General features: G+C 39.2%; 1 protein-coding gene across 1 annotated transcript; it reads right to left on the bottom strand.

Moving 5' to 3' along the window:
- Window positions 1-28,505: 28,505 nt before the first annotated feature.
- LOC117289634 (probable G-protein coupled receptor CG31760) lies at window positions 28,506-118,477 on the bottom strand. Its single transcript, XM_033770844.1, has 11 exons — window positions 118,297-118,477; window positions 100,932-101,067; window positions 74,020-74,186; window positions 71,451-71,628; window positions 69,255-69,323; window positions 62,660-62,769; window positions 61,609-61,823; window positions 43,390-43,528; window positions 39,257-39,362; window positions 32,152-32,319; window positions 28,506-31,466 (listed from the first exon to the last, which is right to left on the bottom strand). The coding sequence occupies exons 1-11, from the start codon at window positions 118,422-118,424 to the stop codon at window positions 31,236-31,238; spliced, it is 1,647 nt and encodes a 548-aa protein (XP_033626735.1). The 5' UTR covers window positions 118,425-118,477; the 3' UTR covers window positions 28,506-31,235.
- Window positions 118,478-144,179: the final 25,702 nt, after the last annotated feature.

Raw genomic sequence — 144,179 nt, 5'->3', positions numbered from 1 at the left:
CAGCCATTGGATCATCTAAGTGGATGGCGACTTTCTTTGTTTAATTACAAGTAGAAGGGAAACTGAGTGCGTAAATGTTGTCCAACCCACAAATATTGTTTGTATTTGTTATGTTATGTTTCCCGTAGAAAAGGGTGTGCAGCAATATAACAAAATTCAGTGTACAATTTACCAAACGTGCACGGTATGCTAATTGCGACTTCACCAATGGTTCAGTGTTTCAATTGGTACATAACATACTTTAAGGATGCGTTTACGACACCAGTTACAACGTGGCACACTCTCTTTAAAGTTAAATTGTGGGCCGGTAGGAAATCATTAGATTCTGCCAAAAGTGTTATCCAAGTAGGACCTTCGGATGTCGATCAAACAGCAGAAAGGCTATTTTATTGATATAAATCCTGACGAGATTCGAAAGATAAACGCTCTGTGTTTAGATAACTCGTCAGCGCGACACTCTGGCTGATTGAACTGACGTCTGCATACTGTGGAATAAAGGGGCGCAACTTACAATTCAGCAGACTGGCTTGTATTGTTAGGCCAAGTAGTAAAAAAAAAAAAAAAAAAAAGTTAATCGTCTTGGTTTTTTCCTAAGAGAGAATGATCAGGGCCTTTTTATTTTTTGTTTCGTTCAAATATGGCCGCCAAGTATTTTAACTCAAACTGGCCACCAATTTATTTTCAGTTTAAAGTCACCATATTAAGTTCTTAGCAGAGAAGTAAGTTTTATGAGAAATATATATAAATTTTTCTGCTGGCAAAAAAAGAAAGGATGCTGCCTTAAAAAAAAAGATGAGGGAGGGGACGGTTAACGTATTTTATTTTTTTATTTTGTCGTGGATATCTCAAGGTTGCTCATAATATCTAAACTATAACCCGAAGCTTCAGACAAAAACGGCATTATGGCGCCCGGTTCGATGAGTGTCATGCACAACGGTTAGCACCGCCTACATAAACAATTCACAAGCTCAGGTTATGCCTGGTAAATTTAGAGCTTGGATACTGCAAAATTATACTGATAGTTTTGAGGATCAGTTTTACTCGGCGTCTTGATAGAGAAAGGGAATCCACCTATATTTTAAGTCCCATAAATACAGTGACTCTTTTAAAGACAACCGACACTATTGGTAATTGGCGAAGACCAGTCTTCTCACTTGGTGTTTTTCTCAACATAATGCATAGTTAACAAACCTGTGAAAATTTGTACTCAATTGTTTGTTTGTCGAAGTTGCGTAATAACAATGAAAGAAAAAACACCCTTGTCACACGAAGTTGTGTGCTTTTAGATGGATGATTTCGAGACCTCAATTTAATTCTAAATCTGAGGTCTCGAAATCAAATTCTTGGAAAAGTAATTCTTTCTCGAAAACTTCGTCACCTCAAAGGGAGCCATCACCTCTCCCATTACTCGTAATCAAGAAAGGTTTTATGATAACAATTATTTTGAGTAATTACCACTGCCTTTAAGTGTCCACTGCCTTTAAAGGGAGGTCGCCCCAGTAAATAAGTTTATACCTCCGTGGACCATCGCAAATTCTCCGTACGCGCATGTTGGGCGTGGTATGGGGTGCATGCGTCTAGCCCACAGACATAAATAACCTATAGACGGACAGCACCTATAGAAATCAACGTCCAGATAACGTAATTGTGACGGCACCAGACTATACCCCAAACCGTGGTCAAAATCTGTGAAAACGCAAGCGAAAACACGTGTAAAGCAATGGGCGAGTGAAGAGATGACGACAGAAAATGTGTGTTTTTAGGGTAAACAAATCACAAAAGTCTAAGAAACAGTGTAAGATCATTAGCTAGATACCCTTTTCTGCCATTAGTTGTTTGCTGTTTCTCCTCCTCTTTCTAAACTTTCTCCAAAACGATGAAAGTGGAAGAATTGTCTACAAAAATATATGTTCGTCACACACTTTCCGACCAAAAGACGCGTCGGTTCGTGTTTTGCGCCGGGCGCTGATGACGCGTACCGCATAGACTTACGTGCTACTGATACCCGATTGTTTGGTGTGCATTCGACGCGAGCGTAAGCAACACGGAGGGACTTAGTATGAACTTGCGTTTCAAAGCGAGTTTAGACTGGATTTCCCGGAAAAAGGGTTGTAAGCGTGACATTTTAACAGTTCAACCTCAACACCCAACATTTGCAAACAGTCATTTGTGTTACATAATATTAAGGCTACAATCCCGCATCGGGTCATCATCTCATGCAAATTTATAAAGTGTAATTAAGATGGTGCGGGCACTGCCTCAAGGTTATACCAAAACGTGTACTAAAAACAGCGGGTCGCGCGTTAACTTCCGTCCGTCAACAGTGTGAGCGCTTGCGCAATGGGTATTTGCGAGAAGGTTTATTTTGCAACTTACTCCCCTCACGATGCATGAATGGTGACTTTTAAAGCCATTGGACACTTTCAGTAAACAGTATTTTCCAAAGGCCCACACTTCGTGTATCACAACTAATATTTAAAATAACAAACCTGTACAAATTTAGGCTCGTTTTATAATCGTTTATTTGAATGAAAAACAAGCGAAACGGGTGCAATGGAGATCACTGGTACTCAACTTTTAGATACCCTGATAACGTAGGGTATTGGCAATTAATGTAGCCTAGGTCTATGCTGCTAAATATGTATTTTTGTGGGGGGAAAAAACAAAATAAATTACGATATAAAAGTTGCATTGTTGGACACACTTCTACCAACGTGAACACCTTTCGAAAGAAGCTATAATAAGCCTAATAACAAAATGATTCGATGCCAGGTAAAGGTTATCATCCCTAAGTCTTGTCACATGTCACATGTCCTGCTCATGTTTGCTAAGCACCAAATTAAATAGCAATATTTTGTGCTGAAGCAGCTAAGTCTCTGAAATCGGACCACTTAAAGACAGTGGACAATTGTTGGTAATTTTCAAAGACTAGTCTTCACAGTTGGTGTATCTCAACATTATGCATAGAATAACAAACCTGTGAAAATTTGAGCTCAATCGGTGGTCGAAGTCGCGAGATAATAATGAAAGAAGAAAACACCATTGTCACACGAAGTTGTGTGCGTTTAGATGGTTTATTTCGAGACCTCGAGTTCTAAATCTGAGGTCTCAAAATCAAATTCGTGGAAAATTACTTCTTTCTCGAAAACTATTGCACTTCAGAGGGAGCCGTTACCGTCAACCTCTCCCCATTACTCGTAATCAAGAAAGGTTTTATGGTGATGATTATTTTTAGTAATTACTAATAGTGTCCACTGCCTTTAATGTCATGTTTAACCATGGAGGAATAAATTATTGTATTAATTTATTCCTCCATGGTTTAACTGAGATGATCTGTTACCCTGAATTCAGTACTAACAACTGTCGCCTTCTAAACAGCATGTAGAATCCAATCGATCAACGTAATAAAAGTCGATGTTTGTGCCAGTGAGGGATATAGTACATTTATTATAGAACACCATTAGAAGTGCAATTATCAGTTAACAATAAACAACCAATCAAGGGGTGTCGGAATATAGGTCGAGTTGTCTGAACATAGGGGTGTCTGAACATAGCGGTGTCGGAACATAGGGATGTCGGAACAAAGGGGTGTCGGAACAAAGGGATGTCGGAACAAAGGGGTGTCGGAACATAGGGATGTCGGAACATAGGGATGTCGGAATATAGAGCAGTCACCGCTTTTCCAATCGTGTCGATGGGTCGATTTGGTGTACTTTGGAGTAACGCTAAGGAGTCATGATTCACACTGAAAGACATATCCTACATAGTAATGGACACGTCGGTGTCGTGACTGCGTGTTTATACAGTACACCGATGGATCTTTAACAAAAATAAGCTGTAATGTTGTAAGCTCAATTTGAAATGAGTATGCATGTGTGGGATTATAGCCTTCAGTATATAGTTTCAAATAGTATGACCTTGGTGAAAATGACGAGCATGAAATAAACACCGGGAGTTAAAGGCATTTATTCACTGATGTAAAGGTCACTCGTTGTGAAGTTCATGTACAAGTTTTCCGCAGATGAAATGTAGAAACAGGCCTACTGTCACATAGCGTTTTGAAGACTCGTCAAAACTGCTTTTTATAGTACATTGCCGTGAAAGAATCAAAACTGATACAACCTTGGATTTGGAAACTTGGTTTTTTTTTAAAAACGACTTAAATTATTGTATTGCCATTTAATTGAATACTAGAGGCTACAAATAGCACTCTCCGCCATTGATGTTTCACATCTTTATAAGTTACCCCATCGATGTGTGTGCCCGAACCAGTGGTGCGCCCTCAGTGATGTGCCACTACCCCAAATCAATAATATGGCACATCTTTGTCCTAAAACCAACTATATATTATATTATATTATATTTATTGGTTTATTTCAAAAAAACATTACAAAGAAATGAACAGTATGACAACCGATGTGGTTGTTTTGCACTAGAACATGTACAGTATAAAAATTTCCTTAAAAAGAGCTAAAGGTTAAACAGTTAAAACACACAATAGAAGTAAGACTCGAACAAAATGGCTAATGCAAAACTGTGTATAGCACCTTGTACTCAGTACATTCCCGAGTTCTGTGAACACACTCACCGGCATACTGTATTCGGGTGGGATTCGAACCTGCAATCTTGTAATTCTAGAGCAGTGCCTGTGAATATGAAACAGGCAACAGTAATAAGGTGTAGTTTTTAATGTGCTTATCATCGCCGTATAAAGCCATTATACACTTTCGGAATAGAAAGCAAAATAAAAGTTCACAGATTTACAAATAACTTACAGGGTTTACAGAAGGTAATGGTGAAAGACTTCTCTTGAATTGTTGTTCCATGAAATGCTTTACTTTTTGAGAAAACATTAAAACAACGTCAATTCTCGATATCGAGAATTACGGATTCATTTTAAACACATGTCATGACGCGGCGAAACGTGTGGAAACAAGGGTGGTTTTCCCCGTTATTTTCTCCCGACTCCGATGACCGATTGAGCCTAAATTTTCACAGGTTTGTTATTTTATATATAAGTTGTGATTGTGAGTTTTTGAACAATACTGTTATCGACAGTGTCCAATGGCTTTAAAGGAACATGTTGCCTTGGATCGGACGAGTTGGCAGTGAAAAAAAAAAAAAAAAAAAAAAAAACATTTGTAACCGTTTGTTAAAAAATGCATATGGTTGGAAAGATGATTTAAAAGTATAATACAATGATCCACACAAGTTTGTCTCGAAATTGCGTTGTTTTCCTCTTGCTCTTCGAACTATACACGGTCGGCCAACTTTGTGGGAGTCAACAATTTGACTCCAATCATAGCTCCGTGCTCCCTTAAATAGCCGACCGTGTTTGTCGACGAGGTCAAATGAAAACCACGCAATTTCGAGGTAATTTGTGGGGATCATTGTATTCTACTTTTAAAAACATCTTTTCAACCATATGCATTTTTATAACAAACGGTTACAAACACTTTTTAAAGACCAACTCGACTGATCCAAGGCAACGTGTTACTTTAACTAGTACTCCTGGTCGTCCTCGGTCCATTGATCAAGCTCCCATGGCTGATGAGCATGCAGTAATAGACTTGAGAAGAGACTACAATCTCACATCATTCTGGCTCCAACGTTATCTTCACCCATTTCCCCCTGGGGTTCGTAAAAACACGCAAATTGAGCAAACGGATAACGTGTTCGTCTATGAAATCGACACTTTCCTAAATGTCAAAGAAAATCTTTCCGGCTTCAGTAATGGTTCAAGGACATAATTAGAGTCTTTTTCCGTTTTCCGAATAGATTTTGATCGGAAAGTTAATCTAATAATGATCCTATTACAGTATTTTACTAGTCTTGCTTTGATCGAGTCACTCATTTTGATAAAGTTGCTGCCTCAAGTTGTTATTAGAGGCACATGGGTCGATTTCACAAAGAGGCAGGACTAGTCCTAACTTAGGACTAGTCCTAGCAGATACAAATTGCATTAAATGTTCTAAGTTAGGACGAGTAACTGGTCCTAACTCGAGATAAGACTAGTCCTAACTCTTTGTGAAATCCACCCCTGGACACTTTTAGTAACTGTCAAAAACCAGTATTCTCAGTAGGTGTATTCCAACATTATGAATGTACAATAACAAACCTGTGAACATTTTGGCTCAACATTGGTAATCGAACTTGCAAGAAAATAATGAAAGAAAAAAAAAAGTTGTTTCACAACTTGGAGTGCTTCCAGTTGCCTGAGGATGGCTTCAGGCCGGAAGTCCTTTGCTATTTGAGTGAGAAATAACTGTCGCAAATACTACACGTTACTTCAGAGGGAGCCGTATCTCATAATATGTCTTGTCTTGTCTTGTATTATTGTTTATCCGAAAAGTTGTTTTGAGTAATTACTGGTAGTGTCCATCCAGAGCCTTAGCGCGCGTTTAGCCATCTTGTGCCAATGTGCCATTGAATGTGCCAATCCATTAGTTGTATAAAGACACTGGACACAATTGGTATTTGTCAAAGACTAGTCTTCTCACTTGGTGTATCTCACCATATACATAAAATAACAAACCTGTGAAAATTTGAGCTCAATCGGGCGTCGAAGTTGCGAGAAAACAGTGAAGAAAAAAATCACCCGTTGTCGCACGAAGTTAAGTGCTTTCAGATGCTTGATTTCGAGACCTCAAATTCTAAACCTGATGTCTCGAAATCAAATTCGTTGAAAAATTACTTATTTCTCGAAAACTACGTTACTTCCGAGGGAGCAGTTTTTCAATTTATACTATCAACAGCTCTCCATTCTCGTTACCAATAAGGCTTTATGCTAATAATTATTTTGAGTAATTACCAATAGTGTCCACTGTCTTTAAATCTGATGGCTTCATGTTTCAAATTTCGCTCTGAAAAGTCAGGAATGAACCAAAACATCCCCGTACAAAAATGTTAAGACCCAGTTTTCTGAATAATGTGTAATTTGATGATTTGGATGTTGACAAAGTTGTCTCTAGAAGTTTATCAAAAACAATGGCAATTTACACCATTTTAAGTGAGGTTAGAGATTGGTTTGTCCCTGCTCTGTACAAAAATAGGTACATCACAAAATTGAATTTGACATTTTCCTTCCTCTGTATACGTAAGTGCGTATTTTCATTATTTCAGACGATATAATTATTTTCTGGAGGTTAATGTTGTGTATGAACTTTATAATCGGCGAGCTTTTGGATTGCAATGAACCTCGCCACCTTGTTAATAACCAAGTCATGATAAATTTGCCATTGGCAGACAATAACACTTTGCGACATAACAAAAATTGTTCTTGGAAAAGTAAGTTCAATGCTATTACACGACATGACGTCACCATCTCCATTACAATCTACGAATTAAAAACCACTTAACCTGACTCCGTCAAAATCCGTTGAGATGAAATCAATTTTCATCCCCTCCTCTCCGGTACGGGTTAACTTTCTTCGTGATCCATATTTTTGTTTTTATGCTGTGAATTTGCACCCAAAATATTATTCATTAAGGCTGCTTTAAATCAATTTACATATATATATATATATATATATTCTTCAATTAAAAGATCGTAGGGTGATTAGCTGGTACGTCTGACGCCATTTTTGAGTCTCCATTTTCATCGATCCGAAAGTAACAAAAAATCTATAACACTAAAGGAGTTACCATGTTCGACTTAAAGCAGACTTAAGTGGTCATCGTTTAAACGGAGTGGTCTGCCAAAGAGCAGGCTTGAATAAATCTTCCGCGCCGTTAAAAGACAGGAATCACGGCGCAGCGAGCGGAAGGTTCCTCCCTCTTCGGTTGTTAATTATTGGAAGTTTACCCAAGTGAAAAATGTGCGCTGTGCGTAATGCAATTTAGTTTGGTTGATATTTAAAGCATTTCTTTACGGACCCAATGTAGTTTTCCGTGATTACGACAGTCTCTGATACACTCGGTTGGGGGCCTTAGGGGCCTACACTACAGCCAGTCTGTTTATAAAATTATAATCATCGAAAGAACTTTGTCGTTTACGAAAGACTGTTGAACATGGGGAATGTTAGCAGTGCAGAGTCTGTTCATGCCTCGATCGCATCGAATACAAGAAACACACTCGAACAAAGACCTTTTATCAATACTTCTTGCTAAATTCTTTCGAAATTTTTGGAAAATCAAAATACTAGCAGCAATTTGCTATAACTTTCACTGTTAATTTAACACAAATAATGGTTTTAATTGATAACGTTACAAAAAATAAGCACATGGGACGAGGATTCATAAATAGTATTAACTCATTTGAATATGTGAGACCTTTACATAACGTTAATGATAACATAAACTTCAGAAGGTCAAAGTTGTTTACTGGAAACAGAAGTCTCTGGTTTTCTTCGTTGATTTGTAATTATTCTACTTTCATAAGTTCCTTTAAAGGCAGTGGACACCATTGGTAATTACTCAAAATAATTATCAGCATAAAACCTCACTTGGTAACGAGTAATGGGGATAAGTTGATAGTATAAAACATTGTGAGAAACGGCTCTTTCTGAAGTGACGTAGTTTTCGAGAAAGAAGTAATTTTCCACGAATTTGATTACGAGACCTAAAGTTTAGAATTTGAGGTCTCGAAATCAAGCATCTGAAAAGCACACAACTTCGTGTGACAAGGGTGTATTTTATTTCATTCATATCTCGCAACTTCAACAACGAATTGAGCTCAAATTTACACAGGTTTGTTATTTTATGCATATGTTTAGACACACCAAGTGAGAAGACTGGACTTTGACAATTACCAATAGTGTCCACTGTCTCTAAAAAGGGTTAAAGTTAATTGGCAATTGATCGGAATTCCTCCAAGATGTAGTAGCACCATAAGTAACGGTCAGTCAATAAGGCAGTCTTGATCTTAAGAAACATCTCCTGATTGATAAAGGGTCTACCCCCTCCAAGCTCCCCCAATAGAAACACCCCACACTACTCCAAGCTCAAGCGACAGGGTTGACTAACCTCACGGACGTCGAATACAACTCATTCACAGGAAACAGACTTCCCCCTCCAACCGGACAATAGTAAAAAGTAAAAATTATGAAAAGGGGTTTTACCGGTGTGACAAAGCGAAATGCACTCCTACGGAAAGCAAGGCCGTCGCCATCAGGGGGTTCCCTCTTGGGTTAATATTCACTGCATCGAGAATGTAGTTAGTTAAACCACATCAGCGTTTGGCGTGCAGGTTGGTTATTTAAGAGAAATGATACGAGTCATGACAAACAGTTATTTTCAACATCGTTCCATATTGCCGGCTGTAAGTGAAGCTGTGGGGCTTGTGCGTTAATTATAATTTGTCTTAATACACCATATCGTGGCAATGGGCCTAATATCATAGAGCTGCACAATCACAGTAGCTTGAAACAAATTTGCTGACTGGAGTCAGGGCCCAATTTCATCACTCTATAGTAACCTACGATTTATACGCTTACGGATCCATTTGGTACAAGACTATTTGAGCCATTTTTTATAAAGTACACAATTACAAGGTAAGCTCACAATCATGCTAATAAGCACAAAACAATCTCGTTTAGAAGAAACATATAACCAGCCAACATTCTGTTCTCTTTATATGTTGTTGTGACTCGTACCCAACTCATTTTTGCTTAGCAACGAAATTTGCTGAGCGTTTTTCTGCTAACGACTTTATAAAATTAGGCCCAGGTTATAATTGGTTTCTCTTTTATTGAGTTTTGCGACGAAAACGAAATTGTGCACTAAAGAGGCCCAACGCTGGTGACTTTATTAGTATATTTGATGTTGTTAAAGTGATGTCTTCGTGCTTTATACTTTTAAACCCAAATAAATCGACCACTCTTGACCGCCGAGAAAAGTTGCCGTAATTGAGCTTTTGCGAGGAATGGGAAATAATGGTGTGAAAATCGGGAACACGTTAATAAACACGCTAAGAAACTTAACCATTACTGGTTGAAGTAAGAATGCTAGAGAGTTTATACTATGGCTGGGTCAGAAAAATAAAAAAATTATAAAAAAAAAACACGATCCAGAATAAGCCCCGCCCCATTTTCAATCGCCAATCACAGCTGCGAAATATGTGATCATAGGCAAATGCGTTTGCGTCACGCCACCATTAACCCAGTTCAAAAAGACGAAATTTCCCCCAAAAATTTGCCCGCCAGACAGAAGTGATTGCGCTTACGGTGGTGCAATTTACTTTATTACATAGTATGAGTGTATCATGAACATGTCACCAACAAGAAGTACCTAAAATAATCAGTGTACAGTCCTTTCCCGAAACCATGTCCACCAAATGATGAGTTCAGTAGATCAATCAAGAAACACCCGTAATGTGAAAGTTTGTGTATGATATATTAAAAGGCACTCGACACTATTGGTAACAAGCAACGGAGAGCCGTTGATAGTACAAAACATTGTGAGAAACGCTCCCTCTGAAGTAACGTATAGTTTTTGAGAAAGTGGTAATTTCTCGCTCAAGCATTACTTTGTAATGCCAGCGCCTTGTAGATTCCTGCGAGCTACCGTACAAATGTCCGACATAACCCGACGGACCACTCTGGCTGATGCATAATATTTTACTATGGTGGCCGACACATTTTCTCCGACCCATTATGTCCGATGTATCATAATGCCTGATTATTTTCGACAACTCACCAAGTAGGCCTACCACTAATTAGGTCCGACATACCGCATGATGTTTGACCCGTTATTTCAAACAGACCATTACATCAGGTTACATTAATGGTGATCGACCCATTAAACTCCAGGTCTGATGATGGATCACAATGGCTGATTTTATCAAACAACTCACCGAGCACTTCTTATTTGTCCAATAGACCATTATGTTCGACTCGTAATGTCAAACAGACCATTACGTTCCGACAGATTATTATTGGCAACCCATTTTGTCCGACAAACTATTTTACCGATACATGTTGTCGACAAACAATTTCGTCCTAATATAGGCCTACATTTTCGACTCTTTTGTCCAACTGGGAAATAAATGTCACACATTTGTATCGTCCTTGTATTCTTGGTCCAAAAATCGTAGTTTAAGTTGGTTTATTCCTTTTAAAACTTTCCTTTTGCAAATTGTTGTCTTATTCCAATCGTCGACTATTTTTCACAATGACCCACTTTCCCTTCACCCCAATAGGTTTTCAGTTCCATTTTACTGTCATCGAATCTTCATTTTACAGACCCGTTTAAGTTTCTTCGGTTTTAGTTTATTCGCCCCCCCCCCCCCCCAGTTGTCGCCAAAATACGGAAACCAGAAGAAATATAATTCGAGATTAGTGTTGGCGAAGTAAAGATAGAGTAACTCGCTTTGTTCATTTATTACGAGCGAGAAACAAGTGTCCCGTGAGATCCAGGGGTCATCAGTCCAACAGGAGCCGTGTTTTAATCATACGAGCACGCATGGTCTGGCGTTGTCTACAACCGCTGTGGCAAATAGCCAGGGAACGAGGCTGACGCAGTGCCTATCGTACCCGCCACGGCAGTCATAATGAAACGCACCGATTGTCTCTCGCATCTCACGGGACGGTTTGTGCAAATGAGAACCAATTATGTCTCTGATTACTTAAGTTAGTCATTCTAACAGTTCACTTGTCAAGGAGTATTCCCACGTCGGGTTTCTTGAGCCACTGCTGCGAAGAGTTAGGCCTCCCGATTGGAAAGCCCGGCGTTGTAATTATTCGTTGCCATTTGGGAAATAGTTGCAAATGGAAGAAAAGCTCCCGGGATGGTACTAAAGTAAAATGGTCCACCATGAGCAAAAATAGCTACTATTTGAGGAAATAAATACAAATGAACGTACCGTAGTAGTGCGGAGCGTGAGTTTGATCTGACAGATCGAGTTGCTGCATTTTTACGGGGGTCATCGCAGTTTGCAGTTTTGAATTTTTTGAACGGTTCACAAGTTTAACCTCCACCCTTTCTCCAGAAAACAAAAAACTAATTACAAGAACATGTCAAGTATGGTGTGATATATCATCAGAGATTAGTCTGCAACGGAACTTAATACGACTAAAATCACATTGTACGTGACCAAACTATGTGTTCCTGATCATATTTAAAATGAAGTGATTAAAGGAACACGTTGCCTTGGATCGGACGAGTTGGTCTATTAAAAGCGTTTGAAACCGTTTGTTATGAAATGCATATAGTTAGAAAGATGTTTTAAAAGTAGAATATAATGATCCACACAAGTATCACTCGAAATTGCACGGTTTTCCTTTTACGTCGCGAACTATCACGGTCGGCCATATGCGAGTCAAAATTTACTCCCATAAATGGCCGACTGTGTAAAAAGAAAACCACGCAATTTCGAGGCATATTTGTGTAGATCATTGTATTCTACGTTTACAATATCTTTCTAACCATATACATTTCACAACAAACGGTTACAGAACGCTTTTCAAAGACCAACTCTACCGATCCAAGGCAACGTGTTCCTTTAAGTTTAATGATTGCAGATTGTAGTTAACGTATAGAATTGCGGTGTATCGTGGAAGCTTGCATTTGAATAGCAATTTAGGAAACCTTTTTCTATGTTGACGACTAAAGCCCGGTTCATACTTCCTGCGAATGCGCATGCGAAGCGAATTGTACGTGAGTTTGACATTACAACCCTCCTTTCGCACCGATATTCGCAAATGAATTACGCAGAGGGGAGCTGCTACGAATTATTCGTTGCGAATTTGTGACGTTAACGTTCGTGTCGCATACTGGTATCGTGATTGATATAGATAGAAAGTTGTTAGTCGTTTGTGAGCTAAACGATGAGAAAATGCCGTGTATACAACAGGGGTCGCTGTCGGTAATGTTTGTCAGAAAAACACTCATGATGAATGCGAGCGCCCTCAAGTGAAACATATCTCTAGTTTGCGGAACGAAATCCAACACGCGGCTGACGCGAACGGATACGGTTATCATATCCGTATCTGTATCTGTATCCACACGCTTGCGAAACCTCGCAATAAATTACAATACAATACAATACAATACAATAATTTTTATTAGATCCCAAAAAGGGTAATTCAATTGCTCGCATACAGTAAAAACATTGAAACATTAAAAACATTAAAAAACAGACAATGGCTATATTATACAATTACAAGAAAAACCACTAAAAAGCGACAAGAAAAACACTGGAGACTGGGCGATAAATTTATAATTGTCGTTTGTAAAATTGAGATAAGAAAAATACTGGAGACTGGGCGATAATGAATAATTTCACTATGCCGAAAATCCCAAGCGGTTGCAATTACATTACACAATCAAAACATTTCTGTCAGTAGCGTTTCTTACATTTAGATTGTGTGGATAAAAGCGATTTAGTTTTCTTCGAGGTGTAAGAATTTCTCGGAAAATGCATTATGCATATCCTAAGCAAGTGTACCTTGTAAAATGTAAGGCTGTATAAATACAGCCAGTGTGTTGTGAGGTATTGGTTTATTTGGTCTGAGGTAACACCATGTGTGTGTCTAGCTACAGGTAGAGTTTGTTCCGTGGAGAACTGTCTTGCTATATATTCTACTACCGCTGAGTAGATTTGGATTTTAGGAGACTTCTCATCTCTGAAAAGAACTGTCCTGCCTTCTTATCTACTATGGACACACCCACGTGTTACTGAAAACATTGTGTTACCGCAAACCACAAATATTTATTAAGACTGTTTTGGCAATAAATTTCAATCATGACCAAACGTACAATGTACAGATCCATGAGACGAGTCTGTACACCCCGTAATGGCGTGTATTATAACTGTAATTATACACAGTGTCATCTCGCCTCTGTAAACTCCTTTGTCTTCAAGAAACAAGTGTTCCACTTCTCGACGAAACTGAAGTTCAATTTCCAGATTTGTGATTGATTTCAAATGTCCACAGCTATAATGGGAATTGAGACCATTGATCATTACGGTTAGTCATTTTAAAGGGAACGTTGCCTTGGATCGGTCGAGTTGTTCTATGTAGAGCGTTATTATGATCCACACGAAAATGCCTCGAAATTGTACGGTTTTCCTTTTACGTCGTGAACTCACACGGCATGCCATTTTGCGGAGTCAAGGTTTTGACTCCATAGAATGACCGACCGTGTTAGTTCTCAGAGTGAAACGAAAACAACGCATTTTCGAGGAATGTTTGTGTGGATCAATCTAAAAACATCTTTCTAACCTTATGCAAAAAAAAAAAAAAAAAAAAAAAAAAAGATTTTCATGGACCAATTCGACCGATCCAAGTCATTGCTGAAATAACCAAATAATCTTTGCAGTTAAAAGTCTCGGAAAGAGCTTTGTTTTAATCCTACAAGAAAATGAGTTAAGCGGCTGAAGAATTCCTCAGCGTGGCTTAGTTGACAGAGACACATTGTAAAGGCTCTAACTGCAGGAATAAAGTGGCACTAACCATTTAAGGTATCAAACTCCATAATCGAGCAGCAGGGAATAACCGTTCTCTGCAAACATTTATTAAACAAAACAAAACAGGAAAATATACTTTGATATCTCCAATAGTAATTACAACTGACTGCCGGGCTTTTTGGAGCATGCGTTGGACTGCAATGTCGAGAAATAATAAGAACCGCCTTTTTTCCAGAGGATCCAAAGCGCCAAGTATTTCCTGCTAGGTGAGTTGGGCGACGTTTGAATTATGAGACCTAATCCTTAGCACAATGCTGTGGCGCAATAAGCTGCCAATCCAGCCAGGATTACCCAGGCGAACCCCTTCTCTTTTCGATATGCACTGCGTTATTTTAAGTTCGTTACGCAACACACGGGCCCAACGGTTTACTGTCCCATCCGAAGGACGAAGCAATGCTTGAGTGCATTGTGCCACGACTGGGACTCGAACCCACACTCTGCTGATTAAGAAACACCAGAGTTTAAATTCGGTGCTCTTATCTATACGACACTTCCATTAGTTTTTATTTTTAACAGGGACGCAGTTTAGGCCATTTTGTGGTATGGTTGACACATCACTGCTGCACAAGTTGGTTTGAGTAAATTTGAATACACCCAATCCACACTGTCCAAAATCCCAGAGTCGGAACCGGGTCCGAACCGGAGATTTACTTTAACGAGTTTCACACTGTAAACGTTTCAATCCGCCTCCGATTCGGGCGGATGCTTTAGCCGGATTGAAATCGAACCGTGCAGGGACCAGGGATGAAAATCTCTTTCCGGATCGAAATTGCTTTTTTCGTGAAACGGTTCACGCATTAAGCGGTTCACGTAAAGACCAGTCTGAATGCTGCTTATCTATGTTTGAAATGGAGGTAGTGTGAAAGGTTACGGTTACATGCACCCGTTTCAGATGGCCTATACATCAATGACGTTTTTATTTTCATCTGTCTATGACCAAACCTTTGATTTCGGCGCTAGCGCTATACAAATTATTTATTTATAATTGATTGATTGATTGATTGATTGATTGATTGATTGATTGATTGATTGATTGATTGATTGATTGATTGATTGATTGATTGATTGATTGATTGATTGGTTTTTAAGTAGCAGTACAAATTCATGTTCAATTTATATCCTCTTGTTTTCAATAAATTCGCCATCCAACCAAACTGTGAACCATTCTTCGAACTCGATGTTATGTTTTAGTAGGAAGGGGGAGGGGGAGGTGTCTATAAAAGTTTTGGACAGGTATTTAACTTTATTCGATAAATGACAGTCGTAAATATTATTTAGTCAACTAAGAAACAAACAACAACACCCAGAAGTATCCAATTACAAATCAACTTCACCCCTCCTGCTTCATTGTGTTCAACTTGAAATGTCATGGAGTGTGTCAGCTGTTATCTGCGTTATAGTTTCGTATCTGAAGGCCTTATACCTGCAATAAAATACGGGGGTGGGCGAAGCAAATCCTGGCGATTTCCACGCGTTATTTTTCCTTGATCTCCCTGAATGGTATTTGGCAATAAAGGATTTAAGTGAAGATTTATGTTATTTTATAGGGTTTCTTATGTCAGTGTGAAGTGACGATTTTATTTTGAGCGAGGGGCATATTCGGCTCAGGAGCTGACCCACAAAGGGATAAGGCAAGGAAAACCCGATCATCTTTCGATTCATACAGTTTGACTAGTCGAAAACAGCGGTGGGCTTCGTAAAATCACCCCCCCCTAAAACTTGTCTTACGCAAAACTCTCCGATCACAATGCTCTTATTTCCCAAAAGTAATTACTTTTTTAGCACGCATACCCTGAAGACGCTACTCCGGGGCCTCAAAAAAGGTGGGCGAAGACAAATTGCAGATGAGCAAAATCACACCAATGAGCCCCAAGATTACTACGATTTCCGTAGGATATCCCCTGGGCTTTAAATGGATATTTGACTGTAATATTTAGTCGATCAAAGTAATCAAAATGTCTAAAATTAGTTTTGAAGTCTTTTGGTGTTTTGGTTTAAATGACATAAATGGGCCATGGGATGTTACAAACCAAATCACTGACTCAAATATATAACAATTTGTGCAGGTCTTGCGCGTATTGGACCTTCCGGGACCAAGTTGATCTCAATCATTTTGGGTTGTTTACGTGTGGGCGATTCGGTTTCTTTAAATACTTAAAATTTTAGCGCAGTTTATGTCTTTTCGAAATTAGATTTGATTGTTGCAAAAGTAAAAAAAAAAAAAAAATCAAAGAAATAATATAAAAGCGAAATAAATTTAACAAACCAACAAAGGAAAGTTTACAGCATAACTTGACCTTTGGTTCAAGTTTCTTTGTAAATAATTAAAAACTGTGCCTACTTGATGTTTATGTTAGAATTCAACTTCATGGAAGCACAAATTCGGCCGTGATTGATAAACAAGGGGCTTTCTAAAAAGTTAGCATCATTGTTTTATTTCCTCGAAAGTCTAAGTTATCAATGTTTGTGTTTTAACGTTTTTTGTACAAATTTAAATTGTATTCAAAACAACAATTGTTTTATTTTCGAGAGTTTTGTTTATGGTTTTTATAAGATGATTAGATTTCATGTAGAAAGAAATGGACTTAGTACAAGTTGTTTTCTCGTTTCCGATAAGTTTCAAAAATGGAAAACTAAATCATAAATGTAGTCGTGTGCAAACAAATCAAATATCTATACCATTAGGCCTCGAAAAACATTTGATGGTGTTCGATATTAGTATGTAGTGAGATTTGTTAAGAGGGCATGCACATAAACCAATAAGACTGGAACCCACCCATAACGCTAAAAGGGCAAATTTTTGTTTATCAGTTAGAAAGATTCTCTCCTTGAGGAGTGGGAACCAATTATGGGTGCGTTCGATTAGCTTCCCGCGTCGACCCCAATCTTCTCCCGGTACGTTCAAATAGCTTTGACGTTATTCCAGGGGGTCCCTCGGGTCAGTACCAAAAGCCATGCTTGTGGAACGGGTCACTGTGGGCTGGCCCGAGGTTTATGACGTCACCACGAGACGGTGAGTGATTGTGCGATTAGCTCTTGTCAGCGGTTCACCTGGATGAGCACACCGGGGTCGACCCGGGGAATCTAATCGAATGCACCCAATGATGGCAAGCCTTACAGAACATTTGAGGCGTAAAGGGCAGTTCTCTTTAAGAAAGAGGGAACCACAGAGTATAAAGGAATCGCATACAGGAAATGGAGGGAGAGGGGTGTTAGACGGAGAGGGGAGACATCATGACCTGTAGCTGATTTCACGAAACGCTAAATAGGATTAATCTTATCTTGAGTTGGTCTTTGACAAGTCGGTCGAGTTGGTCTTTGAAAAGCGTTTGTAACCGTTTGTTATAAAATGCATGGTTGGAAAGATATTGTAAAAGTAGAACACAATGATTCACACAAACACGCCTCGTAATTTCACGGTTTTCCTTTTACCTCGTCGATTAACACGGTCGGCCATTTATGGGAGTCAAATTTGTTAAACAAGGATTCCTTTCACACGATGATGTAGCCATGCTACAATTTAGTAAGGGACCCTTGCTAAATTGCTCTCGTGTGAAAGGGGCTTAAAACATCTTTCCAACCATGTTCATTTTATATGTAAGTTATATATAAAAATATATGCAACCAATGGTTTCAATCTTACACTATTTAGTAAACAAAACATTATTGGTTACAAGTAAAATGTTTTAGGGCTTAGATCATAACATGACACCTCACAAAAATGTCTCACAACACAACATAATATTTTTGTTATCATAATTTATTTTAATGCAGACATAATGTCTTTTCAGCTGAATATTAATTATAGTACATTCGTTCACTGTTAAGAAAGCATTGTGTTTGATATGCAGTCCCTAGTTCGGACGTAACTCGGGTAAACTTTCGGGCATACTAACCACGTGTAAGTCTCTTTCGGAAGGAGTGTTGGTTCATAGACCGTAAATAATACAGATCTTTTAAGAGCCAAACTCCTAAGAAAAAACTGCTCATGGTTGTACCCGGTTTACTAGTAATAGTAACAGTTACTTATCCATAATTCACACAATTCTACTCCCCAGACGTCACTTAATTCCTAGTAAGTATAATTGATAACTGTCATGGTCAGTTGTACTTTTTTTAATCGCTCCCTCTATACTGATGTTAATCGTTTACGGGATTTTGTTACAAATTCTAGGTTTACCATTGTATAATCTGTATAATAGTTAGTAATGGGACTTCCTCAGCTGTGGTTGGACCATTTTATTTTGTCCAATCTCTTCAGTCAATATAACCTATACCTACCCTTATCATATTGATGTTCTAAGCTGTTCCATTTGTTAAATCCTTGTTAGTATTATCAATGTATGTCTTAACCGTGGTGGACCTAGCAAAAAATGCAAAAACATTTACATCAATGTTGTCAAATATAGATACCGGGGGAAATAATCCAAATTTAAACCATATAAAATAACACTTATTACTGCAAACACATCAACATTGGTTTTATTTCTTAAAGGGTGTGGCTGCAGTGTTTTGTTTTGTTTTTTCGGGGTTTTTTTCTCATTTAAACGATTTTAATCGTTAAAAACATGACTTTTTAAACCTGAAATATTTTTTGTATATTTTTTATTAAATGCGTAACTATTTTAAAAATGGTTTTCAAGCAATTAGGGGAGCCCACCCTGCCCCTAAAAGGGAGCCTTCATTTGCATAAACGTGACGTCATGTCGGTAACCCGAGCCGTTGGGCCCCCTGGCTGTGTGTATATAGAGACGTGTGCACTGTGTGGCCTGGTACCTAGGCGCGTATAGTTAGGGAACAGACTCTTTTTGCCGACGATATGTTTGAATTCCCGACATGACGTCGATGGTAGGGGGCGGTAACAATCCACAAAGGAGGGGGCATGACTTATTCGCTAATTACGCAAGTCAGATCGGGAATAAACAAAACACATTTTATTGATGTTCAATACATATATCAGAAACAAATGACAGCAAAATTAACAGTTTTATTTGAATTCACTGCAAACAATACGGCCTGTGATGTTAATTTTGAATCTATGTATCGTATATTTATCTTACAACATCGAAAGGGGGAAATCTTTGATGCTCCAGTTTTTGCAGCGATCTAATTTGTACCTTTTTGTAATCCTTGATTAGTACTAATACTACTAATAATAACTGGTACTGCTATGGTGTTTTTGTGGAACCTTTGATAGGGTCTAGGTACTTGATAGGGTATAAAGCTTCCCTGAAAATGTTACTTGCTGAGGTGCTGTTGTTTTGAGAAATGAGTAAAAATGTCGTGAACATAATTTTCGTCTCAGTGATCATGAGACGAACATTATTTACGCATGTCAAAACGTATTTCATGACAATGTTTTACCTATTTCTCAAAAATTACAGCAGCTCAGCAACTAATATGTTAAGGTACGCTTTCTACTATCATTATCTTCAAACGGTGATAGTTTAATGTAATTCTGTATACATTGTCTGTTGCGTTTACACAAAGTGCCCAAGTCCTCTAACCAGATATAACCGGTTATATAACTGACATACAGATCCTTGTCATTTGATTGGTGGAACTTACTTCACGTGACATTCACTATTACTCCCATCCACACCAGCGATCAAAAAGACCTATTCGCCCATGGGGAATAGCATTTCTCATTCAACAGTTAGGATCATCCTTGTTCCCAATGTTTTTGAGTAGTACAGCGCCGCCGCGCCGCTGCTAAAACAAAGGAGCACCTGTGCAAAAGGTTGATGTGATTCGATTTGTGCGTTGTTGCCACTACGCGGCGCTATATGATTTTTGGTTGTCAATAATTTGTGTGATTTTTCATAATGTCACACTTTTAAAATACACCAAATGACAAGGATCTATATGTCAGTTATATAAAAGAAATATTGAGTGGCTTTAATTCGTGGAATGGAAGATATATTATCGCTCAGTAAAATTTTGACTGTTCCAGTTCACGAGGCGAAGCCGAGTAAAATGGAACAGTCAAAATTTTACGTTGCGATAATATTCCTCCCATTCCACTCTGAGCCACTCAATATTTGTATACTATATACCATTTAGCAATCTCAAATCAGCGATAACTGCCTTTACCGTGGTGCACCTTCAGCCAGATACCATTACCATACTCAAGCTATACCATTTTGCAATCTCAAGTTAACACTATCTTTGCTGCCATGTGGTGGACTTGCAATCTCAAGTTAACACTATCTTTGCTGCCATGTGGTGGACTTGCAATCTTAAGTTAACACTATCTTTGCTGCCATGTGGTGGACTTGCAATCTTAAGTTAACACTATCTTTGCTGCCATGTGGTGGACTTGCAATCTTAAGTTAACACTATCTTTGCTGCCATGTGGTGGACTTGCAATCTTAAGTTAACACTATCTTTGCTGCCATGTGGTGGACTTGCAATCTCAAGTTAACACTATCTTTGCTGCCATGTGGTGGACTTGCAATCTTAAGTTAACACTATATTTACTGCCATTTATCATAATGTGGTGGACTTTGATGTATTAATAAATCTCTGTAGCTATAACCGATCGTTTACCATTATCTGTGGCTGTACTATTTATTTTCAATCTGGGTGCATGATGATATCCCAGTTGTCATCTTTCAATTATCTCCGCCGAGCATGCAGGTTGATTTCGCCCTTTTTATCGTCAGCCTGTCTGTCTGTCTGTCTGTCTGTCTGTCGGTCTGTCTGTTGGGCTGTCGGACTGTCTGTCGGTTTGTCCGATCTAACCATAATACCAAATAGTAAGGCTGGATTCCACAAAACTTTGTTCAAAGAATAATCACGAGCCATGGATGAATCGACCAGATTTTTGTCAACACTCTGGATACTCTATGTATAGGCTGACGGCAGGGGCGCTAAAATAATTTAGTTGTTATTTGTCTAAAAAGTATTTAAAAAAGAAGAAGACAAAAAAAAACGAGAAATAAAAAACAAGCAAACAAACATTGATCAGAAACGAGTGCATCTCTTCTCTGAACACGTTCCTTAAAATGTACAATAATTGAAGTTCTTTTTTAGAAACACTGGAAAGAAGGGTAATTTGTCGCAGTTTCTTACTTTCTTTGTACTATTTTCGATGGAAATTTTGATGCCTATGTTTTCAAGGGTCATTTTCGCAATACACAAGGAATGTCTCTTGATTTAACCTGTGTGTCTTTAACGGCCATTAACATGACATGGCTGAAATCTGTGCGCACAACGTAAATCATGCAAAACGGTAGCGCCAATTGAACGTGAACTCGGCTCGGCTTTCGTATCTTTCAAATGTGGTTTTGTTGTGATTTTAAAATTATGCAGTTTTGCAATATAGCAGCCTAAAAAGTTGACAAATGCTGTTAAGTGTTACATTCAGTGATTCCGTTTGATGGATAAACCACATGGAGTTGGTTAAACGCATGCAGCTTATAATTATTTAAAACATTATATAAAATACAGAAGGCAAAACAACTTTAAGTTTATAGTCATTCAACAATTTTTTAAAGGATTTGGGTATTGTTTGTGTAACGCATGGCCACATTTTTATTTACATTATACTTAAACCGTTTGAAGATAATGATAGTGGAAAGCGAACCTTAAAATATTAGTTGCTTATACTAGGTGCTGTAGTTGTTGAGAAATGAGTAAAACAGTGTCATGAAAACACGTTTTAACATGCTAAAATAATTTTCGTCTCAAAATCAGTGAGACGAAAATTGTTTTCATGACATTGTTTTGCTCATTTCTCAAAAACTACAGCACCTCAACAAGTAATGTTTTCAGGGAAGCTTTCCGCCATCATTATCTTCAAACTGTGTAAGTTTAGTGTAAATCTGTGGACATTGTGTTTTTTATCCTACAAAAAGTACATAGACCCTTTAAGATTGGTGGGTTATATATTTTGAGAGTAGAATACACAGTTTACACAGTCATCCCTCGGCTTGCCCGTACACACGATGTTACATGAGCGTTTGACGGACTTTGCCGTTGTTTCGGGGTATAGTCGGGTGCCGTCATAATCATGGTATCCCGACATTGGATTTCCGTTTTGACTCATCAAACAACATTTAAAGTCACCTGGAAATAGATTTTTTTTTCTTTCAAACATAAGAGTATATGCTTACGAACAACAAAACAATTTTTTTAGTAATTGTTTGTCACGATTTATATGTTTAAAAAATATATAAAGTTGTTTGGGGGGGCTGACTCCGCCTACCCATTTTGTGACGTCAATCGCGGCAGACTTTGCCTGCAATGCGTATAGTAAACACACGTGCAAAGTACATGTACATTTTGTTTTTAACTTACAAATTCACGACTAGGTCCGTACATGTACTTTGCGCATTACAGGCAAAGTCTGCCTCGATTGACGTCACGAACAGCGCCCTCTTGGGTCGGGGTCTACTCTTAAATTTGTAAAAAACATAAGAACTGATTTTGTAAAACCTTAGTTAACTGTTTATTCACATTCCACTCATCAAAACACATATATTAGTGACAACAGCTTTATTTTGAAAAAATACCACTTCCAGGTGACTTTAAATCATGGATATCAGTTTAATTAGTTTCATCAAGCAAATGTCACAGTTTCTTTTATTAATGACTGCCTTCAAAATGGCCTCCTCTTTTTGGCTGACACTGTTACCGTCAATAACGGAAGGACACAAGCGCCACCATCACTTAAATTTGAGTATGCGTATAAACACGTGGTTTAAAATACAAACAAAAGAGGGCAAAGCTTGCACAGAGTCGCGTCATGCACGCATGTCTACTCCACGCCTAATCAGATCAGTGAGTGTAATCACAGAGTTTGAATGGACCATTGAACGGATAATGTTACAAAACAGCCACAGCCATGAGCCAGATCAAGAACTATCAATTTCCACCGATTGTTTTAAGGCGCAGCAAGATGTGTGTGTCCAGTGTGAAACTGCTTCAAATTATATAGGATTTGAGGCATTGCATGGTGATGTATCAATGTATATTTGGTTTGCGGTAACACCATGTGTGTATCTACTTGCCAGGTAGAGTTGGTCTTAGGGAACTGTCTTGCTTTATTCTACTGCCGTGGAGTAGATAATCGGAGGTTCGGGAGACTTCTCAGTTCTGAAAAGAACTGTCCTGCTTTTAACTATTACCAGGACGGATGGTATAGAAATTAGACTGGACTACTACTTAGCTTATAGGGTCGTAATTAACTGTACTGCCGCGGAGTCAGTTCTGAATTGGTCTCAACGTTTCGACTAGCTTGCTCTAGTCATCGTCAGATTAAATCAAGATCAGACAATGTGTTGCATGTTAGTTTTTAGTCTCTGCCTCTCATGTTTTGGTTGATTTTCTTTCGTTTCTAGTCTGTCAAATCCTTCTTTTTTTCGTCTTTTCTTGTAATTTAAAGTTGTTGTCTAAAGTAGAATGCCCCTTCAAACAAACTACCTTTGCTGGACATTGTACTTGATAAGTAGTTGCTGGTTTTTATTTGGACGGGCCAATGTTCTGTTCCCAGATGGGATTTCATATCCGGCTTTTTTCGATTGCGGTACATCGAAAAAAAGGCACGGTGATTTTGGGAATTTGTTTGTGTTATTTTCCTCACAGCAATTTGACGAAGATTGCATGATTTGAACTTTCGTGAACTTTCTAAATATCGACTTCTAAAACTGGAACGAAAACTTGTTTTCATCTAACAGTTTACAAATCCTGTAAATTGTCTTCAAGGTATTTGTTCTTCATAATGTGTGACATGGATATCTTAATCAAATCTGTTTTGATTGAGTCGTACTCACCAAATGTTATCAGAACTCTTTCAGTTGTTATTTTTCAGCACCTCGAGCGTTAATATTGTTTTTTTCCCAGAATGATGGGGTGAATTTCTGTCATCTGTTGATGGATATGTTATGACTGATCGACGTAATCTCATACCCTGTACACCGGATATCAGAAAACGATGTGATATGACCGTAGGGTTGAGCCAGTGCAAAATGGTTAGCGTGGGTAAAAGATCGGTAGTAGTTATAGTAAATTGACGTTACATGGACAGCGATGCATACGGCATGGCCCTGCATATATATGCCTGGCGCACTCTTTCATTCTGAGCAGAAACACCGTCCCCCGTTTTAAACATCATGGGTCCGCCCCCTGATACCAATCGGGAGCCGAGCTTGCACGTTCAGAGCGAAGTATGCAATGAGACACGTCTGCGCGGCCGCTAAATGTAGCCCGAGCCCTGAATGTCGCCCGGACCTACACGTAGCCCCGAACATGTACCTAAATGTAGCCCGGACCTAAGTGTAGCCCCAAACATGTACCTAAATGTAGCCCGGACCTAAATGTAGCCCCAAAGCTGCTCGGGCTACATTGAAGGGGTCGCACACACGTCAGATTTAACAAATATTTGGCGAACGTTAAAAAACTGGCATTTCAACTGTCGATGTGATCATCAATAATATTCACTGCTTGCTTCAAGTTCCATCAAAGTAACAATCAATTATTGTTAATCTAAAAACTCAGTGGTTATTTAAGTTCATAATCACTCTTTTAAAGTTCAATCTGAAAGTCGAGACGATACTATGTTGCCTCTGCAGGCAGTTTTATACCAGGGCGCCCTCGATCGGCCATGCAAACGCCAGTCAAGATTGGGTTATAAGATCCACATAACTCGTTATTTTGCTAACTTCAAGTTAACGGTATTCGAAATGGAAGTATTGATTTTGCTTGAAAAAGATGGAAAACAATCCTGGAATGGAATCATGCGTTTACTTCGTACAGAAGGGAAACAATATCGTAAAATATATAAAGACGAACACCATAGAAAATAAACTTATCGAAATCACACCACCCCAGTAAAGTTAAACGGACTTCATGAAAGCGGGCACTTTGGCAAATAACGTCTTACGTGAGGGAGGAAGTAGACCGTCACGTAATTTATAATTATTTTCCCGAAGGAGTAATTAACTCTAGCCAGAAAATATGGTGTCTTTGTAAAACAAGAAGAAGCAAAACCAAAAACCACTCTGCAATAATGTCAAGTGCTTGTCATATCCTCTAAAACAAAGTGACGCTCCAACCCTTTTGACTTTAGACTTACTGCAATTCTATACAGGTTTTATGGGTAGTGTCTATGTTTAGGACGTGTGTTCACAGTTTTGTCAGGTTGACAAGGTAGTTGACGAACATTAAAATGACCAGAAGAACAGAAAAATGCGTAAACAAATCGGTATTAAGTGGAGACCGCGAGGCTTCCACATGCTCTCCTGCATGTGTGATAAGCGATTTTAAGTGTACATTTAACTTAGATTGATATTATTAAATACTCCAATGGACATTGTGAATCTATGCAGTGCTGAAAAGGGGGGAGGTTGACCGTCTGGTCGGAACTTTTTTGGTTGCTCCGAGCTAAGTGAAAATAGACAGCTTCCATCTCAACAAATGTAAACTAGAAAGGTTCAACGTATTTAAAATTGCCTTTTATATACTCAGTGTGACGGCCACCGAACTAATGTAGGCCCCTGGACAAAATATCCTGAAATTAACAGTTGATCGCCTGTGGCTTTCTGATATTTGATGTCAGGGTATTTTTAAAAGTGAGTTCATGTTCATTTAAAGAGATAGTTGCTGTTTTTGTAACAGTAAAGTTCCTTCTTATCCTCTGGTGTTAACTGGTTATACCATTATACACAAAACTTGTGAACTTTTCATCAAATCGGGTGACCACGTTTGAGTGGAAGAAAAAAAGCGGTATATACTTTATCTCGATTGATTTTGATTGGAGAAATTGATATAAAAAAAACGGTGAGTAGCACTCAGAATAAAATGCTTTTGTTTATAAACATTAAACCATGCTTTGTACATGAACACCCAGATTACTTCTGGAAGAAAAAAAATGCCCCTACTGAATATCCCATCCGCAGTTCTAATGACAAGTTCACATTCCACGAAAAGCAGATGTAGCTAGTTTCGAGAAAATAATGTTCTTGGGAAACACTATTTTTCTGACCCAGCCATAGTATAAACTCTCTAGCATTCTTACTTCAACCAGTAATGGTTAAGTTTCTTAGCGTGTTTATTAACGTGTTCCCGATTTTCACACCATTATTTCCCATTCCTCGCAAAAGCTCAATTACGGCAACTTTTCTCGGCGGTCAAGAGTGGTCGATTTATTTGGGTTTAAAAGTATAAAGCACGAAGACATCACTTTAACAACATCAAATAGACTAATTAAGTCACCAGCGTTGGGCCTCTTTAGTGCACAATTTCGTTTCCGTCGCAAAACTCAATAAAAGAGAAACCAATTATAACCTGGGCCTATTTTTATAAAGTCGTTAGCAGAAAAACGCTCAGCAAATTTCGTTGCTAAGCAAAAATGAGTTGGGTACGAGTCACAACAACATATAAAGAGAACAGAATGTTGGCTGGTTATGTTTCTTCTAAACGAGATTGTTTTGTGCTTATTAGCAGTATTGTGAGCTTACCTTGTAATTGTGTACTTTATAAAAAATGGCTCATATAGTCTTGTACCAAATGGATCCGTAAGCGTATAAATCGTAGGTTACTATAGAGTGATGAAATTGGGCCCTGACTCCAGTCAGCAAATTTGTTTCAAGCTACTGTGATTGTGCAGCTCTATGACATTAGGCCCATTGCCACGTTATGGTGTATTAAGACAAATTATAATTAACGCACAAGCCCCACAGCTTCACTTACAGCCGGCAATATGGAACGATGTTGAAAATAACTGTTTGTCATGACTCGTATCATTTCTCTTAAACAACCAACCTGCACGCCAAACGCTGATGTGGTTTAACTAACTACATTCTCGATGCAGTGAATATTAACCCAAGAGGGAACCCCCTGATGGCGACGGCCTTGCTTTCCGTAGGAGTGCATTTCGCTTTGTCACACCGGTAAAACCCCTTTTCATAATTTTTACTTTTTACTATTGTCCGGTTGGAGGGGGAAGTCTGTTTCCTGTGAATGAGTTGTATTCGACGTCCGTGAGGTTAGTCAACCCTGTCGCTTGAGCTTGGAGTAGTGTGGGGTGTTGCTATTGGGGGAGCTTGGAGGGGGTAGACCCTTTATCAATCAGGAGATGTTTCTTAAGATCAAGACTGCCTTATTGACTGACCGTTACTTATGGTGCTACTACATCTTGGAGGAATTCCGATCAATTGCCAATTACCTTAAATTAAGACAGTGGACACTATTGGTAATTGTCAAAGACTAGTCTTCTCACTTGGTGTTTCTAAATTTATGCATAAAATAACAAATCTGTGAAAAGTTGAGCTCAATTGGTCTTCAAAGTTGCGAGATAATAATGAAAGAAAAACATTCTTGTAACACCTCAAATTCTAATACTGAGGTCTCGAAATTAAAAATTTGTGGAAAAATTACTTCTTCCTCGAAAGCTAAGTTACTTCAGAGGGAGCGGTTTCTTGCAATGTTTTATACTATCAACCTCTCCTCATTACTCATTACCATGTAAGGTTTTATGCTAATAACTGTTTTCAGTAATTAATACCAGTAGTGTCCACTGCCTCTAAAGTTACTCTGCATATGGATTAAATTAAAAGGGCAAAGTCGATTACCTGCTGGATTTTTTACAACATAGAGTGGTCCGCTGTCTTAAGGGAGCTCATCTTTATTTGACATACCTGACGGTACCCAATTCTGCATGAGTCCGCCTCTGGAATCGTAGAACATCACCTCAAGATCATCTGGAAGACTGTATGCTACCACCACATTTTCAAAACATCTCAACCTTCCAACCGCGACATTTTTTCATTTTGTCCCCATAAGTACATCTCTTTGTTAAAAACCATTGGACACTTTCGGAACAGAAACAAATATCACAGATATACAAATAACTTACAGGGTTTACAGAAGGTATGTGAAAGACTTCTCTTGAAATAGTATTCCATGAAATGCTTTACTTTTTGAGAAAACATTAAAACAATTATCAATTCTCGATATCAAAGATTACGGGTTTATTCTAAACACGTGTCATGACACGGCGAAACGTGCGGAAACAAGGGTGGGTTTTCCCGTTATTTTCTCCCGACTCCGATGACCGATTGAGCCTAATTTTTCACAGGTTTGTTATTTTATATATAAATTGTGATAGACGAAGTGTGGGCCTTTGGACAATACTGTTTACCGAAAGTGTCTAATGGCTTTAATTGTTAAATTATCTAAGAACTTTCTAATTAATTTACCACTTATAACTTAGATGTTAAGATATATTTCACATTGTGGATCTTCGAAGCCATAGGATACAAACTGAAAATGTCAAGATAACGACCGCATTGTTGCAAAAAAAAAAAAAAATACATATCCACGTCTTAGTGAAATATATTTACATCAAAGCCCACGTATTGTCACAACCAGATCTCAAAAGCAGTACTTTAAATCAAACTATTTTTTGACATTGACATTTTTGAAATTAATTTCCTTAAAATAAGTTTCTGATTCTCTTTATCACTCACACCTTGATATTAACGAATTATTCAAAACATTGGCACAATGAACGACTGGCATAATATTAAATATACAATGGTCGTTCTTGTGATAACTAATGTTGATTGGGTGAAAAACATCAGAGCAAAACCTTTGCACCAATAGTACGGTAGTTACATTCCAAACCAATATCACATAGCTTTGTGAATTAAAATTTCACAAAGTTTTTCTTGCAAATTAAAATTATTGCCAACTCATGAACAAGGGGTCAGCCAAATGCACTCGACACATGTAGCATGGTTCTATTGCTCCAAAAAGTAGCCTAAGATGTTGCAAGATCTTGGGCTACCGTGGAGTGCACTGTAACAGGTGGCACAATATCTAAATGTAGCCCGAGCCTTTTACCGTAAAATGTAGCCCGAACCTAAATGTAGCCACATCAAATAAGTCCCTTAGCAATGAACCAGACACTATAGGGTAGCCCAAACATTATACATTAGGTAACCGCAACCCAAAATGTAACCCCAACCAACTTTGCGCCAACCGCATCGATGTAGGGACTCGCTGGGACTGAACTATTGCCCCAACACTGCATCGAAGTGAAACCCGTGCAACATTAACTTTCTGACGTGCCCTGAATTGACAACTATTAATAAGGAAACCTGGGTAAAACAGAAACCATGAAAAACTAACGTGTTGTCAGGTTTTCAGTATTTTTTGTGAGGGGTGGCTGGGGGCACACTTGTCTTGGACCAATGCATGGTTTTGATTGGTTTACGCTTAAGCAGAAAATATAATCATACGGCATGCAATTCCAACAGGTGTGGAAACAGACTGCAGCGTTATAGGACAGGGGCAGCTGGCCATACGGAAATATCACATTAGGACGATGCGATCAGAGACACCAAACCGTATGCCCGGCTAAACTTGGTTGAAATATTGACACGAAGAAGGGTTGAGGGGACGATGGTAACATACACTATATAGTTGAACTCATCTCAAATACCCCCCCCCCCAAAAAAAAAAAAAAAAAAAAAAAAAAAAACATTTGTAATCCATGGATATGTTAAATATATAAATCATCATTGGTTTGTGGATGAGTACTAATGCTCATGTATTATGTATAGATTTGTAGTGAATAACGCCACCAATAACACAAGTTTGTGAACGTGGCGAGGTTTCGAGAAAGATGTCTGTGCAGCACCTAAATGTAGCCCGAGTCCTAAATGTAGCCGTGCCGCACATACGTCAGATCACTGTTTATAACTTGTCCGGGATTTGGGGGACGGTCTTCGTGTGCTTATTTCAATATGGCAAATCGAAATATGCACAAAGTATTCGGGTTAACGATCTGCCAGGAATCCTCGTATAAAATTGAATTACGAAGCAGTGGACGGGCATTATTAAATTTCAGTTTTTCGCAAGTTAGTTATCATTCCCCATTGCGATATGAATGCCTTGTACATGTATAAATTATAAAACAGCAGCTCGATCACAACAAATTGTTCTTACCAAGCCTCTTCAAAAACGTATTAAAGCAAACAAACATTCACAACAACAAAACTTCCAATTGCAACAACAACCAAAGCAATTGGTACAGGGGTTTTTAAAGGTAATTTACATACATTTGCATAAAAAGGCGGGGCTAGCGATGACGAGGGAAAACCCTTGCAATATGATAGGCTAAGTTCAATCAAGTCACTCTAAATTATCTTCTCTCATGAAGACGAAACTGTCGATGGTTAGATAACATGCACCGGTAAAATTAACTTCTGCAATTCCTCCACATGGGATGTTCTGTGTGTTCCCCATGGTGTCGGTGTCGTGTTGTTTGTCAACTGATTGTGTAGTAGATGCGGGTTGGACATTCTTAATTGCAGGGAACCACTCCGTGGGTTTGTAAATCCTGATGCTTGGAAAGTTTGAATATCCAACACATTTACAATACATCGCAGATGATGTGAAAAGCGATGCTGCTAGATTCCTCATTTAAAAAAAAACTCGGCAAAAGTAATCCCAAACCGCACTACGCCGCACCGAAGAGTATAAAGACGCTCAACAAATGAAACCGGTGTTGTGTACTGTGCTTCTTTTACACTTGTCCTCGTGGTCTTTACAAGGGGACGAGCTACAACTTGAGAACATGGTTGTGATCTCTCCAACAAACACCTGGTCTACAATTGTAGGGCTTATATGAAACCACGAGAGAGTAGGGTTTTCTTGATTCCAATAAAACGCACAGGCGGCAGTTCTTATTATCCACTCTATCTTTCTACAGTCTGCACCCCTTCTATTTCTTTGACATTTCTCGACGTGTAGTTGAAACACACCAACGTAACGCACTCCCGCAGCAGTGTTCATCCTAGGTTCATCTACACTCTTGTTATCAAATCCAATCGGCTTGTGAGTTTCTTGTCCTGCCGTTATTGTTCAACGAGTAGGATATCTCGTGGACACCATTCACGTTGTTGGGCATCTCCGTATCCATGAGCATCTGCTCGGTCTCTCGGGCAACCTCGGCCATTTCCGTGAGCTTTCGGGTCAGGTGTGGGTTGCCGACCACCATGTTTCTCGTTTTCAGTTGCTCCAACTGCGTGTACAGCCTCTTTAACTCGTCCTTTGGATGGGAGGATAAATGGGAGAGATAAATACACATTACTTGCTCCTATTGGTGAAATACTCGGTTTTAAACTTGCAATCGGGTTTTTAAACAGATTTTTCGGGAAGGAAAACATACAGGACGACATTCAAGGGAGGCTAACTGAGTTTTGCAATTGTTCTTGAGCTAGAGACTCCCTAGACGAAGTACTCCACCCTGTGAGAATAATACAGTCCGAAGTAGGCTACTGACACCCCATTATTCAAAGTTCAAATTTGGTTTTTTTAGTTCTCACCCGAGTGAGCACCGCGGGGTCGACCCAGGGAAGCTAGTCAAACGCACCCTTTGTTCTTGTTTATAGACGATCTGCCCGCCAAGGGCACTGTACAAACTCCCACAAGGGGTTTAAACTCCGAGCTGGCAACAGCCAAATTAGTTAAACGTATGATTATGTTCCGCACAAATCAATATATTGTGATTCAGTAACTAGACGTCAATACTTTAAGTATTCTAGTCAATGTGAAATCAGCCGTAAGCTTGTTAAAGGATTCGAACCCACTATTGAAAATCCTGAACCACTGGACCACTATTCTTGACCCTTCTGGCGCTGGGCTGGGGGTAAGGACGGGGTTACTATAGTGTATGGATCCATACGCCAACACCGCCATGACGTAGTAGACATACATACAATACTTAACATTACCTCAATATCTCTCTGGTTTAACGGTTTCTCCATTTCCGATGAGGAGGTCTTTGCCATTAATCCCTGTGAGGACAGAGAATTATCCCATGTCCTCTGTCGGAAGGCTGTGGTGGCAGTTTTGATCCGACTCTCCGTCTTGTCGCCCTTGCCTTGGATCACCAAGTAAATCTGTACCGAAATGTGGAAATTAAAGACCCATTAAGGTTTTAGTATCGAGCCGAGTTGAGGTCGCCTCCCTAGGCCGTAGGTTATTAAATGGCATTGTCTGTCCACGGCCGGGAGGTTGAGCACGTTCTTTATTGGCTCAAGCTGGCACCATGGCCTGATTTCATAAAAAGCACAAAAAGTAGTTAAGCACAACATAAATATCATTACCAGAATCAGGTTACCAGCTAAAATACCATGTCACATGTTAATATATGACTGGTATCCTGCCTCAGAAAATTGCTAAACATTGCTTAAGTCGCTATGTATTCACGGCCCAAATTCATAGCGCTACTTCAGCAGAAAATATTACTTAACACGTTTCTTGCTTATCTGGAACGTGCAGAACACCAGTCACAGATTGTACATGTGCCATGGTAGTTTAGCTGGTCACTATATTCTGGTAAAACAAATGTTGTGCTAAGCTGATTTTTGTGTTTATTTAAAAAGCTCTATGAAATTAGACCCTGACATGATAGGCTGATATCAACACTCTCCGCAAGATGTACCCCCAACTTCCCGTCAACCATGCCCCGCCCATATCAGGCAACTTGTTCTAGTGTCATTTTCCACCCACCTATATAGCCCACTGCAAATAGCCTAGGCCTAAGATCATGTCGCAGTGAAGCTAAATATGCGTATTTAATGTCCTGGGAACTATTTATGCCCCACCAGTGGCCTATAGGGCATTAGTTTTTTGGCATGCAACTTTCAAGATTTAACAAGATTTCTGCGTAGGCAGAAAGTGTGTATGGGCATAACAGTATTTGATTGTAGACGATCATTTGAAGTTTAGATTTGCGCGTGCGCAATGTATTTGCGTTTTTACGTCACTCATTGCTTGCAAGAAGACCATCCTCCAGCAAGTTTAGCCTCTTGCCTCTTGCTTCGGCACGGTTAACACATTTTTGAACGTACGCATAAAACGTTTTAAACAGGTTTTATAAAGTGAACTGCTACTGTACATGCAAACGTTCATTGCTTGTATGTGGGAAAATGTTCTGCCCCCAAGCGGCCAAAGAAAAGTGACAAATATAACAAAACACGACCTTTTGTGTACAGTGCATTGAAAACCTGCGACCAACCACAGGATATTGACCTCCTACATTGACGTCACAGCAGCTTATGCCTGTCCACGGTATTGTATTTCTGAGAGTCATATTGCAAAGTTAGGCCGTGTCCAAATTAATGGTTTCTACAATGGCTATACGGCTGCAACGCACAGAACTCATATTCTCCAACGATGGCATTAAAGCCAGTTGCCATAGCTTAAGCCGAAGCCGCTTAAAGGCAGTGGACACTACTCAAAATATTTGTTAGCATAAAACCTTTCTTGGTGACGAGTATTGGAGAGAGATTGACGGTATAAATTATTGTGAGTAATTATCCACGAATTTGATTTCGAGACCTCAGATTTATAACTTGAGGTCTCGCAATCAACCATCTAAAACTAAACGCACACAACTTCGTGTGACATATGGGTGTTTTTTCTTCTTTCATTATTATCTCGCAAGTTCGATGACCGATTGAGCTCAAATTTTCACAGGTTTGTTATTTAATGCATATGTTGAGATACACCAACTGTGAAGGCTAGTCTTTGACAATTACCAATAGTGTCCACTGCCTTTAATTCGGACGCGGCCAAAAGATAACGATGAACGCGCAAACGCGTAATATTGGCCTAAACTGTCAACTATGCAGTAGCCTACAGTATGATCGTTGTAGGGTACTTATATTGAGAAGCATGGGATATCTACCTGGTGGCCAAACTATAGACTGTGGCCGTTGGGAACCACAGATACAAACATTGAAGTAATAATAATAATTTATTAGTCCGAACATGAAATAGGGATCGTTAATCCGAACATTTGGAGGGGATAGTCCGAAGGTTCTTAATCCGAAGGTTCATTAATCCATAGTTTTACTGGTCCGAAGGTTCAGTGGTCCGAATCGACGATAAGGTCCGATAGTTTGAATTGACGATCGAACCTTTTGTTATTTTGGAATATCGAGCCTTCGGACTGTTGAACCTTCGGACTATCGAGCTGTAACCCCAGGAACACCGGGGCGAACCACTTCTCTTTTCGACAAGTGCATGCACTGGGTTCGTTTGCATGTGTTACACAACACATGGGACCAACGGATTGGACTAGAGAGACACGATACACAGTAGCCATTATTAACACGCAATGGGTCGTCAACTCCCACTTTATTCTCAACCAAAACTTGTTCGCGTGACGACGTCAGGTGACTTGGATCAAAACGAAGGCACTGGCAGGGGAAATAGGTGGCGCCAGACACCAAAGTATGACAAAGCCCCGGACCTGTCGGGGTAAAAAACATAAATGAGATTTTCCATTATGTAGCAAACCTGTGGGGCATACTGTCCCTGAATCGCTCATTGTTGAAAAGACCATTCAACCAATCCTTCCGCAAAGAATACAAGAATCAGACGACATTGAAACATTGTGCCCCGTTTTAAATTAGTATATTGTTTGGCAATGCTATAGCAATAATTTGCGCATACTTGTTTTATTTTGTTCAAAAACGGTCAATTAAAACTATAACTGTGTTTTGTGAATTGTTGCGATCGTTTCTCAAGCTCACACAACCCAACATACCTTAACACCCTGAACTCTGATGACAGTGGTATACCTAATCCATGTAAAGCATGGGTTCGAATGGGTTCGATTCGAGTGTGGGTTCGAATCCCCAGCACTTTAGCACAAGACACTTTACCACTGCTTCGTCCTTCGGATGGGACGTAAAGCCGTTGGTCCCATGTGTTGTGTAACGCATGTAAAAGAACTCCGTGCACTTACCGGTGTTCCTGGTTGTGGCTGCTAAATGCGCCGTAGCACCTTGTAAACCGTATAAGTGCTACATAATTGGGTCTCAGAATCCACCACTGCAATAATCTTTCTGAAAGTTTGTATATACTCAGAGCCTTGAGTACCTTGTTTGGTAGATACGTGCCCTATATAAGACTTCGATATTATTATCATTATTAGTTGTCTTTGTCCAGCCCCCGATTTCACGAAGCGCTGCGACGCGTCGCAAGTGCAAGTTGCGACCGGTTACACGTCGAAAGTTGCGATGCGTATGAAATCCATTTCAAAGTTACGATGCGTTGGATACGTCGCAAGTTCCTTGACAACGAGGAAACCGTCATTGCTTCGGCCTTCGGATGGGACGTAAAGCCGTTGGTCCCCTGCGTTTTGTAACGCATGTAAATTACTACCCAGTGCACTTTCTTTTGAGAGAAGGGGTTCGACCCGATGTGCCTTGTTTGATTGGCTATTGCGCCACAGCAACCTGGTGTTACACATAAGCCTTTTTGAGGTATGGTGAACACAATACAATGACACTATAAGGTTTAGGTAAAGTTGTGTGTACACAACAAAACTAAACAGTTCACTCATAATATAGTGCATTCTCAAAAAGGCTGATAACTTTGTAAATGAATTGGTCGCATGCTTCAAAAACGTAGCTCCGTTACATAATCTTGCAGGAAAATGCTGAATTTGAGCGTCAGTGAGTGAAGAATATGAGCATGTACTGTAAACCATCCTATGTCAAACTATGATTGCAACATTGTTGTTGCTCGATTGGATAGAAGCATCTATGAAAAAGTGTTTCAAAACACAGGCTGGTTTGGAGTTGCAAATTATTCTCGCTCACTTTAACACTGAAGAACGGACGAAAGGGTCAAGTATCGCTAATACAAACAAATATGGACTTTCCAGGAAGAATGAATGTAATCCTCAATGACTGGATTTAAGCCGCAATTTCCCCGTCGGAAATGACCATTGTAAACATAAAAACACACTTGGTCGAGAGGAGAGTATAGCAGCCAGAAAATTAATATCAACAGTCACTCGGGGAAAAAAAAATGCTTTTTTATTATTGCCTTGACTCACCATAAAATAGTTACAGTTTCAAGAGAATGATCCAAAATAGTACATCGACTTATGGTGGAGAAAACATCTGCTGGGTGTGAGCCGAAGAATGGGTTTGTTAACGGAAATTACCACGCTGTGTTGCAAACATCTTTCGGTCTATGTATTTGTTTGTTTGACTACGAACCGCCCCCTGAGATTTCGACCTTTTCAAACGGAAGACAATTACCCTCCCCATCAAGATGATAATCCTACAGAGTTTTCTCTCTTCCTATTTTGCTTGTTGGGAATGAATAGGTCTCTGAGGGGTTTAGTAATAAAAAATACTCGGAGGTGCAGACGCATCGATCTGCATGGACCGTATGGGATGAACACATACGGCTGGGTTCGCTTTGATTGGTAATTACACGAACACATATTGTATTAATGTTTTCTTGGGTGTCCTTCGGTTAGTGAGACTCGACTGTTCATGTATTCCGTAATGTGCTGTGGAAAATACTTTTGTGTGTGCAAACACTATTATAGTGACGTAAAGCGGACCCCAATTTCAGAGAGATGCTAAAATGCAAATGTTTGTGCTTTTTTGAACCATCGATTGTTCTAATCCATATAAATGTGGAAAGGACTAAAAAAATAAAACATCAGCTGTTTCGCTTTTAAAGGTTGTGAGATACAGTTTTAAAGAGCAAAACATATATATTTGCGCTTTGTTTGGCACTGTTTGACTGATTTAATACTATGTAATAATGTGGAAGATACATTTTCCCCGAATATTACTTCATTTTACAGGGACGACTCACAGAAAAATTGTTTTAGTAATGTGAACCTTATAATCAGTATAGCGCCCAGACTCAAATTAAAAGGTGAAAATTGTAATTACAAATCCTTATACGCGCATCTAAATATCACATTAAAATGATTTTATTATATGAACTTTAGATTCAGTTCGCGCTCAGAATATAATTAAGCAGTGATATTTAATATCTTACAAATGCTTTAAAGGCAGTGGACACTATTGGTAATTGTCAAAGACTAGCCTTCACAGTTGGTGTATCTCAACATATGCATAAAATAACAAACATGTGAAAATTTGAGCTCAATCGGTCATCGAAGTTGCGAGATAATAATGCAAGAAAAATAACCCTTGTCACACGAAGTTGTGTGCGTTTAGATGGTTGATTTCGAGACCTCAAGTTCTAAACTTGAGGTCTCGAAATCAAATTCGTGAAAAATTACTTCTTTCTCGAAAACTATGGCACTTCAGAGGGAGCCGTTTCTCACAATGTTTTATACCATCAACCTCTCCCCATTACTCGTCACCAAGTAAGGTTTTATGCCAATAATTATTTTGAGTAATTACCAATAGTGTCCACTGGAAAAAAAAAATACGAAATGTGTAACCAGTTATCGCTCAGACTAAATAACAGTGATACTTATTATCCCAAACCTGTATAACACCTTTAAGTGCATCCACATTTTTTTGCAGAAAGCTAAATTTATTTTATTTCGCCGAACTTAATCATTCTGTTCAAGCTTTGTGCGGATTCCATTTAAAAGCGGGTCACTTCCACGGTTGCTATTTAAGAGGATATTTCTTTATTGTCACCAAAGCCCCGACAAACACAATTAGTAAGGAGGCTCCACAATTCCTCAAATCTACACAATGTGACCAACAAATACAATCTGTTTTTCTTAGATCCCCCGGTGTAAAACTATAACTTTTATTGTTTCTTTTGGTTGTGGCCTTTTAATTTAAGTGTGACTTTTGCTTCGTGTTTGATCCAGATACAAAAAAAAATGATACGACGTCAACAAAAACACCCTCATTGCAACCAACAGACACGAAACCGTGTTTTTCTTCGGATCATATTCACAGCCAGAAAAATGATACTATCTGTATGAAGCGTTAACACTCTGTATGAAGCGTTAACAATCTATGTTTAATTCGGCACCACCAACAGAGGGCGTGGTCAGATAAACCGCTCAGAAAAGTTGCAATACGGGCTGAATCACAGGCAAAGGGAATCCACAAACCAAAGTGAAACAACAGTATAATCGACTCTGTATACTTGGTTAAACAATTACGCTTTTGCTTTCGAGAGAGAATAAATACAGTAATAAAAGTAATAATAATATAATGGTAATAGAGAATAGTAAAGATAGATGAAACTTACAGGGAATCAGTGTATAAGTATATATCGATAAGGTATAGTTTCACAACCAATTTGTAGTTCAGTTTGTGGATAACCTATGTCAGACGATAGTTTCTTAATCACGTTGTAGCTCTGTGTGTGGATAACTTAGTGTAACTTACTAGGTGGATAACTTATTTCAGACGATAGTTCTAACTCTTTTTGTAGCCCGGTATAAATATGTTAGTAACCTTTTCCAGGTGATATTTTCTTAATAACGTTGAAGCTCAGTGTGTGGATAACTTTGTGTAACTAACTAGGTGGGTAACTTACTTCAGAAGAAAGTTCGAACTCTTTTTGTAGCCCGGTATGTGGATAAGCTTTTCCAGGTGATAGTTTCTTAATAACGTTGAAGCTCAGTGTTTGGATAACTTTGTGTAACTAAACTGGGTGGATAACTTATTTCAGACGATAGTTGTAACACTTTTTGTAGCCCGATATGTGGATAAGACTTTTCCAGGTGATAGTTTCTTAATCACGTTTAAGCTCAGAGTTTGGATAACGTTGTGTAACTAACTAGGTGGGTAACTTATTTTAGACGATAGTTGTAACACTTTTTGTAGCCCGGTATGTGGATAAGCCTTTTTTCAGGTGATAGTTTCTAATTCTTTTTGTAGCGTGGTTTGTGGATATTTTCTTACGATTTATAAATAGTCTAAATTAAGGCTCAGAAGCTCAATATCGGTAAAACGTATTTCATAGGACAGTTTCGAAATCAACTTGTAGCTCAATATTATGTGCATGGATAACAACCGTGTAATTTTCAAATGTTACTTAAAAACAGGGGGGGGTAGGGAGGAATACCCTTACCTTGCTGCCGAATAGAAGCGCTAAAACTACTGTAGTTGTAAGTTGACTGTACAAAAACCATATGATATAAATAAGATCGGGATTGGCCAGATCCTGAAGGAAGAAGCTGCAAATGAAAAACGGGAAAAGAAAAAAATTACTTCCATGACGTCTTGTTATAAAATTGAATGGTGGAGGAGTCTTTCATATTTTCTTTGTTGACATGTAGGGACCATCGAATTGAGTTAGGAAGTTTATATGTTTGACAATATTTTTTTTTTTTTGGATGAAACTCATTATCATGACGCAAAACATATTCAACTAAACCAGTGATAACAAGTTACTCTCATTATACACGACAAATCTACCAAAGTTTCTTGAAACACCGACAAAAAAAACATGTTTAATTTAAATAAATAAATGCAAAATTAATACATAACTAAATACAAAATAAAACAAGACAACCACTGGGAATCCCTTTAAATTTGTGATGTGATTAAAACATACAATCTGTACATTTCCCCCAATCAGAAAATAAAAAAAATTGTGATAAAAAAACATTCCCGGTGTTGCTTTTATACCGCGAAGAAAAGTAAGAAGGCTTCAAAATAAAGAAAAAAATAATAACCTGCTGCATGCTTATTTTGTTGATTTGTAATAGGCGAGGTCATGCAATTATTTCCCTTAATTATTTGGGTCCATTAGACCGAGGTGATTCTGATTAACTCCTATGCGGTGCATTGTTAATTGTCATTCAACAAAACATCTCTAATTGAATGGAAAAGACGTCCAAGACCATCCTGATTGAAGACGACAGCAAACAAAAAGAAAAACAAGAAAAAGAAGAAGACAAAACAGCGACGTTTCCTTTCTCTATGTTTAAACGCAGTTTATTTCTAGGAAATTCACGTTAGTAAACCCATCGCTGTTGCTGCTGTTGTTGTTGTTGTTGGTGTTGTTGTTGTTGATGATGTTGTTGTTGGTGTTGTTGTTGCTTTGTGTACATACACAGATTTACACACTCTGGGTGCACAAATTTTAGCAAAAGGGAAGACTGGGTGTTTTTTGGACAACCTGCATACAAAATTGACACCTTGTTTCAAATTTCGACCTGTTTTATCTGTCATTTATATGTATAATCGGATGTAGGTGAACAATTTGGACACCCAGGTTTTTCAGTAACCGGCCAGTTTTGACACGTGTTTAACAACTCCTGGTTAATACCTTGCACTCTTCAAGAACGACGTAAATTTTGCTGAGATTGTTTTTTTTAATGGTACCTTAGCGGGGCATTATCAACATGATAATGGCTGAATTTGATATAAAACTCGTTTTTGCCATGGTAGGTAAAAATCTCTTGTCAACCCATTTTATTACATAATTATTTTAAAGATGTACATGTATAAATGAATAGCTTGTCATGGGATCCGTATTTTCAATTAATCAACCGATTTTAAGGGGTCAAAATAATTAATACTCTGAAAGGTTTCGAGGTTCTTAGTTGGTTTTATTACTGACAATCATAATAACACGTATTGTTACGTTTGTATATTCTCGAAACATCTTAAGTGTGACATCAGACTGGCGTGAAGTATGTATTACCTTGCTAATGTTTTTGCAGTTATAGAAAAACAATAGTAGAAATTTGAATAAATCAGGGTTTTATATTAAAGTGTTACGTCCGTATTACGTCGTATTTGTTGCGGTGATGTAAATTTATATTCTCTAACAGTTTGAATATAACATTGGAAATGTTGCCTACATATACGTTGTATATTTATTGCGGTTGTTTTATGGAAACTGTAGCTCGAATGTGATATCAATACGTATGCTGGCTGTTAAAGTGCCAGACTGGTCCAGTATCAGCCAGCTCTTGTTTGTTTAAAGGCAGTGGGACACTGCTGGTACGTACCTAAACTAATTATTATCATAAAACCTTTCTTGATTATACGAGTAATGGGGAGAGTTTGATAGTATAAAACGTTGTGAGAAATAGCTCCCTCTGAAGTGACGTACTTTTCGAATAAGAAGTAATTAATTTCCCACGAATTTGATTTCGAGACCTCGGATTTAGAGCTTGAGGTCTCGAAATCAAGCAACTTGAAGCACATAACTATACGTGTGACCATGGTGCGACTAGGTATTTTTTCTGTCATTAATATCTCACAACTTAAGCTGTGACCAATTAAGCTCAAATTTTCACAGGATTGTTTTTTTATGCATACTGAGATACACCAATTGTGAAGACTGGTCTTTGACAATTACCGATAGTGTCCAGTGTCTTTAAACATATGCATGACGAAAGCCTTAATGCTCAGTAAAACTGGACGGCTTTTAATTTCATTCGACATGTGGTGACAATAACCATGATACATTTATAACGATCCGGTTCCTGTAACCACAGCAAATAAACCGATCTATTCGGCCTGTTTGGACTCAAAACGGTCTCTAAATTTCCCGTTTTGCATTTTTGTTGCTCAGCCCAAACATTTAACTACGCATTGATTGCCCGATCGGCGGCCTTGAGTCAACACCTGCAGTTAACAAGAGACGATTTTATCCCCCTTCTAGCCTTGAATAATCTGGCCCGAAAATAAAATCAATTTACGCAGCCAGAGTTTTGTCCTGTGCGTGAATTAAGTCGGTCTGAACCAACAAAACTGGTGCTGTATTTAATGCTTCGTGAGACCAGACGCTGCGCCTTGAATACGTAACACGCAAAACTAATCGCGTCTCACCATGTAGGGAGGCATGTGGATGTATAGGGGTGACGATGCTACAAGGATGCATGATGTACGGGAATGATATGTGAATGATGCTACATAATTATGTCTCAGCGCTTCGTCATTAAGTAAGACACCACAGGTTGCACGATGATGATGACGATGATGACGATGATACCGATAGCGTGTGATCAACTAACCGACGTCAGTATACGAGTTACTTTGATATTTAATCATCCATAACTTTAATTCAATATCCGGATTCATCTTCATTATTTAACATTCAAATTAAAGGCAGTGGACACTTTTGGTAATTACTCAAAATAAGTATTGGCATAAAACCTTACTTGGTGACGAGTAATGGGGAGAGGTTGATGGTATAAAACATTGTGCATAACAAGTCCCTCTGGAGTGACAGTTAACAAAATGTAATTTTCCATGAATTTGATTTCGAGACCTCAATTTAGAACTTGGGGTCGCGAAATCAAGCATCTAAACCCACACAACTTCGTGTGACAAGGGTGTTTGTTTTCTTTACTATTATCTCGCAACTTCGACGTCCAATTGAGCTAAGATTTTCACAGGTTTGTTATTTTATGCATATGTTGAGATACACCAAGTGAGAAGACTGGTCTCTGACAATTACTAATATTGCCCATTAAAGACATTACAACGAAAACCAAATGATCATTTCCTTGCAAGAGATATAGGCCTAATTCAATTTTTCAAATTAATTCAATACTGATTACCCCAACTAAAATGATATTGTTATGAAATTTCATGTATTAAAATGAAAGTGTAATTTAAAAAAAACAAATAAATCAACTGAAATCTGGTTAGAACAGCCCATGTTTGTTCAATGTCTGCTCCAACATACAGTTAAACGAATATCACTTGTAGCTGATAAGGCTTGGAATGTGATAGTGTAAGATCATTAAGTGAAACTGAGTAAACTGTGCTGCTGTTTTTATAATTTTATAATGACTTCCTTACTATTACACAATATAGAATTCCACTTGATAGAATAGTGTATGCCAAGAAATATGTTATTTATACTTATCTATAAAAAGCTATAGGGTTACGCACTAGGGCAAGACGCACAAGTGTCACATCACACCTTGAATGTTCGTGCATACTGGTCAATTTGAAATTGCGAGCAATGATCACGCCACCAACGGCCCAAGCGAAAATGGCACGATGATCCCCAATGCTGACAACCATGTCATGCGATTGAGCACGTGAAGTTAGTGCGCAATAGACATAGGGTGGGGGCTTCTAAAAAGTCAGTTCCCTTGTGTTTTTTGGTTTGATATAATTAACAGAAACTTTGCAGTAGACCTTAAATCTGTAATTTGTTTTTGTCCGAAATGAGATGTTCGTTCACAAGAGACGACATATACATGACTGTTGATAATATCGTTGAGTACTTACGTAGCTACACAAAGAAAAAGCGAAAGCATTGTCTCATTGTAGATGGCCCAGCTGATGAACCTACTCTCGTTGAACTCTGAGGGCGCTTTGCGAACAACGTAACATAGACGTACACCCCACAATAAAAGCACCAACTCAGCTGTAGGAAGGGTGAAAGGAGAAAAATAAAAAGTTATTTTAGTTGTATCAGATTCAAGTTAGGCTGACAAAAGGTCCCGGGTCTGAATTGACCCGGATCCGGGTACCGTGTGAGTTGACCCACTTTGGGATCAGTAGCATTTCTGAGTCAAAAATTACTCCCAAAAGAGAGTCACCTGGTACCTTGCTTGTCAAAATCCCACTTTGACAAGCAAGGTTGCGGGTCATCTGGAATTTACCCGGAGCCGGGTACCGTGGGGCCTTACCCATTTCGGGATCAGCATCACCCCTATTCTGAGTCAAAATATATTACCGAAAGAGAGACAAATGAGTCAAAATCCTTTTTTTTTACCAAGTTCTGTGTCACCCTGACCCACAAATGGTCAGCATTTCCTAGGAACCGGAATCTGGGTCAAGTTCTGACCCAGAGTGTGTGGGAATTAGCGGCTGTGGCTTGATTGTCATGTGCTTGCCTTGAATCATGAACCCCCTTAGCAACAGCCGCAACCGAGCCCTGGCTGTCTATTCAAATCAATCGTTGCGGTATCCGCTGGATAATAGGATTCGAACTGCCTCTAGCTATCGGGCAATCTCAGTAGTATAGTTGGAAAGACATTGCCCTAGAATTGCACGGGTCGTGGGTTCGAGTCCCACCCGAGTAATATGCCTGTGATATGTTTTCACAGAACTTGGGAAAGTACTAAGTATACAGTACTAACACAAATCGGTGTATGGTAAAAAACCAACATTAATCATTCAAATCGGGTCTAAATTATGAGTAGTTGCAAATACACTTAAAACTGCACATTTTGTATAAATCACAGATAAGCAGCGTATTAAGCTTGGCTACATTCAGAAACTATGACGTAATACTTTGCTTAGTTTTGAAGTATGCCTATTGTCTTGAACTAGACGCTCCGTACGTTTGACAACGCAAGCATTAGAGTAGGGAATGTGTAGATTGAATGTTTCTTAAAGTCACCTGGAAATAGAATTTTTTTTCTTTCAAACATAAGAGTATATGCTTACGAACAATAAAACAATTTTTTTAGTAATTGTTTGTCACGATTTATATGTTTAAAAAATATATAAAGTTGTTTGGGGGGCTGACTCCGCCTACCCCTTTTGTGACGTCAATCGAGGCAGACTTTGCCTGCAATGCGTATAGTAAACCCACGTGCAAAGTACATGTACGTCCAAGTCGTGAGTTGGTACATTTCAAAAAGTGTTTTTCTGCATTCAGCAGCAATGCACCTGGTCGGCATTGCCGAAAAAAAAAAAAAAATTCTTTTTTGAAACGTACAAACTCACGACTTGGTTGTACATGTACTTTGCAATTGTGTTTACTCTACGCATTACAGGCAAAGTCTGCCTCGATTGACGTCACGAACAGCGCCCTCTCGGGTCGGGGTCTACTCTTAAATTTGTAAATAACATAAGAACTGATTTTTTAAAACCTTAGTTAACTGTTTATTCACATTCCACTCATCAAAACACATATATTAGTGATAAAAAGCTTTATTTTGAAAAAATACCACTTCCAGGTGACTTTAAGATAATAAAGCAGTTACGAGTTAGGCCAGGTTTAATAAACTATGGGCAGGTTTAGGTTCCGTTGTGGCTATGCGGTGTTTTTATAGGTTTCTGCTATGTTATCGCGCGCCTGTGCTCCCATTTTGGACTGCCAATATTTTACCAGGTACATTTCAGCCGTTGTCTTTAGTCGATTCTTCGTGTTGCCATTCGGTGCCTAGATTATGGTACGGGTCGAAGCCTCGACTTACATAAATTATTATTCAAAACCAATAAACCTGAGAATCTACAAAGTATGCTCAGACAAAGCCTTGGACCGCTTCACGTAAACCCTGATATAGTCAATATGAATATTTAAACAACTTATTAGTCGTCTACCTGCATCCACATTCCAAATGCCCTGCGATGGTTTACTTATAAAGAGCTGTACTGCCAAGTTCATTGATGTTGCGTGCAACCCTGGGTGGGTAAAGTCCCACGAGCCGTCGACAAATAACCAAAGATTATTCCCCCTACCCTCCCTCGAGATTGCAAAGGCCGTGGCCATACCATTTGGCTCTGCTTTTAAAAAAAAAAAAAACAATTTGATAATAAGAGAACTGCAATGTAAACCCTTTCACCTTGTGCTAAGGTTCGACGATAAGTCGTATACTATGGAAAGTGGGGGGGGGGGGGGGGGTGACTGGTGTATACAGACTGAAGATGTGAGAGCCTACACTCCGAGAGGATTTGCGCTGATTGACGGGGGCTTCTTCATGTGACAAGAAGTCGTTGTTTGACTCAGCGTGAATTTCGGATCGATTTTCGTCAATCACTGGGAGTCAAGTCCAAAACCCCTGTTTTGAATCGCTTGCTCGTGTGTGAAGATGGGTGATTTTTTTAAGGACTGGGTTGTGAACGTTAGAGTACATTTTGTTCTGCCCTAACAGATACCCACACATTAGCTAGAGTGTGGAGATCGTCTGTTAAAGAAACATGCGATCGCTAATACTACTATATTACATGTACTTTTTTACCGCTTGATTACGTTACATGTTCAATGCTTCCTCGTTAATTAAATCATAATACACCCGATATCAATAATACCATTTAATTTCATATTATGAGTAATTTTGGTACTAAATTTAACTATTATTATCAGTTTATGTTGAGTCTTTCAGAGAAAGACGCTTTGGTCGAAATGTTAGGTCAATAAATATCAAATGCAATGAAATCATAATGTGATTTTTGTTGGGAAGCCGTTTGCAACTGCCATTATCAATTAATGTTGTGGAAATGTTTTACTTTTTTTTCACAACCAACATCAGTCGTGTTAGTGGTCTGCCATTATTAAATAGTGTTGGGTTTTAATTATAAGTCGGATTATGAAATGGATCGGAATTTACAACTGTCCAATGCTACTTCTGTTCACCTAGACATTTAGCCATTTTTTAATATTTGCAACACAACTAAAAAATATCAGTTGAACAATTGAAAAGCCAACACATAATGACAACATCATTTTGGGCTGCAAATTTGACGCAAGTCCATGTGATTCAGGGATACTGTTATATTAAATAAGCAAGCTAAATTCATGATCGTAAATAAGCTTCGCCTTCCCAAACCCTGCCATCAGCCCAAGCATGTTTTATCCGCCACAGTGTAATGCTTTCTAGTTCCAATTGGGTATCAGCGCTGTGAAGCTTTTTTTCGTTTCTTTTTTATTCATGCGTCATAACAACCCAACAGCAACTCAAATCATCAAGGCAACGTCTCGTGGCGCATTGATTTCCCCCTTTAGAAACTCTAGCCCGATGATCCACCCGAAGCATGCACCCTAGGATGGAAAACGTCAATATTACACCGACAGATATACATGAGGGCGAGGGTATAGGCGACGAGGCTTGAGAGTCGACGGTCTGTCACCCATCGCATCACCAGGTACGGGGTTCGCTGATGTAAGGCCCGGGAGACGTACTAAGAATTGCAAATCACGTCCAAAGCGATAACATATCGACAGATCACTCGCCAGGTGTTCCTGATAAAGAGGCAATTTGTTGGTATCAGTTGGCGGGAGCACGACTGGCTCAGTGTGGGACTGCGCTGATGATAGAAATTATGATGCATGTTTTGTTCGTTGAAATAATCTTTTTGCTTAAAAGTTGCTTTTTTATATTAAATTATTTGTTTCTATATCCTCTTTTGAAACAAAGGTGCAGAATTTTGAAAACCCACATAAATGCCAGTTTATCTTTCATCGTTAAAAAAAACGCAGCCAAAAACAAAAACAAGTTTACCGAAAACAAATTAAAGGTAAAACGAATGAGGTAAGAGTCTAACGTGTAAGTGTGTTTCGTTAAGGGGTCCAGACGTTTCGATAAAGACTTTCCAAATGAATGGCATTAAAGACGTTCTTGGTATAAAAGTACCACAGGTTTGGATAGAATAATGCATTTTGCGAAAACTGTTCAATTTGAAGCACTGCGGTTGTGGAAAAAGATATCACTTATTCCAACAAATATGAATCTGAGAAGCGTTTCTCATATTGTGTATTCCAATAGAATACTTTGAGGCGCTAGGTGGCAGCAGATTGACCAGGTAAATTTCCATTGTTTACATAGTTCTGAACATGCGCGCATTATCAAGGACATTACCTGGTAAGTCTGCTGCCACCAAGCGTCCTGAAAGTCTCCCATTGCAGACTATTATTCCTGCGTGGATAACCGCTAGAATTTGTCGGCAATATCTCAACAATGGTACCATCTTTTGAAATGAAGTAAGTAGGTATAACAAGCAGTTGGTGGGAAAATACACAACTAAAACGTTCAGCAGCGCAGTCCTTGACCAACCGCTGGCAACTACCGAATTGAGGATTCGAACTTTTAATCTGTCCCCTATTTCAACACCCTACATTTAACGTATAGTCGTACGCCGAGATATCGGGCAAGCGCACTTCGTGTACAAACAGATACTTAGTCTCCGGTTGGAGATTCAGTAAGAGGTAGAACAAACAAGCAAATAGTGCAAGAGGACGGGTTGAAATCTAGGTTTTCTTTAAAGTGTTAAGACCGAGACAAAAAGGTACGGGAAACCAAATTGAAAGCCAGAATCGAATTTAAACTTCAAAATAACCCACGTTTGATCGACAAGACGGCTCCATCGAACGAAGATTGATCTCCAGAGAGCTAGGGTGGGTGCTTATAAAATGGCAAGCAAGAAGTAGGAATGTTCCATGTTATTTGGACATAAGCGACCTTGTTTTTCAAATTGACTGGCGATATATTGCCTTGAGATTCATTCCGGAAAAGAGAACAAGGTTTGACAACACATCTCATCCGGAAAACATTCGGGGGAAAACAGGGAAGAAAACTATATATTCGTGCATTGGCAAAGTCTTTCATTCAAACACAGTATATAGTTGGAACGTTGCGTGAATACAGTCTATGTAATGTTTACAGTTACATATGAAAGTCTCTAACGTAGGCCTAAGGTGCGGTGGTTCTGAAAAGAACCTACGGTTCGACAACTTGACGTTTCGATCATGCTCTATTATCTTCATCAAAGTCCAGCATTCTCACGTAGATGACCGGAGCATACACTCTGACAATTCCAAGGTCAAAACTGACCCAGATTCCGGGTCAAACGGGGGTCTGACCCATTCCGGGTCAGTATCAACCAGCAAGTGCTCTACAAATTAATCTTAACTCGGATTATGTGTCACTTTGACCGCTTCTGCGTAACTTTGACACAAATTTCGGGTCACATTGACCCATACATTGGTCAGGGCTAGCAGAACTCTGATCCGGGTTATTTCTGACCCGGAACTATTTAGAGTGTACTGCTTGAAACGTCAAAGTATCAAACCATCACACGATGCTACTGAACACTTTAATACAAATGTTCGACCGACTTGATACACTTAAAACTGAATATAATTATAATATAATTGAAACATTTTTGGACACTAAAAGGCCTGTCTGATATAAACAGACTTGGGATTTTAAAATCCTGTCCTAGATTTCAGAAATGTAAAAAAGGTCAACTCCCATCGGGAAAATGTAGATATCGGAGTGCATGGAATATCCGCATTTCTGTGTCAATTATTATATTACCCTGGACGTTTAGGAAAGATTCGATTTCATCCAAAATAGTTTTTTGTTAAGCAATGATTGATGGTATTCTAGCCTAACGGCACAATTCGTTCTTTTTCTCTTTCCTGTCAAGGCAATTATTGTTTCAAAAACGAAAGCTCAATTTCCATCGCATGTATTTATTTCACCCCAATCTGCATTGTTTAACAGTATATTTTCGTAGTATAGGATAGGCTACTCTTTAATTTTTGCGTTTGCTACATCCACGTTTACACAGCTCTGTGTTGCAATGGGTGTAGTTGTTTAAAGGATTTGTGTACTTTTTGTAACACAAAACACAGTGTCCACTTTAAACTTTTAAAACCGTTGAGGTGCTGTAGTTTTTGAGAAATGAGTACAACACTGTCATGAACATGATCACTGAGACGAAAACTATTTTCATGACATTGTTTAACTCATTCATCAAATACTACATCACCTCAGCAAGTAATATTTTCAGAGAAGCTTTCTACTATCATAATCTTTAAACTGGGTTAGTTTAGTGTAAATCTGTGGACATTGTGTTTTTTGTCCTACAAAAAGTACATACGTAAAATCCAAATCATAATGTATGCAGGAACACTTATCCGAATATAAATGAGACATTCTTTTGAGAAATTACTACTTCCAAAATTGATGAGACTTCATTCTGAGATAATGCCTTCACAGCCGAGATCTGAATGGTCGGGTTTACTGACCAGGAGCCTGTCCTTAATTAAGGTCACAGGAACTTTGGAAACAACGGGTTGTCTCAAGCTGGTGATGATATTAAATTCTCATCAATTAAATGCATCATATGATATCACACGTACCCAGACCGATCAGAGAAATTAAAGGGACTGGCAAGTATAGAGTAAATAACTTAAAGGCACTAGTCACTATTGGTAATTACTCAAAAAAATGAAAGCATATAACAACTTACTTTGTAATGAGTAACGGGGAGCTGTTGATAGTTTAAAACATTGTAAGAAACGGCTCCCTCTGAAGTGACGTAATTCTTTAGAGAGATGTAATTTATAGCTCAAAATAATAACAGACTTCAGAGCTGTGGCCCGCCGTTTATCAAGCATCTGTGAGCACTCAAAATGTGTTTTTCGTTCGTTTTCTATTGCAACTTTGATACCATTTGAGTCAAGTTTTTCAACGATTTTTTATTGGATGCATATGTTTGGTTACACCAAGTAAGAATATTCTTATTTAACCAAAAAGTGTCCAGTGTATTCAAGTGTCCCTTGCAAGCCATTGGACACTTTCTGAATAGAACAAAAATCAAAAATTCACAGAACTACAAATTACTTACAGGGTTTACAGAATGGTGAAATGATGAAAGTCTGCCCTTGATATATATTATTCCATGAAATGCTTTACTTTTTTGAGAAAAAACATTAAAACAAATATCAATTCTCTATATCGAGAATAACGGATTTATTTGAAACACATGTCATGACACGGCGAAACGTGCCGAGATACAAGGGTGGGTTTTCCCGTTATCTCCCAACGCGATTGACCGATGTTGTGTGTGCGGCACCTAAATGTAGCCCGAGCCCTAATTGAGGTGCCGCACAATTGTGCGATTGCTTTATTAACGCGAAGATTACATTAAGAGCGAATGTAATTCTACCCTCAAGTTTTTTTTTTAAAGTAAGTAACAACATACGACCGGTCTGTGAAATGTATTTTTATATCATTTCATATCATAGGATTCAGTGATGGAAAATTTGTTTATTTGTTGCATTTGCTTGTATATAATATTGATATCTTGCTTTCTATGCCACAATTATCTGTCATATTAACTGATGTCACCATGTGAATTACTACGGCAGAGGTAACATACTTCTTACCAATGTGACACTGTGTTTGATATGATATCACTGATCGATCTAAACTTTGTATCCGTCTTGATTGCTAGGCAAATTGTGATGTCACAACAACAAAATCACTAAGTCAACACTGACAACTCATCTTAAAATTAACTTTCGTGCTTTGGGAAACTGAGCCGACTGGACAATGGCAGCTGAAAAAATGCTGACAAAAATGTTGAAATGTATCTGCAAAGCAAATTGACACAGGGAGCGAGTCACACATATGTTATGAGCAGGCAGATTGATTTTGCCCTGCAAAATTGTCTATTTTCATCAAAAATATGTTTTGGGTTGAACAATATGTTGCTTTTCAAAGTGTTTATAGGTCAAGGGCTCGAGTTCACAAAGCACTGAGATTCATTTTAGGATGGGTTGTAGATATAACCATAACAATTTGCATTGTGAAACCACATGCACGTTTCTTAGCAACTACGATATTGAATCGCAGTTAACATCAATAAAAGCTCTAATAGCAACACCTATCACTTGTTTTCTAACTCCATGATCATTCTCCATTTTCAATAACATTGGGTTTTTTTTCAAACAGACTTTTGCAAGCTCAATAAACATTTTTTTGTGACCAGTAAACGTGTAATATTAATTGCTCACTCGTTTACATTTGTTTTACACATAATGGTTAATACAAAACAACCAAGTATAGTCTGACGGGAAGATGGTCGTTCAAGAGTGGCAAAAGTCGTGGGTTCGAATCCCAAGCCTATCGATTACTTAACAGAATTCAGGAAAGTATAACCAATATCCATTTCCGTTTCCAGTTTCTAACAATGCTACGTAAATATTAAACATTAGTGATGAATTAGCTTGAAACGAAACAGCCAATCATGTGATGTAATCTGCTTTCTAATGGAAAGTTTGCAGAATGGTTATACTTGGACACAACATCTTTCAACATGATATAATGTTTTGCTAACATTTAACCAGGGCAGTTTGTTAATCAACAGTACAAAGGTCATCAAAGTGCTTAACATACATAGAGGTTTGGGTAAAAGATGCAGAATTGCTGACTAATTCCAGAATTTGAGTCATTCAATTGAAAATTTCCGTTTTTTTTTTTTTTTAAATTCCTTACAAAAACGCAAAAAAAACATGCGTCATGTATTAATTATTTCCCCAGGTACCGCATCAAAAATCCTTCACCACACAAACAAATATTCCTCGCTACTGAAATGCCAAGGTTTTATTATTAAATTGTATAATATTTGACAATCAAAAAAAAAAGTCAAGGCCCGCTATAAAAGACAAACAGCCCTCTAGGTAACGGTTAAAATGAGTCAAGCTGTATAGGCTATAACCCAGTCAGTCAAGGATAACAGCATTTTAATCTACTGAAATGGAGACTAATTGCTGTTTCATCAGTCGCTGCGGACAATAGTAAATAATTAAAAGACCCGGTATATCAAAAATTAAGTTGCTTCGGAATTGGCAAACGGGTAAGCTGCACACTTGTACCCACTTATACATGTCACGTTACTGTATATATGACCATTACATTACGTAACTATAATTACAATTAGCAGCAAAATGAGAGTCGACACTTAAACGCCGTGTCAGTGAGACATCTCAACTTGTTAAGTGGGAGCAAAGTCTTAAAAAAAGTCTGCCAATAATCGATCTTCTTTATTTTTCATGGAGTCCCGAAATCAAGCATCTGGAAACACACAACTTAGTGTGACAAATATGTTTTTTTCATTCCTCTGTTGTGTCGCAGCTTCGACGGCCAGCTGAGTTCAAATTTTAACGTTTGTTATTTTGTGCATATGTATAGATACACCAAGTGAGAACACTGGTCAATGACAATAACCAATACTGTACAGTGTCTTTAAAACAAAACAAAACAAACTACTAAAATTCTATAGGTTCTTGTTAAGTGCTAAATAACAACCCCATGGTCGTGTCAAAGTATTGAGCCATTCTCATTTGCAACATAATGGGTTTCAATGTGCTGTGGCCCAGTATGCTGATGCTGTCACTTAATTTGTAAAACTGTACATATTAGCCATGCCGTTGGTGCTCTATTTAACAATGTAAACTGATATAGGCAAGACAGGGATGTCCATGCGAAAAATTGTATCTAACTGAAATTAATGCTCTAGCTTTAACATTTTCAGGAGCGCTAAACTAAAAAACTGATAGATTTAGTACGGCGCTTGTCTTTGAGGGAAGGTGTGGGTAATGATTTAAAGAGACTCAGCTCGCTCTAGAAGAAAGCGATTGCACTACGGTGTGTCTTGTTACCGTACCATCCCTTTAACGGCCGATCACGGGCAGGTGTTCATATCCGTTTGCATGTTTATGCACTGACATGGCCCACCCCCCCCCCCCCCCCCAAACACCAAATCCAACCCTATCCAAAGGTCCAGTCCTGACCATCATTATCCATCAACAACAGTGTCTTTCGGCTAGAAAGGATTCTGTCATGTGCATCTCTTTGACTTCTTAAAATGTCAGCAGTTCATTGTACTGCCCGCCGGGTTGCCGATATGCGTATTACGTGTAAATGATGCGTTCTATATGACACGGCCGTGTTAAATTTAATCAGCATTGACGATTCGACGGATAGTCGCGTGACGGGGGTATATACAAGCTCTTAAACACAGCACTTAACGTAGATCCCGGGTTTCGCTTTACGGTACCCCCTTAACCCCGCTGCATGAGTTAAAACCATTTACATCATCAGCAAAGCACTGTCAATCACAAAGAAACCATGTGGGCCTATCTTAGGTAGTGTCATGAAATCTCACGCCGAGACAAATTGTCAAAGTGCTTGGTTTGGGCATTTTTGAACAGAGTGCATGTGGTCTTTACTAATTGTCGAATAAATCACCTACACAACTTGTTGCCGTTAACATCAATTTCCCTAGCGTAGCGTAAATAAAAAAAATAACCGCATCCAGTGAAAAATGTTTTTTGAGTGACACTTGACACTCGTAAACGAAGCAAATATTACCCTATGTTTTACAAGTCAACGTAGGCTATGTCATGTTGCATTGCACAATGACAAACAATTTGTCATAGTATTTGTGATTCTGGAAATTTGAACGGTGTGAATCATAAGAAGTGTTATTGAAACTTGCACGTGCAACCATGTATAGAACTCTTCTGGGATAAAGTGTTGGTTCTAAGAAGAGCCGTATCATGGTTGTACATGGTTGTCCCCGCACGTTTACTGTACTATCGAGTTACAATAATGTCCAGTTCCATAAACACGCATGTGCGGCACCATAATGTAGCCCGAGCCCTGAATGCATCCTGACCTAAATGTAGCCCCAAACATGTACCTAAATGTAGCCCGGACCTAAATGTAGCCCCAACCATGTACCTAAATGTAGCCCGGACCTAAATGTAGCCCCAAACATGTACCTAAATGTAGCCCGGACCTAAATGTAGCCCCAAACATGTACCTAGATGTAGCCCCGACTTTTGGGGTTACATTTAGGTCAGGCTACATTTAGGGCTCGGGCTTCATTATGGTGCCGCACACACGCATGAAGCCTTTTTTTAAGGTTCATTGGGATGTTCAAGACTTTTATCGGCTCTGTAGTAGAGTATTTGCGCGGGGAACCAGAGTCACAAATCCACGTACATAAAGGCGTGGGGATGAATTCGGTAGACTACCCGTTTATGCTAAGCGAGACCAAACAAGCTGAGCACGAAACAGGCTCATATTAGGATCAAGATATTACATTGCAAACATCTTGTAGTTCATTAAAAATCTACACTAAAAGAGTATCCGTACAACAAAAATATCCGACCAAACAAGCTAAGCATGCATTGTTACGAAACAGGTTCATAATATGATCGGGATATTACATTGCAAACATCTTGGGTGTTTTTTTTTTTTTAAATCTACACTAAAAGAATATCCGTAATATTTACGGCACTTTACCTGGCAGCTAGGGTACAAGGTAAAGTGCCGTAAGTTACACGGTGGAAGTTTTGTAAACTACCCCTCTAAGTACAATTTACTAAAACTTCCACCGTGAAATTCACTTAGCACTTTACCTGGCATCCTACCCTAATTGTACGGATATTTTGTACAGTGTACGCAACAACAAATAATGCTGGAAGTGTGTGACTGTGACATTGAAATTAAGTCGCAATAAATATGTAAATAACCAACAGCTTTCTGAGAAGGTATTCAGGATGAAGAGGATATTAGCACATAATTAGGCAAAATTTTAGCCATCTTTAGTGTGTTTAAAGAGATGTATTTAAAGATAGTTGTGATAACAATCACATGGTCATTTGGGTATTGTAGTCCCATTATTTAAAAATGTGCTGATACTTCAAATTTGTAGGTAATTATTTATATAGTACCCCTACTTGGTACCCGGACATCCAAGTACAATTCCTAGTACCCAGTTATCCAAGAACTTATACTTGGCTATGGACGTACTTGTATTTCAAAATACACTACCCTCTCTGACACTTATAGTCCTCGATGGCTCAGGTAGTCATAATCGAGTACTAATCGGCTACCTTGGTGCTTGGCAGTAGTACTTCACAATCAATTTAAAGGTACGACAGTAGCAGTTGTGTGTCGTATTGGGTTAACTATAGACGATGTGACCTATGACATCACATGTTTACAAAAGAGACACAGAGCCTGGACTTCCTGCAGGCATGATTTGTACACAGCTCAATGGAAGAAAACATAACATCTTATATTTTATGGAGATTGCACTGTCTAATTCTTATCAACTTTTTATATGATGAAAGGGGGCACATCTCAAAACTTGACCAGCTTTTACTTCACAACTCTTGGTTTTATGTGGAAATTATGACAAAAAATGTCAACTCTCCCATAGGACCAGTGTAGTATCTTGCCTGCCAGAATACTCAAAGAATGTACAAGGTCACACTTATTGTCAACAAGGTTCACATGGTCTATACGCACCAGACAGAATGATGGTCAATGGTCTACATCAACTTGAGTAGATATGGCAAATCTTTGAGTGATAGTTCTATAGGCCGTGTTTATGTTGTAACTTGAAGGCCCTTGTCCATACACAGCTGGTGATGAGTACACCGGTTGTTTTTCTTTCTTTTCCAGTATCCGAGACCCAAATGGTCAACTGCTTGTTCGTTTTGTAACTTTAAGACTTCTACATGATGAAAAAGGGAAAGTGCATATAGGCTTCCCCTATGGACGATGTTAGTGTCTTACAGTGCGTAAAGCACGGGAAAGTGACCAGTAATGAATATTCTCACGTTGGGTCAAGATCCTAACACAAAATCCCGATCATGGTTACGACTTTTCTCTTATCACTCCATAAATGATAGTATCATCATTAGTTCCTTCTATTTTCCGATCATGTTGATCGATCCCAGATATGTTGAGATTCATATGTTTTGATAAAAAAAATTTCGATTAAGGAGAAACCGGCAGCCAGTTTCACGAAACGTTAGGATTATATCGAGTCAGGACGAGTACGAATTACTCGTCCTTAGTGTGTCCTTACTTCTGTGGATATGGAACTTAACTTGGGATTAATCCTAAGTTAGGAAGAGTTTGTTGAAATCGGCAGCTGGGCACTTATAGTGAGCTGCGATACTTGCGATTAAAACCCATTTTCGGTTGTGTTTTTCTTATTTCTATCAAAATACTCGAGGTTAGTTGACAATGTAATAATAATAATAATAATACCGAAGTCTTATATAGCGCACGTATCTACCAAAAAAGGTACTCAAGGCGCTGAGATACAAATTTTCAGAAAGATAGGTTATTGCAGTGATGAATTTTGAGACCCAATTTGAAACTGGAAGCTTTGAAATAAACAAAAACTTGCTGTTTCATAAATATATTATGTCAAGTAAAACAAATTTAAACAGATATCTTTGTATTTTTCTTAAATGACTTATTCTGCTACTGGATACACGTAATGAACAACTTTACATAATTGCTTTTAAGGTTAGATAAACAGAAATATTTGTAATGCCAAGAATGAAAGTTAATCCCACTCAAACCACGCCAAGGGTTGGGAAATCTCAGCTGATTGAAAAGAAAAATAGTCAGAAAACTTGGGTACAGATCGATGCTTGTTTTGATTCGTGACAAATCCGTGATAATTGCTGACTAGGAGGTTTCCCTGCGTCGTCTGGGGGACGCCATTATTATTGAATTGTGAACGATTCATTTGGGACCGACAAGAATCATACACACACGAATTTCCTTCCTTGCCTTTTTTTCTTCTGCTTGTCTTTCTTTCTTCTTCTTTTCGTTCCCATATCCTCTGTTCGTTTGTATAGTAGTGCACTGACGTCCAATACACACACGGCATAATCGTTTATGTCTTCCCCCTTCATATTTTTCGTTTGTTTATTAGTACACGATTACGTCAAAATCAGCCACATGTTTAGGTGGAGGCCTATACACGGCCCCGTAAAGGTGCAAGATTAAACAAGTATTTTTTCTAGGTATCGAAACATTATTTCTAGGTATCGAAATATAATTTCTAGGTATCAAAATATTATTTCTAGATATCGAAATATAATTTCTAGGTATCGAAATATTATTTCTAGGTATCGAAATATAATTTCTATGTATCGAAATATAATTTCTAGGTATCGAAATATAATGTCTAGGTATCGAAATATAATTTCTAGGTATCGAAATATTGTTTCTATGTATCGAAATATTATTTCTAGGTATCGAAATATTATTTCTAGGTATCGAAACATTATTTCTAGGTATCGAAATATTATTTCTAGGTATCGAAATATAACTTCGGGGTAATAAAATATTTTTTCGAGGTAACGAATTTAAATGCGACTAAAAATAAATTGAGGAAACGAACAAATATTTCGACGAAATCAAATAATATTTCGAAAAACGAAATAATAATTTGAGGGAATGAAAAGCCAAGCACAAAACACCTTGTTCCTTTTCAAGTTCCGGGTGCATACAAACCAGATCCCATGTTATAGGTTTGTATGTCCCAAAACGTTAACATAAGAAGCGTTAAGCTCAGTAACGCTTCTTGTGTATTCATATAAGTTATTACTCTTCATGCGTGAACATGTTCGCTCCGGATTGACTTTGTCGGTGGTAAGTCTAAAACACATCCACATTTTGAAATAGTTTTTTTTAATTTCTGTTGTATGCGGTGTATCTTATGTAGGATATCAAACGATTCTTCAAACCAAAGGGATACTTTGCCTCTAAAGATAATTATTTCTTTGAGAGGGGAACAAGGTGTAGCGTCCCCTTAGCTTATATGGGAGGTTGACTGGATCAACGGATCAACATTAAGACATAATCATCTAGCAATGTGAGACGTTCAGCTTGTGTGGACATCTACTTACCCAACACTATAATTAGACATCTCTTTGCATGTGCATGCTCACATATTGCACATATCTAACGTTTTTTATTCCTTCTGGGAAGTGAGGACTAGGACACCCGATGGGAACAACGGGTACCCTGACATGAATTTAGATGAACAAATTTCATACAATCCAAAAAAACACTTATCTGACACTCTTCGATTAACAACTTTCGCGTTCACATTATTGTAAACATGAGAGTGACGGTTCTGCAACGAACTAGTCTTTAATACTTACAAATTACAATGGATGTTCGTTTACACGCAAACAGACGTGTTTAAACAAAGGTAGATATAGCAACAGACTGAAATGTCAAGTCTGTGCTCAGTGTACACAAAAATTGTAACCTGAACGTCGTCGGAATATCACACGACTACACAAACACGGTGAAACATCACACCAAGTGACACCTGTGCAGGGAGATTGCTCTGAAAATGCTGTAGTCCCTCGCTAATACATCGGCGTTAAAACCATTATGATATCTGAGCAAATCCCCTCCGGGCTACTGGCTCCCCCTCTACATCAGACATAAATTTGTTCCCCAAACGAACCCGGACAAGATGATGATGTGGAGTTCTTCATTTTGAAACATGCTGTCCTGGTCCTTATTTCATTTCTGTGCGAGTCACGAGGCGATGATGACCAGATATAAGATTTGTGTTGAAGAGTGAGATTCGTATCGACGGGTTGTGGTGTTAATTTGTTTTGTAGCCAGTCGCTCGTGACCGAACCCCTAATGATACACAAGCTATATATCACTCGGACTCCCTAGGTGGACCTTTTCACACCACGGTCACACTTTGGTCGAGTTTGTAACGTGAACCGTTGAAATTGGCTAGTCGCAAGTCTCTGTTGGACTCGTGCCCCATTTTGATCGAGGAGACTTGTGTCCATATCGAGTCATTTTGGCCTTTTAAAGGTAGAGTCATAAAATGTCAATGTAATGCTGATTTATAGGCCAAACTGTGATGAAAGAAACATTAAAGTATCGTGTGAAAATGTCAGCTTGGCGTGTCATGTCCGAGCGGTTAAGAGCACCGGACTCAAACTCTGGTGTTTCTAATAAGTAATGTGTCGGTTCGAGTCCGGTCGTGACACGTTTGTACTAAGGCAAGACATTATTGCTGCATCCTTCGGATGGGACGTAACGCTGTAGGGCCCGTGTGTTGTGTAATGCACCTTAAATAACCCAGTTACACTCGTCGTAAAGAGAAGGGCTTTACTCCAGTGATTCTGACAGTGACAATAAATCTGTGGACATAGTGTTTTGCGTTACAAAAAGTACCCAAATCCTTTAAAGGGTGCTACATAAACATGGTATCACATATTTAGAGCGTTAATGCCTGTTAAAGTGCCTTGAGTATCTTCTTTAAAACTATATCAGTCAAAACAACACTAATTAGTCGTACGAGACATGTTTTTGACTAACTTACATCAAAATCATGTCTCGTATGACTAACTAGCGTTGTTTTTGACTAACTTACATCAAAATCATGTCTCGTATGACTAACTAGCGTTGTTTTTACTAATATTGTTTTACAGTGTTACATGCGCTTTTAAAGCTTCCTACGCATTTGTTGTTATTTATGTCCATGTACCCAAAATGGAAACAAAATGTAAATAATTGTTTCTGCATAGTGGGTACCAACCACATATCTGACCAACCCTCAGATATCTGAGAAACAGTTCATGCATCGTTTGTCAGATTCAAATGTTTGAAGCGACAAATTATTCAAACCACTCGAAGGGAATCATATTCTCAAACTAGTTTCTACTATCAACAGCTGCAGTTCTTCGCACCAAGTGCTGGTTTTTTTTATGTCAATAGTTTTTTTGGAGTTGCCAAATCAATAACCCTACCTTTAAAGCATGTGCATCTCTGCTAATTGGAATTCATATTCACTGCGACAAGTGTTGAGTACACTGTCTCTTAACTTGACCCTATAAGTCCAAAATCCTCCTCAATCACATTCAGTGGTTGACTGTGCAACTTGGTAGGATAAAGTACTGTAGCCCGTGCGTATGTTGAGGCTAGGAATAGATAGCAATCTCAGATCATTTGGGTGTTTGGTTACAATCTTCCGACAAGACATTGTTAAAAATGAGTGCTGGTATCACCAAGTCTGGGCGCATTCTATTTGTTGTTCAGCACTGGGCGAGTCAAAATCATTGATATCCCTCACTGGACCAATGCACAGACCTAAGAGGGGGATCAGTTTCCAGAGTTTGCAGTTTATCTTTGAGGGGCTGACAAACAAGTTCACTCATACTTTTTGAGCAGACAAAATTGTACAGACAGTAACCCTCTGATAAAGTGGAATCCTTTGTCAGTATAGCTGGCTTCCAAATGTATTGATAACAGCCTAGTTATTTATAGGCTTATAGGGTTTCCCTCACCCCTCCCCTAGCAATTTCAATCGAACATCTTCACTTACTGGGGACACGAATCTAGTTGAACCATTCTGCGTTTGTGTATTTGCTGGAGATACTCAAGCACATATTATTATAGCTCACTTCGTTCACATCATTACATTGTGGCGAGTCTGGAGGCTGATTCGTTTAGCGCATCCGACTCTAGAGTTGGGATTACCCATCCGAGAGTGGGTTAGAATGCCTCCCCTGTGACAATAGTGTTTTTGAGGAAGCGACTTATACATTAACTGCTTTTCTGCGTATAAATGGGAACAATAGTCCCATCACGACAGAAACGTGTGTCCTTGACGAAGCGATTTAACCATACATTGCTTCCCTTGTCCTAGGTTTATAAATGGTAACCTGCGAGGGCACATACGGCGTGTGCTAGACCCATTACCGACATATGCTCTACAGGTGCACGGGTGGGGGGGGGGTGAGAAAGTCTGAGGAACGGTTTAGGTACGCCCAAATGAACATGGAATGTAGTAAAGCACCTTGTTCTATAGTAACAATTATAATTTGTGCACTTTAAAATATGTGCACTATAAGAACCATGTTTAATGTAGTGTATGTATGTTAGTCCATATAACAGAAGTGGCTGCAACACATCTAAAACCAAACAATTCTTAATTATCCTTAAATGGTATTTCGTGCCACGAGTTTCTTTAAGAAGACATTTTTGAGCATCTCTTTGTTTTCAGTACAAGAAACAAACTGAAATGGTATCTCGTGGCCACAACTTTAAGGAGGCACTTTTAAACATCTCTTTGTTCACAATACAAGAAACAAACTTGAAATGATAGAATTGTTCTTACCGATATTTGCAGCATAGTCCCACCAGTCGTACTTGCACTGTTCAGCCTTCAGTTTGTCCAGTGACGTCTCTGTCTCGACCTTTGGCGGCGCTATAACCGATCTGACTATTAGGTAGAATATGGACACAGCTACTATAAGACCAAGACGTTTCATAAGGTCCACGTCTGTGATTCGTACTCGGGCAGCTGATCGCACTCGGAACACCACAGATATTCTGTAGACACAACAATAATTACACAAGCCGTAAAAAAAAGGAAACAAACAAACTTAAATGGCAGCCATTTTGAAATCCAAGATGGCCGCCATCCCAACACCTTAAATTTTGCAAACGTGTAGTTTCTTGTTTTTTAGGATCTACAGACGATATCTATCTAAAATCCCACGGAACTTAATTTCATACCATAAGCTCCCGACTATTTGTGTAGCTGGATTTGTGCAACCAATTCAATCCAAATCTATTAAAGGGCTATGTAGAATGTATCATTTGAGAGCATCTTTATCCAACATCACGTAAAAGCCCAGCGTCACGAGCAATACTTTCTAAAATCTTCTTGGTCAATGACTCGGTTTTGTGGGTCAGAATTGACCAGGATTTTTGAGCGCAAAATGACCCGGACTACGGGTCGCGTAGGGACCAGACTGGTTTAGTATAACCCAGGATTATGTCTAAATGAGCCTAGACGTGTCTAATTGACATACAATTGAAGCTAAACCACAAGTTTAAAACCAGTTTTCGATTGAGCCTGACCAAGAAATGGGCCTGGTCCATTGGGAAACGGATTTCGAGTCAATTGTATGCTTTATCAAATTCATTGCATGTTTTTGTTTTTTTTCTGAACAACTTTACTGCCTGCAAAGTTTAGACCGCTTAGGGTAATTCAAAGTCGAAATCCAGGTAAAGATGGCGTTCATTGGGAACTACCAAAAAAGTATCATGTAGACTGTCCACACAAAGGGTGCATCTTACTTATTTGCGCACTAGTAAAGCGCATGGCTAGTAAATCAAGAGAGCACCTAGACGGGTTTCCCTTAGTCTGTAATTTTTCTTACCTCCATGTCTTCAACAGAAGTGCACCAAAGAGAATCGAGAAACCGACTTCTTTAAACCACTGAAGTAACATGCAAGTCACGACCGTTGGTTCGTAGAAACTCACAAGAACCTGTATTAGTCATTTTTAAAATAAAGTACATGATAGAGGTAATAATCAAGTACTTAGACTTCTATCTGGAAACAAAAAGATGATATTCATATCACCAATCCCCCATAACAAAAAAATAAATAAATAAGAAATGTGCTGTCTAAGACGAGTGTAACATTTTTTGGGCAACTTTGTGTCAAAGTGCCTTAGTCTATTTTTACTCTTCATCAATCCTGGAACAATCCTGCAACCATTTCTCAAATCCTTCGGAGTATGCAGCATCGGCAGCCAAATTAGCGCACAGTGTGTAAATCGCCAAACTCTCTGCCTCCGCAGGTACCTAATATTTTTCCCATGGTTCATGGTAAAGGAAATAAACTCAATACGAACGTTAACCATTTTTTGTTAAATTTTCTGTCATTATTGTTAGTATTATTATTATTATTTGTTCGACCAAGATGTCAACAAACAGTACAAGATACAATATCACCGAAAAAATATAACGGTATAAGAAACAACGGATGCAATCTTAAAAATGAAATTAAAGAATATTGAAACAGAACACTGGCAAATCAAGCAAGACTATTATAAAACAGACAGGACAAGTCCATTCTAAGATGGCCAGGATTAATCAAAGTGAACCTAACCACTGTGACTCGAAAGCCTATAAGTCCAATCTTAAAATGGGAATATGATCTTTAACAAACATTTATAAACAGTAAAAGATCAACTTTGGAAAATAGAAAATATGAAGAACAAAATAAATATGTTTATGTGAATAAGAAAAACCTATTTACATCACCGGTTACTGTGTGTTCTGAGAAATTAGGTTTTACAGCGTACAAAGTGTAATGGTGGAAAGATGATGTAGTTCGTAAAGCCTCTTGTTTTATGAAAGGGGCTTAAAAGTTAATCTTGGCGTAATATTATATCAATAATGAGTGCAGCTTTTTAAAAACACGTTTTATTACAATCAGTAACAGGTTCATAAACAGTTCCCGCTAAGCTAATCTGCATTGAGCTTAGCGGTCTGTGCTCGTCTGCCGTTTGAATTGGTTTAAATAGAACCCAGGTGGTATGGTATCCCATATGTAAATAATGTTGTTAAATACGTTGCTATCAACACGATTATTATCAAAACATTTTGGCGGGCAATTTATCTCGTTTAGTAAGTCTGCAGTTTCCGACACGTGGTCGATCGATGCAATACAAAGTGGGTTAATCACGCTGCGACTCGCGGTGGGAATGGATCGGGGAACAAGCCTAAGTGTTGCTCAAACTAGGCTAAAACAACAGTTTGAAACTAGCTGTTTCCGCTAATAGGCAACCAAGCAAAAGGCTTGGCTGCACAAGTTTATCCCCCAACTCCCCTCTATACGCACTCAGCAACACTACCGCAAATTATGATGGTAGGAACACCATAGAAAGTAGACACAGCTGTTTTTGATTAGAAAACGTTGCTGGGATTAGCACCAATTATTAAATAAATCTCATGCAATCTTCTAAAGAAGATGTCGGTCTCTTCCACATACAAGTGGCCGTTCGATTAACCTGGATTCTTTCCCGCGGATGAGCACGCTCACACCGCGCGATACAACTACACAACCGCAAGAAAAAAAGAAAAAAACGAGTTTCGTCAAAACCAAAAACCAATAATTTGCTGTAATTTGATCCATTTCGTCTCCTTTAAGATGTAGGGGAGGGGGATTTTTTGTCATCATTTCCAAGCGGCTAAGCCCCGAATGAAATGCGGCAAGTGCTTTGTGATACAAAAAAATGGGGTACAGCATCCTCGGCGAGGAGATTGCCTTGTAATGCCTGATTGCGATCAAGGAAGACACAGTGCCGTGTTGCAGTCCCTTCGTTTTAAGTCTAAATTGAAACGCACGGCAAGATTTGCTCGTCATGGAATCGACTCCCGCGGCAGAAAATGTAATTCAGTCGTGGGGCAACTCTTACTACTAGAGAAGGGTAAAACAAGATGGCAATCAGTGTCAGAAAATAGGCCACGAAATAGAATCGTTATGGGGGATTTATACCGACCACAAATGCGGCAAGCGTTTCATCCGACCCTGGTTTGACACAAACAACCTTAAAATGTTCTTTTAATTGGTTAAGGTGTTCATTTTCAGCCACCGTTTCGCGCTTAGTTCTCGTCTGCAGGTGAAATGCATGCGCCGGACCACTAAACTCCATACCACCGTAAGCTCTAACACAATCATCCGGTGTAATCCAACTCCTTAATGTCAAACTGAATGGGTTTAGTCAATGCCCTATATAAATGAGTGAAAGGGGTTGATAGAAGCTTATTGGCTGCAGCTTACGATGACGTCATTTCCTCTTTAGCTAACTAGGTCAACCGTTCATTACCACCGAGTGACAAGGTCAAACACCTTCCGAATGAGGGACATCAAACTTCAGAAAGGTATTTCAGTTATCATTGATCTTGTCAACTCGAGACGATTTTAAGAGAAACCTGTACGGTTCGGAAAGTTTGCGGTCATTCTTCCCCATAAACAGTTGTTTTTCTTTTATCAAGGGATTCAATACGAACAATCCATTCTTAATAAGTTATTATAAACAGAATCACCGGGTCAGGTTGATCCGAATTCAGTGTCCCTGAGGAAGTGATCCTCTTACTGCGTCATGCTGACCCACGAATGGTTAAACGGCGGGATAAAAACTGTCACCATGTGTCAGTTTGACCCAGGTCAGTTTAGAATCCGAGTTCTGGTCTATAAATGAATCACGCCCAAAAGGTACCTATGATCCGGGTCAATTCTAAACCGGAAATCGAGTTTTGCCCAACCAAACGAAATATAGCCACAATACCTGTAACCAACTAAATATGGCCCCGCTTGTGTATTTAAATGTCAATGCTACATAACCGTGGTCTCACTTTAAACTGTGCCTTTTTAGTGTCCGTGTCTTTAGCGAAATACTACACGTGAAGTTTGTACGCAGACTTATCTCGTAATCGTTTACTCCGAGTTGTGTTTGACCTCATCACAAGATATACGACAATGGATCCAGTGAAGGAATAGAATTTGAAAAGGCCACGTGGTGGTTGCGACAGTCACATTGATGTTATAAAACGTGCTGTCAGCCTTCGCGATTGATCGCAGTGAGTGCGGAAAAAAAGTATAAAGCGTGTTCATATCCCTGCCTAACAAAGACGGAACTATTTATAAAAAAAAAAAACAATATTGTGGTTAAAAGATTTTAGAGCAAATACTTTATTACTACTAGACAGGCTGGTGGGTTACCGTGTGGGATATTGCTTCGTGGTCGGATGTTGGTGCTATTAACTGACCATGTGGTGGAAATTATATTTCCATTGGTCTTCTGGTTGCGGGCAGCGTCCCCCATTCCCCCCTTTGACCCACTGTCCACATGGCAAAGACACTCACTTTAAATAAATTTACTTGTTGTCTATTGTGCTTAAGAAATTAAATTTTGTTTTAAGAAAGATTTACGCCCGAATGTTTTTCAAAATAAAGAAAAATGAGGTTCATGGTAAGAGATGCTACTGTCAATAAAAAAGATATGTTTGTAGGGAACTAAAACATGGTAGGCCTAGTTGATGCCAGTCCTTGTGATGTGTGTATTGAAATCATGGCTATTGAAACTGAACCAAGTTCTAGTCCTATGGGGCCTGACCCATTTGTACGTTAATATGACCCAGAATATGTGTACAATGAAAACAGAAATAAGATAAATTTGACACAGAACCCGGGTTTAAATTTGGTTAAAAACCGGGTTTCCTGGTCAGCCTGACCCAGTATTTAGTCAGGGCTCCAAAATATAAACCTTTAATGAAACTAGTTTATTCTCTTTTCGGAAATATTGCATATTAAAGTAGGTGATGTTGCTTGATGTTACACTGACTCTTACTATTCGGAATATGATATAAAAAAACAACTTCAAAACAAAAATAATAATTTGACCTTTATTATTTTAAGTTTGAATTTATAGGAAAACTAAAGATGGAATAAAAAGCAATATGCAAATATTTGTAATATGGCTGTCATCCTTTTTTATCCAGTCTAAAGCAAATTAAATAAGAAACAAAATTGCAATGTTCCATATAAGCCAAATATATTTATAATAACAAAGGCCTTCTCTGACTGTGTGTCAAATATTATGCCCGAATCATCAAATGCATAATTCCACCGACTACTTGAAGACCTAAACATATTAACCATCCCACAAACCAATACCATTATCAATAACAAACTTACGAAGTTACGAAGCAGTCATGGTGCTCATTATAATATTGAGTGCAAAGTAACGTTGTTTACGACGAGGCCTTTACCTAAATAACACAATTTCCGGGCAAAAAGCTGTCACTTCTGTTTCCAAACGGCAAAGCTTCAGAGGAAATTATTTTATTTTCATTCCAAGAAAAAGAAGAGGAAGAAAAAAGCTTGCGTTTACTTGTCAGAGTTCTACAAGGGCATCTGCAATTGACAAGGCACCCTTGACTAAAAACCAATCCGTAACTTCAGTCACAAGGTGAAATGTGCAATTTTCTTCACGGTATATTAAAATAGAAGGACGCACGGGCAATCTCCAAGGAGGAAACCATTGACATAAGGAAATTTATGAGAAAAGAGCCACTCCCTGGCTTGAATTACTTCTTACTACTCGTGCACTGCATGAGCCGAAGCTACACACTGATATGTGTGAAAACCGTGAAGTCTTTCCTTTGTTTCTATTGCTGTTTAGCCTATATTTGATGGCTTCGAGTGTAGTAGCAAATACCGTTTAAAGCGAACCTAGATGTCATTTTGATAGTTTCAACTTGTGCACTTTTTTCTAACTTTGGCAAATGACTGTTAAGTTCTGACAATCATAGACACTTGCTCCCATCCAACAGAAGTAATAATCTCAGAAATACTAACAAACTTTGCTCAATCAAGTGTAGAGCCAACATAAATAACAAACTAACAGACCGATTCCATCTCTAACCACAATCCTCAACAGTAGAGTTTGTTACTGCTGAGTTAAATGAGCTCGTTTCCAAGTATTTTGGACATTGTACACCATCAATATAGGATTTGAGGCATTGCTTGGTGATGTATCAATGTAATAACTTACGGTAACACCATGTGTGTATCTACTTGCCAGGTAGAGTTTGTTCTTAGAGAACTGTCTTGCTTTTATTCTACTACCGCGGAGTAGATTTTTTTCTTTCGTTTTTACCCGGGCAGATGGTATAGCCCATTCTTCTCTTATTCAGTCGAAATGTTGAGACAAATTTACGAACTGACTCCACGGTAGTACAATTAATATAGTTATAAACACTTTGTATAGTCAATTCAATTGAAAGTAACATTTATTTCCACGCATTGTCGTTAATTTATACGAAATTGCTGTTAGATTTACAGCATTCAAGTTGTGACGTTCTGTTGACATTTTCATCAGATTGTTGGAATGTAACTAACTTCAACTCTGTCGTCGAGTTTTAGTTGTTTCACTTTGTTATGCCAGCGGTTAGTGTACGTGTAGTTTACTTGATCAAATGATTGCCCTCAGCAGTTGAATACGTTAGCAGTTCGGCATTTACTCAGGTTGGACAAGGGGTCTAGGTTTATAAGCCTTGAAGCGCAGCTGTAATCAAAATGCAACAACATGAAACATTCAACTAGATGTTGTTGTATGTTGAGCCTCTCAAAAAAGAAGGGAGATAACCTGGTGGAAAGTAAACTGTTCGGTTCTTTCATGATGGGAAATCAAACTAAAGCTCTTAAAACAACTTTGCCCGCTGCTTAATTTGTTCAAACCACAGCATATGGGCTCTGGAGCAACACTTATATTGGAATCTAATCAGACAACGAGGTAAGAGCAGCTGATTCCGCAGCATAGAGAGACCCGGGGATGCTAGTCATTCAATGTAAGGCCAGCGTAATTCACCTCGACTCCCACATTTTTTTTTCCACGGTTTTACTTCGATAAAGTCTAAAAGCACAGAAACCGACATGTACAACTGCCCTAATTACGCAATATAAAACCCTGAAAAGGAAGATATCTTAAGAGGGAACCTTTGGCGAGTAAGTGCACGTAAGAATTTGAGTTGAGAGGCTTAAGAAGTAAGTACAAGGCTGTGGAAGATGCTTAAAACACTCGGCCTCAGATGTGCAATGACGAAAAGATCCGGGGAATAATGGACCCTTTTTTTTCCTTCAGAGTTAATTGTCTGAGTGGTGGATATATTCATAAAAAACACAGATCGTTGTTGGGGAGAATAAAAAAGGCTGAAGGATTACATTAGAGGGAATATCCTTTGAGTGGAAAAGATTGGTATCAATCAACTCTCTCTTTTACGTTTGAGGGACAACATATCCATCTCTGAAAAATGTCATCAATTTGGCCCCAAGGCGAAAGATAACACCCTGTTACGATCAAATATAGATAAACAACTCTTTTATTTTCAGCCAAATAAACCCTTAAGCGTTTCCAAAAGAAGAACAAAAAGGAAAACAAGGTTCTTGGAGAAATCTTACCGGACAGTAGAGGAAGAGTGATCCGACCAGGATAATTCTTAATAATACGGGACTCGCTGCCTTCACGACCTAAAAGTGGAAAGACACAAAAAGTACAAATAATCAGCCATTAAAGGATTTGGGTACTTTTTGAAATACAACACACACTGTTCACAGATTTACATTAAACTTACATCATTTGAAGATAATGGTATTAGAAAGCTTACCTTAAAAAATTACTTGCTGAGGTGAGGTAGTTTTTGAGAAAATATTTCTCAAAAACTAATAGTAAAACAGTGTCGTGAAGATACGTACGTTTTTACATGCTGAAATTAATTTTCGTCTCATGATCACGACAATTATTTTCATGACATTGTTTTACTCATTTCTCAAAACCTACAACACCTCAGCAAATAAAATTTTCAGGGAAGCTTTCTACTATCATTATCTTCAAACTGTGTAAGTTTAATGTAAATCTGTTGACAATGTTTTTTTGACGTACAAAAAGTACATAGACCCTTTAACGGGAAATAACAGGCGAAGAGGGAAACACAGTACCGAGAAACAGCGTGAGTGAAAATGTTTTCCCAGTGTAACGACTAAGCTCAGGTCCCAGACTTTTCGGCTTTTTTCTAAAAGAGGTTCGCGGGTACTTTTTTCGCACCAAGTAAAACACAACTTCTCTTTATGTAATATGTAAGTATTTGCTGACTTCAACTCTTATTTATTTTGAGGGGGTTGAAATAAGTGAAGTTATGTTGGAAACAAAGTATTTGAAACCTGATTCAGGTTGTTTTGACACAAAAAAAGGAGTCTTTTTTAGTAACTTCATCTTCCACGTGGAAACGACATTTGAAATTTTGCATACCAAAGTCTATGTGCAATTAATTTTTAAGATATTCTATTGTGACATGTATCCCTTTTCACATTCAAAAGCGAAGTGTCCCCCCTTTGTTCTCGACAAGAGAATAGGCGCTTTGAAGTATTTTATTCAAGAGAATATACGGCGATCGTCGAAAATAAAGCCGATATAAATGCCGGTCAAACAATCAGCATACAATTCAATTAACTCCACCGATTGTTGAAGAGAACCGTATGCCTTAAGTCATTCATAGTCTTCAACGAGACGTGACTATATGCCTTCTACATAGATTTAATTAAATTAAATTAAAGGTCTCTTTATACGTTCCAGTAATTGTGAATAGTGAGGAGAATAATACATTCAAATTTTCGCTGCGCAGATTTTGAGATCACAATGGTTTTATTGAGGGTCGTATTTCGTGTATCAATTCAATATAAATTGTGTCGAATTAAATATAAGATTTGACGCACAAGAATCAGGAAAAAAATATACAGATTTAGTCTTTTGCGTTCAGATGATAAAGACTGGGACGGCATTGTGTTCTGGTTTTCTATACTTAACTTGAGTCCCCATTGGCTAGCTAGCCTACCTTCACTCTAACTAAACTGGTAGGTAATATTTTAATTTAGTTTAAAAGCTTAATTATTTTGTTAAGCGAAGTTATTGGTTAGTGACATCCATTGGTTGAACCAAAATGATGATTAATCAACAGTTTAGTTTAATCAACAGTTTAGTGCACGAAACAACATGGTTCAACTAACATCTTGGTTAAACTAACATCTTGGTTTTACTAACGTCTTGGTTTAACTAACATCTTGGTTTAACCAACAACTTGCTTGATCATACCAACATTGGTTTAAATAACATTACTGTAACATAGTGGCCTAACCATCATTTTGGTTCAAGTAACAACTAACCATAACCTTTGTCTAGCCAAGGTGTTGGCTTAACTAACATATTGGTTTGGCAAACATCTTGGTTTATAACTGGGTTTAAACCAAGCTCTAGATTAAAAATAGATGTTGGTTAAACCAAGGTGTCGGTTAGACCAGGGCCAAATTTCATAGAGCTGCTAAGCACAACAATTTGCTAAGCATGAAATTTCTTCCCAGATCAAAACAGGATTACCAACCAAATTGCCATTTGTTTCACAGTGCTTGTTACTGGTATTCAGCTTTTGTTTGCTTATCCTGAAAATCACACGGAAATTTGGTTGGTAAACCTGTTTTTTTTTATTGAAACATAGAACTATCACATTTTGTTTAGTTATTTGATTGTTTGTACATATGGCATACTGGGCATTCCAAACCAATACAAAGCGAATACTTATCGACGTAGATAACAATCAGTTTTACCTTGACATCCCTGTTGTATATGGTGAATATGAACAACGGCAGAGTACAACCCATGGTGATACACTGTAGGATTAGCAGTACCATGCGAACTGTCCAGTTATGTGGGAATCTACATGATCTCCCATCCACACAGGTGTCACACCCCGCACCACACGGCTTGCAGACCATCTCATTGTAACTAAAAACAAAAGGAGAATTCACAAATAAAGGCAGTGGACAATATCGGTAATTGTCAAAGATTAGCCTTCACAGTTGGTTTATCTGAACATAAAAATGCATAAAATAACAAACCTGTGAACATTTTAGCTCAATTGGTCATCAAACTTGCGAGATAATGATGAAAGAAGAAAACGTTAAACACCCTTGTCACACGAAGTTGTGTGCGTTAAGATGCTTGATTTCTAAATCTGAGGTCTCGAAATCAAATTCGTGGGAAAATACCTGTTTCTCGAAAACTATGGCACTTCAGAGGGAGCCATTTCTCACAATGTTTTATACCATCAACCTCTCCCCATTACTCGTCGCCAAAAAAGGTTTTATGCGAATCATTAATTTGAGTAATTACCAATAGTTTCCTTTTTGAAGAGAAGGGAAACGTTTGAAAAATGGTTACAAGCCTATACAGCCGCTTTCGATAGTAAAAAGTGTTATTCAAAGTAATGTGGAAATAAGTAAACAGTTTTTATGCCCCTCAATATTTCAATCTGGCAATCGTTATTACTCAAAATAACTGTTAGCATAAAACCTTACTTGGTAATGAGTTATGGTAAGAAGTTGATAGCATAAAACATTGTGAGAAACAGCTCCCTCTGAAGTAATGTAGTTTTCGAGAAAGAAGTAGACCTCTGATTTGAGACCTCTGATTTAGAATTTGAGGTCTCGAAATCAAGCATCTGAAAGCACACAACTTCGTTTTGACAAGGGTGTTTTTCGTTCATCATTATCTCGCAACTTCGACAACCAATTGAGCTCAAATTTTCATTGGTTTGCTTTTTTCTGCAAATGTTCAGCTACACCAATTAAGAAGAGCGGTATTTGACAAAGTGTCCAATGGCTTTAACGGTAACGCTCCTCAAACTGTGTATTCATTTAATATAATTATTATTTTTCGACATATATATTTGCTCCGGAGTATTAGCGATTTCTCAATAGGTTAACTTTTGTTGTATACAACTTTATTGATATAGGGTCAAAAATAACCGAACGGTTATAACCCAAGGGTATATTATGCCTTTAAAATACCCTCAATGCATACGCATGGACATAAGAGAACATAAACATTTCATTTGATACTAACATCAATTAAACAAAAACCAATAGGAACAATAATGGTATGGATTTCCAAAACGCACACCACAATCTGTCAGGTGATTTTTTTTTTTTTTTTGGCTGTGATAATCTGAGAATGCATTCTCATAAAACACCCCGGGGTTCAAGTTGAATGTCTCGCCGGGGGCATCTAGTGTAAGTTTCGCATCGTCTTAGGTGTACCGGAAGCTTTGATGTTTCTGATCAGCAGAGTGTGGGTTCGACTGACACTTGTGTCCTAAAAGCCATTGGACACTTTCGGTAAACAGTATTGTCCAAAGGCCCACACTTCGTGTATCACAACTTATATATAAAATAACAAACCTGTAAAAATTTAGGCTCAATCGGTCATCGGAGTCGGGAGAAAATAACGGGAAAACCCACCCTTGTTTCCGCACGTTTCGCCGTGTCATGACATGTGTTTACTATAATCCGTAAATCTCGTTGTCGAGAATTGACAATTGTTTTAATGTTTCCTCAAAAATTAAAGCATTTCATGGAATAATATTTCAAGAGAAGTCTTTTACCATTACCTTCTGTAAACCCTGTAAGTTATTTGTAAATCTGTGAACTTTTGTTTTCTGTTCCGAAAGTGTATAATGGCTTTGAGCAACATTAACCATAGATTCGTCCTTCGGATGGGACGTAAAGCCGTTGTCCCTTTGTGTTTTGTAATGCACGTGAAATTACCCAGTGCACCTATCGAAAAGAGGAAGGGTTCGCCCTGGTGTTGCGGTCCGATTGGCAGCATATTGCACCACACAGTACCTTGTATACCACGGTGATACTGTCCCATACTTCAATACGTGGCTCTACATACCTTGCAGAGGAGTATTGAGGGCTTTGGTACGCCCTTAGAGTTGTGATGAAGTGCCATACAAGATAATTATAGTTTTTTACTTAGAATATTCAGTCAGACACAAGTGTTTCTGAAAACAACTGAGTCAAAAAGCGTGGAATCCTGGTTTAGTCTTTCGAACGACGCATTGTTCCTAGTATGTTGATTTATTGTTAAAAACACGCACCAAAAATTCAGTATAAAATTATTTCAAACTCGTTGTGCTACTACAACCATCGTCATTTTCACCAAAACAGTGACTGTTTACCAAAGGCAATAGAGTAAATTGATAATTCGTATTGATGTTAGAATTCAGCTATTGTTAAACATATTAAAAGCTTAAGCAATGTCCGGTGCATCCCAAAATGAATATTTTAAAAGTACACTAGAGACTTTTGGTTTTATGAAATTAACTGCACAAACCTGTTAGGCTTATTCTTAGTGAACGCATCATATTCCGCCTCCATGTCCGTGCCGTTAAAGTATGTATCCCCCGGTGGGTTACTGAAAGCCAGGGGGAAGTAGAACCCAGCACGGCATTTACATTGATAAGTTCCACGTCGGAAACCCTGGTCTTTTAGGAAGATACACTGAAAGACAAAATATAGATACAGAAAGTTACAAATGTATACTGAACTCCTATAATCTGGGGTTAAAAGGAGACACATCGACTATAGAGCGTGGGAATCTAACCAATGACCTCCGGGTTAACGTGCAAGCGCTCTACCAACTGAGCGTCCCAACCCTATGTTTGGGTTCCCCATATTTATTTTCATGTGATATATGTAATATTATTTTTATAGGCTTTGTGGCATGTAGTTTTTTTTCTACTGTTTTATGGTAGATAATAATTTTAAGTAAATTTTGTAAATTTGTTGTTTAAAGGAACACGTTGCCTTGGATCGGACGAGTTGGTCTATGAAAAGCGTTTGAAACCGTTTGTTATGAAATGTATATGGTTAGAAAGATGTTGTAAAAGTAGAATATAATGATCCACACAAGTATCACTCAAAATTGCACGGTTTTCATTTTCAGGTAAATCGAAAACCACGCAATTTCAAGGCATATTTGTGAAGATCATTGTATTCTACTTTTACAGCATCTTTCTAACCATACCGATTTTATAAGAATCGGTTACAGAACGCTTTTCAAAGACCAACTCGACCGATGTAAGGCAACGTGTTCCTTTAAAGGGAAGGTGCACTCTCGGTAATTGTCAAAGACCAGTCTTCTCACTTAGTGTATATCAACATATGCACAAAATAACAAACCTGTGAAAACTTGAGCTCAATTGTTCATCGGAGTTGGGAGAAATTAATGATGAAAGAAAAAACACCCTTGCTGGACGAGTTTGTGTGCTTTCAGATAGAAATAAAAGACTTCTAGCTAGAAGTATTTTAATATTTCAGTGAGAAATTACCTCTATTTCAAAATCTATTTTACTTCAGAGGGAGCCGTTTTTACAATGTTTTATACTATCAACAGCTCTCCAATGCTCGTTACCAAGTCAGTATATAAGTTAATATTTGTTTTGTGTAACTACCAAACGTGTACCTTCCATTTAATAAGCCGAAATGAATCCCAGCGTTTCCTCGAAATAGTTTTCAGTTCCTTAAAAAAAAACATTTCACTTCCTGGAAATAATTGTCCGTTCCCTCAAAATTATATTTCGTTCCCTGGCAGTATTAAACCGTTCCCTCTAATTTTACTATCGTTACATCGTTTCCCGTTGAACCGGAACATAGACCACAATCGGGTGTACTCTCGTTATCAGCTCAAAATTTACTAGTAGTGTCCAGTGCCTTTAAAGCTTCTTAGCGTTCATGAGAAACTGGACGGTGAATGTAAAAATTCTCCCCCCCCCCCCCCCAGGATGATTTTGTTTCTTCTTTACAGTTTGAGTTCGTTATAGCTTTGTTTTTGCAGAGTGCATACTATAAAAGCCAGAGATAAATTTAAATCTACTGATCTGCTTCCTTCATGGTTTTTTTTTTATTTATTTTTTTTTTTTTTGGTCACAAAGGCACTGGTTCGATTGGGAATTGTCAAAGACCAGCAATCCCAATTGGTGTGAGAAATAACCTCTTTCTCAAAAATTACGTTACTTCATCGGGAGCCGTTTTTCATAAACGTTGTTTACTCCCAGTAGCTCTTCATTGCTCGTGTGAGTATTTGAGCTTACAACTTTGTTAAGCAGTAACCAACAGTGTCAAATGCCTTTAAAGCTCCTCCCCTGTTAAAGGGAAGGTACACGTTTGGTTATTGTCAAAGACCAGTCTTCTCACTTGGTGTGTCCCACCATGTTCAAAAAATAACAAGCCTGTGAAAATTTGGGCACAATCAGTCATCGAAGTTGGAAGAAAATGATGAAAGAAAAAACACCCTTGTTGGACGAATTTGTGTGCCTTCAAACAGAAATAAAAGACTTCAAGCTACAAGTCTTTTATTATTTTAGTGAGAAATTACCTCTTTCTAAAAAACTACATTAATTCAGAGGTAGTCGTTTCCCACAATGTTTTATGCTTTCAACAGCTCTCCAATGCTCGTTACAAAGTCAGTTTTTAAGTTAATATTTTGTTTTGAGTAATTACCAAACGTGTACCTTCCATTTAATTGAACGACGGAGGGATGGAGGGCGCACGTGTGCAGTAACTAGGTGACATTTCATATTTCAATGAACAGCCACAGGCCTGCTTTGATCGTGACGATGCAAAGAGTCCTCCAAACGGTCAATGACTTGGCAGAAAAATCAATAGCAACCATACGTCTACAATGAATCTACTGTTAAATATTAATTGCATTGCTAATTAAAGACATGCAAAGCAATTTCTATCGTATTACAGACGATTTACTGTCAGAGTCTGCTATTTTGATTGATGGCCAACCATTTAGATGACAAAATATAGACGATGTGACCTGTGACATCACATGTTTACAAAAGAGCCACAGAGCCTGGACTTCCTGCAGGCACGATTTGTACACCGCTCAATGGAAGAAGACATAAAATCTTAAAGTTTATGGAGATTGCACTGTCTAATTATTGGCAACTTTTGATATGATTAAAGGAGGCACATCTCAAAACTTGACAAGCTTTTACTTTCATAAATGGTTTTACGTGGAAATTATGACACAAAATGTCAACTTTCCCATAGGACCAGTGTAGTACAGTGCCTGCCAGAAAACTTAAAGAATGTACAAGGTCACACTTATTATAAACAAGGTTCACATGGTCTATATGAGTACGGAATATGAGATGTATAATGACATCACGAAACCACACTGTGGTCCAACATCTACAAATCTTTATGACATCTGTAGCTCAATCGACTATAACATATCATTAACTAGACATTAAGTGTTTGTGAACAAACACGAAGCTGTTCCGTGATGTTTTGCTTGGATTTGTGCTTTATTGCCCAAGGAATCTATAACTGAAAAAAAAAAGTTTCAAAAAAGTTGTGTAGCTCTTGATATTAGGTCACACTTCCCGCAAGTAAAGGTCAAAATGGGCCCACAGCTACCAAAGACTAATCTGCAATGCCAAGGAGTCTATAACTGAAAAAAAATAAAACAATCGGTTGTGAAGATCTTGATATATAGTCCCACTTCCGGTTGACCCAGAAGTAGTGGTCAACATAGGGTCACAGTTTTCCAAAGTTAATATTTATTGCCTTAGAGTCTATAACTGAAGTTTGAACATTGCCTTTGTACTTCTTGAGATATGGGCACACTTCCGGTTGACCTGGAAATAAAGGTCAACATGGGGTCAAATGTGTTTCAAACTAATCTTGAAGCCCAAGGAGTCTATAACTGAAAACAAGTTTGAAGATCGGTTGTATATTTCTGGAGATATGGTCCCACTTCCGGTTGACCCGGAAGTAGAGGTCAACTTGAGGTCACGGTTTGTCAAAAGTAATATTTATGCCTAAGGAGTTTATAACTGAAAAAAGATTTAAAATATGTTGTATAGTTCTTGAGATATGGTCCCACGAATGCTTTACGAATGTTGTTATTATTGTTATTACTATTTGTACTATTTAATGTGGAAGTATTGAAAGACGACAACAAAACAGCAATCAAGGGCCTACTACTGTAAAAGTGTTTGGCTGCCGCCGACCCCCCCCCCCCCCCCCCACCCCCAACCGACAACAACCTGAAGAGTGTGATCCAAAGAGATATTCATGACTTCTCTGGAAATAGGAGATTAGCGAGTGATAAAAGGAAAGGTGGTTCGGATGAAGTGACGAAAGGCCGCTTTCTCTCGGCCGTCAAAATAACTCAACATCCCCACCAACCACGTTCTTGACAAATTGCACCCGGGTGCGAAAATTGTGTTCTTGTTGCGTGTGTTCGCATCGACGCCCGGGGCCTACCGAAGCTATACAGCGGGACGGGAAGACTTAAGCTCTGATACAAAATATCACCCGGATTCCACAACTATACTAGAGAGTGTCTTGTGAAAAAGCAGCCCTTTTTAGAAAGTGTATAAACATTTTTGCTCCGCAAATTGGACAGTTAGTTTACGAACTGATCAAATACAGTATACTGTTGTTCTTGAAGTGAAAGTGTTCATTTTGTTTTGGGCACCGCTCATGATTGTTTGAATCTGAAACCAATTTAAATAAACACAATAAAGCTTTGACATCTTGATTTCAAAAGGTATAATCATTTTTTAGATATCACCAAAAATCTGGAGCGATTATGTCCACGCAGAAAGAGTATTTCGCTACTGGAAGACGCAATCTGAGAGACGTTACTGTCTGTAACGCTTCTCGGATACAAATTTGGTTGTTTTTTGTTGCAATTAATTATAAGAGTAATTAACAAACGTTCTTAAAAGAAAGGAGGAAGACGACAAACATGGGCGGATGGTCGGCTGCATGAAACTCACTTTAGACTTTCCTAATTAAAAAAACATGACTGTTAGTTTACATCAAAGGAATTCACTTTGCCTTGGATCGGTCGAGTTGGTCTTTGAAAAGCGTTTGTAACCGTTTGCTATAAACTGCATATGGTTGGAACGATGTTGTTAAAGTAGATTCCACACAACCTCGAAAATGCACGGTTTCCTTACTTCGTCGACTAACACCGTTGACCATTAATGGGAGTCAAACTTTTGACTCCAATAAATGGCCGACCGTGTTAGTTCGCAACGTAAAGGGAAAACCATGCAAGTTCAAGGCACATGCGTGTGGATCATTGTATTCTACTTAAAAACATCTTTCCAACCAGTCAATAATATGCATTTTATAAAAAAAAAAACGGTTACAAACGCTGTTTATAGACCAACTCGTCCGATCCAAGAAAACGTGTTCCTTTAAAACAACGATGCGCAGATTTAATATTTACTGAAAGCAAATGATAATTCTATTTAATTGGAAACGGGAACTGTTTATTCTCGCAGGTGCAAATATTTGATCAGCTGATTGTGATATTAATGTTATTTCATCACCACGGTTACGCCCATAAATGTTTTTCCCCAAGTGTGTTATGTGCGTGAAAAACGAATATACACACATTGTTTTAATGTTTTATATAACAATACAATTTAATATTTCATCTTATCTATTCGGGCAAGACATTTTAGGTAATTTATGTCCTAATTAAATTTACCTTATTTAAGCCATGCTCAATTTTGTGAATCACGTTACACAATTATTCTGCGGAGCTTATAGAAATGCCACCGACCGAACGAGACTCTGACATAATACATCTCAATATAATAGCAGCATGCAAACTTGTATAATTTGATAATTTGATTCAGCCTACTAATTACAGGTTTATATAACATGATGATGGAATGCTACATGATTGAAGAAATCCTAATCATAGCACAGTCTCTGATATTACTGTCATCCTTTGACGGACGAGGGGTTTAAACTAATTTTCAAAGTAGCCGACAATAACGTGGCTGTCGTCAACCACATATAATCATATTGAAGACGATAATTTAGGCATCTCTCCCATATCTTTGTAGATGTGTTTTTGTTGTTAAGATATCAACAAGTCGGATGGCACTTTCAGGACACCGTACCATGCAGACTTTAAACGCGATTGTATATTTATTTATTTGATGGTCATCAAAGAACGGGCCGCGCTTTCTGAGCTTTTCCAGTACATAAACCCGCTAAGTACAAAAGAACGTTGCTTAACAGAAACTGGTTACGATCCAAACTCTCATGTAAATAATACTTGTTTGGACGTGTGGCCTACAAAGGTGTGCTTAGCTGCAAGATTTACTAAGCATGTTACCTATTACCCATAAGAAATCGGGCCCAGTAAATTGCAAGTGTTTTTTTTTTAACCACTCGTTAAGAAACTAATGCTGTAAATGAACCAAGTATTTCGGAACAAAGGTCTCCGACATCATTAGTTTTCAATGGCTTGTCTTAAGTTGTCAACCTCGTATGAAAAAAAACTTGATTCTTATTTCAGTAGTTTCTTCTGACCCACATACTCAAAATTTCTCACAAACCGAATGGCCCTGTGTGCAAACTGCGATCAAGGTTTGTTGCGTACGCGATGTACGATTGTAATGAATGTATGGTTGATTATTCCGATCACGTTCGTAGTCATGCTAGATGGAAAAGTAAACAGCCAATCTGACCTCGATACTGTTCAAGATTTCGATCCACATTATTATCAAAGAACTCCAACAACATAAAAGCAACTCCATGCTTACGATAGGGGAGTTTTTTGAGGAGTTGTGCCATTGATGATAAAGGATTGAATTCGGCACACGTTTTGGAGTATACCGTGTGATGAAATATGTTTGGATATATTATGGCCAACGCAGATCTATCCTTCCAAAAATAGGTAGGATCAAAAGCCGTGGCCATTTTGCAAATATCTTCCTTATAACGTACACTGACTGTGTGCCGAAGTCTCTTCTTGTCTCATCAGACGCACAAACCCATCGCGTCCCTGCATTACTACTAACATCAATTACCTGCTGCAAACATGTCCTTCAATTTGAAATGCACAAAGAGGGGCTCCATGGTCAAACTCAGTTTTTTCGGTACACTTATTTACAACAGTTAGAGTCCGTAATGGGGAATAAAATACAAGTCTCTAAAACTCACGTTCAAATGGTGTAACATGTCACTGTCTGTGTTTGATACCCCTTTAAGTGTAATTTGTTTTGTTTTTAAATCCCAATTCATCCGATGACGTCATGTTTTCAATTGGGTTTGTATATTTACTACACGAAACTTTTAGTCCATCCGTGAATTTTGGTATTGAATAAAAAAGACATTGCATGTTTTCCTTTTGACTGAAGAACAACATTTCCCTTTAGGACTTTTTAGAATGATTTGTTGTTAACACATTGACTCCATGTTTCGCTTTGTACAAAGTGCATTGAACAAAGTGGCATTTGGCATACACCATTTTTTTACCTTGGGTTTATAGAGACTGGTTACTTGTTTTAACTTTCACATAACGACTTTATTTATTGGAAAATCAGTGCATCATAAAACTTAAATTGTTTGGTGTGGTAACCCTCTTTAATTGTTCCATTTTAAAGGTCCTTTCTGTTCACCCTTTTAGTGTCAATGCTATTCACGCAAGATAACTGGAATTTAATTAGTTATTGAAACACACGCATTTTTTACCTCAGTAATTCCGGAAGGCAGTGACTAGTAATTTCTGGTTTTATGTTTAATTATTTCCAACCCAATTCCCCTTTACTTTATTGACATTCTGTGCTGTAATATCAATGAGAAATAACCGAGGCGTAAACTCCTTTACAAGGCAACGAACTTATGCTGAAAATGGGTTATTTGAAATGGTTGGCTTGCCATGACAAAATATCCAGCGGGTTGAAATTTGGTACAACAGGCTGGTCATACGTCGTCGTTCTTTCCCAGTTTGAAGTCGCGCACTGAGGTAGAAGGGAAACCAAAATACCTGCATCCGTACAAAAAGTCGAGTATAATGCATTTGTACCGTGGGGTCTAAGAAATAAAATGAAATAATTGCCTGTACGCCCCGGAGGTTAACCATGTCATAGGGAGAGAATGTTGTCGAAATAGGATCAGAGAATATGTACAAAAACGGTCAAGACCCCAAAAACGCAGCTCAAATATCCTACCATGAAGGTGTATAATTAAAAGAAACCCGTATACTTTCGTTCAACCACCTTTGCTATATCCACTGTGCTAAAAGTACCTCACCTATTGCGGGCATAGTTATATTTACAGGGAAATATTTGAATACTATTTTAGGAACATATTGGGTGACAGCAAGTTAGCGCATCCCAAACTCAACCAAGGTTGATGGGCCGGTGATTCTGTTTCAGTTCGGGTTAATGCATATACAGATAGATGATAGAGAAATGGAATATGGTAATTGGCAGACAAAATGAACTTAATTTGGGAGAGAAGGACCGTTGACATGTTTACATTTAAATTAATAAAAAGGTTGGACAAATAAATACATAGATACATAAAATAGTAGTCTAAACACAATTTTAAAAACTAGTTAATGTAGATGCACTTTTCTCGGTTCGTTTAATAATAATAATAATAACCAGATTTGTATAGCGCCATTCCATCTAGATCATGGCGCTCAGCAAAAAAGAGCAATCATGAATAGTTTTAATGGCTTAAAAAATAATGATTAATTACTTAAACAGATATATAGAGACAATTGGAACATTTAATTAAATTAAATAAATTCATTTGATTCATTGAAAACTGAAATTTAACAAATTACAATCTTTATGTGACGTTTCGAAGGGTAAACTTTACCCAAAGTTTCCCCGGTATGAGTTTTGTATGTAATCATAACATGGTAATGCTTCAATAGTTATCCCCGTTATTGTATTAGTGTGTATTGTAGTGGTTTAATTAATGTGAATTGTTGCCTAAACTTTTAAATACAATTAAATTAATGCTGTTTTAGGAGCTTTGCTGAAATGTACTGACACTTTCTTGTTAATCAAAAGGGAAATTGAGCTCACATGATAGTAAACAGATTGAAGTTCAAACGACCATTTAAAAACCCTTCTCCGCTGTTTTCCCGAAAATTCCGCGGAAGTCCACTTACGTCACCACTCACGTTACGTCATGTGCGGGGAGCTCCATTTCGTATGGCTGCTTTGTTGCAGCATGAAGGTATTACAAAGCAACCTCCCGCAAAACGAAGTCAAAGTGATGTTAGTTTGGCACACGGAAGCAGCCGGCAGTTAAATAGCTAGTTTCTGAAAACCTTGAGGTTGGGGCTATGTTTTGTTTAAGAATATTGAAAAGTTCAGAAGTGTAAACAAAATAACCTTTAAAATGTAAAGAGATAAAATGTGTAAAAGTTTAAATCATATAGCAATCCCATTATCTTTGTTTAAGTAGCAGATTAAACAGGGGTGAAACACAAAATATTGTGTGCCCAAAACTTTGTGAGAGAAAATAGGACAGGACGGAACATGACAAATTGATGAGCAACATAACCCAGAGAGAACAGCTTTAACTCAACTGGGAAAGAAACCTGAAAAAGATTGTATGAAACATTTATAGTCGGAAAGATTACATTGCGTTGAGAATTTTAGATTTTCATCTTTCAAAGCAGTGGCGTTTAATAATTTAGTTTGATTCTTTAGTTTTGCTGTTATTACATAGAACATGATTCATGCCGAGTTCAAATGAGTTCGCAGTCTCTTCTTAAAAGTGACCATATATGGCGAGGTTTTGATATGTGTCCACCGGAGGATTGTTCTATCATGTGTCGACCTAATGGAGAATGCATGGCGGCAATGCGAGTTAAGTTTTTATAAAAGGAACCGCCCGAAAGCATTTGAACAATACACACAGTCCAGTCTGTACCGTAGTATAAATAATACACAGAACTTTTCAAGCACTCCGAACTGTTAATTTTTAGTGTCAAAACAAAACAAACAAAAAACTAAAACAGGAATGATGAGCATGGTGTGTTTCATGTATATTACTTTGTCTGTTTGTTGTCACACACATAGGGCCAGATAAATAAAAACTAGCATTTGCTTTTACTAGTCTTTTACTTAAATCCTTATAAATAAAAGTAAGCCTTAATATTGCTAGTAATTGGTCGAACTAGTAAGTAAAATCAATGCTTGAGGGACTCTTCTTATTGAGATGTAAATAAAACCGACATTTTACTATTACCTGATAGTTTCACAAGATGCTGGGCCGTGTAAAGGCCAGCATTAACAAAATGTCAATAAGTTTAAGATCAGGCATGAGAATTTGCTCAAATCTCTATAAATAACCTTTTACTGGAAAAACACCATTTACTTGAACGGATTAGTAAATGGTCAGAGAAAAGCACAATAGCGGGGTATTCAGGAGTATAACAATAGAGGCATGGACTCGCTGATCAATAGCGATTAACTGAAATGCAGGCGGGGCAGTTTCCACTTAGTCAAGTTTTTGATGGCGGGAGTGGCTATGATGAGGAAACAGCCAGCCTCTCCACGCCAGCGCTCCAGAGATTGGTTCTTTTAGAGCAATTAAAGTACACAACAAATTTATAAGTAACATTTATCGTTGGATCATTAGACCAAGGGAAAAATAACCCTTTAATACTGACCCGATACCGAGCCATATATGCAACACTGTTGTTCAAGTAAAATGTCGTTTTTATTTATATGTCTATAAGTGAAAGGTAATCCAGCGAGCAAAATGTTCACGCCTGATCTTTTACTTTTCAGTCTTCTTGCTAATGCTGAAACTTTAACTTGATAAGTAATTGCTAGTTTTTATTTATCCGGCCCAATGTCTGTTTAATAGTCACACACATAACACACATTTACTGTCGAATGCAACTTTGTTTCGTGTTTCTACTGAAATACACACAACCACATACAAGCTCAAACCACGTGTTAAAGATTACATAATAACAATTAAAAGCTAAACAACAGTTTAAAAAGGGTACAACCCCTCCCCCTTCCCCGCATGTAATACTTTTTTATGTACTAATGTTGAAATATAAACTACAATTTTAACATTAACTAACCCGTTTAGGTCAAATTCTCCAGAACATAAACAGTATCACAAGTACAACATTAAAAATATCATCAACAACAACAACAACAACAACAACAACAACAACAACAACAACAATCAAACAGCTACTGACCAAGGCAAGAATGGGAAACTAATGAAATCAAGACGTATTCTAGGACGACCAGGATACGCAAAGGGCAAACTTGGGATTCTAATTTTTCTTGGATAGCCTTTGGCAACAACAGTGTGTGTTTGGTAAGAATGGTGTTTGCGCATGTCAAACAATTCTTAGGTTTTCTACATATTGTTGACTTATTCCGACAGCGTCACGTGTCTTTTTCAAGCATGGCCTAACGCACCACGGGCCTTATTAATGTTACTCTGTCAAATATTCACAACAAACGCCTTGATGCAAGACTACCACACTGTATGTTTCGGGCTGGGTAGTGTCTCATTTTTTAGTCAATGCATGCTGGGATGAAGAAACCGGAACGGTTCGAGTACTCCGATCTGGAACGGTATGGAACAGGGTTTGTTTCATAATGTATCCGGCATTCCAGTTGAAGTGGCAGTTGAGTAAAATTAATTTTTGTATAGCTTTGTGGCGCAGAAAGGCGCCTGATACCTAAATGTAGCATGGACGCTGTACTTAAATGTAGCCTGGACTTAAATGTTGCCTGGACCTAATTGAAGCCACAAACCTGTACCTGAATGTTACCTAGCCCTGTCATAACGAAGCCCGATTTAGGTTAAGTGTTGTGCCTATGTTAACATATGGGCTACGTTTAAATGTTGGACTACATTGAAGTACCGGACTTTTATTTTGAAAGGTTTTTAATTGGACATTGACTTTGTATTTGTACCGGTACAAATATAATCAATAAGTAGTAGATGATTGGTTATCACATTACAATTTGGCTCGTTTCAAATTCGTGTTTTATGGTCAGAGTTGAACTAGATACAGATCCTGTGGGTCCTTGCCAACAAATATCAACAAACAAAATGTTAACCTCGCAATATTTAACCTGCTCGAATAACAAACAATATGTTTTTTGCAGATTGGGGGTAGAACGACACTAGGATAAGAAATTCCCCCGAGATTCAATTCCTTTAAATTTTAGGTTGAACCAATGTTATCCTCGATGAATTTACCCCTCCGGGGTTTTTGTAGACTTAAGTTAAGCGTAATATTGTGGAGCGCAGGTTCCAAAGCGAAAGCTGTTTTCAAAGATTTCCGCGCAAACAGACTAGACAATACAACAATGAAAGTTTGATCCACCAAGACATATCCACTGACCCACTTCGCCTTCGATAACATTCAGGTCTTGTTCGTGAAGATGCCTTTACTTTAAGGAAACCCAAATGCGGGGCTCTGGCTTGTAGACAATTCAATGGAGTTGACATAACTGTGAAAACTCTTTTCAAACAGCGAGGTAAAGGTACCAGATCTTGTTATATCAAAACGCGGACAAAACCAAGAGCTTATGAAATCTCCATTTGGAAGGGAAAAAACTATTCTAGCACCTTGTGTATTTTTGAAATTTAATCGAGCGGCTGAAGCCGAATATAACATAGATTAATTTACACGCGGGAGATTGACTTACGTGGACCGGTTGACACGAGCGATCTTGATTGAAATGTTAAACTTACAGAGTTCCGAGTTGCTGTTTTCCTTTGGGGTATGATTTAACGATTTTCTATGAAGTGTATAAACATTGGGTGGGCTGATGTTTTGCTTGGCACAGAGGACACACAAGATATTCTATTGAAATTTACACCAAATGATGGCGGGGCAAGGAGCTCCTCAACGTTCAACCAATTACTTTATTTTAGCTATCCTTGAATTGTATTCGAAGATTGTGAGGGACAGTTCATCCAAGTTTGTAAATAACCCAACATTTCCCCAACAACAGCAAATCAGATACTACTTAATCTTAATACCAAAAGTTTTCCAGTATCAACAATTAATAAAATAATGGTTGTCGTGTTTAGGTTTTGCATCAAAAATTCGTTTTTTGTTACAGGACAAAACCAAATTGAAATACAACATTACTTTTTAGTTTGTATAAGTATAAAGACCACATAATATTTAAACCCAAACCCAACTTTACTTTGTTAAGATCTAAACTTCTCATCTTAAGCGAACCTTTAACAAAAGTATCACTTACGGCTGTAGAGTTCAGTAGATGCTCTATCATAATGCAATGCAATACAACATCGACCAGAGCCAAACAAAGAAAGAGAGTCAACTCACCGGGTAGATCTAATTTCTATTCTAAATCGGATCGAGGGATGAGCGAGCGAATCTGTCTTTCCCCACCCTACTATCCGTCTCAAAGGGTAAGTGACCGGGACGACGCGGTGTTGTGACAGACCGATGCAGGGACTTGAACTCCACGAACGGCATGTCAGACACATCGTATCGGTCGACCTTTCCCCTAGGCGACAGCCAATGTGCCCGGGACGACAAACCCGGCCCCTGGTGTCGTTCGTTGGTGGGTTTTAAGAACTCAGCATTATTGAGACGTGTGTGGGTTTGACCCATGTTGTAATAAATACAGTACCACACCATTTCTAGGAAGCAACTCATTATGCAATACAATGATCGTTCATTCAACCAATGATATTTTGAGTTCTTGATGATTTTCAATCGAGAACCACATACCAGAGTTCAAAATATATAGCAACATGGACATTCAATCTAAAATTGTTTGTATTTTGTGTGTTGTCCAAACCATGTAAGGTGGAATTGGACAAACCAACCGCGGACCAACCGCAAATGACAGTAAAGGGAACTATAAAACTAATAAAGGAAAGTGTAAATGTACAAGTTAATTATTCTTAAAGTTAACCGTCATCCATGTGGACGTAAAGGTGTTTTTTATATTAACATAATGGAACCAAAATACGCACAAAACATCGACACCTGTTAGTGACGTCTTCACTCGAATGTAGACTTCCTTTAAAAAAAACGAACAAGGAAAGTTGCGTCTCGACTTTATCCTAAGCCATGTGATAATGAGACGGAACTATCTCTTTTCAATTGTGGTGGTTCTTGAAAAAATTATACCGAAAACGAGAACAGCAAAAACACGGTGGTTTAACGACTCGATTTTGCGACAAGGCTGCAGGCTGCTATATACGTACTTATAAAATAATGACCAACTCGCTTTACATGTCAAAGTATATGTTCTTAAGTGACAAGCTACAGTTGTAGACATTGTACAGTGAAAATCTGCAGTATATTTTACAGTGAAAAGCTGCAGTATATTGTACAGTGAAAAGCTAAACTAGATTATACTGCACTGTGACAAGCTGATGTATATACGGTACTGCAGTGACATTTCACAGTACATTGTTTCAGTGTGTATGCAGCTCCGCGGTCGAGTTTACATTTCCTGAATACGACCAGAGCATACTCCTAGAAACGTCGAGTGGCTCTTTACATAACCAGGGTCCAAGGGCATATTTACGTAAGTAAAAACATAACTGAGCACATCATATGCCTGTCAGAATAAGTAAACATTTAAACTTTGCATGGTGAAATTAGGTGAGGTTTTCGGTAACACCGTGTGAATAACTCTTTGAGCAGTGTTTGATCTGAAAAAAAAACCGGTGATAACCAGTTTAAGGTTACCAGCTACATAGCCATGTCACATCTGTGCTTTCCTTGCTGAGCAGAATATTATTTTTCATCTCATTTCAAAAGATCTACAATAACAAGCAATACAATAGTTTTACAAAGAATACAAATACAATGTTGAGTTTCGTTCTCTGCTCTGTGAAATTGTCTTCCCAAATCTGAAGATGCGCACCTCGTCAACGTCTTATTTGTGTAAACACGAATCTACCTCGGTATCGAAGTCTTGACTCCGGAGTCCTCATTCATGGGAAACACAGGGTGATCGCCTTTTTCGGGTACTTTTGCCCCATGTGAACTAGATACCTATAAGGATTGACAGAGCTTTGGTCTTGGCCTCTCAAATGTCTTAAGTAATACTCAATGCATTCATATCTTGCGGGCTTCTTAAAGGTCTTCCTCAAAGAAACGAAGTTTCCCATTTCCGACACTCAAAAACATGAATGGACACTCAAAAACAGAAACATATGAATACAGGCCAAAGTGTCTATCTGTCCCGAATGGCAGCTGCAACTGGTGAAACGCTAGCCAACCGGGAAACAAATTTAATAATAGAAAAGTAAACAATGGCGACTATGGTTTCATTGTTGCTGTCCCTTTTAAAAGATACAGTGAGGAGGCCGCAGGAGTTTAGAAAGCTGGATTTAATTAGCCAGGTTTAAAAGGGTATCGGTTGTATGGATCATTTGTCTGTTAGTTGAAACTTGAGACAGGAATAGGGCTTAGGTCGCCGCAGCGAGTTACTGTCATGGTTAGTAGAGAATGAGGACAAAAAGAGGTCGAGAAAGGACCTGACACATCAGAAGAAACCGAATCGTCGCCGGGTTTTCAAAACTGACCGCACCTGAATGATTTAATACCACTGGTTTGTAGATAGAGTGGCATATTGTGTGAGTGGGGATCTCTTCACGCCCTATAAAACATTTGTTTCTTCTATGTGAACCGACCGCTATCATCAACACATGACAATCTTCAGGCGCAGCATCCATACAATGTAGCGCCCTCTACAGTCTTTATGTTGGAAGGTGACTTTAGATTGGTAGAGTCTACTCATTTCACTGGGGGACTTTGGGGAAGGGCCTCATCTGCAAAGACCACTAAACAATTTCCCGTTCAACCATTTACAATTCGAGTATATGGGCCTGCAAAAACAAATACTAAGAAAGTACACAAAACACACAGACCTACACAAACGGACGTTTAAACCATTATTTCATAGCAGTTACGATAAAAAACAAACGACCTAGATTCAATATCGTACAATTTGGAGTCACCTTTGAGTTAACAGCCCGCCCACCACCAGTCTATCCTAAAGGTCATACGGAGTCAGGCAGCGGCCATCTGCTCGTTAATATTGCTGAACTGACATCAAGACGACGACTATCAACAACATGTAATACAAATTGAAAACGTTTGTATTCAACAGAGTGACATGATATAACTCCGATGTGTATCTTCGGTAACAATATACGTGACTGTGTGACTTTGAATTTGCAATCAAACACGTTTTACATCACCCATTTGTGTAAAGGCACCACCCAGAAAGCACGTTTTGCTTCAACCGAGGCCCACACTATAAACTCCTGCGTGCATGTATACCGTTACCACGTTGCAAACCGTGCCTAAAACAGGGAATAGACCTACGTCCTTTGCGCGTAACTTGAGTGTGTAAAACCATTGAATCTGTAACGCAAAGACAATTCTTTCGTACTTGGCACGAACACTACAGAACACTATAGAATTGACCAGCATCCTGACCAATTTGTTGATAGGTTAACCGGAAACTGGTAAAAAGGGGAGGGCTATGTGAGAGTCTGCGTAAGTTTGACCCTTTTATTGTCATTTAGACACAGATTTCAGATCACACTGACCCCAAACAGATCAGGCCCCTGGGACTCGGGACCAGGTCAACTGACCTGTGAGTATATATAATGTATCCTTATAATCCACATCAGTAACTATTACAGATGTGTCTTTCTTGTGAGTTTCTTTGACCAATTAGGAATTGTAAAAGGGCACTGTGCAGTGATCGGGCTGTACCCTCAGCCACCCTAAGATTAGTCCTAAGTTAGGAAGAGTTTTGTGAAATCGACGGCTGGTCACTGGGCCATTTTATTTCATCCATTTAAACGAAACAATTGGAATTATACAGCCTGCCGTCGATTTCACAAAGAGTTAGGACTCGTCTTATCTCGAGTTAGGACGAGTAACTCGTCTTAAATTAGGATTAATCTTAAGATCTGCATGCTACAGTGCAGGGTTGGGACTCGTCCTAAGTCGTAAGATTAGTCTTAAGTTAGGAAGAGTTTTGTGAAATCGACGGCTGTGCTGCCGGGATCCGCCCGATAGTCCGAAGGTCCGTTAGTCCGAAGGTTCAATAGTCCGAAGGTTCGATAGTCCGAACGCGCAAATTTTCCATAAGAGGTGGTTCATTAGTCTGAAAATGTAATAGGGTTCGTTAATCCGAACATTTGATGCGATAGTCCGAAGGTTCATTAGTCCGAAGGTTCATCGATCCGAAGGTTTACTGGTCCGAAGGTTCGGTAGTCAGAATTTAGAATAAGGTTAGTTGGTCCGAAGGTTCGATAGTTCGAAACAAAAACGAGGTCAACAGTCCGAAGGTTCATTGTTCCGAATCGACGATAAGGTTCGATAGTCCGAATCGACGATAAGGTTCGATAGTCCGAATCGACGATAAGGTTCGATAGTCCGAATCGACGATAAGGTTCGATAGTCCGAATTGACAAAAGGTTCGATAGTCCGAATTGACAATAAGGTTCGATAGTCCGAATTGACAATAAGGTTCGATAGTCCGAATTTACAATACGGTTCGATAGTCCGAATTGACAATAAGGTTCGATAGTCCGAATCGATAATAGGGTTCGATAGTCCGAATTGACGAAACAAGTTGTTTAAATAGTCTGACTCCATCGTATTGGAAGGTGGAGCAGAATGACATAATGACACTTGACGCCCCCCCCCTCCCCATCATATCGCGTGATGGGACGGCAACGGGAGTGTGTCCCCCCCCCCCCCCCCCACTCAAATAAAACTAATAATAATAATTATTATTATTATAACCGGCAATGGGTTATTGGGGAGATAACCGGCAATATGTAATTAGGGATTATAATATAACAATAATAATAATCTCCCGCCTACCCCCCCCCCGGTATATACCCTTTTATGTCATCGGGTTTAGGTTTCTAATCTGCGGCTGAAATTAACACAGCAGCCCAGCCCAGCGCTTCACAGTTATTAGTTCCCCGTCCCCCAACCTTGACAAAAAATCGCCACATTGTACTCCAGTGGCCAGACATACCCAAAAATTGTTTCCGAGGTATGTTCTGAAGTTATTCTTCTATATATAAGAACCTATTCAAATGTAGTTTTGAGGAAATATTTCTATAATTATGTAGCTGAACTGACACCAGTGTGTCTTTGATTTCTCCGTTTTTAATCACTAATCGGTGACAGCTGCCGCAGCATTGTACAGTCGACATCAATACAATTGTAAATTAAGTTTATATTAGTGTCAATATCATAGTACTTTTTACAGGTAATAAGAATTCGTTTGGCAGTTACACAGTCGATATACTAGTTTATAAGTGTACAAAAAGAAAGCAGCAGTTGCCCTCTGCTCGACTCACTTGCGAATATCGCTGCGAAAGGAGGGTTGTGACGTCAAATTCACGTCAAATTCGCTTCGCATTCGCAGGAGGTATGAACCGGGCTTATAGCTGCAATTCAAAACAATTCAAAAAAAGATTCAGCAACGTTTGAATTGAAATCAAGATCCATAGAATATTGTTTTTCTCGAAATAAATCTTTAATATGGACTTTTCATGTAAATTCGGACTACATCGAACCTTAGCGTCGATTCGGACTATCGAACCTTATTGTCGATTCGGACTATCGAACCTTATTGTCGATTCGGACTATCGAACCTGATTGTCGATTCGGACTATCGAACCTTATTGTTGATTCGGACTATCGAACCGTATCGTCGATTCGGACTATCGAACCTTATTTTCGATTCGGACTGTCGAACCTTATTGTCGATTCGGACTATCGAACCTTATTGTCAATTCGGACTATCGGACCTTATTGTCAATTTGGACTACCTAACCTTCGGAATATTTAACCTTATCGTATTTTCGGACTAACAGGCCATTCGGACTATCGAACCTTCGGACTGTCGGACCTTCAAACTATTGAACCTTCGGACTAACGAACCTTCGGACTAACGGACCTTCGGACTATTGAACCTTCGGGCCATCGGACTATCGAGCGGTAACCGTGCTGCCAAACATGTAGCGCACTTTTAGCTTAAACAATCACATGGGCCATCTTTGAACTTACATGTACTTATTTAAACCACTGTGGTGAAAAGCAACAAGTAAAGCATATTGCTCAAGGAAACTAGTGTCATGACCGGGATTCGAACCCTCACTCCGATGACATAAAACATCAGATCTTGAATTTGAGGCTTTAAACCACTCGGTCATGACACCCTCAAAAATACCGAATAGCGACGAACTTTTAAAAATGCATTACCAAGTGATGACAACAATGTCCCTTCCTCACGTCTTGGTGCTGATAGAAAAACGAGGGCAAATTCAAGGCAACTTTTTCTTTTGATTTCCTTCTGAAAGACATGAAAAGGGGGCATCGTGTGAACTCTCTAGAGGGAAGTAAGCCTTTGTTCGGAAATTGCCCTATAAGAAGAAAATGCAATCTTCGCAGTATGAACAGGGTGAGATGTAATTAGGAAATACGCACAGCTACACCCATATTTGTTTCAGATAAGTCGGTATACTATTGATCTCTTTCTACCCAACATCACTCCCAAGCCTCTTCTTCTGTTGCCATTTCTATCTCACATCCGTGTGTAAACATCACCATGCTTACCAAACTCAATGGAACTTCCCATCTTCAATTCATGAACAAATAAACTGTGTTTGTAATAATTGCTTCCGAGTGCTTTTTCTCGTGCTGTTCATATCGAGGTCAGTGCCTTCAAATAAATCAGGGCAAAGGGAAGGAAAAAGCGAGGCAGCATCTTCCTGCCTGAGTAATCTGTTTCATTCAGGGAGAACAGTAAGGCATTTGGGTTACATTACGACCATTATTGTCAATGACAACTTGAAGTGGTACATTGTGCCTACCTCAGATTGAGTGGTTCCTTTTTCATGGCGCTTTATTATGCAGCCATACGCTGAATGGGTTGAATGACAGACATAGAAACGCGCATCCATGCAACGTTATATCCCATCAACCTTCATCAGTCTGTATATTCGACACGACACACCGGCTATGAAAGGCCGACATAAGTGCATTACCTTTTGTGTAACATTTTCAAATGAAATAAATGTTGTCTATTCTGCGTTTGCTTGAGGCATTAACCTTAATTCGATTGGTTGAAATGGTTTGCGCATAATGTTTACTGGCTCGAACAAGAGTTGTTCATGTTCTTTTTTAATATTTCGTGATATGAAATGAGTGACCTTCTTATGTTAAAATTGTAACAGAGTACGGTAACCACTTAGGCTGTGCACAATAGTCATTCCTGCACTCTAAAAACTCCAGAGCCAGAACTGACTCGGATTCCTAGTCCCAGTTGGACCTGGATTCCCAGTTGGGCCCGGAGTCCCAGTAGGGCCCGGAGTCCCAGTTGGGCCCGGAGTCCCAGTTGGGCATGTAGTAACAGTGGGCATTGAGTCACAGTTGGCCCTTGAGTCCCAGTTGGGCCTGACTCATTTTCAGGACAGTATTATCCACAAAACAAATAGCCCAAACAGGCAGTGTTTTGATACCAAAAAACAACTTACGGTTTAATACTGTTTTCTAAAAACAAGAAGTAGTACTTTAAATGTATTATGTCTAAATTTGTTTTGGGAAAAAAACTCTGCGATACGATTAAGTTCAATGACATTTTAGGAGAGTTTCGGGTTTCCAGGGAAGGCCAGTGAAACCCCAACGGGAATAAAGCATCCAATTTCGTAGTCACGTTTCCATGACAACCATTATTTCAGGACTTCTTCTTTCAGCAAACCATCTATTTGTGTTCCGTGTGGTGACGTCATCATATCCATCTTCTCTCCAATGACGTACAGAATATGGGAAACAATTTGTCTATATGTTTAATTTAGGAAGTCAGATACGATACCGTTAGTTTGACTGGTATTAGCGGCGGGGTTTAAGATTAGTTGCAATGCATCTTACGTTACAGCATGGAAGAAGGTATGCAGGTTTTTAATCGTATTGCGTAAACAAAATAATGATTATTGAATAAATATGGTTAAAACAAGGAGAGAACTAGTTATGGTCTTTGCATGTTAACACTTTTATTAATAATAATTATCAGTATTATGCTGAAACTATCAGACACAAAAATGTAATAGTAAGTTGAGAAGCTCAGTGATGTATTATTTTCAGACATGCGAAATACATAAAGATTGTCCGGATATCATTATACATAGGCACTAACATTGTGGGCGGCCACCCCCCCCCCCCAAGAAAAAAAAAGCAATTTGATCAACCTTTTTTGCGACGCAGAATTGTTCAAAAAGGAAAAAAGCAAATCAAGAAGTATGAACATCTTCGGAAGGATTTGTGAAAGATCAAGTGTTAGTTGAATGCACCTTCAAGGAATCGATGCAAGTAGCGATGACCAATCATCCAAACAAAAAATAAACTCAACAAAACAAAACACAACACGGTGCGAATTTTATCATGAGTAACATTCCCTCCTCGGTCGAACGTTTACTGTTACTAAAAAATTGCAAAACCGCTGACAGAGAAATCATAAAATTCCGCCACGGGGAGTGAATGTTTGAAGGCAGGAACGCTCGCCGAAGCGAGAGAAAAACGCTGCCGGATACATTTCACTGCAGGGGCTAGAGAATGAGTCCGTCTCAGCAACGATTCGGTCTGCGAATCGCCCGGGGTTGCATTCTTCCCGGCTTCCTACAACTTGCCTTCTAATACCAGAGTCTTTACGTGTGCACATACCGGACGTCACACAGACGCCAGTTTTATGTTTCTATTGAACTTTAATAACTGACACACGTGATTATACACACTCGGTTGGGCGCGAGTTTAATTTCGAAAAAATCATGGGGCAGTGACGGTGGAGTTGTAGACATTGACTCAGCTGTATGGAATCACGCGACGTAACTCCGCCTTGACGGCGGATGTGTCTTCTTCCAAACAACGAACCCTTAATCTAAAGGAAGAGGTTTCGGTAAAAAGCTGTTCGCTTCGATATTTGCTGACGAACGGTTGGAATCAAACTGAGTTTTGATCTTTTAACCAAAAAATAAGTCTACAAAAAATGCGAGTACAGGCTCGGTTATTAATGTGGATGTGGGAGGGGCTACAATCTTAACAAATCCTCTAGAGAACGATTTTCGTCTGAAAAAAATATCAGAGAAACATAATTTGAAAAAGTCACACACCACCATTGCCTTGTTGTTTAGGGCCATATTTGATTTTGATTTGATCTGTTTTGAAGACATCCAAGCGCTTAGCATCCTATGAAAAGTTCGCTCTAATCACCAGTAAATTTTATTGTTTATTTTTTCGATCATCAAATTATTAGTCAAGTACGACTAATAATCTGCAAAAGGTCCGAGAAAAGGAGTACATGTCGCATTGTTTTCGGTAATATGGGTATCATCATTTGTAGAATATGTATTACACAGGCTTGATGTGTTCAATGACAAATAACTAATTTATCCTTGAACAAAACCTTTGATGTTTTGGTTCCATAAGGCACTGCACACTATTGGTAACTACTCAAAATATTTGTTAGCAAAAAAACTTACTTAGTACCGAGCAATGGAGAGCTGTTAGCGAGAGTGTAAAACATTGTGGTAAATGGCTCCCTCTAAAATGATGTAGTTCTTGAGAAAGAAGTAATTTCTCACTCAAATAAGACCTCAGCTGAGGTTTCGAAATCAAGGCATCTGAAAACTTGTGCGACAAAGGTGATTTTTCAATATTTTCTCGCAACTTCGACGAACAATTGGGTTCGAATTTTCATAAGTTTGTTTCTTAAGCGAATGTATTATAAGCGTTGTGTCTCGCCTGTTTATCAAATGCAGATCTCTAACACAGAATTACTTTGCAGTTTAGGTTAGTGAGGAACTAAATTCCGTGCGTCACCAAAACAACCGTGGACTCCGAGTAGTTAGGTCGTCACTGTGCAAGCGTACTGTGGACTGTTTTAACACTCTCCTAAATTGCTCTAGGTCCCTGTGTGGTTGTACAAATACTCTTCAATGGTTTTCGTTCTTCGTTTAATTTACGTTATAGTGTATTACAGAGGAGGTTACTCTTGGAACTTAATCTATGCAAACACACAGACGATGTGTTTAGTAACTTCAGTGTCGAGAACAATTATGTTTTTTGCTTGACAACTGAACTATGATGAAGTCTTTGAGTTGTTTCAGTCAACGCTTAAGGTGTTTATGATAACAATACAGATTCTGAGTTAGTTTTTGAGCACTTCTCCAATTCTTTTGAAACAATTTCCTTGATTTGTTCTTCACCAGATGACAATTTTTCGATGATTGTTTTTGGCAATATCTAGCAAAGTTTTCCAACAGTCATCTTTATTTCTATCACTTTTCGATTAGCTGTCTTCGACTAGTTTTCTTCCACTAGTTTCTGTGTGATATTTTGGAGTACCTCTTGAAACTTTTCGAGCACTCATCGATGACCAATAATTGCCCCGATGGAAACGTATTTCAGCTCTAAACCTCACTTTATTCCCAGCAAGTTTTTTTTTCTTCAGTTGTTTATCGACTGAATTGAAACTCCCCTGGGGAGGTTGTCGATTTCAACCATAAGGAGACTCCAACTATTCACCACACCGCGGACTCACACTCGGGTATAGAATGACGATAAGTACGGTGGGAATATTTTCCTCTCAAGTACAGGAAAAGGAGTGCAGTCCTTTAAAATTAAGATCGATCCAGGCACTTGCTTGACGCTCCATTCAAGGGAATCTGCAGATCTGGAACACTCCCATCAACGGGGAATTCCCACTGACAGCTATCGGAGGCAAAATAATGAAATTAACCGATTAGGGTGGACAATGGGCGAGGGGGTCTTTATGAATAGGCGCCGTGATGGCCTGCATAGGGTTGAGGTGGCAGGCAGTGTACGGGGATGAACCCATGTTGACGGAAACCTGTAAACCTCGTTCCCATCGCGTCATTCACTCGTTGTGTTTGTCAATCAGCCTGCACAGAGTGACAGTAAAGCGTGTTTCAAGCAATGTAGCACGTCGCGAATTTGCCGTATTCTTCACAAATTTTCTCTACAAACCTGAACTTTTCTTGGTTCAAGTTGAACCATGGTCACTTATGAACTTTCTTTGACTAAAAATGTTTCTCCTACGGCAGGCAGACCATATAGCGTTCGTTCTGGCGAAACGAAGAGTTTTTACACCAACAAATTCCTCTTCAGGGGCACATACCCCAAAAAACATAGAATAAAGTGTTCATGCAAACTTTCACTTGACAGTTTGCAAACTTTCACTGTACTTTTCGAGTTTTTACACAAACAAATTCCTCTTCAGGGGCACGTACCCCCCCAAACAAAAAAAAAAACATAGAATAAAGTGTTTATGCAAACTTTCACTTGACAGTTTGCAAACTTTCACTGTACTATTCGATTCTTTGTACAGTTTGCTTCATCGACACTTCCACTGTTTCAATTTATACTAAACGTTGCCTTGGATCGGGCGAGTTGGTCTTTGAAAAGCGTTTGAAACCGTTTGTTATAAAATGCATATGGTCAGAAAGATATTGTAAAAGCAGATTACAATTATCCGCACAAACATGCCTCGAAACTGCACGGTTTTCCTTTTACCTTTGCGACTAACACAGTCGCCATTTATGGGAGTCAAATTGTTGACTCACATAAATGGCCGACACTGTGAGTTCGCAAAGTGAAAGGAAAAACGTGCAATTTCGAGGCAAATTTGTGTGGCTCACTGTATTCTACTTTTAAAAAATCTTTCTAAATAATTATAATATAGACATTTCATAATAATCGGTTTCAAACCCTTTGTATAAAGCCAACTCGTCCGATCCAAAGCAACGTGTTCCTTTGAACCTGTATTTGCTTGCATACTAAGGATGTCCACAACTTAATAGAAATACTTGCTTGAGTCTTCATAGGAGTGTCGAGAACTCATTTACATTGATATTTAGTTGACGTGAAGTACTGCACGTATGAAGGGGGACTAAACCCCGCCCATTTTCTAGTTAGTAGCCCCAAGTGGTTCGATCAGAGCTGCCATGATAACCTGAAACCCATCCCGTTTCAGAATTACTTTACCTTTTGTCCTCTCCTCCGGGAATAGTGGTTCGACCAGACAAAAATTGTTTCCCTATAATGTTCCGTTTGATCGATAGCATTATTTCCAAGTTCCCGGAAACCAAACACCGGTTGCGTGTTGACGTATTCCCTTTCTCACGACGCAGACATTTTCAGTTTGTTCCACCTAAGGCAGACAGTGATGGGGTTCTCTGACTGGGGTAGCCAGACTATGACGTCAGTATAATTGTTCAAAACGATGCGCGCGTGCACAGTAGTATAGGGTCAGGGAACTAGACCTCTATTATTTTTCTTATCTAGTTTTGTAATGAAACCAAGTATGCCTCATAAGTTAACCTAATCAGTGTAGTTTGTAAGCCTGAGGTAACCTGTAAACAAGGGCGCTTGCCAAGTGAACCAGAAAACCGGGGCTAACCCCTACTCTTTCGCACTAACGTATGGACGATGTGACCTTTACATTCAAACAGCCCTCTGTTGACAGTAAGAGTGCATACACTTTCTACCTGGTTGCCAAAACACAAAGGGCATGCCCGGCGGTATGCGCGCGAATCATGTCATGGTTTTCGAGTGACGTCAGAGGTCACATCGTTTATACGTATCTCGCTCAACGACACAGTGCGTAGACAGGGACTCGAACCCAAACCCTGCTGAACGGTAACACAACAGCTAGTGTCAGGTGCTCTGAACTGCCCGCCCACGACACAGCGCAGTTTTCATTAATGTGTACTTGAATGTTTTCTTGTAAAATCAGTCTGGTCAGTGTAAACTATCACATGTCTTAATTCACGCATGTTAGTCATAGCATTGTCTTGTCCATGACCTTCTGTTAACGTAACATGCAACACGGTGACTTTTGGTCTAACGTTGCACTTTAAAATGTACTTTCCTGATTCTTGTACATTGGTTTTTAGTCTGGTACCAATTGTATGCAAGTATGATCATAGAGTAAGGACTCAGTCCTTACTCTAAGGTAAATGATTCACGGTTGTGTAAGCGGGAATTCAGCTACTGAAAAAAACTTGTGGCGCTTGTATTCACAATGTGCCAAGTGGTCCTCTCAGATCTGCCACCCTCACCTGTCACGAGCCATCAACACAAAAGATTGATACTGTGTATTACTACGGATTCCATTCACTAGGCCCCAAACTAACTTCTTTCTTACAAAAGGCAATCTCATTTCTTGTTTAGACGCTCGGCCAGTAGCTTTCATCAGCAGGCTCGCTCGCCTGTCGATGAGAGCTACGTTTCTCGATGCACACCCATTCCAACATCGCTACAACGTATTGCAACGGCCTTGCCCTCTATGATTTTAGTAAAATCGTGAACTTCCTTGCATCGGGCTGTTCATGATGAAGTTCTTTTAGTGCTGTTGGCTGTCGTGGTAATGAACTCGCATATTAATGTCGCGTGATGACGCGTGGACGCGCGTTGGAAACATCATGCTCTCCGGAGTGACTGTTTTATATTAAGAAGGTGACTGCTCTTTGATTTCGACACCCGTATGTTTCGACACCCAACATTCCGACACCAATATTTTGACAACCCCCAGATTCAGAATGTTGTTTATGCAAGGCCTACAGCCAGGTAAGGATTGTGGTTAGGTTTAGGTTTAAGTTTTGGTTTTAATAGGGCTGTTGGGGTTGAGTTTATGTTTTTGAGTTATGGGGTTTCAGTTGGGGTAGGGATAGGGTTAGGGTTAGGTTTAGGGTAAGAGTAGGGGTTAGGAATTTATCAATATAAACCACAAGGGAAACTGACTGAGTAAATTTCGAAATGACTTTTGGGGTTGAACAACGAATTGACTAGAGTGAGATTCAAACCAACGACCTCCGGATTAACGTGCCGGCGCTCTACAAACTTAGCTTTCTAGCCCTATGTTGGCAGTGTCCCTATTTTGTCAATATCTTTGTTTGGGGTGCGAACTTATAATTATCTGAAAAAAAATCGCATCCCCTTAAGGTGATCCCCTGGCTGCCGCTTCCAAGGTTGTATCGTAGTTTTGGTGTGATCCCTGGCTACACGGCAGCTAACGGTTGTATGGCTTCTGACTTGCTCCCCGAACAAAGATCTTGACAAAATAGGGAGACCGCCAACATAGGGCTAGATAGCTCAGTTGGTAGAGCGCCGGCACGTCAATCCGGAGGTCGTTGGTTCGAATCACACTCTAGACAATTCTTAATTCAACCCCAATAATCATTTCAAAATTTACCCAGTCAGTTTCCCTTGTGGAACAACAACAACAGGATCGACCCCCAAAAAACAACGATGTTTCATTTAGCAAAAGTCCTTCGTCGTATTATCAGTTTGCCAAAGCTACTGCATTTTTAAAGGATTCAAGTTAATGTTTTCATCTTTTGTTTACTTACCTCTTGCGAATCGTTGTGACATCTGTCTGAACCGGCAAATATGTTCTTTTCGTTCCTATCATTAGGCTCATTTGGATCTTCTGGACACTGATTGATGTCGATTGCACGCAGATCAATATCAAGACCACTCGTTCCTCTAGGTTAATAAAAAAATACAAGAAAACCTTGTTTAATAGGTGTTCCTAACCATCAGAAAGGTATATTGAAAATGTTATAGTCCGCAGAATCACTATAGTTATAGTAAAAGGTATTCTGCAGCATCAATATAGTTATAGTGAAAGTATATTCTGTACCATCACTGTAGTTCTAGCGAAAGGTATTCTGTAGCATCACAACAGAGAGAGATGTATATTCTGCAGAATTATACTATCGTCATAGTGAAAGGTGTTTTCTGTTGCATCACTATAGTTAAAGTGAAATGTATTTTGCCGCAAAGCGTTTGGTGTTGCTGCAAAATACAATACTATAATAAGTTGTAGGTATTGTTTTCTGCAGCATAACCAATTATTGTTAAAGCCTTCCATAATAACTGGTAGTATTGCAGAAAACCCTAACTACTCAGTTTAGTTATATTGCAATCCTTACCATTGTTCTGGTAATCATACTTTCGTTGTTATAGCTACGTATTGTGCCAAAGCAACTCCATGAAATTGGGTGCTGGTTTTATCAACCTTGTTAAAGATTCTTCAGACATAAAAATGCATCCTGACGCAAACAATAAGTAGACCGCCATTTTAGAATTGCGAGTTCTGAAGAAGGAACAAAATCGCTTCACTTTTACAATTTGCGTGAGGTATACGAACCGGGCCTTTAGCAATTGGCCTTTAGTAAAAACAAATAATCCTGTGTAGTAAAAACAAACATCCGGTTTCGTTAAGGAGTGAATGCTTTGATTCGTGATATTATATTTTACTGTATAAGGAACAGGTAATAGTCTATACACGATAAGCTCGTCATATTTTGATAACCATAAACTATTATCTTCGACAAAATGTGACCCAAGCTACATTCCTATTAATTTGTAAAGCCTACCTACATGATAACATCATCTAGATGCGCCCATAGTAAAGAGACAGCAGACGAGGGTCAATTCGCGGCACACGACATAGCGTGACCTTAACATGCTGCTCGGGGTTCCCCCTCTATACCCTTGGAGGATTGTGCTATAAATAAGGGGTGCCGTATTACATAGTGACCCTAGGGACCCTTTTCCCCGACTTCACACCTCAAATCAAGAAAGAGGAAAGCCCCTGCTTGCGAGCGTACGGGCCAGTGTGTGATAAACCCGACCGGGGTGACCGTCGGGCACCCCAGCACTGGAGCGTTTACTCCTAGCCGCCAATGGCGCCTCGACGGCCAACTGAGACCGGGTCTAATCAGATGGCCGCCGGTTAAAATCGACAAGGAGAAGGGTGGAAGATGAATCGAGTCATTCTTCATGGGGTTAAAGAAAACATTCTTCCAGTCGCTTACTGTTACCTAGAGCTAGTAGAGGGGGGATCTACGACTGAGCAAGAGAGGTTTATAAAGAAAATATGAATAAGTGAAATAGAAAAAGACACATAGGAGAGAGAAAAAAAACCTAGAGAGTAATAATAATAATAATAAGACTTGTAATGCGCACATATCCACCCTGCTGGGTGTTCAAGGCGCAGTAAAACCAAAAACAAAACAAAAACAAAACACAACACAAAGAAAAACAGACACAACAAATTAGTCATTGAAAACCTGTGACATAAGATAAGTTTTGAGAAGAGACTTGAATTTTGCGGTACAAACACAAGATCGAAGATTAAGTGGTAGAGAGTTCCAGATGCGTGGCGCGGCTGAAGAAAAAGACCTGTCACCCCATGAGTGTCGAGACTTGGGTTCAATGAGGAGAAGCATGGAACTTGATCGAAGATTCCTTGATGGAGTGTAAACTTGAAGCAGTTCAGAAATATAGTGGGGAGCCTTGCCATTTAGAGCTTTGTGGACAATGAGGATCAGCTTGAAGATGATTCGTTGAGAGATAGGGAGCCAGTGTAGTTGTTTCAGAATGGGGGTGATAAAACAGGATTTTCTAGACAGTGTCACAATGCGGGCAGCAGTATTTTGGAGCCGTTGAAGTCGGGAAATCTGGTTGTTAGGAAGACTGTAGAGAAGAGCATTGCCGTTGTCAAGACGAGAAGTAACAAATGCGTTAATGACCTTTTCAGTGGCACTTTTGTCCAAGTACTTGCGAATCTTACCTATATTCCTGATGTGATATGATGATAAACGAACAATATTGTTGATGTGTGGCTGAAGTGTCATCGATGAATCAAAAATAACCCCCAAGTTCCGAGCTTTCAGCGAGGGAGCTATCCGAGCATCACCGATGGAGATGTATGGCACTGAAACCTTAGTTAACTGTTGACGTGACCCAAATAAAAGGAACTCTGTCTTATCATCATTTAACTTCAGGAAGTTTTGTTGTGTCCAACGTCGAATCTCTTGGATGCATTTCTCAAGTCTTGTAATAGATGCATTGGCGTTTTCTTGAGAAGATTTAAACGTGATGTATAGCTGAGTGTCGTCTGCGTACACATGGTAATTCAGATTAAATTTGAGGATTATGTCACGAATCGGTAAAGTGTACAGCGTAAACCACTGTTTGTTTGAGGAATCAATGTTACATGTTCGCGCTATGGCTGACCCGGGGGTAAATGTTAAAGTTCGCTTAGCCAATGGGCATTCCTTTCAGATGGCTCCGTGTTCGTTTTCAAGCTTCACCTAGTGTGCTTCATTTCATTGAAAATCACGGAATGAACTCCATCCAAACTGAAAAGCAAGTTTTGTAATAAATAAATAAAAATATAAAAAAATCAAGTAGCCCGGCACGTAGCTCAGCACCTAATTGTATCCCGGTACCTACATATGGCCTGGCACTTAAATATAGCCAAGATTCTGAAACCTAGGCCAACTCTGTAGGCCTACCTAAATTTATGAAAACACAAACTGTGTCTAAAAGTAGCCCCAATCCTTTAGCCCAGCACCTCAATGTCCCATAAGCCCAGCGCCTAATGCAGCCCAGAACATGCACATATGGAGCCTGAAACCTTAATTGTAGCCCAACCCCTGTATCTAGCCCAGTATCATAATGTATGCCAGATGCACGGTGCCTAAATGTAGCCCAGATCCCATACATATGGAGCCTGAAACCTTAATTGTATCCCAACCCTGTACCTAGCCCAGTACCATAATGTATTCCGGATGCACGGTGCCTAAATGTAGCCCAGATCCCATACATATGGAGCCTGAAACCTTAATTGTAGCCCAGCCCTGTACCTAGCCCAGTACCATAATGTATTCCGGATGCACGGTGCCTAAATGTAGCCAAGATCACGTACATTATGGAGCCTGAAACCTTAATTGTAGCCCAGCCCTGTACCTAGCCCAGTACCATAATGTATGCCAGATGCACAGTGCTTAAATGTAGCCCAAATCCAGTACATATGGAGCCTTAATCCTTTATTGTAGCCCCACCCTGTACCTAGCCCAGTACCATAATGTATTCCGGATGCACGGTGCCTAAATGTAGCCCAGATCCCGTACATATGGAGCCTGAATCCTTAATTGTAGCCCAGCCCTGTACCTAGCCCAGTACCAAAATGTATGCCAGATGCACGGTGCTTAAAATAATGTAGCCCAAATCCAGTACATATGGAGCCTGAAACCTTTATTGTAGCCCAGCCCTGTACCTAGCCCAGTACCATTATGTATTCCGGATGCACGGTGACTAAATGTAGCCCAGATCCCGTACATATGGAGCATGAAACCTTAATTGTATCCCAACCCTGTACCTAACTGCTGCTTGCTGGTCGCCAGCGCCTAAATGAAGCCCTGATCAAGTACATGTATGGAGCCGCTCTAGTACCCCAACGTTTTACCTAAATCTAGCACCTTAAATGTACCCGAAGCCGTGCACCCAAATGAAGCCCAGATCCAATACCTTTATGTAGCCTGAACCTAGTAACACGAAGGTACAGGGTTTGGGCTAATAGACTTCGGCTCGATTTCACAAAGCGTTAAAATTCATCGAAAGGTAAATTGTCACTGGTACCATAGTGATTTGTGTTGTGACATCACACTTTACTTAGCAACTATGATTGATTCGCAGTCAGGATCGATCTTAGCTCTTTGCAAAATTGGCCCCTGGGTCCGTCCTGTAATTTAATAATTTCCAAATAAAATGGGTTAACAAAAAATTACTGGACAGATTTCTACAAATAGCGGTAAATTTGAACTGTGCGTAAATTCGAGAGATCTTCAAAAATCAATTTCACTTATTGTGTAAGAAAAAGCTATTCAGTTGCTCCATGCGACTTAAAATGATACCGTTTCATTTCAAAATCATATACTTTTTGAAGGAAATCTGTAGTTGCGCCTATTCTGTTGAATGCCAATTTCGCAAGGCTTGAAAGAACCACTTATAAGTCAAGCTGAACAAAAAGTTTTTTAAATTGTCATTGCTGCAAGTGAAATTGGACGACAGTCTCAACCAAGGAGGCAAATTTACTTTAATTCGAATCAAAGAAAAAGGAAATAGTCTGCAATTTGCCGAAAATATCCAGGGTTAATTATGTTCTGGAGAGATTTTGTATACGGCAACCCAGTTTCGGCAGATAATAATACCACTCTTTTTGTTTGGTAAGAGGACTGGACTAAAAACTTGTTCTGAAATCGATCATCATTAGGGCGTACCGATCGACTTTGAAAGACGAAAGAAACTCTTTTACTCTAACTGTATCTTTAAGTTAATTCACCCCCATGAGCCAAATGACGAGGGAAATTGCAGCAGTCTGTTCGGCCATTGTACAATATATCAAAACCATTGTGTAACACTCTCTCAAAAATTATATTGAAATCCACTCACCAGTGACAACTGCAGAAAACTGTGTCCGTAGTTCTAATCGATGAAAGTGAATTACCGTCTAAAACTTTAAGGGGGTAAATGATTTTTTCCTATACGGTAGTTGATTTAAGCTTTGGATGGGATTGTTTCCGGTGATTTTGTGCGGGGATGTTTCTTAAATCTAACCGTTTACAGAAATCTATTTTAGTGTAAGAACAATAAAATCAAAATGTTTTTGTCTTTGTAGCGGTTATTCAATCGGCACTTGCTGTTAACGACTCCCCGTAGTAATCTTGGAGAAAATATTTCAGATTATTGACGACACTGGCTACACTTTTAGAACTCCAATTAGAGACAGAATTATTTATTGACTATCTCTCAATTTTGTTTGCAGTGAAATCACAAGAATCAGTTATTATCTTTTTAGTTCCAGTAATGACCTTCTGTCGGGCGACTGTTGTTATCAGAACCGAAATGCACTCTTCATTTGGACTGAAAACACCCCCATGTGTTCCCGCCGTGCGGTAAAATGGTCGATGATATGTTAGAATTGCTGCCAGACACTAGATGATTTGTCTCCGGGTTGCGTTCTGTAAGAAGACAGATTTTTTTTTTTACAGAGAGTTTGTGCGAGCCGGGAAATAAAAAGACGAAAAAAAAAAATAGAATCGTATTGAGGGAAACAAGAAGAGCACAGGGCTCGAGGAGCTTTTGGGGGCGACTGATTGATAAGTTGGAGTAATAAAATGGCTGAGCAACAAACGTCACGACACCCCGAGGTATTACAAAAAAAACTCGACCGATGTTAGTCTCGCCGGTAGCTCCTTCAAGTTTCACGAGATGAAAGTCTTCTCATTAAACCAGTGCAACTTTCTTATCAAGCTGTAAATTTGGCCCCGGAGGGAGTGCACGGTGCAAGCGCGGGTGAGTAGTGACAGCAGAATACTGATATAGCAATGTGCGACGTAAAAACAAGAAGAGGGGGAGAAGAAAAAATAAAATGAAATTAAAATGGCGCGCAAAAATGGGACGTAATTATGTTGGCGGGAAAATTGACGTACTTTGCTAATAACAAGGACTTTATTATAGAGAAAATGGACTCGTCTAATCGAATCAGAAGGGTTCCACAGACTGAATTAGCGGATGTGACTTATGAAGTTACGTTTGAAGGAATGACATGACGATAGGTGCTCTCCAATCAGTCATAGTCTCTCACTATCAGGAGACAGTGAAGGAAATACAGCCTTAAAAAAACAGATTGTCTGAGAAGATAAAATTGAACATTCAACATACATGTTGAGTTATACTGGTGTGACTGAATCTGATTGCTCTCGACTACTCTCGAAGTTTTTTTTGTTCTAACAAGTTATTGGGCTTCTTCACTTCAACGACGGAACACTTGATACGCAGCAAATTTAAGAGGAGTCTTAAAGACCAAAACATATCGGATTCGATGGCATTAAAATTCGTTCACGATAGTGCCAAGGCGGTTATACACAAACCAAGGGAATGTTATAGAGCTGCTGGTTGATTTCCAGATAGACATAAGACTTCTTCTTTATGTGTGTGTCTGTGTGTGACCGTTCATCTCATTGCTTGCTTTAGCAACGCCATAGTTTGCTTAATCTAAGACATTCAATCCTGCGCTCACAGTATCCGGTAGCATAGCCGATACCAGATTGGGGATACCACGTAGTTTTTGCACGTCCACCTTCAATTTTAAGCGCATGAAATACGGGGGCAACATTCAAAACCCTTCCAATCTTCTTCATCAGTATAAAGCGCATGAAATACGGGGGCAACATTGAAAACTCTTCCAATTTTCTTCATCAGTATAAAGCGCATGAAATACGGGGGCAACATTGAAAACTCTTCCAATTTTCTTCATCAGTATAAAGCGCATGAAATACGGGGGCAACATTGAAAACTCTTCCAATCTTCTTCATCAGTATAAAGCGCATGAAATACGGGGGCAACATTGAAAACTCTTCCCATCTTCTTCATCAGTATAAAGCGCATGAAATAAGGGGGCAACATTGAAAACTCTTCCCATCTTCTTCACCCCCTCCCCCCCCCCCCACACCTCCTCCATGGTAACAGACACCGGTGCTGTATTCAGCATGTACTGTTGGAAAGAGTGGCACTGGAATTTATAAATACAGTATGTACAACTATACATCGAGTGCAGCGCGTGTCGCCAGTGTATCTAATGTGATTTGCCATCATCAGAGGTTTGGGGGCTAATGCGGACGGGTTAATTGTGTTCAAAGTAACACATCAAACTTGTCGGCACGTACAGCGAATTACGAATTGATAGTAGATGACGGGAATGTTTTAGTTTTAATTTAAGAGGGAACCCAAAACGGCTTTTTTGTTGGGAGAGAACATAAATACGATAGAAGCGGGAGGGTAGTCCACGGTCAACAATACGAAGGCTTATTCGTAAAGCAAGAAGAGGCATCAAATTAAAGCGAGAAACGCCCGCAGGCTTGTCCTGTAGTCTATACTGAAATTCGCTTCTCTTTTGGAACGAAATAATAGTCAATAAAAAAGAAGAGAGAAAATGGGCTTAAGTTGGGAGCACCGTCGGGTCAGAGTTGACTGAGTTGACGAGGTTTGTTTGACACGAGTGTCGGACAAAAAGGTATGTCGGACACGGGCAGACAAATCGATTTTGTCAGACAAAGTGGGTTGGACGTCATGCATTGCCATAGTAAGAAATGAAGAAACGTGCATCATGTGCTTGTATGGGTAATCTGATTGTCCTATTTCCCCCCGGATGCATTTCATGCGCAACTGAGTTTCACGTTAAGCCTTTAGTCCAATGATCTAGTTCACTGAGACGCAGAAAGCCTTTTGTTTCAAACAGAAGTGAGAAGTATGGGGGTTAAGAACCTTTAGCCAAGGCTCAGGTCGGGCACATTTGTAGTCTGTTTTACTGTTGTACACGCACGAGATTGCGACCTTGTGCTGCAGCAATTGCAGCATCTATTTTTACCGCCTTAATATCGAGGTTCCTTCAATATATCGATCTTATCCAGCAAATTGTTCTTTAACGTTCTGAGATTTGTCCCTGTACATGCTTTCATTTTGCTTCGTATTAGCAGGTCGATATAAATACATACGACAGAGCTAATTTGTGTATGGGGCTTTAGTTATGCCTTTATAACGTCAAAAATGCGAGAAAATATTGGGGGAAAAAAGGGAAAAAACTTGTCACACGAGGTCGTGTGCTTTAGGATGCTTGATTTCGAGACCTCAAAATCTAATTCTGAGGTATCGAAATCAAATTGGTGGAAAATAACTCCTTTCTCGAAAACTACGTCACTTCAGAGGGAGCCGTTTCTCACAATGTTTTATGCTATCAACCTCTTCCCACACTGTTGGAACTGCAACATCGTATTTTTGCAACAAAAATTAAGTCACAACCTGAACATTAATTTCGGAGCTCTTGATCCTTTATAAATTTATACGGGGATCGCAGGCTACGCTGAATATAAATAGATAGTTTGTTATCATGCTGTCGTACAAAAAGATCCCCAGGTGTGAAATTGCCATGAAATAAAATTGCTTTAATCTCGTTTGTATCTGCTATTGATATTTTCTTGTTGACATAAAATTGGAATCCATGGAAATAAAGAATGGAAAATCTAGAACTCTAACTTAATAAGGCATATCGGGTATGTATCATATGCAGGTCTACAATCGTTCGTAGTATCAAACATCAATGCCGCGTGTTTTCCAATGCCACTATCGTTAGTAGGTCTCTTTATTATAATGCTTGAAGGTCTCGGTCGGGGGGGGGGGGTCGGAGATGGCTTGCAGCATGGTAGATATTTTAGTTTAAAAAAAAAGCTCGTGTTTCATGAACAAACCATAGACAGAGTCGGTTTCTATACACAGCTGACAGAAAATGTTTTATTCTGATCATTTTTGGTTTCTGTTTTGTGTGTGTCGGTGCTTTCGGTTTTGGTTTTAAGGCTGTATTTAGTCCACGTGCAAATCAATCGCCTTCCTAAGCAAATATATACCGGTGATACATCGTTAGTAACCGAGTACAATTTAAGGAACACGCTGCCTTAGATCAGTCGAGTTGGTCTTTGAAAAGCGTTTGTAACCGTTTGTTGTAAAATGCATATGATTAGAAAAATATTTTTAAAGTAGAATAAAATGATCCACACAAGTATCACTCGAAATTGCGTGGTTTTCCTTTGTACCTCGTCGAAAAACACGGGAGTCAATTTTTTTGACTCACGTTTTTGACTCCCATTAATGGCCGACCGTGTTATATCGCAAAGTAAAAGGAAAACCATGCAATTTAGAGGCAAATGTGTGTGGACCATTGTATTCTACTTTTAAAACATCTTTCTAACCATATGCATTTTTTAAGCAAGGCAACGTGTTCCTTTAATGCTGTTCCTTTTCTTTGACTGTTAACCTTAAACTACTCTGTTTGCTGTTACGTTATGCACGTTGTACAATGCTTATTTGCTTATACAGTATGGACATAAATATGAATTGAATTTAAATCATCAGTCAAGTTGCTAAGATGGACGCATGTAACTTTGCCAACCGGTCAAAACACCCGGATCCATTTTGTTTAAAACCTTATACATTTGGGATTTTGAATGTGTTGTTGTATACTTGAAGGCACTGGACACTTTTTGTAGTTGTCAAAGGCCATTCTTTTTACTTGGTGTATCTCAATATATGCTTAAAAAACAAACCTGTGGAAATTGGAACTCAATATTGATCGTCTAAGTTGAAAGAAGATAAAAGCCACCCTTGTAGCACAAGTTGTCTGCTTTCAGATAATTAAATTCGAGACCTCATCCCTCGAATTTTATTTCAAATATTTTAGTGAAAAACTAATTATTTAGCAAAAACTACGTTATTTCAGAGGGAGTCGTTTCTCACATTGTTTTAATATATCATCAGCTCCCTTTTGCTCGTTGCCAAGCAAGTTTCTATGCTAACACTTATTTTGAGTAATAACCAATAGTGTTCAGTTCCTTTAAAGGAACACGTTGCCTTGGATCGGACGAGTTGGTCTATAAAAAGCGTTTGTAACCCGTTTTTTCATAAAATGCATACTATTGGCAAGATGTTGTAAAATGAGAATACAATGATCCACAAACATTTGCCTCGAAATTGCGTGGTTTTCCTTTTACTTTGCGTACTAACACGATCGGTCATTTATGGGCGTCAACATTTTGACGCCCATAAATGGCCGACGGTGTTTGTCGACAAATAAAAGGAAAACCACGCAATTTCGAGTGATACTTGTGTGAATCATTATATTCTACTTTTGAAATATCTTTCTAATCGTGCATTTTATAACAAACGGTTACAAACACTTTTGAAAGACCAACTCGACCGATCCAAGGCAACGTGTTCCTTTAAAGTGAATAAACATGAAAACAAAACAGTAAATAATTATGAAACATAAGAGTCATCCCCTGGAGAAAGACATATTTACTTCCGGTGATAGTCACTTTCAAAATCAGTAGATATAAAGACCCACATAATCTAGTCTAGCCTTTTAAAAATATACCGCAAACACAATTATCCATAGTGTGAACGGCTTTGTATTCAGCCCGGGGCAGGAATGAAAGGAAATCCAGTTACTTGAACTAAAGATCCAATTATTGTCTGATTAGGAGTCAACATGGCCGCCGGATTAGTACTGGTATCACACAATATTAATGTGTTATATTCACAAAGTTTCGAGCTGGTCGACCCCTGGATGCAAAAGCTGACTTCGTTATAATGTTGAAGTGTGTTGGGTAATTTGTTGCAAACCGTAATCTTGAACCTTCGAAGAGGGCACCACATGTCTCTGTGTTCACGTCTGAAGACCATAGCGTGTATAACATGAATACATATGTGTTATTCATTTCATATTAGTTACTCTTTTATACATTGCATTGAAACAACTGCTTGTCCGTTCCTATCTTGTTTCCAGCTAACTAAAGTAAAGCAGTTATAGGGTATGGCCATGAAAAGCAAAGTGTAAATTTAGTTTTGGTTCGTTTTAATCCAATTAAATGTAGATGTATAAAAAAAACTAACCTGTAAAAATTCCATTTCAAAATAATGGTCACGGTTTTAAGATATCGCCGAAACTCTATGGTGAATATTATATCCACAAAGAAAGAGAAGTCCCCCATAAGAAAAACAATATGAGAAACGTTTCTGAAAGTAGACGCTTCTCAGAGTCACATTTTGGATACAATAACGGATCTTTTTTACAACTACATTGCTTCGAAATGAAACGTCTCGCAAAATGATTTTTTTTTTCTATCGAAAGCTTCTGTATGTTTGTTTCTAAAGAAAAGTTTTATTGCAATTAATTTTAATTTTAGTTTCTAAAAGTGACTTCCCTTGTATGATAAAACGTTCAATGTTGTATTCCTTGCCTTGCTGTTCCTTTCAACCTGTTCAAATTCAAAGGGAACGTGATCTAGGGAAAAATCGAGGAAATGCTGAACGCAAAACCATGATACTTAAACATCCTTTTTTCTGTCTTAAAATGTCTTCTAAAATGCATCTCGAAGTAATATAAAACTGTAATTATTGTTCATGACACGCATGTTGCATCCATTCATTCTTGCTGAATATTCCCGTGACGTTTAGTTCCCATTGTTGTTTCTCCCTTGACGTTCTTTTCAGTGGCCATCCCTTGTCTCTTTGTCTTTTGTTTCTCCCTTGACGTTCTTTTCAGTGGCCATCCCTTGTCTCTTTGTCTTTCCCGTACCCTTTGGTAAATCTCACATATTAAATTCCAAGCTCAAAGGCCAGCCATTGTCGCTAATTTCGTGCACATGCTGCACGGCGAAATCATTTTCCTAAAAATCACTTTTAAATTGTGGTCTCTTCACTCTCAAAGCTCGCAGGTACGGATTGAGACCTTGATTGGTTGTCGCAGGGGAGCCTCGTGACCCACTTCACGCCGTCCCAGAGTCCCGGAACCTCAGTACAGAAATTTAATTCTTTTTTTTTTAGTCCAATTCTATGTCGCTTGGGCAAAGTTTTTTGGGTCGCCTTAACACAGACTCCAGGGCCAATTTTCATACAGATGATTCAAAAGACAACCATGCTCGGAACCTTTCTGCTAAGCAAAACATAAGCAGGCTACCAGTCACAAATTGTACTTGTGATATGGTACTTTGGCTGGTAACCATGTTCTCGTGACCATAATATTGTTGTGCTTAGCTACTTGTTTGTGCACAAGTCGGACACGGATGTTTTAGAGTGTAGGTAATTAATTGTACTGTGCCTTTTGATAATAGAAGCATGTATTTGTCTCACGGTCTTCGTACGTCTTGAGAAAGATATTTTGGTCATCGCATATTTCTCATTTGAAAAAAAAGAAACAATTACGCGGAATAGTGAGCAATTAAAAAAAATGTAGTTTTTGCTTGCGTTTTTTGTTTCTTCTTCAATATTTCCTTAACCAATGGCCAACTCTCTTACGGTTACCAAACCAAACATGTTTCTCTTGTTCTTGTCATATTCTGACTGGTGTTGCCAAATCCAATTATTGTCTCATGAAACGAACATTTCCCTCTTAAATTCTCGCCTATATTCCCCGAAGGAGAAAGGTAGGCCTTTTTGGCAAAAGTAAACAAATCATTTCATGAGAAATGATTTGCATTCCGTGGCTTGTTGTAAGAAACCTGCAAATCATAATGTGTATTCCTTATACGCCTAACTTTTCCACAACTTATGTTTTATAATCAAATCAAAGAGACCTTGCGCGAAGTAATTTTTCCCTTGGCACTTCGCAGCGAACATTGTGAAAATAAGGACAAGCACACTTCAATGATTTGTCAGCAGTGGGCGTGCAATTCTGTTCAAGCCAAGTATTAAAGCGGCATTCTGCACGGATCTGATGTGGAAACACACCCCTCGGCTTTGTTTGATAATTTAAGTTATTGGATTAAGTCTCGGATTTACTAGTTAGCCACAATATCAACGGATTATGTCAGGGAATTATGTATTGGATTAAATTTTGAACTGTTGTCACTTCGTCTTCATGGTTAGGAAATTTTACCCAAAACAAGAATTCATGACGGGCCATTATTTTAAATTGTAGTTTTTTGTGTGACACCTGTTTTAAACCTAAGCTCACAGCTAACTAACCATTCTACAAATTCAAATATGTTTTGGACTCATTGTTTGCTAGTTTTCAACATTTTCTATATTATGCATATTTGCATGAGCCAGCTGGTCTGACATACATCGCGCAGAACCAACCGGACTAGAAACTGCCCAGTTGAGGTGCTCACTCTCTTTCAGTCTTCCGCCGTGTTCAGTTTTCCGGGTGACGTAGACGGACATTTCAGCACGTTGTTCGACCGGTTTTAGCTTTCCGGCGTGTTCAGTTTTCCGGGTGACGTAGCCAGACAGAAATACCGCCGCGAGTACCCTGGCGAGTACTGTAGTTCAGCGAAATAAAAATAAATAAATAACTAAATAAAAAAAAAATAAAAAAAAACGGTATTAAATAAATTTAATAAACTAAACCAGAATAATAAAAAAATTATTCTGCTTCTCTGACGGTCCATCGGTATATGTACCACTGGTTAAATACAGGATAATTTGCTTGGTCTGCACAGTAAATTCTCTATACGATCCACGCGTTCGCCGCTCGTTGTACTCGTGGACGCCGCCATGACAGCTACCGGAGAGTAACACGGATGACTCAATACGGCACTAAACATGGACTACTTTCGCTTGCTGTGCGCAGGCATTGCATGACGTAATGTTTCCGTATTTGGTCATTCGGAAAACTGAACACGGCGGAAAGTTGAAACCGACACACCGGGCAAGCGGAGTGGATAAGAGAAAATAATTTACATAATTCATTTCCATTCAGATACAGACACATTCTCAGCGAATTGCGATGTTCCTTCAGAGCCACCATACAGTGAAACCGGGGGTGCCTCAAAGGTGCTGTTTTACAATATATATCCACCTTCAATAGATTATCCAGCTGAAACATTGCATTTATTCAAGCCGAGCAATAACATTCCAAATTTCATGTAATCAAAATGTAACGTCGGTTTAATTTAATTGTGTATTTTTAAAGGCAGTGGACACTATTGGTAATTGTCAAAGACTAGCCTCCACAGTTGGTGTATCTCAACATATGCATAAAATAACTAACGTGTGAAAATTTGAGCTCAATCGGTCATCAATGTTGCGAGATAATAATAAAAAAAGAAAACACCTTTGTCACACGAAGTTGTGTGCGTTTAGATGGTTGATTTCGAGACCTCAAGTTCTAAACCTGAGGTCTCGAAATCAAATTCATGGAAAATTACTTCTTTCTCGAAAACTATGGCACTTCAGAGGGAGCTGTTTATCACAATGTTTTATACCACCAACCTCTCCCCATTACTCGTCACCAATAAAGGTTTTATGCTAATAATTATTTTGAGTAATTACCAATAGTGTCCACTGCCTTTAAAGGTACATTCATGCTTTCTTGTGAAACTTTGTTCAAATGCGATTTTTTTTTTTTTTTGGGGGGGGGGGGAGGGGTGGGTTATCTATTCGACAATTTCATCAAATAAAACAGTTTAAAGACAACATTTTTTATTACACATCTAACAGCACAATTAGCGCGTATAACAGGATGAATTCGAAACGAGAAGAAAGGTTCAGTTTAGATTTGGGAGAAAAACCATGAACAGTGAAAACCCACGTAACATGCAGGTAGGAACTTAAAACCCAATCCGCATGCAAGGCTCCGGTCTGAGGTGGGATCCTAACCGTGATCCACAGAGGTGGCAGACAGGGAAAGAAACCACCTGATCCCCACGTTCGTCTCACGCATGATTGCAGTATACAATAAAAAGACGACGGTGTTGTGCGACTGACGGAAACATATGAATGATTTAATTTTGGTCTGAAATTTAGAATCAGCCAACTGTCAGACTGAACTAATCAACATTACGGAAATTAATCACGTACTTTGTGTCTATGGAAAAGCCCGTAAGCTCATTTATCATAATAATAAAACATAACTAATATAACGCATCAATTTCCTTTACCTTAGTGCTGTTGTGACTTATTGTTAAATGCAAGTTGTGCAACAGCAGTTGATTTGGTACATTTGTATATATTATTTGCAACATGTAACAGCAGTTGACTTTTGACATGTGCTTCAGTTTGTTTATGGGCGACGCCATCTTGTTTTTTGTGTTCACTGCTTGAGGGTGGTTTTTTGATGCAACAGTTCTTTGCTCCTACTCTCGACTTGATAACTTTATTTAAGCTTCGTTTGGGTAATCAGGAAAACCCTTATTGACTGTCATTATACCTAACTGTTAACCACCAGACTTAGCTTCGAGTACTGTGAGACGATTTTAAGCATCATTTATCTGTGGAAGACTGTTCGTCTGGTTTGAGGTACTACGTTGAATGGCCGTCGCCTGTGACTGACACTTAGACGAGTTGGTCTGGATGGTCATCTTTATCAGTGCTTTTAAGTAAGTAAACTAACAGCTTTTGAGTTTTATTTCAGTGCCCTCGTCATTGGGCCAACAACATTCCTTAATCCATTCTTTGCTCCTTTGGGATTATACAACCCGTAGAAGTAGAAGTAGTAATAAAACTAAACATTGTGGAAGCTGCTCTTAAAAACTGCAACAATGCATTTGTATGTCAATAATGCAGTTCAAAAAAACAATTCATAGTTTGAATTGCATGAGACCCCTTTTCTCCCCATAAACTTCTTTTAAATATTAGCTGGCTCAGTGTTCTATTGCCACGCTTCCCTCACAATCTCATTATTCTGATGTCAAGTGTCACACCGTGTCATTCACTAAATAAGATAAAAGTGAACATTTTGCAAACAGACAAGGCGTCATTACATAAGTGTACAGACATTTATCATAACATAATCTGCAAAATGTCTTTATTCTTGGTCCCAACCTTAAAGAAGTGCAAATAATCTCCGGAGCAACGGCTGTGTGACTCCCGACAGATTTCAAACATTGCCACCCCTTGCAGGGCGATAAAGTCCCACTCTACACACACATTGCCCGGGTCGGCCCTACGCTTCGCCAAGGCGTCGAGTATCAAATTTAAATGCAAAATTATTCCCACTATCATATTCTTTCGAATGGCAAAGCAAATGTAAAGATTATATTCGGTCGTTGCAGACGTTTTGCTTATTTCTCGGGGGAATGTTTTCAGAAGATGCTGGTGATCGATTATTAAATTTCTCCTAAGACTGAACAGCTGTTATCAGCCAAGACCGGGCAAACATTTTATTATTTGAGTTGTTTTTTTGAACACGTCTGCCGTTTGTCGGTTTGGTTTACCCGTCTTGCCTTTTGCAACTCTACCCATCTGTTCCTAGATTGCCGATATACCTAATGTTTCTTGTTCCTTAGGTTACATCGAGGGACATTATATCTTGAGTGGTTGAACTTAAAGAGTGTGATCTGTGTTTGAAGAGGGAAAAGGGCAAAAAACGTAGAAATATTTTGTAAAAGCTTCAAAAAAAAACCTTAACTGTATAAAAAAAACGTTAAAAGCTTTAGAAAATGTAACAAGTAAGTACCTTGAAGAGTCATGTCAACGTGAAGGCAGCTAAATTGGTTGTTATTCATGGTCCAAAAGTGATGGGAAAATGGTAAAAACAGTCTGATCCCGCAATGATGTGAGATTGTGAAATAACGTAAATACATTGGCAGGGAGTATAACCCCTATTAAACAAAGTACACAACAAATGGGGAAGCAATGTAGCGAGTGGTTCAGTTACGCAATAAATCAATAGGGCGTGACCGTAGCCTTGTGTAGCCGTGATGGCGGTATTCCGAATCCAGCCATCAACAATTGTGTCACTTTGTACTGCTTGGGCTCTGACTGACGGACAAGCCAACGACTAGATTTTACCAATAGACCGTAAAATGCACCAATGGTTAATGTTCATTTAATAAAAGCAACACATTTCCTGTCAAAATAATAACGCCGCATACACTTTATTATGGTTGTTAAACTTGCATCGGGGATAGAGAATATTAATGTTTGTTTTTATTACCATACACCGATATGTTTTAACACTGTATACTCAGTACTTTCCCGAGTCCTGTGAAAAACATATCACAGGCATATTACTTGGGTGGGATTCGAACCCAAGACCCTTATAATTCTAGAGCAGATTCGAACCCACGACCCTTGCAATTCTAGAGCAGTGTCTTACCAACTAGACTACCGAGGTTGCCCGGTAGCTAAAGGCGGTTCGAATCCTATGTTATGGCAGCGGGTACCGCAACGATATAAGAGATGTTCGAACCCCACCCGAGTAATATGCATGTGACATGTTTTGACATGACTCGCAAAAGTACTGAGTATACAGTGCTAACACACATCGGTGTATGGGTAAAAACTAAAACTAATACCGCATTAACTGTCATTAAATTTCTGATGAGTCATATTGGAAATATTTCGAGCACAGCAATCAAAACTTACTTGAAATAGTAGCTCCCGTTGGGATGCGATCCAAGGAATGGCACCGTGTACGTTATCATCCAGATATTACCCCCTTCGCAGTCGAAATATGGCGCACTCCAATGGCCGTCAGCGTACGTAACCAACATGTTATCGGCTAGCTCCGGTGGTCTCTGGTCTGTGTCATTATACCGATGTATGAAGGTTGCTGCAGAGAGTGTGAGAGATATTAAAAAGAACAATCAATATTTATATTAATTAAGGGGTAAAATAAGCAACATTGGTTTTTAAAACAAGATTGAATTACCTTTGCGTTCCCTTTAACCTTTAGAATTAGATTTATTCAGTGCTTAAGTGCTCGCACCAATCTGATGTGTACTTTTTTGCGAAGGTTAATTATCAATCAATAGTGTGCACTTTTGTCAACCGATTTGGTTTAAGGCGCGGGTGTCTGAATTCACGTCTATGGCTTAAGAAGACCATAACAACGATAGCCGGAGGCGCAGCCACCAGTGCTGGCTTTCTTTTTCTAATGATGAAGTATTTCCATGTAGTGGTCGTGGACTAGTGAAGTTTACCTTGTCGTCACACAATACAATGAACGATTTCTTCTTTCTTTGTCATATGTTTTATTTACCCTATCCATGCTCGAGAACTGTAATCTTCGCAACAATTCTCTTTAGCTTACACAATGCACGCGTTTTTTTGAGTATTATTAAATTTAATTGTATGTATGGAAATGAAATTTCGTCATTAACTATAGCTTACACGCCTGAGGAAACCTTTAAGCAAACGTCTTTCTATGCAAACCATGAGGCTATCCCCCCCCCCCTTACTCCACGATAAGTGTTCAAATTTACATGCAGTGCGGTACTGGTCCTAGTATGGTACCTGCAGCGAGTATTTGTCCCATCCCTAGGACAAAGCAAATAGTGAGAGTATCTTGGACATACGTGCCACGACCGCCGTCCACCGGGACGCGACCCCGGTCTCTAGCTGGTCAGGAGTCCGGTGCTCCGAACCGATTGGTCACAATTCATGTGTTTTGAGTCTGAACTGTTAAACAGCACATACATCTAGACAAATGTATGCAACTATTTTTTAGTTTGATGAAAAGCACAGTAGTTGGGTAGCGAGATCGCCTTCCTAAGAAAGCGAATAATATAACCCGACTTTCGGAGTGTCGGTTCTGAATATTTACTCACACACACACACAGATCCAGTCGAATTGTTGGACATCGAAGTTGACGCTGAATGACGGTGAATTAAAAACAACAAAACTTCCCCAAACGAAGTGACCACTTTGCGCTCGTTCCTGGCACGGGAGAAGAGGGTAGATGTCTCGGGCGGGACTGTTTAAACAGACTCGCTCACTTAACCAAGTTAACGTACTCTCGAGAGTCCAATTTTACAAAGCTTTAAAGATGCATACTTCTTAACAGTCCAAAAACTGGGGCACTCTTTCGAGTGCTCATTTATTTCTCCGGGAAATGTAACAATTCGATTACACACCCAGTGGATTGAGCGGGCAATTTAAGAAAAAATTATGTTAGATAAATTCGATAGGCTTATTTATAATTTCGATGATTGAATAAACGACGCGTAGCGCCGAGTGGCATTTCCATAGTACTCATTTTGTAGTGGTACGCAGTCCCTCAACGGAATAACTCTTAGGGACATATGCTACATTCACTGGGTTCCGTGTGTAAAGTTCATGAGGTGTCAGTGTTTGTTTTAGTATGTCTATTTGACTACTTCTAGAATGCTTCTACTGGGTCTCTGTAAAGTTTGATGTCGCTCTCAGAACTCCGTAGTTTGACAATTCTCAAATACAAATAATGTGGTTACGTCCATGATTAAAAGTTACGTTCGTTACGGCATACGTAAACGTATTTAGGGTAACACGGATGATGATGCACACACTGAGAAACACTTCTGACTATTTTACATAATTTGTGGTGGGTTAAAGGCAGGGTATGCTTTTAGTAATTGCCGAAGACGAGTCTACTCACTTGGTGCTTCCCAACATACATAATTTATAAAGTATTGCATATTCAACTGGTCATCGAAGTTGGTCATCGGAATTGCAAGTAAACAATTAAATCACCCTTGTTGCTAATGCACAGAATGTGTGTTTTCAGATGCATGATAAAGGCCTTATTTATGCCTGCCCCCTTTCTCGGATTCAAATGTTTTAAATTGTGAAATTATCCGCCTTTCTAAAACTGCATTACCTTTAGGAGTGTTTTTCTATAAATTAAAAAAGGCTTTATAATATCAGCATCTATTCAGAGCACTTTTTTACCAAGTAAAGTTTGGAGTAATTACCAAAGGTATCCAACACCTTTAATGAAGTTTGGCTTCATTTAAATATACAACTTGAGATTGAATAGTGTGTCAATTATTGGTGGGACAGCTTTCAACAGTTTATAGAGAGCTTTCGTAGACAAGATAAGATCACATGTGTCACTATTTAAAAAGGAACTCGGCAAGTCTTGCATAGTTCATGATAGAGCCTGCAGTGTGTGTGTGTATGTGGATGGTATGCAAGAACTGCGTGTAATGTCTCTGCGTGTGCTCTTTTGGAGACCAAAGACAAAACAAAAGGGAAAACATTATAGGGAAATTCTGAACACCGGGGTGCTTAACAAGGACATTTGTACACGAAGTCATTGTTAAAATGTTAAGTGCAGGGATACATTTTGAGGATGTGTTTATGACCGGCTGCTTCTTATAGATGTGTAAAACACCCCCCCCCCCCTTCACATTATATGAGTTATGAGCTTGAATTTGTAAAGGTGAAATTGCACTTGCTGTATCATTCCTACAATAAAAACCATCTCTTCATCCCATTATCAAATGTGTCTTTTTGTCAACTTTCCTCTTTAAACCGTCCCAAAGAATTTATAACCACATTAATGCAGAAATAATCACATTATCAAATGTGTCTTTTTGTTAACTTCCTCTCTAAACCGTTCCAAAAAATCTGTAATCACATTAATGCAGAAATAACAAAACAAAAAACATCAAAGCTTGCCTTGAAAATCGAACACTTGGTCCATTATAAACAGGATTATAACATTACATTGCATTAGGCCGCTCAACCAATTACCAGTTCTTCAATCCATGTACTTAGCCAAACACCAATACAATTTATGACCATTTGCTGATTCTATCTGCACGGGGTGATGGTATCACTTCCCCCTCAGGCAACAAATAATATATAAAGCTTTTAAACTGAAAGTGGCTCTCGTGCCTATATCAGCTTCAAGTCTGTCCAAAACACATGTGAAAATATTTTCATAGTGGCAGATTTGCGCACAGTTTGATTGATACATATTAAGTATGTACAATGTTCATATTATTACGTACTCTGTATTGCATTCTAAAGTCAAGTAAACAAAAAGAAAGATAATAATAATAACATAAAATTTATAAGGCGCGCAGTATCTGGAATAGATCCATTCAAAGGCGCCGGAAGCTAGTCAGCTGACAAATTAAACAGATGAGACTTGAGGTTGTGTTTGAAAGTAGAAAGATCAGGTGTGTCCCTCAGCTCGTCTGGCAAGGAATTCCAGAGACGCGGTGCGCAGCTGGAAAAGGCACGGTCTCCGTAACTTGCCAGACGAGTTTTGGGAACATAGAGTATGTGTGATGATGATGATGATCTAAGGCCTGGTCTGATGTTACGTTGTTGTAAAAGATGTGTAATGTAGCAAGGTGCTAACCCATGGAGGGCCTTGAATGTGAGAAGCAAGATTTTGAATTGTATTCTATGTTTAACAGGAAGCCAGTGGAGGTTATATAAAATGGGTGTTATGTGATCGGAAGATTTGGTTCTGGTGAGTAAGCGGGCAGAAGCGTTTTGGACTTTTTGAAGACGGTTTAGTGATTACAGGTAGTCCTGTTAGTAGACTAATGCAGAAGTCCAGTCTTGATGAGATGAATGCATGAATGAGTTGTTCAGCTGAAAGCAATGAAAGTGATGCCCTAATTGCAGCTATGCGTCGTAGATGCGCGTAAGAAGATTGACAGACTGATGTAATATGTCGGTCAAGGTTCATAAACATGTCATAAGTAACACCAAGGTTACGCGCATCAGAGCAAGCAGCGACCAGGGCATTACCAATGCGTATGTGAGAGATGTTGACTTCCTGTCTGAGGTGTGGTGAGCGTATGATGAGAAACTGAGTTTTGTGAGCGTTGAGCTTGAGTAAATTGGCTGTCATCCACCTGCTAATACTGTCCAGGCATGTTTCAAGGATGTGCAGTGTGTGAATATCATCGTTGGGTGAATTGTGAAAAGTAGAGGTCCTTGTGGCACACCGTATATTCGATCAGAGTTTTTGATAGATTCCCTGAAATGTGAACAGACTGAGTACGATTATGCAAATATGACTTGAACCAGTTGATGGCAGTTTCCTGAACCCAAAATTAAAAACGTAATCTATGCAGAAGGATGTTGTGGTCTATTGTGTCGAAGGCTGCTGAAAGATGCACAAAATCAAAAGCAATGAAAGGCCGTTGACTGTTGCCACCTTACAGGTTGTAGAGCCGGCAGATACAAATCTGCATGAATCAATATAAAGTAATATTTGTCTGTTTGCGAAACTGCAATGTAATAGTGCTGCTCTATTCAGGGCCCAATTTCATAGAGCTGCTAAGCACGAAAGTTTGCTTAGCATGAAATTTCATCCTCGATAAAAACGGGATTACCAACGAAATTTCCATTTGTTTCATGCTGCTTGTTACTGGTATTCAGCTGTTGTTTGCTTATCCTAAAAATCACGTGGAAAATTGGTTGGTAATCCTGTTTTTATCAAGGGAGAAATTTCATGCTAAGCATTTTTTTTTTGCTTAGCAGCGCTATGAAATTGGGCCCTGCTCCCAGTGAAAGTAAGAGTATTGGTTGTCAAGATGAATCAAGATAAGGCAACGCCGAAACGGATATCCAGTTGCCAAAATATTTCCACTACAGAGAAACTTTTACTCTAAGGACTTGAGCAGAAGCTTATCACTGTGATTACTGAAACAAAAAACGCCGCAACTTGTACGCGTATACTATCTTTGAATCAAGATAAGGTGCGACATCGGTTATGGCAACGCTGCTGCTGAATACTTAAACGAAAACTCTTAAAGATGTGTGCAACCATCATCCATAATGTGTTGAGATATGGCGGACAAAATGCTACAACACGGCACGGTTGGCTTGTGCGTAAAGGGCTCGCCTCTCCTCACCAAGGTGACCCCGGTTCGATTCCCGGCTAGGGCCATATGTGAGTTGAGTTGTGCACTGGTTCACTGCTGTGCCACGGGGGTTTTCCAGGCCATCCAGTTTTCCTCCCTCGAGAAAAATCAAACACTTTCTATATTGGCTGTGCTCCGTGGTCATAATGGGTTGATGTGGCTGGCGGCCAGAGAGGCGCCCTTGCATGCCTGCTTCTCGAACACGTTGTAGCCGCGTCCTTCGCAATTCATTTCTTAGCTGCGGTAAGGATGATTCCCCCCCCCCCCAAACTTATTGTTATATTATTGTTATAACTCATAACGTTTTGGTTAATTTGTGTGTTTACAGCCAAATAAAAGAGTAGGCTACACTCATATCACGTCCGCCATACCTCAAAAAGGCCGTATGGACTTCTCTAGTACATCAGCGTATCTCTTGTCTTAAAGGAAAAATATACCTGCCTTGTTTGTTTTTTTTAAATCTGTTAAATGTAGATGACTTTTTGTAGACAGTTAAAACCTGTGACATTTTTAATATCGCCGAAATCTGGAGGAAACAAATCCATTAGAGGAACACACAATTTAGGAAATGTTACTGACGGTGACGCTTTTCAGATTCAAATGTTGAGCTTAACTTAACATTACTTCGAAGTGAAATGTCTCCCGAAATGCTTTATAGGCTGCCACTAAACACTTCTGTTTCTTCCTCGCCCAAAATTTAGACTGTTTCCCAGTCCATCAATGGCCACCGCAGGATGCACTTTCAAGTTTACGTACCCCTTACAGTCCCTTACTATAGCACACACTTTAACGATCAGAGACTGGTTGGGTAGACCCGCGGTAAGGCAGCCAGTTGCCCCCCCCCTTACTCTTTCCCTTTGGTCCCGCCCACCTTTCGACCTCCCAAGATGTCATAACAGGCTGCGCTGTCTTAAAACTCATCTTAGCGCCTTTACCTTCTAGCAAACAAAACTTAAAATGTCCAGAAGAAGTTCTATATAGGGCATACAATATTACTCCACAGTAACATAAACCCCTAAACTGTTCATCGTGGTATCCCATATCCCCCCTTGAGAGTATTTCCCTGACAGCCGTCTGAATTCATCCTTTCAAACTTTGATATTTAACATTCAAAACATGCGCTTTGTATAACTCACAAATCCTATCAAAAATACACTTTTAAAAGTAACCCCTTAAAATAGATTGAATGTGGAAAAGCAATTACATCTAATCTCGCAATATGAAACCACCTATATACGTGTTGATCTGTCTATTCTACAAATACACAGACCAAGCTTGTTGCATCATTAAATTTATGTCAGTTTTGTAAAGCTTTAAAAACTCATAAACCGCTATTCTAAGAAACATTATCCCTCACAGGCTGCCGATTTAATTCATTGTCAAAAACTGTGCATCTCCTATCATCACATTCAGCTCGGGCCCCCAGGCGGTCTTCAATAATAATCATACTCCTATCCCTTTCATATATATCTCATGTTCAAGGTCAATAGCGTCGGCAAAGAAATCATCGTAGCGACATTTATATGATCGTCACTCATCAACTAAAAGGAAATTAACTGCCACTATAGTAGACGACAGGCTATGCATCAGTCTGTGGTACATCACGCTGTGCCCGTTTAAAGTGTACTTGCCGCGTTGTGGACTATTTGAAGTCTGTGGTAAATCACGCTGTGCCATTTTAAAGTTTACTTGCCGCATTTTGGGACGACTTGAAGTCTGTGGTAAATCACGCTGTGCCCGTTTAAAGTTTACTTGCCGCATTGGGGACGATTTGAAGTCTGTGGTAAATCACGCTGTGCCCGTTCAAAGTTTACTTGCCGCATTGGGGACGATTTGAAGTCTATGGTAAATCACGCTGTGCCCGTTTAGAGATTACTTGACGCATTTGGGACAACTTGAAGTCTGTCAGTAGTAAATCACGCTGTGCCCGTTTAGAGATTACTTGACGCATTTGGGACAACTTGAAGTCTGTAGTAAATCACGCTGTGCCCGTTTAGAGATTACTTGACGCATTTGGGACAACTTGAAGTCTGTAGTAAATCACGCTGTGCCCGTTTAGAGATTACTTGACGCATTTGGGACAACTTGAAGTCTGTAGTATATCACGATGTGCCCGTGTGAGGTTTACTTGCCGCATATGGGACAACTTGAAGTCTGTAGTATATCACGCTGTGCCCGTGTGAGGTTTACTTGCCGCATATGGGACAACTTGAAGTCTGTGGTAAATTATGCTGTGCCCACTTGAAGTTTACTCGCCGCATTTGGCGACAACTTAACTTCTGTGGCAAATCACGCTGTGCCCATTTAAAGTTTACTTGCCGCATACGCATTGGGGCCGATTTGAAGTCTGTGGTAAATCACGCTGTGCCCATTTATGGTTTACTCGTCACATAGGGGACAATGTTTAGTCAAGACGTATTCGCTATATTGGGTTACTCTCTATAAGAATTGAGGTTGTGGGTTCGAATCCCAGCCGAGTAATTATGCGTGTGATTTTGTTTTCAACTCGGTAAAGTACTGAGTATACAGTGCTAACAATTCCTTATCCCCAATGCAAATTAACATCTATTAAATTAAGATAATGTTCAACATCAGCATTGCTGTTGAATCTCCTGCTAAAGGTTTGATTAGTGAGAAGACTATAGTCTTTGTGAAGTATACAGACTTTATGCAAGTTTCGCGCGAATTCTACCTTTGGGTCATGTTAACGTTTGTTTCGCTTCCTTCAAGGGTCATAGTAGACACTCGTGCAATGTGACTTGAAAGCACCGTTCTTGAGCCCGGTTTATACTTCCTGCGAATGCGAGTTTGAAGCGAATTTGACGTGAATTTGGCGTCACAACCCTCCTTTCGCAGCAATATTTGCAAGTGAGTTTAGCAGAGTTGAACTGCTGCGAATTATTCGTTTCGAATTTGTGGCGTCAACATTCGCATCGCATTCGCATTCGCAGGAAGTATGAACCGGGCTTTACATTTATCAGCTCAGTTCCCGTCTGCACGATCTTTTCAATATATTAGAAAATCAACACGTATACATTTCTATCCAAACTATTTAATATCATATCAGATTTCAAAGGTTATCTAATTTTTCGCAGATCAAGTTTCATTTAAGTCCGGTTTATCATGTACATTCAATGATTGATAGTTTTATTTGCCGTGACTAAACGTGGGCTAAGAACATTTTGTTTTTCAAAGTAATGAAAAACAATTGATTTAGTGACATTTGATGTTCTAAAATGACTATGTTGTAAGAAAAAAACTTGCTTAAGTGTAATGGAATACTAAGATTATCTGACTGTTTGAAACACTGCCATGGAGTATAATGCAATAACCAAGACAAGCGTGTTCAAGCCTTGAGCATTTACAGATTGTAAAAAGATAACTATGTTGTTACTGAGTGTCTAGACGAGTCGGGTAGCTTTTTTTTAAAGTTCAAGCAGACGAAAATATATTGTTCTCCATGCTATTAAAATCTTGCACCGAATACCATTCCAGATAATGTTAAAACAAATTGGAATTTGTTACAGTTTCTAGTAAAATGTTTAAACAGTTTTTATTATCTTCTGTTTGTCGCTTTTAGAAAATATTGCTTGGCAATTTTGTCTGCTTATCAGAAATGACGGGATACCAGTCACAAATTGTACATATGACATGATATTTTGGCTGGTAACCCTGTTCTGGTAAGCATATAATGTTTTGGCTGCCTTATTAGCTGTGCTTAAGCAGCTCTATGAAATTGGACCCAGCTTTGTTACGTGACATAAGAGCAGATGAAGGCAACGGGCGCGGCCTATAGCAATCTGGCTGTGCTCGTGAAGCCCTTCAACACACCACGCATTCCTCTTTAGCACCACACCATACGCCTCTTTTAATGTTTACGCATGAGGTACGTCACACTGCTAACTCAAAACGAGATGGGGAATGTGCGCCCATAGCCTCATTCTGGGTAAGAATTATGACGTCATGTATAAGTATTAAGAGAGGCGTATAGTTCCGATTCGATCAGTCGTGCGCACGATCCCTATTTGTTTAGTGAGGTCATGTATCACCAACCCTGTGCCTAAAGTGTTGCCCGGGTACATTGGAGCTGCATTCCGGCTAAATTCAGGTGCCGCCTAGTCGTGATTTTCCCAAATTCGCTTTTCTCAACTTTTGTTTGCTTCCCGTCCACGAGGCCTGCCGGACGTCCACGGAATCCTTCCCCTCTTCCTTGGCCTCAGAGTATGTATACACAGAGACCAACCCCCAAACTAACCAAATTAATCCCGTTCTATTGAATTCCCAACAGACCAGATCAATGGGGAGAGGGTCGCACTTGCTCAACGCTAATCTGATTACTGGACGTCTTAAACAGTTGCAACCTCGTCCAAATTACTCCAGTGTATCGAACTCGCATCGTTGTCAACGATCCACCTCTATACATAATTTTATACAAGAGGATTTCTTGTTCCAATTTGCGACTCCGAAATCTATATTGTTCGGCTGTTTTTCTTGGTTTGCCCTTCGTAGTTATATTTTCGGGATTCAATAAAGCCCAGGAAATATACGATTATGTCTGACGTTTGATTCACTGATTTTTGATTAAGTAATGCACGTGGTACCGGACCGCTATTTTAATACCATAGATTATTAAAGCAACGTCCTCGTAATTAATTGAAAGGCATTTGAAATCTATAACTATTGTACAAGTAAACCTGCACTTGTTTAATTGATTATTTCTAAAGTTTAAATAACATACAAAAACATTCACTAAATGTCTTGTAAAACGGCACATAAATGTAGCCGGGGACCTCGAGACCTAAATTCAGCCCGGACTAACACCAACTGTATAGCTTTGAACTAAACGTCACCCAAATATTGGCCCAAAATGTAGCCTTGACTTCAATGAGCCCTTATTGTAAAGCTCGAACCTAAACCATAGCCCCAATATGTTCTAGCATAAGTTCCTTGTCTTCACGTAGACGCGATATTAAACATAAATGTACCCCGGACTTGAACTTATCTACAACCCTTTACCAAAATGTAGTCATGGCCTTCACATAGCCGAAAAATTGTACTTTAATGTAGCTTGGACCTAGAATTCTCCCCCAAAAAATTGTACAAGAAGCATGGACATCAACCTAGTCCCTACATACCTAGACGTGGCCCTGATATTGTACCTAAATGTAGCCAAGACTTAAACGTGGCCCCAAAACAGTACATTAATGTAGCCTAGGCCTCAACGCATCACCAATCATGTACCTCCGAGTAATGTAGCCCGGTCAATAATGTAGCCCATAACCTTGAACCTAAAGGGTGGCTTTGAACTCAACGAACCCCAACAATGTACGAAGTGCAGCCCGGATTCCCAAATATTGCGTCCTGCATTTGGGTACAGGGTTAGGGTTACATCTGAGTATGGATTTGCATCAATCAGTTGGTATCACAGATGTCTTCACTCATCGTGTATCAAGTTTTATTCTACAGAAAACTCCCATAAAGAGTGTTGTCTCCAAGAAATCGCTACAACACTGTCCCTGCAGAGTGAGTATATGTCTACTGGGAAAATAATAGTATCAAAGAAATCTGGCTACTAAAGTTACAAATTGCCTGTAGTGTTTGCCCAGCAAAACATTGTAACACCCCCGGAAATTAGAACGAGTATCATTTTTAGTTACCTCCGCTTTTACCCTCGGATGAAGTTAGAGCCCGGTGTTACATTTCACTTTAGTAACAACAGTTTCAGTCTGCACATGGTCTGGGGTTTGTATATTTATTTTGTAGGCGAATAACATTTCCACAAATATTTTGGCATAACATGTTCCAAGTTTCGCTGACTTAATTAATTTTGGGCTGTGAGTATTTATAAATATAACAGGAATATGGTTTGATATTTTGGGAGTCTTTCCAATAAATACGAGAAGAAAAAAAATAGGTCAGGTTTGTTGATATTTGAATCGTGGATGCAGTATTCCCGTTGAATAAATAGTGATTTCTGTGAGTAAATATTGCCAATATGGTTGTTATTATGGCGAAGTTAGCTTGCAAGTAAACTTCTAAACTAAATGCTAAACTTCTTAAACATGGATGCTACCCGTGTGCTGTCACAGTCAATCGAAAACCATAAACAACACCTGCAATGGTGAAGTAAATTCAAACGTACGACTTGATGGAACCGCCAAAAGAATCAGTTTTTGTCTTGTGGTTCTCAGAGTTGTGCTTTCCCAATGTTTTTCTTTTGGGATGCCTTCAGAAGTGTCTTCCAAGTATCTTGTCTTAATTTGTAAATCGGCGAAACTTAAAGGAACACGTTGCCTTGGATCGGTCGAGTTGGTGTTTGAAAAGCGCTTGTAACCGTTTCTTAGAAAATGCATATGGTTAGAAATGTTGTTAAAGTAGAACACAATTTTATACACAAATATGCCTCGAAATTGCGTGGTTTTCTTTTTACCTCGTCGCCTAACACGGTCAGCTATTTATATTCTACTTTTAAAACATCTTCCTAACCATATGCATTTCATAACAAACAGTTACAAGCGCTTGTTATAGACCAACTCGTCCGATCCATAGCAACATGTTCCTTTAAGTCAGACGGCGACCTACTGGATACGGCAAACGTATAAAAATGTGCCAACTCACTTTAAACAAGGCTTTCGATGCACTCTCGGTAAGAAGTTACACAAATAACATATATATGGAGATTGAAATAACTCAGGGGAACTGAAGATAGGAATTGATATCCCTTGTAAAACAGTCTATCATTGAATATACGACGGGAAAAACACGTGCATTGAGAGATATAAAGTGTTTTCAGAATGGAGAAGACATTTAAAATTTAAACAATGAATAGTTATTCCGATTTGAAAACTAACAAAAGGTTAACAAGACATAATCACAGTTGTTTTAACTTCAATACTCAAGTCAAGACAAAGTTTCCCATTAAAGGCCAATGGGTAAGTAGACAAAACTCATGAGAAATTACACAAAACCTGAGACTCACGCAGGGTAAACGAGACAACGGTTTACATTCAAGACTGAAGTCAGACAAAAGTTTCGTATTAAAAGCCGAAGGTGGAAACGGACAACACATTTTGTAAATCAAAATGTGCTTTGTCATAACAATTGCAATTATAAATACCGAACGCCTACGTTAAAAGTATCTCACATTTCAGAATATGTAAGATAAGTAAAGGACAATACGCGTATGCTAGTTCATTCTCCCTAGTCAGCTTTTTCCCTCTGGTAATTTTTAATCAACTCGCATAACTGAAGCGATACACTTAAAGGTAGTTTACAAAATAGTTGTTTTGTGTTCAGATGTTGTCCCCGGATAAATATATTTTAATGTCCAAATCGGACTGCTGTACTCTCCTGTCAGAGGGTCCCGACAACGTTACAGGTAGTGGACACCATTGGTAATTACTCAAAATATTTCTTAGCATAAAACCTTATTTTGGTAACGAGTAATGGGGAGAGGTTCGTAGTATAAAACATTGTGAGATACGGCTCCCTCTGAAGTGGAGTTGTTTTCGAGAAAGAAGTAATTTTTCCACGAATTTGATTTCGAGACCTTACATATAGAAGTTGAGGTCTCGAAATCAAGCATCTAAACGCACACACTTTCGTGTGACAAGGGTGTTTTTTTCTTTCATTATTATCTTGCAACTTCGACGACCGATTGAGCTCAAATTTTCACAGGTTTGTTATTTTATGCATATGTTGAGATACACCAACTGTGAAGGCTAGTCTTTGACAATGACCATTAGTGTCCACCGCCTTTAAGAACTTTTCTTTCGCCAATATACATTTTAAGCGTACCATATCTAAACAGCAAATGCGATGCCTTGAAATCGTTTGTTTTTTGTTTAGTCTAGTTTAGTAAGGTTTACACAGGATAAAAGTTTTTAAACAGTCAATAAAGATAAACACCACAAAATCGTGGATTTGGACAAAAAGTAACAACTTTTTTATGGCGAAACATCTCTTCAAATCAGCGTTAGTCTGTATAGTGATGGTCTAATGATGATATCTATAAAAAAAAAAAAAACATTTGTGGTGTTGGTAATGGTGTTGGTGGTGGTGGTGTGGGGATGATTGATATCTTAAAACACACGGTTAGTTCCGCAAAATCACTGCGCATGCGCGTGTGTGTCAATGGGAGGGGGGCGTCTGACGAGACGGCTCAACTATCAAGCATGCTTTCTACTCCTCTTTGCTCGACTTGAAATCTATCCAAATCGATCAAGGAGAATTGGCACACAAGAAAAAAAATAGAAAACACAAGACCCCTCCCCCCTGTCCTCTTCCCTCGCGAGACAGGTCTGCCTCGTGACCGTAAAATACTCGGGTTTGTCAGCGGGGCAGGGGAAGGAGATGCCCCGGTGTTTGTTCAGCGAGCGGTCGATATGGGGTAATCACTGCTTTTCTCCGGCAATGTTTTCGTAGTAGAAATGTATCGCGGCCGTCAATGAGAGGGGAAAGGCAATCTATCTGCAGGAAATATCACAACTAGTTCGGCGAAACTGCTCAATCCATAACATAGATATATTTTCATAGTGCCGACTTGAGCTCTTACTAGCGGACAATCATCCGACCAAGGGTCTATGATACGAGAGGGGAAAGGACTAGATCGTTTGCGGCATATTAGCCCGCCGACCCGAACTGTAAATTCAGGTGTTCAGAGGGGGGTTATTTTGGCGCCAAAGTGCACTCGCAAGCTGTCAGATCATCTGCTTTCTAATATTACTGAAGTTGGACTGTTATTTTGATATACTTTCAAAAAGTATTGACTTGGAAAACTTGTCAGACATCGACCGTCCCGGTAAAGGTAAAGTTTCTCCAACTATTACAAAACAGTTGGACCGAGTATTGTAATGCATGCTTTGATGTTTGCTTTATTCATTAGATGCTGATGTAAAATTCAAATATTAAGAGCTGAACAGAGAGTTGAAACGTGGGTTAATAATGGTCTCTATTATAGCTGAAAAGTTTGCAGGCACAGAGTGATTATTACTTCCAGTCCCAGTCCTGTATCTTCATGGAAACACCAAGTCATGAATAATGGTTCTATGTTGGTGTGTTCTACAAAAACCAACATGGCGTTGAAAGGACGGTTGATAGTCGATCGCGCGATGGTCGTGCGATGGAAATCTTGCGCGCGATCCTAAGACTGAGGCCTAAAAACTGTGTGTTTTTATGATTGCGCGTCAAAACTTCCATCGCGCGACCGACTACAAACCTGTATTTAGATGTTAGGCCGTGTCCGAAACGACGACTTCGGCTACAGCTACGTCTAGATCAGCGCGTCTACCAGTGTTGAAGAATAGGCAGACGCGCGAGATCTAGCCGTAGCTGTAGCCGAAGTCGCCGTTTCGGACACGGCCTTAGTTGTATCAACGCTCTGGCCGTGTACTAGTTAATGGCTTTCGGTAATGGCTGCGGCTTGAAAGCCGGGAAATCATCTTTAATATAGTCGCTGCAGCCAATGGCCGTGGCCGTAGCCGTAGCTGTTTAATTTGGACGCACCTGTATCTTTCCTTTCTTGTGTAATTTTATTTGTTTCTGTGAAATTGAGTCCCTGATAAATTAAACCAAATTTTTTTCATTTGTAAAAAATACAAATAAGAGGCTTCCGAATAAAACAAATCCTTAATATTCAGTGGCATCAAGTGTCTATGTTTGCCGATGTTTTCTCCAGTTAATAACAAATTAGTGACCCAACGGCCCATCTGCTATCTTGGGAGGGGAACCTATACGTTTAAAGACACTAAACACTATTGTTAACTGTACAAGATTAGTCTTCTCAATTGCTATATTATCTCAATAAATGCATAAAATAACAAACCTGTGAAAATTTGAGCTCAATCTAAGTTGCAAGATAATAAGAAAAGATAAAACACCTCTGTCACACGAAGTCGTATGCTTTCAGATGCTTGATCGAGACCGCCAAATCTAATTCTGAGGCCTCGAAATCAAATTCGTGGAAAAAATTCCTTTCTCGAAAACTACATTACTTCTGAGGGAGCCGTTTATATAACGATCAACAGATCACCATAACTCGTAACCAAGTAAGGTTTTTATGCTAATAATTATAGTGTCCACTGCCTTTAAGAGCAAAAAATACGAAAATATTATAGGAGCCCAGTTTACCCGAAATGCTCCAAGTTTGAACTAGGAAACGATAAACATACAGAATGTAATACTAGAAACCCATACTCTCTCAATGCTGTAGTATTTTATCCAATACTATTTCAGACCGAAATTATAGTTATGACGTCATCGAAAAATGGGTTTGGAAATACAAAATTCATAAATTAACTAAAATTTGTAATGTGCATCATGCACATATATTATTTGAAGGGCAAGCAAAGTGGTATTTTTACACCGTGTTGTGAGATATAGAGACGAGTGTGCGGCACCATAATGTAGCCCGAGCCCTAAATGTAGCCCGGACCTAAATGTAGCCCCAAACATGCCCTAAATGTAGCCCGGACCTAAATGTAGCCCGGACCTAAATGTAGCCCCAAACATGTACTTAAATGTAGCCCGGACCTAAATGTAGCCCCAAACATGTACCTAAATGTAGCCCGGACCTAAATGTAGCCCCAAACATGTACCTAGATGTAGCTCGGACCTAAATGTAGCCCCAAACATGTACCTAGATGTAGCCTGGACCTAAATGTAGCCCCAAACATGTACCTAGATGTAGCCCGGACCTAAATGTAGCCCCAAACATGTACCTAAATGTAGCCCGGACCTAAATTAACTTAGCCACAGACATGACACTACTGCTTATGGTGTTTCAAAAAAGACAATTCGCGTCGCCGTCGCCGTCGCCGTCGCAGTCGCCTTCGCCATCGCCGTTGCCGTCGCCGTCGCCTTCGCCATCGCCATCGCCATCGCAGTTGTCGTCGCCGTCGCCTCCGGACTTCTGAGGGCGCTGTCTTATCCTGCACAGAGCTGTCCAAATATTTTAAGATGTAAGGGGGCCGAGGGCTGCGACCGTGACGGCGTCGGCGACTGCGACGGCGACATTGACGGCGACGGCGACGGCGACTGCGACGGCGACGGCGACGGCGACTACGACGGCGACGGCGACGGCGACGCAAAGTGTTGTCTTTGGAACACCATAACTACTAGATATCCGTCTGCGGATGTTCAATCTATGGTCTAAGATTTACTTGAACTGGGGACAAAGTCCATTGCGTGGTTTCCATTGTCCAACACCGCCCCCCCCCCCCCCCCCCAAGACACACACACACACCTATTCCAACACCACAAACATTCCGGATGCTGCGTTCTCAGGACTCGTTTCGGTTTAGGTAGTAAGGCAGATGACTCCTGGTGCCAAGTGCATTAGGCGGTAGTTTGCTCAGCCCCAAACTGCACTATCAACTGTGAAATAACGCTGAGTTAATATTTCTTTGTCGTTGCTCTTTTGTCTATATATTCAGATGTTAAGACCTGCGAGTTAGGTACAGCCTTAAAATCCTTTTCTTTTTGTCATTTTCTTTTGTCCTTTTTTTAATATTTTTGTATTACTTTTATTACTTTTCTTCTTATTATTATTATTATTACGAGACCCCACATAAACCCACCCTGTAAACAGCTGTTGCTTTTATCTGCACTTCGAATAGTTATTATTTAAACGCTTTAATAGACAAATGCATTACAAATGTTTTCATGTGATCACGTGACCTATGGTGGGTATTGAAAACCACAGTTACACAGTAAAGACATGGGAAGAATCGTACCGATGGACCATAATTGGCTGTATTTTCGCTAAATAACCCTTAACTTAAAAAGAAGCCCTTTTTGTAAATTTGAATGTTGTGATATTGATTTAAATCACATTTGCTGTTTGATATTTCCAGTAATCTACTACAAATTAATGCTCACGCGCCGTTTGCGTTGTGCACAGCGTCAAGTCGGGCTGCCATAAGGGAGATTATGAAGTTGATCCGACTCATAGTTGACAGCTACCCCTTCCAATCAAATAGTTTGAGGGTGAAAAATAAGGGATTTGCAGCTCCTTAATTAAATTTTTATGAAAATATTTACAGCAAAATCATTACAATTATGGCAATGTAAAACCCCACTTTCCGTGCGCAATCACATGACATCGTGTGAACATTCTCGTGGAATTTCTCCTATTTGGTACTGTAACTGTGTTTACCCATTACTGGCATTGTTCAGCCACCGGTAAGGTCTCATGTTACAAATCCCGGAATATTATTCAGTGATTTCGAGAATTGAGTCTTTATTGAACAACAAATTGCAACAGTAATCATGTCTTTTTAACGCACGTTTATTCCATGTTTGTTTACAATCATATAATAACACCCACAACAGGTCACGTGACGCACGGAGCGCAATCGGTCTATTGAGTCCAGTTTATTGTGCATGTTTTTTATTTGAAACGAGTCAAACAACTCGCCCTTTATACATTCATTGTAGCAATCATAGTGTGTAGGGGAGAAGCGAATCATGCATGTAGCTGTGTATCCGACCATCAGATGAGACAAGTGTGATTTTTTTTTTTTTTATTAGATAAATGATCTTTATACAGAGTTTTACTATAGATGGGCATGCGCCGTTTGTATGATTGTGCGGTTAGGAAACGAAAATGGGTAGAGAATGCAGAGGTTGATGAGGTTTGAAAAATGTTGTATAGTGTCTTGAGTTATGGTTCCACTTCAGGTTGACCAGGGAGTAGAAGTCAACTTGAGATCACGGTTTTTCGAAATTTATCTCCAACACCCAAGGAGTCCAAACTACAAACAGTTTAAAAAATCGGCCGTGTAGTTCTTGAGAAATGATGCTGTGATGCTGCAAAGATTTTCTAATTTAGTGTGCAAATGAGGATCACGTGGTTAATTATTAACAAAAATAAAATAAAAATACGATAGGAATAAGCTTACGTCCTAAGTTTCCACTTGATATTGTTATACGTGTTTAAAAACACATCATTTTGTAGGATACTTCTTTGCTATTTTTATGAGACATTTCAATTGCACGATTTCTGCAGCATAGTGTCTGTATCTGTCTCTGTATTAGTATGTGTACGTCGCAGAGACTAAACTGGCATAAAATGTCAAGAAATATCTTCCCCTCATATTCTTTTTCAATCAGTAAATTTCGCCATGCTTGGCCTGTGGTTCTAGTCAAAGAGAGACCGGTTTTAAGCGGGACTTTCTTGGCTTAATGCCGCAGGCTTTGCCTTATCGTAGTTTTCATCTTGGTTTTTGTTTGCATTCCCTTTTTTTTGTTCCTCTCATTCTCTGAGCGCTTTGTAACATTATGAAAAGGCGCTCTGTAAATGGTATTACTGTTATTAGTATTTTATTACAGGCCCCCTATAGAACGGGGCCCAGTTTTAATGCCTATTATGCTTCAACCAAACTCTGCCCACACAACCACCATGTTCCGCTTATTGTGCAAGCACTGAAAAATCTGTGCAAGCTTCAAATCAAATATTACATACGATGAGTTTCCCCGCAAACAAACAAAAATATCCCTGCTAAGCTGTGAAATATGCTTTATGTAAGCGCATAATATCCGCGCTTTTAAAGTGTCAATTATTTACCTACGCAGTGAAACAGAGTCATTTTTTATACTTTTACATGTTTGAAGTGTAGGCCTTACCAAACCTACTTACAGAGCAACATGTCATGGTTTTGATAACCACCAAACTCTGCGCTTACGATCACCATTTTCCGCTTTAAGTGCAAGTGCGGAATATAATGTGCAAGCTTAGAAGCACACATTTAGCTTGACTTAAGCGCATAATTCACCACTTCTGCTTAGCACTGAATATTTGCTTACAGAGCAGAGCATGACATTGAGCCTTTTCGCACAAGAATTTTCATGAAGCAAGTTCCCATTATGATAGACCTGGGTGACCAGTGAAATTTACTACTCGACTAGTCGCACCTCAAACCCATTTACGACACTTGTCGAGAAATTTTTTGGATCCTCAAGATTTGTGCCGCAATGTGCAGCAAGCGCAATATTAACTAGACATTAAGTGTTTGTGAACAAACACAAAGCTGTTCCATGTTGTTTTGCTGGGAATATGTGCTTCATTGCCCAAGGAATCAATAACTGGAAAAAGGTTTTTTTCAAAAGAGTTGTGTAGCTCATGATACATTTGTATGGTCACACTTCCGGTTGCCCGTAAGTAAAGGTCAATATGGCCTCACAGCTACCAAGGAGCAATGCCCAAGGAGTCTATAACTGAAATAGCTTAAAAATTGGTTGTGTATATATTGATATATGGTCCCACTTCCGGTTGACCCTGAAGTAAAGGTCAACCTGGTGTCACCGTTTTTCAAAGTTAATATTTATTGCTTAGAGTATATAACTGAACAAAGTTTGATCATTGGCTGTGTAATTTTTTAGATATGGTCCTACAACCGGTTGACCCGGAAGTAAAGGTTACCATGGGGTCAAAATTATTTCAAACAAATTTTTGATGCACAAGGAGTCTATAACTGAAAACAGTTTGAAAATTAACCGTAAATAGAGGTAAACCTGGGGTCACGCCTTTCAAAGTTTAATTTTAATGCCCAAAAAGTCTACAAATGATTTTTAATCTGTTGCATATATCTTGAGATATCGTGAGGTCACGGTTATTCACATGTTAATATTTTATGCCTAAGGAGTTTATAATTGAAAAGAGTTTGAAAATCTGTTGTAAATTTCTTGAGATATGGTCCCACTTCCGGTTGACCCGGAAGTAGAGGTCAACTTGAGGTCACGGTTTTTCCACAAGTTAATATGTTATGCCTAGAGAGTTTATAATTGAAAAGAGTTTGAAAATATGTTGTATAGTTCTTGAGATATGGTCCCACTTCCGGTTGACCCGGAAATAGGGGTCAACTTGAGGTCACTGTTTTTCAAAATTAACCTCCATCCCCCAAGGAGTCTGTAACTACAAACAGTCTAAAAATCGGCCTTATACTTCTTGAGATATGGTGCTGCACATGTTGTCTAAAGATCGGCTAATTAAATATTCATGTCGTTCCGGGCTACATTTAGGTACATAATTGGGGCTACATTTAGGTCCGGGCTACATTTAGGTACATGTTTGGGGCTACATTTGGGTCCGGGCTACACTTAGGTACATGTTTGGGGCTACATTTAGGTCCGGGCTACATTTAGGTACATGTTTGGGGCTACATTTTGGTCCGGGCTACATTTAGGTACATGTTTGGGGCTACATTTAGGTCCGGGCTACATTTAGGTACATGTTTGGGGCTACATTTAGGTCCGGGCTACATTTAGGGCATGTTTGGGGCTACATTTAGGTCCGGGCTACATTTAGGGCTCGGGCTACATTATGGTGCCGCACAGACGAGTGATTCCCAACCCTTCATTTTCACACGGAATCTATTTGGAAAGTTTCCCCCCACTTTCACTTGGACTATTGGAAGATGAGTGCATCACAAAACTCAATACGCCCGAGGCATAGATGCCTGGCGTGTGGTTAGAGAGGTTCAATCTTTACCTAAAATGTGATCAAAGGTATCAACTTGAACAAGATTGAATTTAATTGAGTTGAATTGAGTCCCACATTGCAATGTTGGTCACCAAAATAGCGTCCTTTGACACCACGCCATCTCTCTTAAAGTTGAGCATGAAATGCTCAGCTTTTTAAGGCGGTGCATTGTACGGATGAAAACTATACTTACATAAATCAATCAATCCATTGTTGAATACACGGCAAACTTTAATTTGCGTGGGTCTGAATATTGTAACAAGATGAAAGGGAAAGTTTTTCACCACTAGATTGGAACCCTATAGAATCTGATTTTCTCTCAATAATAAAATGTGTAGACGATCATGACACAGCCACTTTTGGAGGTGTACTTTTTTGTGTGCAAACCCTTTTGTATTATTATAACTTGACATTTAGGACAGACAAAACAAACCAAGAAAAACGAGCATCCTCCGGATATTTCTGAATTCTAAATCCCGAAGAAGGAGAAGGAAGAAAGAAAATAACACAGTGGCGGCCAGCATGGGGATCGAAACAAAAATAATGAAAAAAGGGTCACCTAATCCCAAAGCGATTGATTGTTGTCAATTACGTTTCTTCCTAGATGTATGCGTTTAAATTAAAACAGTCGCCAGAAAAGCAATGCATTACACATGGATTCCAATAGAAACGCTTCTTTTTTGGGGTTGCGAGTAGAGTGGGAGAAGGGCTAGACAGACAGAGTTAGAGAGAAAGAGTGGGACTGGGAAAAAATCAATACTTTTAATATGCTTTTCATCCTTGGAGACTAAAATGTAGCCACAGAGTTTCGGCGGCCATTTCTACGGGCTTATGTTGTCTTTACCACCATCATTAGGGAATTCTCCATGCACAAAATGACCGCACTGTGCTCTGGTTTCACTCAGAGCAAGAAGAGCATTGACCTCAGTGTACATTATTGCTTCATATGTGTATGCAAACACGCACTCTGTGCATCAATACCCATTAGCTTCAACCGACGCATCGGATACGAGTGGTGTCTCAAGATGAGTGAATGGCGATATTGGAGAGAAATGATTCTATACGCAGGCAAGCAGTCTTTTTGGAAATCACCAAGGCACTCGGTGCGGCCCCTAAATGTAGCCCGAGCCCTTAATGTCGCCTGACGTTAGGGGCCGCACAGCACTCAGACACATGAACGCCGGTGGTTGTTTGTTACAAATACATTTCAGTATTTTTGTTTTCGTTTCGTGGCATCCAGTGTAGCTAAGGGGAGGGGACACCTCTCCGATTAATGTCATTGCCCCCCTGGTTGAAACCCTGACTTTGGGGATTAACTATAAACGGGGTCAATTATTACATGTTATAATCTTTAATGTGATAAATTCATTATTTTAGCTTTTGTTTTTCCATTTACACGCTGGTATTCTAGTTATTTTTACACTCATGTCCATCTTATCAAAAAGACCAAATAGCATAACAAAGAGCGCTGAGAGAGGGCTTGTTAAAGATAATTGCATAAATAAACTAGAGTTTTAATTGGGCAGAAGTGTCCCCAGATAAGTACACACAATGTGCCCCCTTACTCAGTTTCGGCACTACGGACAACCAACTTAAAAGTTTTATATATTATTTCTGAAGACACCTATGATTCAAAAACAAAACCTCTTTGGGTGCAAATTTTGGGTGCGTTCGATTAGCTTCCCTGGGTCGACCCCGGTCTGCCCCAGTACGTTCGAATAGTTTTGACGTCATTCCAGGGGCTCACCCGCGTAAGTGCCCTGCTTGTGAAACGAGCCACTTGGGGGCTGGCCCCAGGTGCATGACGTCACCACGAGAGCGGTGTGTGATCGTTCGATTAGCTCTTGTCGGGGGCTTACCTGAGTGAGCACCGCGAGGTCGACCCAGGGAAGGTAATCTAACGAACCCTATAAGCCCAGTAAAAGAAAAAACTACACGAACAACAGCGACACAGGCATTGAGAACAATGTGCTTAAAATGTACGATTTGCTTCCAAGGAAGGCGTTTTGCGGAGGCGGTTGTGCAATTATAGGACTACTCCATTCCGATCCTTGCTCCCATCTGATCGTAACAATAATAACAAGAGACATCATCTCGACTCTTATGCTCTGAAATTTCTGGAGCACAGCGGATTAGTTGGTACTCAGGAAAATAAAACTGACAGTTAAAACCGCTCCGGGCTGACTTATCTGATCTAAAATAAACACAAATTCACTCCGAGAGAAAAAAAAACAAGTATGCTGAAGATCGTATGTATACGCACGCACTGACATCGATCCGTAGGTAAGCCGCTAGTTCTCGACAATACATAACTTGAGTTATGAATTTCTACGCGGTCTCAACCGGTCTGATAAGTGCAGCCATGCATGGTGCCCCGCCGTAACTTGGGACCACATCTATGGTACCGACGTGAATTGACCGTGCACCAGCGACGGCTTGGCGGTGCCTTGAAAAAAAAAAAGACGGGGACACAAACGGCTATGTTTCTTTATGAATATCTTTTTATTTTGTCGTCCTTCGTGCTCATAAAAACCAGCTGATGTGGGAAGATTGTGTCAAACAGGTGAACTGGCGTATGAAATGTATTCGTTGAGTATATTGAAGTAGCCACTTTAGAAAATTGCAGCAATCTTGAACTATGCACAATGAGATTGCATGTGCAATGTTTATCAACTCAAAACCTTGCTACGCCACCAGAAGTGCCTATTAAGCAGAAATATTAATACAACAACTTGTCCCTGTAGCGTCAGCAGCAACTTGAGTGATTTGTGTAGCCTCATGTCTTCATTCCCGATTGTAAGAAAGATATTGAATGATATTGAATAGGTGACCAGATTCGTACACATTTTAAAGACACTGGACACTGTTGGTAATTGTCAAAGACCAGTCTTCTCATTTGGTGTATCTCAACAAATGCATAAAATAAAAAATCTGTGAGAATTTGAGCTCGACCGTCGAAGATGCGAGATAACTATGAAAAGCAAAACACCCTTGGACTGGCTAAACACAGACACACTATTGATGAGTGATGACCACGCATTCTCAAATGTGCATCCCCCGTTGATACATCCTTTTGTTTTTCTTTTGTCCCTGTACTTAAGATTTTCCCATAAACTTTGTACACAAAATTCCTTGTGGAACACCCCAGACTTTAGAATTTCCCTATGGAGTCCTTTTATTTTTTCCCTTTTTATTTTGTCCTCTATCTTCAGAGGGTACCGTTTTATGACCCAGTAAATCGAAGACTCTATTGGCCAAACACACACGTTTGTTGACCAGGTAAATAAATTGAGGTCTTGCACTGGCCAAACACACACGTCTACCGGCGACCTGTTAGTTGAGAAGGTAAATAGAAGACTCTACTAGCACACACACGTGTGTTAACCAACATTTCATAAAGCCTGTAAGCAAAAACATTTGCTTAGCATGATACTTCTTCCTTGATAAAACAGAATTACTAAACAAAATTTCCACGTGATTTTCAACAAAAGCAAACAACAGCAAGTAACAAGCAGTATGCAACAAATGCAAATTTGGTTGGTAATCCTGTTTTTATCAAGCAAGATATCTGATGCTAAGCAAATTCTTGAGCTTGCAGGCTTTATGAAATTGGGCCCAGGTAAATTGAGGCACTCTCTTGTTCTCCTCTTGTTTGGATTTCAGTGAAGTACTTATTGGATGACTACATTCAGTTAAGCCAATCATTGTCATGAACTAAGTCAAGACAAAGGATCATCTGTTATCATTTCATTTCGGTCACTTAACCTAAATCTATTTTAACTTCATGACGCTATAAGTATTACTTGAATATTTGAAATTCATTACAACGTAGAAAATTGCTTATTTTGTGTAGGTAATAAAATAACAGTACCCCCAATTCAAACTGAATTGCATTATAATGAGATAAAAACGGGTTTCTTAATGACGTCAAAAGCACTGCATCTTTAATATCCAAAGTCATAGAAACTCTGCCTATTGTTAAAGTATAAAGCTGAACAAATTATGGCAAAAAGGTTAAAGGTGTACAGGTGTGGTGGTTTCAGTCTTCCGCCGTGTTCAGTTTTCCGGGTGACGTAGCCGGACATTTCAGCACGTTGTTCGAACGGTTTAAGCCTTCCGGGGTGTTCAGTTGTCCGGGTGACGTGTCAAATAATAATACCGCCGCGAGTACCTTGGCGAGTACTGTAGTTCTCTCAGCAGTGACTCCAAATTGTTTATATTATGATTCTTTTCTGTTTAGTCACATATCCTCTTGCCATGTATTCATGGGTACAACTTTAAGCAGGTCACACTCTGCTTGCATAAAACAACAACGCATACGATCCACGCGTTTGCCGCTAGTTGTACTCGACTCGTGGACGCCGCCATGACAGCTACCGGGGGTTACGGATGACTCAATACGGCACTAAAAATGGACTACTTTCGCCTGCTGTGCGCAGGCATCGCATGATGTAATGTTACCGTATTTGGTCATTTGGAAAACTGAACACGGCGGAAAGTTGAAACCGTCGAATTTACAAAATTATTCAACCTTCAAAAATCTGAGCTGAATGACATTGAATGTGAAGCCTTTAAGTTCGCACGAAGAGGCATGTAAAAATGCAAGTTTATAGCAAACCCTTTTTTTCGGAGGGCCAGGAACATAACAAATTTGCGGCCTCGGCGGCGTTGAAACATATCTTAACAAAGTCACCCAAATTAGAAAAAAATAATAAATACTATATGTTAACCCCGATGAAATTACTGCAGACGCTATTGAAATTCACCCTTTAGCACAATTGAAATCAACCTGTAGAAGTGTATAAGGCTGTCTGGATTGGTTGAAAGCTCAAATTAAGTTTAACACGTAATTGGTAATGTTCGAGACAACATTGAGGTCTAAAGTTTGAGGGTTTTACACGGATTGCGTGGAGTCTATTACATCATTGCATTGATTTGATCGAATGATGTATTTATTCGTTGAACTCGATCCATCTTGTCCCTGTGGCGTTTCCAGTGCAAATTTCTTCTGCTTCTTCTTTTACTTTCTAATAATGAATGACGCGGGCCGGGTACTTTCTGCGAATTTATTTGAAACGAAGGCTGAGAATGGATCATAGGTAGCCCCTATAATCAATTGCAGTCGTCCCATGTCAACGTGACTTTGGACATAATCTATGAAGTGCAAGAGCTCGTGGGC

This window comes from Asterias rubens, chromosome 4 (assembly GCF_902459465.1).
Source record: "Asterias rubens chromosome 4, eAstRub1.3, whole genome shotgun sequence".
In the NCBI taxonomy this organism is placed as follows: domain Eukaryota; kingdom Metazoa; phylum Echinodermata; class Asteroidea; order Forcipulatida; family Asteriidae; genus Asterias; species Asterias rubens.
Note: the sequence above shows the minus strand (reverse complement) of the source record. Positions and strands in the feature narration are given on the sequence as shown.

Excerpts from the sequence above, each read along its gene's own strand:
- LOC117289634 (XM_033770844.1), bottom strand. The coding sequence starts at position 118,424 with ATGTTGGTTACGTACGCTGACGGCCATTGGAGTGCGCCATATTTCGAC. Across the intron at positions 71,629-74,019 it reads ACTAAGAATAAGCCTAACAG|TTACAATGAGATGGTCTGCA; the intron begins GTTTGTGCAGTT and ends TTTTGTTTTTAG. Across the intron at positions 69,324-71,450 it reads TATACAACAGGGATGTCAAG|GTCGTGAAGGCAGCGAGTCC; the intron begins GTAAAACTGATT and ends TTCCACTTTTAG.